At 42.3% G+C, this 126,181-nt stretch overlaps 5 protein-coding genes across 9 annotated transcripts; all 5 read right to left on the reverse strand.

Moving 5' to 3' along the window:
* Positions 1 to 19,974: 19,974 nt before the first annotated feature.
* Positions 19,975 to 23,618, reverse strand: LOC115655443 (mannose-binding protein-like). The gene is made up of 5 exons (XM_030570894.1): positions 23,364 to 23,618; positions 22,631 to 22,765; positions 21,449 to 21,530; positions 21,128 to 21,129; positions 19,975 to 20,592 (listed from the first exon to the last, which is right to left on the reverse strand). Exons 1-5 carry the CDS (start codon positions 23,560 to 23,562, stop codon positions 20,219 to 20,221), a joined length of 792 nt encoding a protein of 263 aa, XP_030426754.1. The 5' UTR covers positions 23,563 to 23,618; the 3' UTR covers positions 19,975 to 20,218.
* A 5,895-nt stretch (positions 23,619 to 29,513) lies between these two features.
* LOC115655439 (pulmonary surfactant-associated protein D-like) lies at positions 29,514 to 36,722 on the reverse strand. Of its 3 annotated transcripts, none has more exons than XM_030570885.1 (5): positions 36,393 to 36,718; positions 34,229 to 34,431; positions 32,920 to 33,027; positions 32,023 to 32,106; positions 29,514 to 30,075 (listed from the first exon to the last, which is right to left on the reverse strand). In XM_030570885.1, exons 2-5 carry the CDS (start codon positions 34,413 to 34,415, stop codon positions 29,699 to 29,701), a joined length of 756 nt encoding a protein of 251 aa, XP_030426745.1. In that variant the 5' UTR covers positions 34,416 to 34,431; positions 36,393 to 36,718; the 3' UTR covers positions 29,514 to 29,698. The 3 variants fall into 3 exon arrangements, with proteins under 3 accessions (XP_030426745.1, XP_030426746.1, XP_030426748.1); XM_030570888.1 differs by having other exon boundaries at positions 29,983 to 30,149; positions 36,393 to 36,722; XM_030570886.1 differs by lacking the exon at positions 32,920 to 33,027 and having other exon boundaries at positions 36,393 to 36,719.
* Positions 36,723 to 42,676: 5,954 nt separating this feature from the next.
* On the reverse strand, positions 42,677 to 63,937 carry LOC115654555 (pulmonary surfactant-associated protein D-like). The gene is made up of 7 exons (XM_030568942.1): positions 63,919 to 63,937; positions 62,381 to 62,497; positions 61,934 to 62,041; positions 61,394 to 61,501; positions 56,165 to 56,281; positions 54,323 to 54,406; positions 42,677 to 43,834 (listed from the first exon to the last, which is right to left on the reverse strand). Exons 1-7 carry the CDS (start codon positions 63,935 to 63,937, stop codon positions 43,458 to 43,460), a joined length of 930 nt encoding a protein of 309 aa, XP_030424802.1. The 3' UTR covers positions 42,677 to 43,457.
* A 7,310-nt stretch (positions 63,938 to 71,247) lies between these two features.
* LOC115655445 (pulmonary surfactant-associated protein D-like) lies at positions 71,248 to 87,432 on the reverse strand. Of its 2 annotated transcripts, XM_030570897.1 has the most exons (4): positions 87,366 to 87,432; positions 73,440 to 73,531; positions 72,771 to 72,846; positions 71,248 to 71,726 (listed from the first exon to the last, which is right to left on the reverse strand). In XM_030570897.1, the coding sequence occupies exons 2-4, from the start codon at positions 73,503 to 73,505 to the stop codon at positions 71,350 to 71,352; spliced, it is 519 nt and encodes a 172-aa protein (XP_030426757.1). In that variant the 5' UTR covers positions 73,506 to 73,531; positions 87,366 to 87,432; the 3' UTR covers positions 71,248 to 71,349. The 2 variants fall into 2 exon arrangements, 1 of the variants encoding a protein (XP_030426757.1); XR_004001389.1 differs by lacking the exons at positions 72,771 to 72,846; positions 87,366 to 87,432 and having other exon boundaries at positions 71,659 to 71,726; positions 73,440 to 73,660.
* A 12,034-nt stretch (positions 87,433 to 99,466) lies between these two features.
* LOC115655438 (pulmonary surfactant-associated protein D-like) lies at positions 99,467 to 115,450 on the reverse strand. 2 transcript variants are annotated; one of them, XM_030570884.1, is made up of 8 exons: positions 115,373 to 115,450; positions 113,979 to 114,191; positions 111,869 to 111,985; positions 110,858 to 110,965; positions 110,309 to 110,425; positions 108,753 to 108,869; positions 106,937 to 107,020; positions 99,467 to 100,453 (listed from the first exon to the last, which is right to left on the reverse strand). In XM_030570884.1, exons 2-8 carry the CDS (start codon positions 114,178 to 114,180, stop codon positions 100,077 to 100,079), a joined length of 1,122 nt encoding a protein of 373 aa, XP_030426744.1. In that variant the 5' UTR covers positions 114,181 to 114,191; positions 115,373 to 115,450; the 3' UTR covers positions 99,467 to 100,076. The 2 variants fall into 2 exon arrangements, with proteins under 2 accessions (XP_030426744.1, XP_030426743.1); XM_030570883.1 differs by having other exon boundaries at positions 113,979 to 114,195; positions 115,373 to 115,448.
* Positions 115,451 to 126,181: the final 10,731 nt, after the last annotated feature.

A 126,181-nucleotide genomic window follows, 5' to 3' on the forward strand; every position in this document is an offset into this window, starting at 1 on the left:
CAGGCTTCTGCTTCAGCCTTGGGTGGCAGGACTCAAGGCTCCAGCCCTGTATGGCAGGGCTTAGGCTTTGTGCCCTGGGCCCAAGTGAGTCTAATGCTGTTCCTGCTTGGCGGACCCCCTGAAACCTGCTCGCACCCCCTAAGGGTCCCTAGGCCCCTGGTTAAGAACCACTGCTTTAGCACATATATGTGAAAACTAGTGAGCATGCCCAGTAAGTACCAGCAGGCTTAGAGGAGTCAGAATGGCCTAGAGATTAGAGCTCTAGGTTAGAGCACTGGAGTAGGACTCCGGAGACTTGAGGCCTTGGCTCTGCTATTGGGTGATATTGGGCACTCCACTGCCTTGTGGCTTGGTTTCCCCACTGTAAAATAGGAATAATGATACTGACCTCCTTTGTAAAGTGCTTTGAGAACTAATGCTAAACAGTGCCATAGAAGAGCTAGCCCTCCTAGCTGCATCACCTTGCCTGGCTCACAGCATGTGTGTAGGGGCACAGACAATTCAAACAAATCCATTCCTGCTCCCATGGCTTCTCCTGCTTCCTGTACAGGAAAAGAAAATCTGCATTATAAAGCCTGTGGGTTACACTACCATTCCCACTGTAGCATTTTTCACCCACTTTGCCTAGATGTAACTGACCTCGCAAGGTAGGAGAGAATCAAGCCCAAGGTGTTTCTTAAACTTCTCTAAATTGAGGAGCTACAGGCTTTGAGATTGAATATAAAAATATAGACAAGTATTTAGGCTGTCTACCTTAAAGGACCTTGCAGCGGGGTAATACCTTGAGTTAGTAACCCCTGAAGGTCTATCCCAGGTGTGATAGACCCAGGCCAGTTGGGTACAACAAAGTAGTAGAAGGAAGATATACTGTCCACTGGATTAGCAGTTTTCTGTTCCCTGACTGACCTGAGCAGGGGCTGTGCCAGGCTAATGAGAACATCTGACTCCAATTAACCTGCAAAGAGTCAGATGAGGCCACTGAGATAATGTGAACACCAGATTCTAATTAAGGTCCTTTTTGATACTATAAAAGGGATCACTCTAGTCAGGTTGAAGGGACCTAGGGAGAGGAAGTATGGCTGATAGGGCTGGTTGATGAAGACAACCTCAAGCCATTGGTAAGGGGGAAGAAGAGGGAAGCGGGAGAGCTGTGGGGAAGTGACCCAGGAAAATGTAGCAACTCTGCCAGTGAAAGGTCAGCTGCCAACAACTGCTGCCATTAGGGTCCCTGGGCTGGAACCTGGAGTAGAAGGTGGGCCTGGGTTTCCCCCTCACACCTGCCACTACAGAAACATGTCCTGGGAGGGGAAGTCAGGCCCCTGTCAAAAATTGTTCTGAAATAAGCCCTAGGGACAACAGATACTGGGGGAGTTCTCTCACCAACCTCCTTGCTGGCTTATGATGAAAAGGGCTCAGTAGACTGTAACCCTGGCCCTAGAGAGAGAAGGGCTATGTGGAGGGTCGCAGTGAGCCCTGAGGCTAGCACAGGGGTAGACAATCTATGGCACGTGTGCCGAAAGTGGCATGTGAGCTGATTTTCAGTGGCACTCACATTGCCTGGGTCCTGGACATCAGTCTAGGGGGCTCTGCATTTTAATTTAATTTTAAATAAAGCTTCTTAAACATTTTAAAAACCTTATTTACTTCGCATACAACAATAGTTTAGTTATGTATTATAGACTTATAGAAAGAGACATTCCAAAAACGTTAAAATGTATTACTGGCACGTGAAACCTTACATTAGAGTGAATAAATGAAGACTCGGCACACCACTTCTGAAAGGTTGCCAACCCCTGGGCTAGCATATACCACCTAGAAGCATAGGACCCATGGGGACAAGGTCAGAGATCTGTCATAACTGGTGTTATAAGTGGGATCGTGATTGTTCATAGCGTGGTGGAACAAAGAGGTTTTTTATTTAAAAAAAAAGTGCACTGTTTTTTTTTGTTTTTTGTTTGTACCACAATGGAAGAGGTGGTGAGAGTGCTGACACAAGTCACAGCAGCCCAGCAGGAGGCAACCCGGGCTCAGGCAATGACGCAACAGGCATCCATGAGTTTACAGCAGGAAACCAACCAATTATTAATGAGCCAGAGTTGCTACATTAATGATGAAAAGGGCTCAGTAGACAGTAACTCTGGCCCTAGAGAGAGAAGGGCTACGTGAAGGGTCGCAGTGAGCCACTGAGGCTAGCATAAACCACCTAGAAATGCTGGACCCATGGGGACAAGGTTGGAGCTCTGCCACACAGGGCTAGAGTGTAGCTGCCTGTTTAGCTAGTGCTCAGGGTGGGGGTTGGGGGGAACACAGAGTACAAGGAACCTTTGCCTTTGCATGCCTCAAGCTGAAGCCAGGGGAGTACTTTAGGGGGTAAAGAGATTGCCTCAAGCAGTACATTTCTGGGGGTTCACACCACATTCAAGAGGGGAAGGTGGAGCATCATGTGCTTGGATAGGGATTTTGCACAGTGCCTCAGTGAGCTCCCTCTGAATTGGTGGAGCTGTGCACCATCTCCTACTCTGGTCTGTGTCTAACAGGCACAATTTAGATCCAAGTGAGCTATTTGGATTTTTGACTGCAGTTAATATAGAGAGGGCAGCAGGACTGAATTGCCCAACCTCCCACACTTCTGATTGCCTTAACAAGGAGCTTCTTTGGGATCTTTTCAAACACAAACCACAAGGTAGGGTGTGAGATTCAGAGATATAAACAAGCAGGACTAGTTAAGGACTGTAGCACCTTCATTTGCCAAAGCATCTAGGGAACAGGAACTCAAAACACAAGTAAAACAACATAGGGCAGCTTGGAGGATCTGAAAGGAACCCAAAGCTGTCACGAGATCTGAATAATATAGTTTACTATAATGTACACAGAGAGACTCCTGCTCCTGTTAAGGCTGCAATCACAGATATCAAAATATAATCACTGCTGTATTCCTGAGCTGACCAAGGCCCTGAATGAACAACATAGCTGAGCACATGCCTAACTAACTTCACAACTAGCCTCATTGAAGTCAAATAGAATTACTCATGTGTTTGAAGATAGGCACATGCTTAAGTACCTTGCTGAATCAGAGACCACGGGCGTTCTGTACTAGGGGAGGAGAGTAAGAAGTTCAGTGGTTCCAATAATCTTCTCAGTGGCTGGATGCTCATTTCACACCAAACTTCAGCTGTTTGAAGTTTATTCATTGTGAAATTGTCTCCAGTGCTGGAATGGGGGTGGCAGGCACCATGAGGAAGAACAGTTACACAGAAACATGTCTCTCCCACTGCAGACCTGCCAGAAGCCTCTTGCAGGAACAATGTACAAGCTCATCAATGTGGGATCAAAATGTGTGACTAGCTGGACACATTCAAGAAACATCTCTCCATGGTCTTCTCCCCTGAAGCAGAGAGCTGAGTGCTGAACATTACTGCTGCTTGAAACAGCTTCAGGGTCACAGAACATGGAGAGAAAGCTAATTGCAGGTGCCACAAGATAAAACTAAGTCCCAGGAGCTAATCAGGATGACTAGACAGCAAAGGTGAAAAATTGGGACAGCAGGTGGGGAGTAATAGGAGCCTATATAAGAAAAACACCCAAAAATCAAGACTGTCCCTATAAAATTGGGACATCTGGTCACCCTTAGAGCCAATACATCTGATCTGGCCCTGCTGCCAGAGCTGAAGGGTTTGGGAGAGTGCTCCTTAGAGGCAAAAGGCTGCGTCTTGGCTGATTTCCAGAGGGTCGACACCAGGGATTGGCAACCTTTGCTATGTGGCCCACCAAGATCCCGAAGAAAAGAAAACACGGAACCAACAGCTGCATCAGCATTTCAACTCAAAAACCAATGTTAAATGTTTTCGTTTTTGAAAATATATTAATTCTGATGAGGGCTTATGAAAAGGGATCTCAGAGAATATTTTCATGCAGCTCAAGGAACACAGAAGTATATTTGGGATGTTGTATGCTATTCCAAAACTCCTCACTATACCTGAAGAAGACCTACATCAGCAGTGCAGGGCACTAGAGACATTCGCGATATTGATGCTAGTGATTTAAGTGATGAATTGAAAGTTTTTTCAAGATACATTTCAGCAGAATCAACTCCAGAGGATGTTCTGGAACATATGTGCATAAATAAGATGACCACCCTCTTTCCAAATGCTTTTGTTGCTCTGTGCATATTTCTAACACTTCCTGTAACAGTTGCCAGTGGAGAATGCAGCTTCTCCAAACTGAAGTTAATAAAAACACATCTATGCTCCACAATAACACAGGAGAGGCTGGTCGGCCTTGCAACCATCTCAATAGAGCATGAGCTGGCCCAGACTGTGGATCTTCAGGAAGCCGTTCAAATCTTTGCAACCAAGAAGGCACGGAAAGCACCACTTTGATTATTCAAACAGATAAAAATGCCAGTGTTTACTATGCAGACAAGAAAAAGTACATTTGCTGTTCAGGCGTTTGAAAGTTAAGTGTTACTTAAAATTTTTGGACAGGCATTTTAAGTTGTTAGTTCTCCTTTATTGGGGTAGGTAGCAGAGCAGTATCATGAGAGGACTAGAGTAGGAAGAAAGTAGAATTGAGACCTTTCAAAGTTTTGGCCCAAGTGAGGAGGTATGGGGGCATCACTAAAAAGCGGTATAAATTTGTGCAGAAGTCAGTGAAATATTCCCTCATAATTACATATAGCCTTTGCTGGTTTAATAATGGGTGAGACTGGATTAGAAAATGGAGCATTCCATTTTAATTAAAATATTCTCTATAAATTATATTTTAAAAGCTTTACATTTCCCTGAAGGATGAGTATATTTACTTTCCACATTTGCTGTTCCCTAATTATTCCAAATCACAAAATTTATAACATTTTTATTGGATTAAAAATAATTGAGAATGTAGATTCATTTCAAGGAATGGATGGTAAGCAGGGAATTCTGAAATTATCACTCTATTTACGGCAGTGTTTCTCAAACTGGGGTCTCTGCTTGTGTAGGGAAAGTCCCTGGTGGGCCAGGCCTGTTTGTTTACCTGTGCTGTCCACAGGTCCGGCCGATCGTGGCTCCCACTGGCCATGGTTTGTTGCTGAAGGCCAATGGGAGCTGCTAGAAGCGGCGATCAGTATGTCGCTTGGCCTGTGCCACTTCCAGCAGGCCCCATTGGCCTGGAGCAGCTCTGGCCTGACCTGCCAGGGGCTTTCCCTAAACAAGCGGCGACCTCAGTTTGAGAAACACTGATTTACGTTTTTTGCTCCTTCACTTATAGAATTTCAAATCAAGATCTTTTTTTTAAAAAGTATGGATTTAAAAAAAGAGAGACATATCTTATAGGCAAATACCTCAAGAGATAAGATGGCTCCTATCTTTCGCAGGTATGAGTCTTTTGCCCACACAAATGGATTTCTCATGTTTGTCACTTGTGTGTGGCATATTTTAGATTATCTTTGATGCTCATTGTGGGAAACTGGATAGTTCAGATGTTTGGCCAGGGGAGATGGAACCATTCACATTCTCTGCAAGATACTTGTCCAAATATAGCAGTAACTGAAAGTTGGTGCTATCTAATGGCTGACAAATAGCCTATTGGATATATAATATGTGGATTGTCTTTGCTAAACTCCAAGCGAACAGGTCACAAAACCCACCACAATGCTCTGAAGTCAGTCTCAGATGAGAGCTCAAATTATTCTCTGAACCCTGTAGCCGGGAGAACAAAAGGATTCTTCGTATCCAGTAGAATGTCTCTTTCCTGACATAAATATCTGAGGCCTGTCTTTTAGGGACTGAAGTCTTTCCTGCATTTTCATAACATAAATATTAACTAAAAACTCACACAAAAAACTTTTAAAAGCCCTAGTTTTCATAGCTGCAGGACACCAATTAATGAAGAAAAGGAACACATTTCACTTGAGAATTACCAAGATGTGTTAGCAATGATGACAAGGAAAATATAATGCAGATTTGCGTATGCTCTAGAAAATGTATATCCTTCTCCAGTACCAATAATTACCTTTCTACTGCTGTAATGTGGCTCCTTATGGCCTGATCTGTGCAAAAAAAGATGTCACTAGTCATAATAATAAAGAATATGTAAAATTAATGCCACAATGGCTGCTACTGTATCATGGAAGAAGATAGGATTGCTACAGAGTAGTGGATTTAGACTTGGGTGGAAGTTGAAGGATACTGCTAAGAGAGAATCTGCTCAAAATTTTCAACAACTTTATATTTGATGCTTTAGAGTCTTTTTTGTTTCCCTGAGACAACCAAAATTTTTAAGCAATAATTCATAGTTTCATTATTTGTCTTTCTCTTTCTTTCATGCCCTCTCTGCCTCTGTTTTTCAGATCCAGTGTTTGCAGTGAGGAAACGTAGTATTCTTTCACATTCTATTCTAGTCTACAGAACATACCAAAAGGCCCAGAGTGGAGAGATCTGTATGCAGTGCATATTATAAAAACCAGTATTAGGTGAATAGCATACAAACATGTCCGTCTATCAAACTGGACAGATATGCATACTTATCTTAGTGTAACTCTAACATGACCTATTTCACATACAAGTCAACTGACAAGGGTCAGCTTGTGCTTTTGGGTGATGATTCTGCCCCTTAAGTGTAACACAGAAATCACTTTAGCTGGGAATACAGGTGTCCTTCATTTTTCCAGTTGTCTCATCTTTGAAAAAGTGAGGGTTATACTATGCATTATGGCTGAGCCTCATGCTATTTCAAGTTTTTCCTAAAGCCCCAGATTACTATTTAAGACTTAGAGAAAGGTTTCTAGCCCTCATGGTTGCAGAGGAAAGGTTGAAAATATTAAATTTAAAGGCTCATAATGCAGAAGGCAAATAAAGAGAACCCTAAACATCTTTAAAAAAACAATAATTTATGATTTTAAAGCTAATCTAATGAGTTTTTGGTTCTTGATTCATGATTTTTGAATGCTTGGGGTTAGCAATACTGCTTTTGAGAAGGGAGGGCTTTGTGAATTTCAACTAGCTTTGTAACTCAAAACACTTCTATATTTTGAGAGGTTGACAAACCCTCAGGCTTCCGAAGTGTTGATTATCTGGCTGTCAGCAGAATGACTGAGAAGAAAAGTCATATTTAAATTCCTTCCCCAAGAGAAAGGTGTAGTTGGGTACTTCCTTTCTGGCTGACTGGTTTGGAACAAAGAGTTCTTACAACATTTTGCATACACATTATGTGTTACAATGCCACCTACTGCTAAGAGTGCAACAGGAGTGGAGTGAAGATAGTTGGCATGAGTTTGCATTTGTTCAAGTGCGTGGATCCAGATTCCCAGGAGGATTTTACTAGAGGATTTTGCCTGAAGATGGGTGAAAAATTAAGGTCTGAGTCTTATAAAAACTTACTATCAAGTGATTGGAATAGTCCCATTGAAAGGATGAGGGAAGTCAGTGGGACTATTTCTGTTTGTTAGGCTATGACCCTGATTCAGCAAAAGACTGAAGCATTTGCTTAAAGTTAAGCGTATTCGTAAGTACTTTCCTGAGCAGGAGCCCTAGAGCTTGATTTTCTGAGTTGGTGAGCACCCATATCTCCCACTGATTTCAGTTGGAACTACAGGTGTTCAACACTTTGGAGAATCAGGACCTAAATCTGGCTGTGTTTGCGGGATTGGAGTTTACTCTTTGAAAGGGAAAGGAATGTATTAGGTGCCATATGAATGTCTTCAGAGTAGCGAATGGTGCTAGTGATTTTCAGTGTCTGTTGCTAGTCTAACAATGTATCTCAGACAGCTGTGCTTTCAGAACTGTTGTACATTAAGCTCTGTTAAGAGATAAGAATAGCATTTTGTGCTGTTTGGGGCTGTCTTACCCCTTAGTCAGCAGGAGCTACTCAGTGTCCTCCTGCTGCCTTCTTTTGCTGGTAGGGCAGTTCGCTCTCTGGCCAAACTAAAAAGTATTCCCCTTCCAGGGTATACAAGTCCAAACAGAAAACTGCACCAGTCAAACACAGTGCTGGGCTTCAGAAAGAGTCCTTTCCGTTTTGATTGTGGAGGAGTGTCATAACATATTCCCAGATTTGGACCTTAGCATCCAAAATATGGGTGTTTAGCATGAAAACCTCCAAGCTTAGTTACCAGCTTGGACCTGGTAAAGCTGCCACCACCCAAAAAATTAGACTGTTTTGGGGCACTCTGGTCCCCCCAAAAACCTTCCCTGGGGACCCCAAGACCCAAATTCCTTGAGTCTCAGGCCATGGCTACACTAGAGAGTTGCAGCGCTGGTGAGGGGGTTACAGCGCTGCAACTTAGGATGTGGCCACACTTGCAAAGCATGGCCAGGGCTGCAACTCCCTGGTTGCAGCGCTGGCTGTACACCTGGTCGAGCCTCGGGTGTAGCGATTCCAGTGCTGGTGATCCAGTGCTGGTCAGCAAGTGTGGACCCCACCAGCGCTTTTATTGACCTCCGGGGTATAAGGAGGTATCCCAGAATTCCTGTCCACAACAAACAGGAAGAAAGGGGGAGCTCGGAGTTCAGCCAAACTGCTTATTTAAAAACCAAACACAGCTCCTGTATGCTGAGTGAGCGGAGGCAGGCAGGGGAATTACTTTGGAATGTTCACAGCTGTTTGCTTGAAGAGCGAAACAGCACGCTCACACGGCAGAGGGGGAGGGGGAAGTCCATGCTGAGCAGATGCTTATCTGGTCTGACGGCTATTTAGGAGTGCATAATTTGCATTTAGTGAATGAGAGAGGGGTGGGGGAAGGGGTCAGAACTTTTAAAATGATTGAAGGTAGGCACTGTCTGTCTTCCAGTCCTTAGAACTTGCAAGGCAGGGAGCTAAGAACAGTGTCAGCTCCAAAAATCCATTCTCTCTGTCTCCTCCATGCTCCCTGTCACATTCCACCCCACTCCCCTCTTTTGAAAAGCACGTTGCAGCCACAGCGCTGCAAATGCTGCAAATGTGGCCACACTGCAGCGCTGGTAGCTGTCAGTGTGGCCACACTGCAGCGCTGACCCTACACAGCTGTACGAACACAGCTGTAACTACCAGCGCTGCAGAACTGTAAGTGTAGCCATGGCCTCACAAAAAGGGGAATAAACCATTTCCCTTCCCCCTCCTCCTTCCAGGTGTTCCCTCCCTGGGTTCCTGGAGAGATACACAGAAGCAAGCTCCGTGAATCTAAACAGAGGGATTCCACCCTCTGAGGTATCTCGAGATACCGAGATTTCTAATCTCTCTTCCCCCTTACCCAGAGGACATGCAAAGTCAGGCTTAGTAAATCTAACATACAGAGATTTTCTTTTCCCCCTGACTTCTTCCTCCTACCAATTCCCTGGTGAGCTACAGACTCAATTCCCTGGAGTCCCCCACTAAAGAAAAACTCCAGCAGGTCTTTAAAAAGAAAGAAAGCTTTATATAAAAAGAAAAAAAATACATAAAAATGGTCTCTCTGTATTAAGGTGACAAATACAGGGTCAATTGCTTAAAAGAAAAATGATTAAACAGCCTTATTCAAAAAGAATACAATTCAAACACTCCAGTAACTACACACATGTAAATACAAAAAAATAACCAGTATAAACCACTGTCTTATCTCTTTGTACTCACACCTTGGAAACAGAAGATTAGAAAGCCAGGAGCCAGAAAAAATCATTTCTCATAGCCGAGACGGACAGACACAAGACAAAGAACAAAGAACTCAGACACAAACTTCCCTCCACCCAGATTTGAAAAAGTCTTGTTTCCTGATTGGTCCTCTGGTCAGGTGTTTCAGGTTACTCCTTTCCAGGTGAAAGAGACATTAACCCTTAGCTATCTGTTTATGACAAGGAGGCACTACTGATATGTAGGAGAGCTCTCCATCTAACTACATGCTATGTCCCCAACACTCCAACTAATAAAGCAGTCATCTGCTTCAGTTTCAAACATCCGCTTCATTCTTGCCACACAGGTTGTCTTGTCTGCTTCTAAGACAAATAAAGTAAAGAAAAAAGTAACAGTCATAGGTGTGAGACTCAGTCCAATGGTACAGTCCTCTGACAGGACTGCAGTAGTCCTCATTCCAGCCCCCTGTTGTGTCTCAGTCCAGAGACCTGCTCAGCTCTGATGTCTCCTCAGGCTGGGGAGAGGAAGAACTGGACAATTCCTGCTTTTTCCTGCTCAAGACCAAAGCTTCCTTAATTACCAAACCTAGCAAGTTTGAGAAAGTCTATGCTTGGCTCCCTTTGCAGGGAATTAACCTTCTCTGTCTAATCCAGCAAAAAGTGTGGTCACCTCCTCACAGTGCATACTGGGTGAAAGTTTCCCCTATGCAGAAGGCCAGTAATAGCCTCCGAGTCACTTAAATCACATCTAGGCCAATTTCGAGAGATTATAAGGGAGTCAAGCCCTTGGATGTAATGTAACAACATTGAGAGTCTCTTGCCTTCAGCTGCATTCAAATGGTGAGCTGCATTTTATGTGTGTGTCAAACTAGATTGTCAGAAAAGCATCTTCCTCTTGGATTGTAATTTTGATTACACATAGGACACATTTAAATGTATTTTAAAGTTATACACCACTATCTTGATATACGCCACCTGATATATCCAAATTCGTATTGTAACATGGTAAAGCATTGCTCTGGGGGCAGGAGGGGGGGGCTGTGCACTCCGGTGAATCAAAGTAAGTTCAATATTACACGGTTTCACCTATAACATGGTAAGATTTTTTGGCTCCCAAGGACAGCATTATATCGAGGTAGAAGTGTATTCGTCTTTTGACCAGATCTCTTTTATAGTACGTAGCAGCACATCCAAGAACTTTGCTCGACAGCAGCAGCATGGCTCCGGTAGGGTCCCTGAGCTCCGCCCCGCTCAGAGCTGCTTGGTAAGGGGGGCGGGGCTGCAAACTCCAGCGGGGCCTGAGCTCCCTCTGCTCGGCGTAGAGCTCCTCTTACCACGTGGTGCTGAGCGGGGCAGAGCTCAGGGGCTCTGCTGGAGGGAAGCTCCTGGATGCACTGAGGCTCTGGGTGGGTGGGGGACCGGGGGGCTTGGCTAAGGGGCAGGGAGTCCTGGAGATAGGGAGGGGGCAGAGGTGGGGGGGCATCAGGGGACAGGGAATGGGGGAGGTTGGATTGTGAGCATTCCAGGGGTCTGTCAGGACTCAGGGGGGAGTGGATAGGGGTCAGGGCAGTCAGAGGACAGGGAGCAGGGGTGAGGTCCCAGGGTAGTGGTTGGGGGTGGGGTCTCTGGGGGACGGTGAGGGGACAAGAAGCAGGATGGGTCGGGGATTCTGAGGAGGGCAGTTGGGGGGCAGGAAGTGGGTGGGGGTTGGATAGGAGGCAGGGCCAGGCTGTTTGGGAGGCACAGCCTTCCCTACCCTAAAGCTCATTCAGCAGTTTGAGGCTTGCAGAGGAGCCAAGCTGTTAGCTTTTCCATTAGGGCTTCCATCCCTTTCACTTCTCAAATGCCAAATTATAGTCTATATTTAATTTCTGTGCCATAGGGAGATTCATGTCAGGGGAGGGTAGCTTTATTTAAAATTAGCCACTGAGGGAGGGATCACATGAGAAGAGCAATATCCTTCCCAACCCTACCAAGGGAGACCTCCCTCCCCTGCATTCCCTGAGGCTTCAAAGGGGTTAATTCAGTGGTTCTCAAACTTTTATACTGGTGACCCCTTTCATATAGCAAACCTCTGAGTGCGACCCGCCCCCCCTTATAAATTAAAAACACTTTTTTATATATTTAACACTATTATAAATGTTGCAGGCAAAGTAGGGTTTGAGGTGGAGGCTGACAACTCACGACCCCCCAGTAATAATATTGTGACCCCCTGTTTGAGAACCCCTGGGTTAATTTAATTTTAGTACCATGTGTCTATGCACATGCATGTGCTATTTTGAGCATTTCAGTTTTCATAACGTAGGCTCATCCCAGATTCTGGAACAAGCTCAAATGCTCAGTTCGTGGAGTATGTACATAAGCTATACTAAAGACAAACCCACAGTAACCGTCTCCAGTTTGTAAGGGACCCCATGGAGCCAGTTTCTAGGAAAAAGATAAATGCATGGAGATTAAGTCCATTAATGGCTATTAGACAGGATGGGTAAAGAATGGTGTCCCTAGCCTATGTTTGTCAGAGGGTGGAGATGGATGGCAGGAGAGAGATCATTTGATCATTACCTGTTAGGTTTACTCCCTCTGGGGCACTTGTTGGCCATTGTAGGTAGACAGGATACTGGCTGGATGGACCTTTGGTTTGACCCAGTATGGCTGTTCTTATGTTCTAATTGTCAAAGTTAGAATCAGGACTCACAATTTGTCAGACCACTCTGTTTATTAGCGCAGCGCTCCACCAATAACATTCAGAATATGTGAGTGGCCATGCAAGGCCCAAACAGTCTTATTTATACAGATAAAAGAGCGGGAATTTAGACAAAGGGACAAAGAAATCAAAACAGTAAAATTCACCTGGGGCACAGCATGCATATCCTATTTCCTTACTAACTGTTATCGATCTAAGGCTAATGCTTCACCAATTGCCCTTAAATGGTGCAATTGTTCTATGTTAATGTCTGTATTCCTGACACCTGGTTGCAACATTCCAACAACTTTGCTTAAAGGTACAGACAACATTTCTTTAATCCTTTCAATTCTTACTATATAATTCATTCTACTTTCACAATCCCTCCTTTTGGTCAGGCGTACGCCATGACCAACCCTTACTGAGTTCCACAAATTAACCGTTCCTTATCTCTTAGTTCATCAGCGATATTCAAAATCATCATATTAGCACTCTGTTTTGGGGCAGCCATCTGGGTGACACAATTCTGGATACAACAGGAGATTAACTGAAAGCATACAAAAATCACTAAGATTCCAAACAGGATAGTTAGGGCTCCCTGAAACAACCAGTTACCTATGCCAAAGAAATTGAACAGGTTACTTAGCCACTTCCATAAAGAACTCAGCTCTTCACGAGGAAGATATGCGATTTGTTCTAAGTGGCTAGCGTGATCTATTACCTCATTGGTATTGTCAGGTATAAACACACAACAGTCTTTTCCAATGAGAGCACAGGTCCCTCCTTTGGCCGCCAGCACTATGACTAATGCTTGACGGTTTTGGAGGGCAACCTGTCTGATCACCCCTGTTTCTTTGGCCAGGGTTTTTAAACTTTCTCCAGTTTCATTTGCCATTATTTCAACCATTGCTTGTAACCTTAGGAGTCTTTTTGCGTGGTGTATTACTCTCCCAAGTGGGATAAAGGAACTGCCAATAGCCTCTTCCCAGGTGTCATTACTGTTCCATATTGTGTTAAACGGACAAGGTCCTCCAGTGAGATCTGGGGAATTGAGTGGGATAGCCAGGACAGGAACACCAGTTTGAGAGTGGGCTGGGATGTGGCTGCAGACCCAGTATTTAGAAATAATAAGGGTCTGAGCTATCCACACTTGCTGCTGGATAAAAGAATTGTCATTGTGGACTCCCCAGACCTTAAGACACCAGCAGCCGAAGAACAGGCACCACCAGAGGCGCATGTTGGAGGCAGGGCCCTTCTGGTTCTGACAACCTCAACTGAGGGAACTGCAGTTACAGTTTTATGTCCACCAGGCAGCAGGCGCTAGGCTCACTACTGCTTCTTCTTGGGCCTTGCTTTATGTAGTCATCTGCTTCTGGCAACCCACATGAGAGCGTAGATTGTAAGGTATTGCAGGCTGTTCCTCTACGTCGTGTTCTGGAGTCAAAAAAATTGACTCTGCGTGGTCCTGAGGTGGCGGTTGGTTCACTGGGGGTGGTGCATTTTTACACTGCGAAGCATGTATCCACTCTGAGATGCCAGACAGTATAACAGCCGTCCCCTGACTCTGGCTATAACAATGGCCTTCACACCTTATCTTTTCCTGATGCATACATTCCTCATTTACACAAATAGATTGAGAATACAAACAGTAGTATTTTATATCGAACAAAAAGCATTGCAAATTACACCTTGCTAAGTTTTACAATTGATAACTAAGACAATGTACATTGAGACCCAGGCCTTCAATGTTTCTCTAATTTACTTAACATAGACACAATAGAGAATCATGTCTCTTACTATCTAAATTTTAAAACAAAGAGTTAGAGGGGGCCTAATTTGTAATGCATATGGGAAAACAGAATCTTATCGTCCCAGGGGGTCATTTATTTCTGCTATTTAAAAAAGTGGCTAGCAGGATGAAATCAAATTATACTTTAATTCTTATGGGACATTATAAAATCCTGCTCCTACATATTCCCCTTTTGACACTAAGATTATTAATCGCCAGTGTCACTTCTTATTTAGTCCACGTAATAGAAAATACTGGGAGATGATTTGGGCCTGTGGCTTTAGCTTTGCACACATTTGTTTTATCCACCAGCACATTGTAAACATTTCAATTACACACATACAATTTAAAACCAAAAACACAATTAGGGGTAGTAACATTAGTATGCCAGTAGTTGTGGGAAACCATCCAGAAAATATGTTATACCAATGGTAAGCTATGATGTTTTTCTGTAGTGGCAATTCTTAACATGTCCCCATTTGTGTGTATAATATGAATGGTCCAGTAGGTTGCTAACACTTTTTAAACACTTTTCCCCAAGAATTAACACATACACATAGGCCATTATACAGTACTTTGGATTATCTGAAAGACAAAAATAACATTTTTCTATCCCTTTTGGGGTGGCATTGATTATTACTTAAAAGATTCCTTTCTTTTACAAATACCCTTGCTGATTGCAAGCAAAACAGAGGAATTACCCCATATTTTCCTGTGTTTTTTTTTGTTCTATAGGCAGGCCAGGTTTTAATGGCTTTTACTTTTTAAGGGTTATGCGGAAATTATTCCACTGTTTAGTTATTAAATTCATGAGGTGGTGGTGTACCTCAAGTTTTTCCTCTTATATAGCAGACCAGGTTTGTAATGTTTTTCCTGCTGTGTTGTTACAGGGGTACTTACTAACATTAAATTTATTTCAATGTTTAATATTAACAATAACATTAGCATCAAATCTATTAAAGGTATCTTGTTATACCATGCCTTTTATGTAGGCAATTTGTTTGCTGACCAGGTATGTTATTTATTTGCAGCTTCTTTTGTGCTGGCAGTTCTCACCTTTCTTTATCAGTTAGGTAATTTGCATCAATACAGGCTTGACTTTTGGATTCAAAGCCATCAGCAGAGCTCAGAGACTGTCTTAACACACAGGGATCTGAAAAAGAAAAAAAACAGCCTATTGCGGCTCTTTTTGGAGCCCTAATAGGATTTTAATTCAGCAGCATGTTTTATTTGCATTTCTTTTACCCCTTTTTACAATATACACCACACATGTCCGAGGGAAAATGCACACTCCTTCTATATTATAACTTTTTAAAAACATTAGCCATATCGATTTTTACATAAGATGTAACTGTTTCTTTTGTTCTTACAGAGTTTTCATGTATCCTTATCAAAGTGACAGTCTGATTCCACAGAGCCATTTTAAGGCTCAGTGTTTTTAACATTGCTGCTTTTTGTTTTGTGCACCTCACCTCTGCTGTTGCTTCAGAGGGTCACTGTTAATTTCTTATTCTTTCACTACAGCTCTTATCTACTATTTTTACAAAAAAAACCCAAACCAACCAACCAAACAAACAGACTCCAGAATCTCTACCTATTCTCCTGATTTTGACTGCCCTATTGCAGCCATGACTTGGTCTTTATTTAAAAACATTTTAATTTTTGTAAAGAATGAAGTTACCCCTTAAGGGTTAAATGCTAAATCCCAAAGCCAAACAACACTAATTGCCTGTGTCTTGCAAAAAGGTCTGTCAGTTTTGCAACTTTGAATTAGAGTCAAATGAATTTGTAGTGGCATTAAAAACAAAAACAAAATCAATTTATCTTACACCTACAAAACAGGAGTTTTACAAACCAGATGTGCTGGTTTAGTTTCTTAGAACTTTACATATTTTCACAGACAAATAGATACATACACTTATTTTTTCCTTAACATTTCTTTACACTACTTTGTTTTTACATAGCTGTATATATATTTGGATGATTTACAGGCATTCTTCTGGAAAAGGGGCCATTTTCCCTTCAGAATGGCTGCAAAGAAACCAAGAATTCTCTCTTTAACATGGTCCTTTTTAACATTTTCCACAAAGTTTAACTGCTTAATTCTCTCCAGCCTCTGTAGAGTTAACTTTTCACTCTCTTCCCTTAAATCACTTGTTTATGTCCCAAAATGACACCTTTATCACCTCAGATTTCACCATTTTAAGTATTATTCCAGGGATTCATGCCTGCACTTACTGCTTTTCTTACTCCTGACACTATGCCCTTAGGGCTTCCAACCTGTTTTATAGTTTCTTTATCTGTTGCTTGCCTGCTTTTCTGGGCCCGATCCTGCTTTTTTTTTTTTTTAATGAACCATTTGTGAGTGATATTGTGGTCATTTCACAATTTTGAAAGAAGTGTTCAAGGAAGGGGACCAGGAAGGGTGGGGGCTAGTTGAGGAGTCCCCCCTCTTGCTGAATTGGTAGTGGAACACTAACGAATCAGTTTCTGAGGCAGACAAAGGGGAGCAGAACAAGGAGCTTTTTGTCCTTTTTACAATGAGATGGGAGTATGAAGGGGGTTGGATCGATCCGGGGTTTGGAGAATGGGGTAAAGGGGAGCTCTCGGTCTGGTGGTGGGAGAGGAGGCTTTTAATAAAGCTTTTAACTTATTATTTGAATAATTGAGAGAGGCCAGTTTTGATTTTGTCCATCTATGATTTGCCTCTTCCCACCACTGCATGAAACAATTAACCTCTCCTTTAGCCAATTTAGTTTTAGGTTGGCCGAGTTTGTCCTTTAAGATGTCCACTCAGTCTTTGTTCCAAGATTTTAACAGTGGCCACTGAGTTTTGGGATCCCCCTGAGTTAGTCTAGACCATTTTCCCAGAAATGTACAGGAGTCTGGACCCTTTTTACAGGAGTCTGGACCCATCCTAAATACATAAAATGAGCCGGCGTTCATTTAGGGAACTGTCCCGACTTAGATGTCTGGTTACCCATACAGGAGGACTTCACACACCAATCACACAAGAAGGAAATTCGGGTTCGTCAGAGCGATGCCCAGTGCAACACACAAAAGGAGCCCACAGACTACTGCCTCAATCGCCCTTGCTTTCACACCAGGGGTTTTACCCAAAGTGCGGTGCGGCTGCGATTGTGCAGATTCCACTCACTCAGACCGCGGGGACAGGAACCCCTTGGTCGGCCGATCCCCAGACAGAGATGGCACCCAGACTCAAACACTCCACAAGAGGACAGATAGACACAGAGACAGGACAGTCCTCAGTCCGGACAAAACACAGAAATAATTACCTGACCAGATTCCTGGTGTCAGATCCCGGGATCCCTACCAGAACACAGTGGGAACCAACAGGTTCGATGGTGTAGACCTCACTGTGGCTGTGCGCCTTTCCGCTCTAGTGGGGGACCGCTTGGGCCAAATGCCCAGGTGCCGGCTGCCACGGTCATCCTACAAAAACAGTCAGGAATCACACAGCCCCAGTGAAGACGGTTGCCATCTCGGTGGAACCTCCAAATTGTCAAAGTTAGAATCAGGACTCACAATTTGTCAGACCACTCTGTTTATTAGCGCAGCGCTCCGCCAATAACATTCAGAATATGTGAGTGGCCATGCGAGGCCCAAACAGTCTTATTTATACAGATAAAAGAGCGGGAATTTAGACAAAGGGACAAAGAAATCAAAACAGTAAAATTCACCTGGAGCACAGCATGCATATCCTATTTCCTTACTAACTGTTATCGATCTAAGGCTAATGCTTCACCAATTGCCCTTAAACGGTGCAATTGTTCTATGTTAATGTCTGTATTCCTGACACCTGGTTGTAACATTCCAACAACTTTGCTTAAAGGTACAGACAACATTTCTTTAATCCTTTCTATTCTTACTATATAATTCATTCTACTTTCACATAATCTAAATGAACCCAAAGTTATGGAGACAGATATGAGACAAGGAAGCCAGCGGAGGATCAGAAACCTGGAAAAATCTCTGACTGGATGGGCTCAGGCGTTTGGTCACAAACTGAGGTGGTTCAAAAGGTTTTTTAAGCAGAATTTTTTTTATTGTTTCTTTAAACAATCAAACACAGCAAGCAGCAAATATTTGGCCACACACTTCTGAAACCCCAAACCATATTCAGGTTTTGGCAGACTTATTTCAGCTTTTCAGTTAAAAAAACCACAACAAATATTGAAGGAAAGCAGACATTGTCCATGATTTTTTTCTGCTTTTTAAAAACCTCTAGTTTTCGATCCAGAAAAAGTTTTGACGGAAAATATTTGTCCAACCCTTTTAATGAGCTTTAGTGCCTTTTAGCACTAGCTGATGCTGAGAACCAGTGATACCTTGTAAAGAAGTTTTCTCAAGACTGGGTTTGTGCCAAGATGCAGGTGGTTTATTTTTCCCAGGGACGCCGTGGATACGGAGCAAGTGGGGCAATTTGTGCCGGGCCCCACAGGGGCCCCCACGAGAATATAGTATTGTATAGTACTGTAATTTTTTTTTTTATGGAATGGACCTCCGAAATTGCTTTGCCCCAGGCCCCTTGAATCCTCTGGGCAGCCCTGGTTATTTATATACAAAAAGGGACAAGAATGTACCAATAACATGATGTAGTAAGAGTGCTCCAAGCTTGCACTTTAACTCTAAGCTGAGAACTATGATTGTTCCTAGAGAGAAGAACCACAGGATGCTGGTTCATTATCAAATGCTTTCCTCATGATTAATTACATAGGAACCCCAAAGAAGGTACATCAACCAGCCATCTGAACTCATTAGCAATAGTGCTATTACATTAAATGCAACTTAATTCCTATTGAATGAACAATTATCTTTACATTTTCATTAGGGAATTCTAGGCTGAATCTCCCTATGACAAGGAGAAAACAACTGTCAAGAAGCTCTATTTTTGGTTACTCAGTGCTCTCTTTAGGGGAACATCCTGTGTGCACAGAGCTGTTCAGAACAAACTGTGACTGTTTCTAGATTGTGTGGGGACAGAAGAGTCCTTTCTGCCTGACTACAAAACAAGCAATACTGCAAAGTCACTCCCTAGGTATTTGAGTGGCTGCTTTGGTACATGGTCATCTGAACCAGTAACCATCGACAGAGAAAGAAGCACTTCTTCCAGTGCAGGGTACCCAGGAGATAACAATGCTTCAGGTTAGTACAGAAGCATGAGAGAGAATAAATAACTACACCTCTACCTCGATATAACGCTGTCCTTGGGTGCCAAAAAATCTTACCGCGTTATAGGTGAAACCGTGTTATATTGAACTTGCTTTGATCCACCGGAGTGCACAGCCCCACCCTCCCCCCGGAGTACTGCTTTACCGCGTTATATCCAAATTAGTGTTATATCAGGTGGCATTATATCAAGGTAGCGGTGTATACAGGGGTTTGTCCCTAGATGGCATATTATTTGAACAAGAAAAAAATGACGACAACTATTCAAAACTCTTCCCAGCTTTTCAATATACTTTGCTCATGCCAGACACTGGAAATATTATCACCTTTGCAGCCCTTTGTCACCCGTGATCTGGGTGACCCTTATGATCCTTATGACCTGCAGCTCTGGTTCTCTTGCACTCTAAATACCCTTGCGATTAGATAGTAAACTCCCTAGATATTAAACTCCCTGATTCCTGAATTAAACTCTGGGGCCCTTAGTCTCTTAGTAGATCTGGGTGAATTCCAGCAAATAGATTTTTTTTGTGAAAAATGTCAGTGATCCAAAACTATTTGAGAATTTGGGTCAAATTTGACAAACAGTAAAAAATGATTTTTTAAAAAGTTGAAACATTTTCATTTTGACCATGTTGAAATGTTTTGACATTTTGTTTAAAAACAGCATTTCAAATTCAAATCTGAGCCATTGAAAAGTACCTGAAAACAATCAAATCCAAATGAATAACTTGAAAAAAATGTATTGTGAGTTCACCAAAACATTCCGGTCAATGCTAAATGAATTTTTATCAAGTTTTACAATGAGACGGAAAATCTTTTAAAAATAATTGGAGTCAGTTTGAATTTAACTCTCCCCCCAGCCCAGATTTTTCAGTTTGGTCACTGAACTGAAAAATCCATTATTTATTCAGCTCTACCAAGTAAGTAAATTGGAGCATTTCCAGCGCTTGAAATGGACTTTGGAATGTGACATAACTAATGTACCATGGGAAAAGATTAAAATTCACAAATAATTAATATTTCTGAATTTGAACAATCTATGTCATTCCACTTTCCATTGCTATACATTGCAACACAGTCTTCGTTCTTGTTATTGTTTGGTTCTCCTGTTTCCCAGTTTGTGTAAGTTACAGGTCCTCCATTCAGATACAGAAATTTGCCTTCAGTTTGCACATCAGACATCCCTAAATATGCTTGTTCTGAATCTTTCAATATTTCTTGCAAGGCTATGTTCTCAGCACGATTGTGTGGACAGGCGAGTGCACCTCCAGCTTTTGTGCACAGGGATTTTCCATTTTCAAAAGAATCTTTTGTACCTGTTAACATAAATGTTTTCTTACCCACACTCTTGACCCACCGGAAAGAAAAAACTAGAAACAAAAGAGATCATTAAAATGAAAATTGTACATGCGTTATGGGGGAAGTTAACCTCTCTGTAAGAATTTACTCACAAAACACTAGGCACATTAATTGCACTTTGTAAGTAACAAATGACGCTTATACAAATAATATGACTTCTGCCAACATAATAGATGAAGCTGTGCTAGCAGCAACTATTTGGAAACAGAACAGTAGCTAGCTGGTTTCTTGAATGATTTCCAGAACAAATATGAATGGATATTTTTTGACCTAAAAACCATGTTATAAAATTGTACTACAGAGAAAGGGAGATGAATACACGGTAGCATTTCCCACTGTTGCACTAAAATGAGAGAAAATTCACCTTCGGCATATATGGTGGAAGAGTTATCGAAGACAGGGAACTTATACTTTATTCACTGTGTCATCTAAGCCTGCTTAGAGCAGATGAAGACAACCCACTCTCAACAACCAGCTGAGCTCTTTCACCCTGGATGTCCCTATGGCAATGATGTCTAGGACTCTATGCATTAGTGCTCCCATCACTGCTACCACCAGTGCAACTGAGCCAGTAGGAGTGCAGACATTAGCACAGAGAAAACTCTTGGGAAAATTGCATTTGCCCATGTAACAAAGCCCTTGCACAATAACTAGGCATGGCTTAGTGATAACTGGATGTTGGCATGGCTGCGACTGGGAGGAATCTACACTGTCAAGGCAGGCTTGGATTGAAGCTCATTTGTTAGAGGCAGTGTGTGGGAAAAGGCTATACAGTGTTTAAGCTGCTATTGTCACCCCTTTACTTGCAAAGATTCCTCCCTCCCTCTCGCCACCCCAAAAATACAATAATTTAAACATATCTCATACTTTTGGTGTCTGCTAATGTCAGCTTGAAGAGTCTGGATGTTCTTTTCCAAAGCAGTTACTTGTCTTTGAAGAGCATCAAATGCTAAGAAAAACAGTTGGGGAGTCATGTAATAAATCATTTCAAAATTACCATACAATCATTGCCTTTGACTGGCCAGTTGCCTAGCTGCTACCATATGGGTGGGCTGCATGATGCCCTAACCAGGGGTTGCTAGCTCCAAAAATATTCACAACATGACTACAGCTGAGTGATAACTGATTTTTTGGTTCACTGGCAGTTTTGCAATTAAACAACAAGAACAACAACAACAAAAATAAAAAACAGATAAATAAACAACCCCCACATTTTGTGAAAAATGTATTCTTTTGATTTTGAGTTTTAACATTTGTACTGAAATTGAAGGAAAATTTGAAACAAAAAAATAATTTTGAAAAAAAACCCTGAACTTTCATTTAAAAAGTGTCAAAACAAAACATTTCAGAATTTGTTTTTCCCAACCAAAATAATTGAGTGAAATTGACACAGATTTGCAAAATATTTTGGTTGACCTAAATCAACATTTGTTTTTGAAAAAAAATTTTGGATGAAAAATTTCAGCCAGTTCTAAAAATGTCATTTTTGCTTTCTTAACTGGGAACCCAAACATAATTTCAAACTGGGTACTGGTACACACACAATGATCAGATGGGGATCTTCTCTCTGTCACTGGTCAGCACTTCCACTTAATCAGAATCAGTCATCTGTGTGTGGGGATAGCTCTAGGAATTAATTTTTTTCCAGTTAGAATATTTTTTTAAAGTGTGCTTCTACAGAGTAACAAAATGTGTTCCACCCAAAGACGGAAAGCAAAGAGAACAATGATTGGGAAGAGGAGCAAAAGGGAAAAAAAAAATCAGTTATCTTAAAAGAGGGAGAGATAAAAATAACACATCCCCTAGCATTTAATCTGTAGGCAAAGGTGAGTCGTGTCATTCACATTTCAGGGAATATTTCCATATTGCTTGGGTTTGTCCCCTGTTCTCCTATACAATAGTTGTGACACGTTAATTACCATTTATTCTCCCCAAAGCTTTTGGAGAGCTCTTCACCCCCAAATAGTGATGAAAAGAAATACAGGACATTCCCATGAGCCTACCAAATTTCTCCATGCAAAATGTGACAACAGATATTGATCAAAATACCCGAGTCAGAGAAAGTCGACTTATCACTTGCACTTTCTCCTTTTTGTCCTTTTTCGCCCTGTGGTCCTTGATCTCCTTTTGTTCCCTGAGGTCCTGCCTTTCCAGGGAAACCCTGCAAACCCCTCAGTCCTGCTCCTAGTGTTTGGTTAAAAAGAAAGCAGTTAGCAAAAAATATTCCCAACCAGCTCTACTGGGATATTCAAAATTGGACAGGACAAAGCATTCAATAATTCACTTTAGGAAACAAACTTGCTGTGAGATCTACAAATGAGCTTTAACATCTGTGATTCTGTGAGAATAACTGCTAATCAACTATTCTTATGAGAAATCACATATACATGGAATATCATTATAAATGTATTACAGTGCTTTTAAACATGGGCCCTAATCCTGCATGCTGCCGTGTGCAAGCAGATTCCCATATCTGTAGAGCACCGAGTAAAAGTTAATGAGGCTCTGACTGGGCACAAGGGTCTGCCTGTGTGAAACAGCCTGCAGGGCTTCTGCCAAAGCTAGAGGGGAAAGTGAAATTGATGGATGATTTTTTTTCTCATGACGGGGCATAAGAGCATATTTAAAAGCAGACAGAGGAGAGAGAGCACTTTTAAAGTTCTAAGAGAGAGACAGAATCCGAGAAGGACCCAGGGAAGGCAGAAGACAAAGGATGATAGTGCCAAGGGGACTGACAGATGGATCACAGATATAATCTTGGTAAATGATTACAGCACTTTACCTTGGTCTCCCTTTTCTCCTTTGGGACCCTCTTTCCCATCTCTTCCATCTCTGCCTGGTAAACCATTGGTTCCAGGAGCACAGCATTGAATGACTGGGCATGAATTCATGTTCTTTTCATGTTTATTTATATCTACACCTGTTGCCATCATCAACGCCATGGCCAGAACCAGATCTTTGAAAGGCTGACAGAGATGCATTGTCAAGCCTGTAGATCTGTGACTAATAAAAAAGGAATAATCACATAAGCACCTGTACATAGGTTGTTCTATCATCACTGTGTAGGAGATACACCTTCAAGGTCAAGATTCTTAGGACCTGGTTTTCATTTGCACTAAGGCCCCTTTACACCATGCTAGCAGTGTAAAAGAGACTTAAAAAGAGTGATGGCAGGATAGCAGTGAGGGGAGATTTCTGAGAGCTATTTGGGCCTTGTTGATTCACATTGTGAGCAGTGACTGGGGAAGGGGAAAATTTGGAAGTTCAGTTCAAAGAAGCCCAATAAGAGCTACAAGTTAAAGAATCTGAGGTGCCCCAGGTTTAGTCAGTAGTCTGTTGTAGACTACACAATGAAGTCTATAGCAGACCACAGATTTTAGAAAGGGAAAACACCTATTAGAATAGGTCTTCCAGTCGATCATCCATGATCTTATTAGTGTTCATGAGCTTATTAGTGTTATGTTTATCTTATTTTAAATGTAAAAGTACTATGGGCTTCGTTCTCCTGAAGGACTCATATGGAATTTGAACCAGGGACTGCTCAAATTCTAAGGCAGAATCTAAACCAGCCAGCTATTGTGCCTGAACGTGTGATTAGGGCTCCACAGATATCAGGAGTGAACTACATCCGATCACATTCTTTTTCTCTACATAGCTGCTCATCACTAATCCCAATGCAAACAAAAAATAAATTAAAATACAATGAGTTTGAGGCATTGTTTCCATGTAACTGCTGCCTGATTGCTTCCCAATTAATACTTGATGGGCAATTGAGTTTTGCATGTAAATAAGGTATGTCACTGTCTCATTATCATCCCTGAAGTATTCTTGGATTCCATGCATAGTGCATATATCAAAGAAATGAGAACAACAGAAGTCATTGTATCAGAGGGGTAGCCGTGTTAGTCTGGATCTGTAAAAGCAGCAAAGAATCCTGTGGCACCTTATAGACTAACAGACGTTTTGGAGCATGAGCTTTCGTGGGTGAATACCCACTTCTTCAGATGCATGTGGTGGAAATTTCCAGGGGCAGTCATTGTGTGGTTAATTCTCTGCAAAAGGTACTCACTAATTGAGCTTCATTAATGAGTCTCTAATTTGAGGCAATCAGGTCCAGGAATCAAAGAATTTTGTGTAGAGCTGAAATGAACAGCAAACTGCCATGAATACCATTTTACTTCAACTTTTAGGTCATTGGGCCAAACACTGAAAGCCAGTGATTCTCCTCTCACATCTGCCAGTCAGTGTAAAATCAGGAGTAACGACAGTTAAGTCAGTGAAGATCTAGTTAGTATAAAACTTGTGTAAGGGAGAAGAGAATTCAGGGCAATGGGACTTTTGCAATTAACTTCAGTGGGATCTGGATTTAGTGCTCTTTCTTTTTAAGCTTCACAAAAAACTTATCCAACCCTTAGCCTAACTCCCATATTTCCTTTCCCCAAAGACTAATGCACAGTCCTTCCACAGAGCTAGAAACAAAAAATACTTCTGGACCTACTTGTGGAGAACTGAGCTCCTTGGCACAGACCACTGACCCCCAGAGCTAACAATGTGATCTAGGAAATCACAGCCTTGTTTCTTCCTGCTCTAACCATTAGGGCACATTTTGTTGGGAGTTGGGAATAGACACGACTCAGGCGTGATAATTTGCTGATCTTCCAACAAAAAGTGTTAATCTCAAATCTTCAGTGGCTTCCCTGCACTCCTCCCTTCATCTCCAAATGAAGAAACAGTAAGAAATTAGGAGAAACAAGAAAAGTGAGCACTGAAGGAAAAACTTATTGCAACTCACTGTTTCAATAACAGCTGATGAGGCCATAAGGTAACAGTGAGGACAATTTCAAAATAAAAAGTTATTCATCTCTCCAAAAAGCCCTGATGCTGCCACTCCAAAATTCTCCCTCACCTACTCCCTCCCTTTGCTATTTGCCTGCTCATCTGCCAGTGCTTAAGACTCCTTCGGATGTTTTGCAGCTTGCCTGCCCTGGCATCCCACACATACGTACCCTCTTGTTCAGTTCTCTGCTGCTGCTTTGTTCCTCTCACTTCCATACACAGAGAGCTGAAGTGCCAGCCTAGCTATTGCAAAATGGTGGTGGGACTCTTCGACTGGTCCCATCACTCCCTGTGCGACACCCGAGAAAAGTCCTGAAGATTTTCTGTCCCAACACCCCTCCTGATGGTTTAGGTAAGAAGCACAAATGGCTGCTCTTCTTGTATTGACTTTTTCCATTTTTACCCCAAGTGCTGATTCCTCAACTGAAGGGAACAGGCAAAGAATAGCTTTTCACAGAAATAGCAAAAAGATAGATCTACTACACTTACACATGTTGAGTAGTACCTTACTCCATGAGTAGTTCCAGTGATTTCAACGGAGATTTCTCATGGAGTAAAGTACTACTCTGAGTAAGGGTGACAGAATTTGAGACCGACTCTTTAGGAGAGTTATACCAAAGTAAGTCAGAGCAGAATTTGGTCCCAAGTTATGCAGTGATACTCCCCACTTGTCCAAGATACAGTAAGAAATAGTTGAGAAAAAAGAGACATCTACTTACTCTAGGCAGTGCTTAGTACTCTTTAAAAAACAGAAGTGGAATAAATGCAATATAAAGAGACATTCTCACTGCCAGTTATAAGGGAAGCTGGATGAAGAGAGACAGACTTTCTGGAATGACTTTTCACGATTACCTTTGAAAATGAGTAGCAGGCAGGATCTCATATTTCAGTAGGTGAAGTTGAATAGATCTTTTTGTTGTACCATCAATAAGCCACACAAAGGGCGAGGGGACAAGAAATGGAGGCCAGTGCCCCAGACCTGGGCTTAAAGGTAAGGTAAGGAAGGGGAGCTGAGACTGGCATCACCTCATTGGCATTTCTAGGGTGCTGCAATTACTTTGGAGAGCCAATAGAGGGGGTGAGTGCTGGTAGAGACTGTCTCCTGTCTGCACTCACACAGGGCCGCTCAGAGTGGGAGGGGGCAAGTGGGGCAATTTTCTCCAGGTCCCAGAGGGGCCCCACGAGCCCTGGCCCGACAGTGGTCTGGGTCTTCGGCGGCATTTCAGCAGTGGGGGGCCCTTCAGTCGCTCCAGGTCTTCGGCGGCATTTCAGCGGCATTTCAATGCTGCTGAAGACACAGAACAACTGAAGGGCCCCCTGCCTCCAAAATGCAGCTGAAGACCCAGACCGCTGCTGAGTACAAGTGCCGCAGCTCCCCCGGCTTTGCCCCAGGCCCCCAGAATCCTCTGGGCGACCCTGCACTCACACAGCACCAGAAGCCCTGACCAGCCTACTGCTGCCATGGACCGATTACATTGGTACAGAGACAGGGGTGGACAAAAACAGAGAGAACAGAAATTGGTAAGAGTGGCCAGAGAGAAGGAGGAACAGTGAATGGGGACAATACTCTGGGTGAGGGGACAGGGGCCAGCAATAGGATAAGAAAACACCCAGGGAGTCGGGACAGGTGAAGGGTTGAATGCTCTGAGGCAAGAGGGAGTGGAGCAAAGATATTGGTATGGGATTGTTGACTGTGGGACAGGACCACAGAAGCCCTGATTCTGCTTCTGGGCTTGGGGCCTGGAAATCCCAGTGGCAGGCCCATTGACACAAGAGTCACAACAAACGGCCGGTATCCCAGAAGCCTGAGATTCTAAAGGAGAAACTGCACACATTCAGCTTTTAGGGAAAAATTATCTCCAAATGGAGTCGTCATCATCATCATTATAATCACCTTTCTTGTGCTGAGGTCACTGGGAAGCAGCAAGACCCAGAAATCAGCCAGTCACACCTGCTTGCAGAAAAACTGTCTGAATTCCTTCTGACCCACTGTATCCAAACCGGAAAGCGAAGGCTTTAGTTTGCTCAAATTTTAATAATTACCTATCAGCACCTACCTTTACTTGCCCAATACACAATGAAGCGATGTGACACACTGCCAGCTTATCTGACAGATGATGTAACTGAATGCAGTGTACAAGAAACCTTAAGAAATCCAGTGGATTTCTCCCTAGTGGCATAAGAAACCAATGTTAGACTTGCTAACAGAGGCAGTGAAAAGGTATTGACAATACTTATTGACAAAAGGTATTCCCGTGTTATCACTGTCCTTGTACAACTCTAGGGACTGAATACTGAACCCGATATCTCACTATTTACTGGTACTGGATGTGGTTTTTAGGAAAATATTTGCTGTTGACACCTTCAGCTCATGCAGACTTTGGCCACACTGCAGTTTAATTTATAAACATCCACCCCCTTTCCTCCGCCCTCACCCAATGCTGCACATTTCTATCCTTATCACTTTTCCCCCTCTCATTATAGTAACTGGAGCTGCTTTTGTGTAAGGAAATCAAAGAGTACACAACATCCTTGTCCTAACACTGTACTATTTGACAACATCCAGCTATGTTTGGCATTCTCTGCAGCAGCGTCTTAACTAGCCCTGGGAAATATTTGCCTTGCTAAAAACATCTTTGCTTATTTTTGTTTACTGATGAACAGTAGGGTACGTAAGATCAACTGCTGGTAAAAGGTAGTAAGCAATCAAGGCCATTTTAAATTAATTTATTCACTGCTGTGTGCTTTCTAAATGCCAGGCACTAGCTGGCAGTGTGGAAGAAGGTTGGATGTTTCATTGGTGGTTAGAGAGAAGAGCAGCTTGTTTGGTGAGGTTGATTGGAGCGCTGGTTGTGGGGAACAGTTGATGGCCATTGAAATGGGAAGGGTTGACATTGCCGTGGGCATCTTTGTGTAATGAATCAAAGCTACAAGGATAAGACATTATGCTGAGATGCAGGAGTGACTGGCAGTAGCAGTGGCTATGCCACCTCCGCCAACTTCACACAACCCACAGTATCCATGTACCTCCTTACTCTAGATTTCTCTCCCTGGCAGGGAGCTAGTTCCAATAGTAGGGTCATCTCCTTTCCCATGGTTTAGTTTCTGGGTCCTGCAGTTCTCTCAGGCCAGGGGAGAAGGGAGGAGACCCTTAGCTGGGCACTCAGGTTGTCTGTTGATGGCCAACCACTTGGTGTTTTGGCTCTTGGGGAGAGAAGGCAGAGCCTGGGGAAAGGTTCCGGAGATAGACACTAAAGAGCTGAGTGAATGATTGATTTTTCAGTTGAGGGTCAAACCAAAACTGATTTTTTTTTCCACCAAAAAATTAAGAAAAAAAGGGAAAAATTAGTTTTGGGTCAAACAAAACCCTTAATTTGATCCAAAACAATTTCCTCCCCTTAGCTAAATTTCTAAATGAAGCACTGTTCTGAAAGAAGAAGTCTAAGTGTTTCATTTATAATGATAGGAATAAAAAGCTGTAATGTTTTCACAGAAATTTGCCTTTTTTTGGCTGAAACTATTTGACAAAAGTGACCTGAATTTATGAATAGTTTCAGTGTTCCCGCCCCTCCCCAAAATGATTTTTGTTGTGAATTTACTGTTTGCTGAAAAAAATCGCCCAGTTCTAATCTAAACACACAAACACAGGCCTAGTTTGCATTAGAAGAGTTTAACTGAATAGACTGCAATAAAATTGATCTAGTTAAACCAGTGCAACCCTTGGGATGCGACTCAAATGCTTCCAGAGTTCTCCATTTCAACAGCGACTTATTAAAAGGTTGTAACAAGCAGATCCTAGATATTGAAATGCCTGTAAATAGAGATGGAAGGGAATCCTGAAATTTCAATTCTGCCACTTGACTTTTCATCCCAAGTCCCTGCCTGTTAAGCTAATAATGCATTGCCAGGTGGCTCTATATGAAACAAAGTGACAACTTGTAGCCTTTTAAGTTAGAAACATGCCATGTGTCTAGTTCCCATGGATTTCCCAGGATTGATCCTCATAAGGAATGACGACAATCTGAAAATGAGTGGGCATCAACCATCTCACAGCATTTGTAATATATCCCCAGTTTTAACCAGCTCAGTACGCTAATCAGTGTTGCACGGTTATTTTATTGGACCATAATTTTTCACATACAGTAGACGGCTGTATACTTTATACTACTGACACAGCACAATGTCCAAAATGTAGGGCTACTGTAAATTGATATAATTAACAATATGTAAAGCTGTATGTACCTTTGTACTAAGTGACAAATAACCAAAAGGGCAGGTAGATTAATATTCACAAATTATTAATCGTTTCTCTCCACAGGATTTGTCATTCCACTTGCCACTTGAATACACTTCTACACAGTCCTCTATTCCTTCAGCATTATTTGGTTCATTAGATGCCCAGTTGGAGTATCCTAATGCTTCACCATTTAGATGCTTAAATGTGCCTTCTGTCTGTATGTCATTTATTCCAAGAAATGGCATTTTTTTATGCCTAGCTGCTATTTGTTGAATGGCGCTGTTCTCTGCAGAATTCCTTGGAGAAGCAAGCAGGCCTCCAGCTTGGGAACACGCAGCTTTTGAAGTCTCAAAGTTGCCTTCGGAGCCCTCAGTTTTGAATATTTTTTCACCAACAGTCATGCCATTTGGGAAAAGCAGAACTAGGAAGACACATTAGCAGAATACATCCACGTTACTTTCATCTCACTGTAATGAGGAAGCTGCTTCTGGGAGCCTACATAGGAAAAAAGGGTTCTTTTGTGACTAACCCTAATGTCAGAACTCTGTGTACAGATGCACAGCTACTTTTGCTGATGTGTTCTGATGCCAGGGCAGCTGAGTCCTATTAGCTTCAAACCAGGAGTTTAGAAAGGGTTTAATCTTTTATTGAGAGACCAGATGCAGAGACTAAGGGGCCCAGAGGCGAAAACCCTTGAAACAAGCACAAAGGCGTAATCTTACAGTTGATGTTGTATTATTGTTATTTAAAGAGTGGATAGTGACTTTTGGCACAGCTCTGAAGGAGGGTGTGTATGTATGGTGAACTATCCACACACAGTCCTGAGATGCACTGGGGCTCAGAGTCACCCCTCCTCCCCTGTTTCCTCTTTATTCCTGGTGTGTAGTAATCTACCACCAATAAATCACTATTCATGCTGCACTGGCACAGTTAGTCTGGTCAGCAAGAAGGGTGGAATGGAGCCAAGGTTCTGTCTCTTTCCCTTCTCTCTCTCTACCCACCTGCTCCAGGGAAAAAGTAAGCAGGTGAGTGGCCCCCCTTGAGCAGATGTATAGTGAGTTACAATCCTATCCCAAATGAATAATAGAGGGTGAACCCCAGAGATGGGGTAAGTTTGGAGATTCTTCTTTTGTGTCAACACACTGTGTGAGGAGCAGGGTGGGGACATCATGTGCACATGCACACACACGGACAGCTAGATAACATAAGTAAACACTGGAGCAGTACTACTGTAAGCTGTAGTGTTTTTGGAATAGAAATGTAGCACTTATTCATAAGGTTACACCCATCGGGAGGGGTAGGGCACAGGGAGAAGCCTGTGGCCATAATACTGTCAGCTCAGTTTGCATTAGTGCATATCCTTATATATTATTAAGAGCCTGCTCCTGCTGAAGCCAATGGTAGCTTTGCCACTGACTTTGATGAGAGTAGAAGCAGGCCCCACCTGCTGTAAAGATCACAGAGCAGGTATCTCCCACTCTATTTTTTGGCCACATGATAGCTAAACTGACCTATTGGACGCAGCATGGATTCTATACAAAAAACACTTTTGTAGTCTAAGAATCACCTTAGATTGGAACTTAGCACATGATTCATTAGTTATCCCCCATGTACAGAAATTTAACAAAAGGCTTGAAGGGATTAGATTTTTCTTGGTAAATGTCAATAAATGTAAATTTCACCATACAAACACAAGTTGACAAAAAATAATTCCTTTGACAATAATAGAAATTTATGGATAGTCAAAGTAAGAAAAATGCTGCTTGTGAACTTAGAGTTCGATTTAATGATATTTACTTTGTATATTATAATGTGTGGTGTTGATAGTTTGTGTTTTAATGCTTAAAATGCTTTACATTTTTGAATGTCAGCATCTATTGCCAATAAATAATTATGGTCTGACCCCATAATTTCCTACAACTGTGAAAATTTAAATAGATAAAAACAGAAAATATGCTTAAACTCCATAATTAATTTACAACTCTGAACATTTAAATAAATAAAAATTAAAATGCTTAAAAATAAACATTGATATCTGTCAAAACTATATTAAAAATGAACTCTGCCAAGCCTACTTAAGAATAATCTCATTTGTTAACCGCAGTAGGACTCCACTTATGTTTAAGAACACATGGCAGAGTGACTGCAGGAGTGGTGCATACTTCCCTATGCATCCAAATGGAATTCCTTTACAAAAGCATCAGACAAGTAGATGGAAGGCTCAGAGTATCAATGAGTAAAGACTGGCCTCAACCAGAACCCTTTTGAACGTCAAGGGAGTTCACATCTGAAGCTGGATCTAAGCATCACTTCTCCGGTAGGGCCCATTTGTAAGTGATTGGAAAATATGCCAATTCACCCTACTTACCTTTCTGAGCTTTGCTGAAAGTAGCTTGCAAGTTCTTCAGTTGTGCTTGCAACTCCCTCAGTTGAGTTTTAAGATGATCAAGTTCTGAGTGATAACGTAATTGTGTTACTCATACTGTCTCATTACAACAAAGACAATTTTTGAAATTATGAACTTAAAAAAAAAGGCAAGATCCCAGTGAAATCGTCTCTCAGACCTGTAATAAATCACTGGTAAAACATTACCAAGGTGTTGCTTTGTATTTCTGTGTTTCTTTATAAGAGCAGGTACTATGAAGTCACAACTCTACTCTGAGTGAAAGGGAAACTACCTTCAGGTTGCAATTCTCAATAATACCCACAGCAACACTGGCTTTTAACTTTTAATCATAAAAACTTACAATTAGAAAAAAATCGTCGCTTTATCAGTTTTAATAATACATGAGTCTAGTGATGGGCGAACCCTCGAGCTCCATCTATCTATATTACTCTAGCGTCCATCCTACCCCATAAGAGACTTCCCTTGGAAGTTCAAGTTTATCAAACTCCATTCCCCCAAGTGACACTCCAAGGCCTAGCTCATTTCTAAGCCTTGCAAATCTTCTGGACTGCCCCATTCCCACATCTCTAAGGGCTTCTTTTCCTTTGGAAATTGACTGGAATAGCTATAGCAGAATAATTATTGTTGTCATGACACAAAATAATTATTCCACTTATAGCTGTGCTGGTCAATTTCATCATGAGGAGAAACCTCAAGGTGTTTCTGCTCCTTCATACAAAAATGACAAAGCTCACCTAATGCACTTTGTAAAGTTCTTGCACAAACCAGTCATAATTCAAAAAAGGCCACCATCTATTCTAGTTAGACCACTTCTTCACGTATGCTGCTATTATCTCAACAAAAGACTGGTCTGCTTACCTTGGCCTCCACTAGGACCTGTTGGTCCTCTTTCACCTACTGAACCTTTCTCGCCTTTTGGCCCGGAAGGTCCAGCTTTTCCTGGGAGACCCTGTGTCCCTCTCAACCCTGTCAACCAAGGAGTTGAATGAAAAAGAAAGACCAAAATACAGCAAGTGAGTAATTTAATTTTTCAGCCTTGTCATAGTTTGCAATTGCTGCCATAGCAGCAGATGGGCACAAACTATAATACCCAAAGCATACCTTATATTACAGGAAGTTCAGATCCTGATGATGATCCAAAGTTCATGACTTGATCTAGTTACCCTAACGGACTCAAATTAGAAAGCCAGATCTGAACACTTGCAAATGGTTTAGAAGTTTGTATCTGGACTGAACATGTTTTTTAATAAAAATATTAATACCCGTCTTTTACTAAAATTCCAGAAATGCTTCTAAGGGTGTCCAGGTGTGGGTCAAATGTTCAGTAGGTGTAAAGCAGCAAAGTTCTGCTGATTTTTGAATTTCTCAAGAAGATCATTGAGTTCAATGGCATTATCCTTATTTATACTAGCGGAGGATCTGACACAAAACATTTCTGTACAGTCCATTGATGTGCAATATATGCATACACACATGATTAATCTGGCAAATCTATACCCATGTACATTATTTTACTTGTGTAAGTAATCCCATTGACTTCAGACTCCTGCCTTTTGACCTCAGTGGGATGATTCCCATGACAAAAGATCACTCCCTTGAGTAAGTGTTTGCAGGATCAAGCTTTGCATTTCTGGAGCCTGAAAATTCCACATGGCTATCAGGAAAGAAGTGCCTTATTGACAGGACTTTGGAGTTATTCCGTGGAATTCACCTCACAGAGCAAATGGAATTATAATGTTATTATAACTTTCTATATGTGCAACACAGCAGTTGTGCTTGCATAGGTAGATTGGAAACACAGGGAAAGGTTTATAGGGGAAAGTAACAATTGCTGCCCATGTGCTGAAAATCATGTAACCTTTGAACCCAATGGTTAAGGGTATAAGAGATTGGCTTATGCACTAATGTCCTCTTTAATGCTTAAAGCATCGCTATGTTTTACTGTGTGATCTCACAAATGTAACTATTTTACGGGATTTCAGTGTGACCTGAGTTTATTGAAAAAAAGTCTGCAATGGGGACAATCTGTGCATAGTAGTGATGATAAACAGGGTCATTTGATTGTAACGTAATTAGTTTAATGCTAGTTTCTTTATCAGGAAGGAAAACTTTTGTCCCCAGGACTCTTCTGGCTAAGCATAGGCCTGAGAAATTTGTATTGTTATACCTAGCTCTCCCTTTTCTCCTTTTGGACCTTCCTTCCCGTCTCTGCCTGGTAAACCATTGCTCCCAGGGATTCCACAGGGAATGAATGTGCACGTATTTGCTTTCTCTTCACATGTGCATTGACTGGAGTTGTATTCTCTAACCAATGACATTCCCAGGAGGAGGATGTGAAAAGCATGAAAATGCATAGCTCAAGGCCTTGACCTGGGAAGAATAATGGGAAAATTAAACACAATGTGAAGAGCACGGCATATTTAACCCCTCCCTCCCCCTTCGCTGAGAACACAGAGGGAGTATGGAGCCTAGAGACCATAAGAATTAGGGACCTGGAGCTGTCCTCTGCTCCCGCCTGTCTTCGTGTATCAAAGTACAGTAAATTGCACAGCATCATAACACCATCTCAGTTGAGTGCTTCATTTCTGATGGAAACCTACTGTGTAAAATAATATTATGGGAGGCTAATGTTCCATATAATTTAAGGACTGTTAACCAATGAGTCCATGAGGCCTGGACTAGGACACTGAGAGTGCTGTTTTAGAGGATCAGGCATGCAAGGGAACAAGAACGACAAGGGGAGCCAGGTGGGCAGTGGCTGGCTGGACAGAATTCACTTAGCAGCCGGTCTGTTGGACTAAAGGGGAACTGTGTTTCCATGCTGACTAGGCACAGATAAAGGTGTGGCATGCCCATGGCCTGGGTAGAGGAGCTGCACAGCTGAACCAAGCTCAGATAAGGCCCAGAAAAGAAGCTGCTCTCCCTCTACCCTGGTTTTTGCCCTTGTTCACAGTGCCCTGGCACTAGCCTTGATGAGGAGGAGGAAGAGAAGTAGTGCAGCTGAATACATAGTTCTGCAAAAGAGCAAGAAAAGGAGAATCGGCATTTTTCCATCATCCAGTGTAGGCTGGCTGGAAAGCCAAATAACAGCCCGTTACATAGTTTGTAGATGGGATGTTTGAGATGAGTAAAACAAGGAATGGGTTTTGATTTTGCCAACCCCCTTTCAGTTGAGATTTAGATTTGCAAAACAAAAACAAGGGTTCCATTTTACTCATTTACCTTCCTCATCAGGATAGGCATGAGGATTCACGTTAAAGCCTGAGTAAACCCTGCCCACTGAAAAACCAGCATGAGGGAGTTGATGGAGTGAAAGTCTCTCTCAGGTTCTGTACGGTGAGTTCCTCTCAAATTATTATTATTCTTATTTTTGGGGGGGGTTAAACAGCCTGTGGGTCCAGCCCCAAAGCCAGGTGGAAGCTTGGAAGTTGTGTAGGAAGCCAGTATCATCCATTGTAGTCCATAAAAAGTTCCATAGTTTTGGCTCATATCTATATTTCATGTATAGTGACAACTGTAAAAGAAAGAAGCACCTCTACTGAAGAAGTGTAAGAAGAGTATCAGGCCCTGTATTTCTATTTAGACATCTGGGGTAGGAGATAGTTGTTCTACAACAGTGTGTCAAATTCACTGTAATAATAAGGGGAAAACACAAACTACCAGAATTTTCCCACACTGACACTTGAATTATTTTATTTGATCTGCTGGTGAAGCTGAAGGGGGAAAGGCCTCTCCAATATACATTTTTGTATTTTGTAAAGAAACAGATTCTAATTGCAAGCAGTAGTGCCAAGGAGCTATCATAGAAAAGATTTAAAGGATGATGGAAAACCTATGGGTATTTCAAACTTTTGCATATGTAAGCTGCACTTATGTTTTCTTTTAAGGGGGGGAACAATAGCATTTTATGTTGAATGCACTGAAGCTAACTATTTCATCTCTCTGCACTGAAACTAAAAGCAGCATTAGAAGAAATAGTGCTTAATGTTTGACTTGTTTTTCTATTAAAAAATTTATCTCAGAGAAGTTGGCTAATCTTATTATTACTGACCAATCATGAAATGTTTCACAAGACTTTGCAAGCACCTTGTATGCCCAGCAGTGATGAAACGATATTATCAGCTTTCATGGAAGAATGTAGCACCATTATCACACAGGTCCCTAAAGCACTTTATAAAACCTACAGACTAGCTATGTGACACCCACCACTGAAATGAAAGCACCTGTGGGGTAACACTACACAACAATTTACATAAGATATCACATTCTTCTTTTACTTGTGTTTGAACACAGACACAGAAAATTTGCTAAGCTTGCAGGAATCCACTTACCTTGCTAAATAAAAAGTCCAGCTGGTGTCTCAGGTTCCTTCCTACTTTAGCAGGCTACTCTCAGACCTTTCTAGCTAAAGCAACTCCTCTGGTCTCAGAGTCTTTGTTTTTTTCACTCTCTGCAGTCTCTGTACAGCTTCCTAAGCATTCCTCTTACTTTGCAGCTTCCTGCTGCTGTTTCTACCCAGTTCTACTAATTAACCCCAGGCTCCATCTCAAGTGTGGCAAGCAGGGCTAACTGGACAGAGGCTCCAGTTCTCTGGCCTTTAAAGGGGCAGGCCACCCTGTCACACTGATGAGCTACCCTTCCCTTACAAAAAATCTCAGGACATGATTCTCAGGCAGCTGGCACTCATGACTACCATTGTGAAAGATAGTCGCCAGTAATGGGCGTGTGGCTGTCTATTCCAATTGCAAAAGTTTTGACCTTTGAACAACTGAGTACTGTTTACTTTCTACAGCCTTTTGAGCTTGGATTATGTTTGATGTATTGGGTAAAAATAAATCAAACAAAAAGTAAGGCTTGGCTAGGACTGTCCTAAATTAGAAAGGAATGTGTCAATTTTGACTTGGGTAATGTATAGATCTGAATTTGGTATGTACTGGTAGAAGTAGCTTTGGTAGGAAGAGTGTCCCAGGCAGGTTGCAATTCAATGTGGCAATCTCTAGTCATCTCTTCTTCCAAGAGCCAATGCACCACCTGGCTGCAGCAGGAAATTAAATGCAAAATTTAATTTCCAGATACAAACAAATCTACCAATAAGAACTCATGTTAATGGTCGTCTATCAGTCAGATAAGAATAAAATGGAATAGTTTAAGATATGAGGTACTTTCAAGAAAACTTCTCTTTTAAATAAAGATTCTACGAACATTAAAAATATCCAGGGGGTGTGAAAATCCACCTTAACCCACCAATATATCTAGGCTTCAATCAAAAACAGGAAAAGAAAAACAGTAGGGAGAAGTGAGGACAGGAGAGAAAACGCCTTAATAATATCATAAAATATAGGAAGGAAATATAGGGAGGAAAAAAGCCTTGCTAAAAAAAATCCTTACTGCAAATATCAAATAGGAATCACTGCTGATGTTAATGCTGAAACAGATTTTATACATATACAACTGAAAAATTAAATATTAAAGACTAAATTCTGACATCCTTACACTAAGTATTACATTACTGTGCAAACAGTCCAGTTCTCTTCAGTAGGCTACTTGTAGTGTAAGGTGTCATCAGCCTGAAGAAGAGTTTCAGAAACTGGCCCTAATTTTCAAAGTACACATTTTGCAGCATCCCTCTTTCTTCTCTTCTTCTTTCCTCTTTCAAACCCCCTACAACTAGTGTACTGTAAAAAGAATAGTAAAAATAAATCTTAAGCCCATTAAAGTAGATGTGGATGGAAAATAGTTTTCATGCCCTGTGAGCATTTTCAAGATTTCAGCACTCATTCTTTCTTGAAAGGAGACCAAAAAAAGAAATAGAAATTTACAAACCAACAATCCAAAAAAAAATGTGCAGATCAGGTCAATTGAAATGTTTCATTTTGAGAATTTCAACTATTTTGTTTTGATTTAGAACTTTAAGAAATGTTTTAACATTGTTTAGTATACATCTACTAAAATTTCAAAAAGAAAGTGGTTTCAAATTTTAAAAAAAGATTAAAAAAATGGGACATTTTGACAATTTCAAAACTTTTTTCCAATACGTTTTTAAGTTGGGAGACCTGTCAAAATCAAACTTGCTTTGCAAACACAGGTTTGGTTTTGACAAACTAATATTTTCTGGTAATTAAAAAAATGCATTTCATGGGAAAATTCCCAATCAGTTTTAATTAAATTTGTGCAGCATTTCTCCACCAGCACCATCCAGGTAGGTGAAATAATTTCCCCCAATTAATGTTATATATATTCTGATGACAGATATGGAGATGGAACATTTTTGCCTAGTAGCTCAGGATAGAGTTTTTTACTATATGTAACTTTTCATGTCTTTTAACTACAATTTTTAAAAAATGATTATTCCTTTTAGTATAAGCATAATTATCATGGATGCAGCGTCACAGTCAAGAATTTCTATTTCAGATAGAGAAGAGGGAATCATTGGGAACATTGGCCCTATTTCTAAGTTGAGGACTTATGGAGATACTGACATCTGACTTTAGCCAGGAAAGAAAGTCAACCTTTAAAGTGTGGAAACTAGTTTGGGCTGAGAAATTATAGGCTATTTACCTGTTAATTGAGTCAGCTTCAGCAGAGGCATCACAAAATTCTGGATGCACCTTTTGGCATTGCAGCATACATTTGTGAGACACATGGGCCTATTCAAATATGCAAAACTGGATGTACAGCTGGGTTTTGCGACAACAAAAGGCTTTCCCTACACAAGCGGTGACCCCAGTTTGAGAAACACTGATCTACAGCCTTGCTGCATACAGTACAGAACAGCACATTACCATCTATGTGAAATTTGTTCTTGCCAAACTCAGTGACATGGATTTTAGAGGTGATTTTTAAAGTATTCAGCATGTTTATAACTTTAATTACTCATGACAACCACAAGAGGGGGAGGATGTGCACATTGAATAAGTGACGGGGGTACTTTCAGTAAAAGTTTAGTTAAGAGATGTTCTTATTTTTTCACAAAATGTAAAAACTAAAGAGTCTCTGCAAAAACAAATTCCATGGTCTTCTGCAGCAAATGGCTTTCTAGGATCCGACTATTGCTGCTTTCTCAAGGGCAGCACCCCTGTATGTCTGACACGGTGAAGCGTCACTGACAGTGGAGGCACAAGGCACCAAGAAAAAAAATCCAGAACCCGACCTGCATGATGAGATGGGAGAAGTTGCTACAAATATTAGAGATACCAAGCCCCAGAGAAAGGAAAGGGAGGAGGTTAAAGTCACACCTCGAAGAGTGGTTATGATGGAGGCAGTCAAACACAGCCAGTTCACTTCTTACTCAGCCTGTTAGCAATGAGTTTAGTGCCACCTAGAGGGGCCAAGCTAAAATGCAAGATGAGAAGCACTTGGCTTTCTGACTGGAGCAAAAGAAGCTGCTTACAGCCAGTTCTTTATGGTAGCAAGAATCCTCAGTAACCCTATGAATAGACAAAGTGGTGTCATGCTGAGAAGGCTTGAGGGAGACTCATAGTGAACGGATGATCCACCAGAACTATAAGCAAGGAGCAGCAGTGCCCTGTTACAGCGCTCAGAAGTGCTGAATGCCACCGGAATATCAAGGGAGGTGATAGCACCTGAAGGATCACCATGCCGGGGAATAGGAAATTAGGAGGTAGTAAATGTTGTGCCTGTGAGCACTACACCTACAGATTTTAGTACCAAAGCTACAGTCCTTCCTAGCACAGAAAGATTTGAAGCCATGACTGACAACTGGGGCCAGCTTGTGGGATAACTTGTGGAGAAGCGTTGCTCACCTGCCTGGATGGCAGCCACTGTAAGAGATTGAGGATATTTTCAGAGAAGTTGCTCATGCTTTTGGATTATGAGAATTTTGAAAGTTGGATTGACCAGGCCACTGAGGTGGTCCCAGAGTAGCAATGCAGAAAAGAGGGGGAAAGAGGATAGCAAAAGGCCCTAGGGTCTGCAGAACCAGCAACTCTGGTGCCAAGTACATTACCTAATTGCCCTGGAGAGAACATATGGAACCACAGAGTAGTGAGGACCTGTACTGCTGGTTCAGAGGTCTTTAAATGACATCAAGAAGAAAAAAGGCCTGAGTTTCTGATGAGATTTCAGCAGTTACTCATGAGAGTAACTCTGAAGAAGGGTATCCAGCTGGAGAGGGTGAACCAAGCCCAAATTACCCAGGTGTCCAGGGGGATGCGCTTTGCTGACATCATACAACTTATATGTAAAGAGGTTGGAGGACCCACCCGCCTTCCTGGCGCTATTTAAGGAAGTCAGAGAAGAAGAGAATAGGCAGGCAGTGAAGAAGGACCCTGTATTGCAGACTAAAGCAGTAGCTCCCAAAAGTCCAGGAGAAGGAGTTAGCCCTTGGGAAAATGGAGGTAGCCATCCCACATAGCCACATGATTTGCAAGTATTGGAGTAGGCTATGCCCCCAGAAAGGCAGAGAAGACCACTTCCTACTAGGAGCAACAATCCTCTGATCTGTTTGAAATGTGGGGAAATTGGGCAACTCAGGAACGCAGGAGACTTCATTTGAAAGCTCCTACAAGGTTGAGTGAATCAAGGAAACATCAGAGGGGACCAATGAAGGAATGTACTTCAGAACTACTGAAGAACTACTCCTGCAAGGTTAATCTATCTGAGGCAATGCCTACCCCACAAAAGCAGCTGTCTAAAGATCTGGTAGGACCTGCCTCAGAAATTACAGTGAAGGTGGAAAGATACATCTTGGACAGTGGACTCTAAGTAATCATCATATTCCGCTCCCTATCCGACAAGTTACTGATGTGGCACAGGTACATGCTTAGCCTAAAAGCTCAGGAGAAAGTATATGCTCTGTACAACTTTTCATCTCTTTCTTTTAATTAGATATTTTTAGATTTTTAAAAAAGATTCTACTAAGTATAATTGTGACAAATGCAGCTTCATCTGTCAAAGCAGCAAAGAGTCCTGTGGCACCTTATAGACTAACAGACGTTTTGGAGCATAAACTTTCGTGAGTGAATACCCACTTCATCGGATGCATGTACATGTATGTATTCATCCACAAAAGTTCATGCTCCAAAACATTTGTTAGTCTATAAGGTGCCACAGGACTCTTTGTTGCTTTTACAGATCCAGACTAACACGGCTACCCCTCTGATACTTCATCTGTCAAGAATTTCTATTTTATATAGAGGGAACTATTGGGAAACAGATATTATCTCTAAGTCTAGGACTCAGGGCTTGGCTACACTGGAGAGTTGCAGCGCTGGTGGTGGGTTTACAACGCTGCAACTTAGTAACCGTCCACACCTGCAAGGCACATCTAGCGCTGCAACTCCCTGGCTGCAGCGCTGGCTGTACACCTGGTCTGTTTGGGATGTAGCAATTCCAGCGCTGGTGAGGCAGCACTGCTTATCAAGTGTGGCCACCAAAAGCACTGTTATTGGCCTCCAGGGTATTAGGAGGTATCTCAGAATGCCTGCTCACAACAAACCGGAAGAGTGGCTGAACTCCGAGCTCACCCCGAGCTGCTTATCTAAAAGACAAACACAGCTGCTGTTTGCTCAATTGGAGGCAGGCAAGGGAATTGATTTGGAAGGGTCACAGCTGTTTGCTTGAACAGCACACAGCAGAGGGGGAGGTGGGTGTCCGTGTTGAGCAGCTGCTTATGTGATCTGAAGGCCATTTAGGATTGCATAATTTGCATTTAGTGAATAAGAGAGGGGTGGGGGAAGGGCTCAAAACTTTTAAATTGATTGCAGGTTGGTGCTGTGTATCTTCCAGTCCTTAGAACTTGCAAAGCAGGGAGCTGACACAGTGTCACCTCCAAAAATCCACTCTCTCTGTCTCCCCCACGCTCCCTGTCACACTCCACCCCACCCCCCTCTTTTGAAAAGCACATTGCAGCCACTTGAACGCTGGGATAGCTGCCCATAATGCACCACTCCCAACAGCGCTGCAAATGCGGCCACACTGCAGCGCTGGTAGCTGTCAGTGTGGCCACACTGCAGCGCTTTCCGTACACAGCTATACGAAGACAGCTGTAAGTCCCAGCACTGTACAACTGTAAGTGTAGCCATACCCTCAGTGAGATACTGACTTTGACTTCAGACTAACCACATTAGCCAGAAAAGACATTAATGGAGTTCGAATTTGGCCTAGGACATCATGAGCTATTTATACCTATTAAGTCAGCTGAATTCTAGGTGCATCTTTTTGCACTGCAACATAAATTTGAGACGTATGGTCCTCTTCAAATGTGCAAAAGCAGAACGTGATGTACAGTTGGGTGCTGGGACAACAGAAGGCAATCCAGTCTGTCTGTATTGGGAAAAGGAAGAGTCTTACGAAGATATCAAAGGGAGTCTTCCAGACAGAACAGAGGTTATTGGAGCTCAAATATTACTGTAATGGGATCATCTAAGCACCTTCCTCCTTTCATGCCATTCATTTTGTTTTGAAAAGATTTTCTTTGTTTGTAATTAAATTGCTTTTACTTGATGATCCTTGTGATCTGAGACTGTTTCGGGAAATTCATTCAGTCTGTAATCTAATTCCATGTAAACCTTTGACACCTGAAAGTACAGTGTGTACAACAGATCACCGGCAAAAAATCAAGCAATGAACAACAGTAACAAAATGCAGTGGCTTATATTCCTCCAGGTCACTACACATTTCAACAAATAGATCCGAGTTTTAATACAAATATGTCCTGAAATAATTCCAAGTAGAGAAGCACAGAATACTTCTTACAGTCAAATATGAGCTCTTTGGGGGTATGTCTTCCTCGTGTTTGTACAGCTCCTTGCATAACTGAACTCTAACCTAGAATGGAGTGTCTCTGGAGTACAGCAATAGAAAAACAAACAACAAATGTTATCCAAGCAAGACAATGCACTGCCAAGCATGTTCGTTAGCCATACAGGTGACTTCTTGTGGCCAATCAGAAAAATGTCAAGTCTGTCTTGTATTTCCTAGGAGACTAATCCATCAATGTATCTTTCTGCATGGGGTTGCATCTACTTATTTGGATTTTATCAGATTCAGTACATGAAGGAAAACTACTTTCTACTTGAACTAACATTGTTTAGCACAACAAGCAGCCCCTTTAAAAATGATAGATATTTGATTTTAACATCCTATATACACCTCTACCATGATATAACATGACCCGATATAACACAAATTCAGATATAACACGGTAAAGAAGTGCTCCGGGGGATAGGGATGCACGCTCCAGGGGATCAAAGCAAGTTCGATATAATGCGGTTTCACCTATAGCGCAGTAAGATATTTTGGCTCCTGAGGACAGCGTTATATTGGGGTATAGGTGTACCTGCAAAGCCCCTTTAAAAATTATAGTTATTTGACTCTAACACACTAGAGCATGTGTCATTGCCACCGAGTGAAGCAAAGGCAATATGACAGATGGTTTAAAATTCACACACAATTAGCCGTTTGTCTCCACAGGATTTGTCATTCCACTTTCCACTTGAATAGACTTCTACACAGTCCTCAACATCACTCTCATTATTTGGTTTCCCTGTTTGCCAGTTGGAATACACAATGTTTTCTCCATTTAGATACTTGAAGTGACCCTCTGTCTGAATATCATTTATCCCAAGAAACACTGATTTGTTGTACAAAACAACTATCTGCTCGATGGCAGCATTCTCGGCGGCATTCTGAGGAGAAGCAAGCTGGCCTCCAGCTTGGGAACACCTTTGTTTCAGACTGTCAAAGTTGCCTTCATAGCCACTGGTCATGAATATCTTTTCACCAACAATTCTGCCATTCGGGAACATTATAACTAGAAAACAAAGAGATATCTCCACATTAGACCTCTAGCTAAATATGATTTTGTGAAGTCAACAGATTTATGGAGCCAGGTGGTGGAAATCAGTTAAAGTCCATTGATTTCAATGGAGTTATATCACTTTACACCAGCTGATGACTGAACCATGGAATCTATCACTAAAGTGTGGTGATCCTTATCGCTACATGCTAAATTACAGACTAAACCCCCTTTCATCCCAACCCCAAGCTCGCAGATTCTATGCCTAACAGCCTGATCTTAGAGCCACTGAAATATTCAAAGAGAGGCATTTTCTGTGAGAGGCTGAAGATTTTGGAATTCACTCCTCACTTCTTGGCCTGAATTAGCTTCTGTCTGTTCTGATCTTTAGGGATTGCTGCAAATCCTAATCTCTTTTTCCAGCACAGCTCACTGAGTATTATAACCAGAACACCTCCACCCACCCATCTCTCCCTGACATTCTCCCCCTGAGTATCCCATTAACATCTGGATATTTCAGCATCTCACCCTGATGTCCTTATGTTTCCTTTTATATCTTCAAATTTCTATCAGAACTGGAACTTTGCCACAATATGGTGATAAAGGCTATTCCTTCAGGATTTCTGGCAGAACCAACATTGAAAATACTAAAATGTGACAATGAAAAATTATTCTCACAGTATTTCCAGACAGGACCAAAATTTGACCTGGTTTACCAGCACCAGAATGGCTCAAAGCCTGCTCTGGTGAGATTTCCAATCCAGCTTTTGCAGACTTGAGATGTTTGGCTACACATTCAGGTTTTAAGTATTTATCCAAATTGAACTCTGAACCTTTGGAGGTTTCCCCATCACTATCCTGGGATGTGTTTATTACAAGATATTTTAAAATCATCTGTTAAATATGCTGGCTATATTGTTAACTAGTCACATCTAGCTAGGAGCTCATCCTACATTAAAAGACCATACAAAAAAGTAAGTCAGCATGATAAGTGCAGTACTTAGAGTCAATGCATACAAATTGTGGAGCATATTGCTGTCTCAGTAGCTCTTCAGAAGACAGGAAGAAAGCACTGAAAACTTTTAAAGCCTGTAATTTAGCATCTTCTTGCAGAGCTGAAAGTACATAGACATCTGGGCCAGCAGTGCTTTGTGAGGGTTTGTATGCACTTGAAGATGCATAATCTTAGGCATCAGTCTAAATCAAGCCTAAGGCACATATTAGAACATCAGACTGCTATAATTTGCCTTGGAAAGTGTTCTGACATTCAGCTTTCATTTATTAAATGTAGCATCTTGATTGCTCTTGCTGCTAGAATGGCATTATCACAAATAAATATCACTTTAGGACAGTACCACATGATGCCAAACTCCCGCTTCCACCATGACAACCCACAAGCTTTGCATTCATTGGTGAAAGGACTGAAAATGCACAGGTAACAAAGAAGTCCTAATGCCACAATGCATTGATTTAATTTTCCAGACAAATGTTATCTCACAGCTCTTTTAATAATCTCCCCACACCCCTGTGAATCCCAGAGGACAGCTTTTTTGTTTATTTCTCAAATATTTTTTGCTGGGTGGGCCAGATGTTAGTACAGACATTATCTTGTGGACACCGATTCTCCCATTTGTAATGGCTCACACCTCCTCCCCGCCATTATCAGTCACATGGGCCTCCTCCACTCCTATGTGACAGCATAAAATCTCTGCACCAGCTACAGCAATTGTTAACATTAGGCAAGTGTTTTATGCCTATTTGGCTGTTCTGAATGTGATTTAGCAGCTGGAAATAAAAGGGAGGAGCCAGCACCATGTGACGAGTCAATTCTCTACAAACCAGCAGCTGCTGCTGCATGGACTTCTGTTTCAGAAATGGAGATTACCTACCTGTAGCTGGAGGTTCTTCAAGGTGTGTGGTCCCTATCTGTATTCCACATATGGGTATGCATGTGCACCTTGAATCTGAGACTGGAAAAATCTTTCAAGAAGTATCTGTTGGAACCGTTGTGCCTTGGAGTTCCTTGTATTCAGTAGCAATGGTTTGAGGGGAGGTGTGGACTGATTGCTTCTCTTGTTTTCTCATCTACTGAGAATCCAGTCATGATCCAAAAGAGATGAAAGAGGGCAGGAAATGGAACACACTGATAATTTGGTCTGTTATTCAAAGGGTGGCCTGATAAGTACTGAGAGTACAAGATTGAGGTCCCATAGTGGTGTCAGCTTTACTACCTCGGAGGGTCCTAGTGAGACTCTTCAGAAATCTGGTTGTTATTGAGTGAGTAGAAACAGACTGTGCAAAGGTATCTGATACAAGACTCCAACTCTGGCCATGCAATGGTAAGAAGGCACTGTCATAACCTTAGTCCCAGATTTGGACCTTAGCATCCAAAATATGGGGGTTAGCATGAAAACCTCCAAGCTTAGCTACCAGCTTGGACCTGGTACTTGCTGCCACCACCCAAAAAATTAGAGTGTTTTGGGGCACTCTGGTCCCCCTGAAAAACCTTCCCTGGGGACCCCAAGACCCAAATCCCTTGAGTCTTACAACAAAGGGAAATAATCCTTTTTCCCTTCCCCCCTCCAGGTGCTCCTGGAGAGATACACAGACACAAGCTCTGTGAAACTACACAGAGTGACTCCCCCTCTCTGTTCCCAATCCTGGAAACAAAAAGAACTTTCCTATTTCCTCAGAGGGAATGCAAAATCAGGCCAGCAAATCCAACACACACACAGATCTCCCCGATCTCTTCCTCCCACCAGTTCCCTGGTGAGTACAGATTCAATTTCCCTGAAGTAAAGAAAAACTCCAACAGGTCTTAAAAGAAAGCTTTATATAAAAAGAAAGAAAAATACATACAAATGCTCTCTCTGTATTAAGGTGATACAATACAGGGCAATTGCTTAAAAGAATATTGAATAAACAGCCTTATTCAAAAAGAATACAAATCAAAGCACTCCAGCACTTATATTCATGCAAATACCAAAGAAAAGAAACCATATAACTTACTATCTGATCTCTTTGTCCTTACACTTAGAAACAGAAGACTAGAAAGTAGAAACTACTTCTCCAAAGCTCAGAGAAAGCAGGCAGACAGAAAACAAAGACCTCAGACACAACTTCCCTCCACCCAAAGTTGAAAAAATCCGGTTTTCTGATTGGTCCTCTGGTCAGGTGCTCCAGGTGAAAGAGACATTAACCCTTAAGCTATCTGTTTATGACATGCCCCCCAAATTGCAGACAGTGGGGAAGCTCACTGGCGGCGATTTCCTTCTAGAACTTTAAAATAAACAGATTACTACAACACATGCACCTTTACATATACTACTAAGTATATAACTAACAGACTTTTACATTTTAAGAACACTTTTTAACTACTGAATTCTGGGAAACTCTCACGGAAGAGTGCATCAGCTACTTTGTTAGAAGCTCCTGTGATGTGCTGAATGTCAAAATCAAAATCTTGGAGAGCTAAACTCCAACGAAGAAGTTTTTTGTTGTTTCCCTTGGCAGTATGAAGCCACTTTAGTGCAGCATGGTCAGTTTGTAGTTGGAACCGCCGTCCCCAAACATATGGGCGTAGCTTTTCCAGGGCGTACACAATGGCATAGCATTCCTTTTCACTGACTGACCAGTGACTTTCCCTCTCAGACAGTTTCTTGCTGAGAAACACGACAGGATGGAAGTTGTGATCTGTTGCTTCCTGCATGAGCACTGCTCCTATACCACGCTCAGATGCATCCGTGGTTACTAGGAATGACTTGTCAAAGTCCGGGGCCCTGAGCACAGGGTCAGACATGAGCCTTGCCTTAAGCTGGGTAAAGGCTTTTTGACACTCATCAGTCCACTTAACGGCATTTGGCTGGGTCTTTTTGGTTAGGTCGGTCAATGGGGCAGCGATTTGGTTGTAGTGTGGTACAAATCGCCTGTAGTATCCGGCCAAGCCTAAGAAGGATTGGACCTGTTTCTTTGACCTTGGGACAGGCCACTTTTGGATAGCATCCACCTTGGCCTGTAGGGGGTTTATGGTTCCTCGACCCACCTGGTGCCCCAGGTAAGTCACTCTGTTTTGGCCTATTTGACACTTTTTGGCCTTAACAGTTAGTCCTGCCTGCCTGATGCGCTCAAAGACCTTTTCCAGGTGTAGTAGGTGTTCAGGCCAGGAGTCTGAAAAAATGGCCACATCATCGAGGTAGGCAACTGCAAATTCTTCCAGTCCAGCTAGTAGACCTTCTACCAGCCTCTGGAAGGTGGCGGGTGCATTTCGAAGGCCGAAAGGAAGGACATTGAATTCATACACCCCCGCATGGGTGACGAATGCTGACCTCTCCTTGGCAGGTTCATCTAGCGGTACTTGCCAGTACCCCTTGGTTAAGTCTATTGTAGAGATGAACTGGGCACGTCCCAACTTCTCCAATAGCTCATCAGTGCGTGGCATTGGATAGTTGTCCGGACGAGTTACAGCATTTAGCTTACGGTAGTCCACGCAAAAGCATATTTCCCCATCTGGTTTGGGTACCAGAACCACTGGAGATGCCCATGCACTGGTAGATGGGCGGATTATACCCATCTGTAGCATGTTCTGGATCTCCCGTTCTATAGCAGCTTGGGCATGAGGAGACACCCGGTAGGGTGGGGTTCTGACTGGGTGAGCATTACCTGTATCAATGGAGTGGTATGCCCGCTCAGTCCGTCCTGGGGTGGCTGAGAACAATGGGGCGAAGCTAGTGCACAGCTCCTTGATTTGTTGCCGCTGCAGACGTTCCAGGGTGGTTGCGAGGTTCACCTCTTGCACGCCACCGTCTTTTTTCCCATCGTAGTAGACACCGTCAGGCCACTCAGCCTCATCTCCCTGGACTGTAAACTGACAAACCTGTAAGTCTCTGGAATAGAAAGGCTTGAGAGAATTAACATGGTACACTTTAGGCTTTAGTGAGGAATTGGGAAATGCTATGAGGTAGTTTACAGTTCCCAGGCGCTCTTGGACCGTGAATGGCCCTTCCCTGATGCTTCCATCTTATGGGCCTGTTGCGCCTTCAAGACCATAACCTGGTCTCCTACCTTGAAAGAACGTTCTCTGGCATGTCTGTCATACCAGGCCTTTTGCTCTTCTTGAGCATCCTTTAGGTTCTCTCTAGCAAGGGCTAAAGAGTGTTGGAGGGTGCTTTGTAGGTTGCTTACAAAGTCCAGAATGTTAGTTCCTGGAGAAGGCGTAAACCCCTCCCATTGCTGCTTCACCAACTGTAATGGCCCCTTAACCTCGTGACCATACACAAGTTCAAACGGTGAAAACCCTAAACTGGGATGTGGTACAGCCCTGTAGGCAAACAGCAACTGCTGCAACACTAGGTCCCAATTATTGGAGAATTCGTTGATGAATTTTCGTATCATGGCCCCCAAAGTTCCATTGAACCTTTCCACCAGGCCATTGGTTTGATGGTGGTACGGGGTGGCAACCAAGTGATTCACCCCATGAGTTTCCCACAGTGTTTCCATGGTCCCTGCCAGGAAATTAGACCCTGAATCTGTAAGGATGTCGGAGGGCCAACCTACCCTGGCAAAGATGTCTGTTAGGGCCAGGCACACAGTGTTAGCCCTGGTGTTGCCTAGAGCTACTGCTTCTGGCCATCGGGTAGCAAAGTCCACGGAAGTCAGTACGTACTGCTTTCCTCTGGGCGTCTTTTTTGGGAAAGGGCCCAGAATATCCACAGCTACTCGCTGAAATGGGACCTCAATTATGGGGAGTGGCTGGAGAGGGGCCTTGACCTGGTCTTGAGGCTTACCCACTCTTTGGCATACCTCACAAGACCGGACATACTTGGCAACATCCTTGCCCATCCCCTCCCAGTGGAAGGACTTCCCCAACCGGTCCTTGGTTCTGTTCACCCCAGCATGGCCACTGGGATGATCATGGGCTAAGCTTAAGAGCTTCCCCTGGTACTTAGTTGGAACCACCAACTGTTTTTGCGGCTGCCATTCTTCCCAGTGTCCACCAGAAAGAATTTCCTTGTATAAAAGTCCTTGGTCTATAACAAACCGGGATCGATTAGAAGAGCTGAGAGGCGGTGGGGTGCTCCGTGCCGCCGCCCAAGCTTTCTGAAGGCTGTCATCTGCTTCCTGCTCAGTCTGGAACTGTTCCCTTGAGGCTGGGGTCACCAGTTCTTCCTCAGACTGTGGACTTGGGCTTGGTCCCTCTGGAAGCGATGTAGGTGATGGGGTTGTTTCCGTTGCTGGTGAACCGCTCCCCGCTGGTGCACCTGAGGGTATTTCAGGCTCTGACTGAGCCTTTTGGGTATGGCTGTCTTTTGCTTTTGCCAGTTCTGGCTTGCTGGCGCCCTCTGGCGTTGAGTTTGAAGATGTGGTTGCACTTGCTGGTGCTGGTTGCTGTTCCAGTTCCGGGCCTGGGACTGGAGATGCTGTGGCTGTTTCAGTGGTAGGCATGGAATCCGGGTCCACTACCTCTGTCTGGGTCTCTGGTAACACAGAGGGGCCTCTGTGGACGGCTCAGGAACAGGAATGGGTCTGGAAGCTTGCCTGGTTTGGCTACGTGTAACCATTCCCACTCTCTTGGCCTGCCTCACCTGGTTGGCCAAGTCTTCCCCCAGTAGCATGGGGATAAGATAATTGTCATAGACTGCAAAAGTCCACATTCCTGACCAGCCTTTGTACTGGACAGGCAGTTGAGCTGTAGGCAAGTCTACAGCTTGTGACATGAAGGGGTAAATTGTAACTTTGGCCTTTGGGTTGATGAATTTGGGGTCAACGAAGGATTGGTGGATAGCTGACACTTGTGCCCTCGTGTCTCTCCACGCAGTAACCTTTTTTCCGCCCACTCTCAAATTTTCCCTTCGCTCCAAGGGTATTTGAGAGGCATCCGGGCCTGGGGATCTTTGGTGTGATGGTGGTGTAATGAATTGCACTCGCATGGTGTTCTTGGGACAGTTGGCCTTGATATGTCCCAGTTCATTACACTTAAAGCATCTTCCATCTGATGGGTCACTGGGCCGAGGTGAGTTACTGGAGACTGGTGAGGTGGAAGGGTAGGGTGTCTGTGGCTTTACTTGGGTGGTATGTGGGGTCTTTGGCTGTCCTCGGTTGTAGGGTTTATGGTCTGTGTGCCCTCTGGGGTAATCGTTCCCCTTGACAGTAGCTTTCTTGCTTTCTGCCAGTTCCATCCATTTGGCTCCAATTTCCCCCGCCTCAGCGAGATCTTTGGGTTTTCCATCTTGTATGTACCGTGTGATGTCTTCAGGAACACCATCCAAGAACTGCTCCATTTGTATGAGGAGGTTCAGTTCTTCCAAGGTTTGAATGTGGTTTCCTGTTATCCAGGCCTCATAGTTTTTTGCAATGTAGAAGGCGTGTTTGGGAAATGACACCTCTGGTTTCCACTTTTGGGTTCTGAAGCGCCGACGGGCATGATCTGGGGTTATCCCCATCCTGTATCTGGCCTTGGTTTGAAAAAGTTTATAGTCATTCATTTGCTGCTTAGGCATTTCAGCTGCCACCTCTGCTAAAGGTCCACTGAGTTGTGGCCTTAATTCTACCATGTACTGGTCTTCAGGGATGTTGTACCCAAGACAGGCTCTTTCAAAATTTTCCAAGAAGGCCTCGGTGTCATCCCCTGCCTTGTAGGTGGGAAATTTCCTGTGCTGTGGAGCAATAATTGGCGCCGGGTTGTTAGGGTTGGCTGGCACATGCAGCCCAGCTTTTGCCAACTCCAGTTCATGTTTTCTCTGTTTTTCCTTCTCTTCATTCTCTTTTTGTTGTTTTTCCATTTCTTGGCGGTGGGCCGCCTCTCTTTCTCTCTCTCTTATTTCCATCTCTGTTTGTTTTATTTCCAGTTGTCGCCTGTGTTCAGCTTCTCTGAATTGGTCTTCGGCCTCAATTTTTGCCTTGGTAGACATGGTTCCTGTTTTCTTGTGTTGGGGTGCCCTCCGGTGTTTCTCTTCTAAACTGCAGGCTCTCTGTTGCCTCCTGAAGTCTGCCTAGCAACAGTGCCTTTAGCTAATCTTCAATGTTAAGTAAACCTGAAAAACCACTTTATTTGCATGTATATAGTGCTGGTATGACTCTCAATGGGAGTGCTATTGTGTGACAAAAGACTGTTAATAGTCTGGTAATGGCTTCTTGCTTAACATGCAAGCCACAAACTGCCAGAGAGAGCAGAAAAAAAAATTCTCTCTGGTTCCCTTATAAAACCAACTGTTTCTCTCTGCTAAAAAGCCCTTAGCAGAGAAAAGAAAAATATAATATTCCTACTGACTTCTGGATTCTGTCTAGATCCCACCCACTGCCACCATGTCATAACCTTAGTCCCAGATTTGGACCTTAGCGTCCAAAATATGGGGGTTAGCATGAAAACCTCCAAGCTTAGCTACCAGCTTGGACCTGGTACGCACCACCCAAAAAATTAGAGTGTTTTGGGGCACTCTGGTCCCCCTGAAAAACCTTCCCTGGGGACCCCAAGACCCAAATCCCTTGAGTCTTACAACAAAGGGAAATAATCCTTTTTCCCTTCCCCCCTCCAGGTGCTCCTGGAGAGATACACAGACACAAGCTCTGTGAAACTACACAGAGTGACTCCCCCTCTCTGTTCCCAATCCTGGAAACAAAAAGAACTTTCCTATTTCCTCAGAGGGAATGCAAAATCAGGCCAGCAAATCCAACACACACACAGATCTCCCCGATCTCTTCCTCCCACCAATTCCCTGGTGAGTACAGATTCAATTTCCCTGAAGTAAAGAAAAACTCCAACAGGTCTTAAAAGAAAGCTTTATATAAAAAGAAAGAAAAATACATACAAATGCTCTCTCTGTATTAAGGTGATACAATACAGGGCAATTGCTTAAAAGAATATTGAATAAACAGCCTTATTCAAAAAGAATACAAATCAAAGCACTCCAGCACTTATATTCATGCAAATACCAAAGAAAAGAAACCATATAACTTACTATCTGATCTCTTTGTCCTTACACTTAGAAACAGAAGACTAGAAAGTAGAAACTACTTCTCCAAAGCTCAGAGAAAGCAGGCAGACAGAAAACAAAGACCTCAGACACAACTTCCCTCCACCCAAAGTTGAAAAAATCCGGTTTTCTGATTGGTCCTCTGGTCAGGTGCTCCAGGTGAAAGAGACATTAACCCTTAGCTATCTGTTTATGACAGGCACTGGAGAGGCAGGTCAGTCTGAATTACCCCTTATAGATTGGTATGTAGCACAAGGAGCTCCAGGGCACAGACACAGTTCTACAGGCATTACTGACAAGATTTTCAGGTGTCAGGAGCATGATGCACATCTGAAGTGGACTACACATAGGGCTCAGCACTCAAAGAAAAACTCCTGGTTTAAATGGTCTCAGGCTAGCCAAACACACATTGGTGGATACAATTAGCAAACACATAATTTGCATACAATTCTAGTTTTTGGAGTTAATTACTAGAGCTGGACAGAGAAAGGTTTCCCAGAGGAAATGTTGGCTTCACTCTGATTCAGAACAAAACCTCAACATTTCCAAATTCTCCCCAAAAGGGAATGGAGTCCAGGCTCAGGAGGTAGTCAGCCTGGCAGGCTGCTCCTGAGCTGTGGAGGCTGGAAGCCCTACACTCCACAGCTCCAGGGCAGCCCACAATGGGAATCCAGGCTGCCGAGGAGCCATGACCTTGGCAGTCAGGACTCCAAGGGCTTCCAAGCTCCCGACTCCCTGTGACTCCACCCCAGGGGTTGCTGAGGAGCCAGGTGGGTGAGCTGGCAGGAAACTGGGCAGGTTTGGTTCTATCAGAACTTCACTGAAAAGTAAAAAGTTTTTGGTTTCAATGAATGAGCAAAGTACAATAAAAGAAGGTTTCACTGGAATATTTCTGACCAACTCTATTAATTACCTTGGCAGTAGGCCTGGCCTATGTACAAAGATGCACCAGTTTAACTAAAAGTGTACTTTTAAACCAATTTAGTTAAACAAGCACAATGCCCTGTGTAGACACTCTTCATTTGATTTAAAGCTGGCTTAGTCAGCTCTATTTGATTCCTTGAGGATTTAAGCTTAAATTGATATAATCCAGTATATAATCAATTTGAGAGTGTTCACACAGGAGTTTTCACCAGTTTAACTAAGTCAAATCCAGTTTAATTAAAGTGGCACAACATTTATGCAAAGAAAAGCCCTTTTCCACGCAGGGCCTGATCTTGTGAAGAGACCGGTGCTTACTGAGATATGCTCAGTGTCTGTAACTGGATTCAGTGAGATCTGACGGTACTTGGGATCACTCCAGAGAATTCATCTCTCATTGGACTGGGCCTTTGTATTGTCTTTGGGGCAGAGAATGTACTCTGCTCTATATTTTATAAAGCATCACATAAGTCTGAGGCATTGTATAATTCATTAATAATGAAAATGAACAAAACCACTGTTTAATGCATCAGACTATAAACCAGAAGGCTTAAAAAGAGATCAGAGCTAAAATTGTGTTGAAAGGCACCATCCTACTACAGCATCATCTTACCTTGTTTGTACTTGGAGAAGCTGCTTTGCAGAGCTCTCAGCTGCCCTTCCAAAGTACTTACTTGTCTTTTAAGGAGATTGATCTCTGAATGAAGAAAGTTCCATTAATCTTAATGTTAAAACAAATAAGCAATACGGACAAATAACAGCAGCCTGTAGTTTCTACTCTAGATGTCTTGGTCATGATCTAAACCTCTGTATGTCCAGGTCATAGATTTAAACCTGGATTACCTAGGTTTTTTATATGATAAGAATTACAAAGGATGTGTGGATGTTTCTATCCATAACCTGAAGGAAAGATTGCATCAGTTCTGCTTACTCCTTCTCTTTAAGAAGAAGCCTGGACTAAACATTACACTATCCACACAGATAGTGCTTGGTGAGCTAAGTCTGCAGATTTATCACTTTCTGAGGGCTGTCTACACTACTGCAGTAAATCGATGTAACTCGTACAACTTCAGTTATGTGAATAACGTAACTGAAGTCAACGTAGTTAGATCCACTTACCACAGTGGCTACACGGTGTTGCGTTGACAGGAGAGCATCTCCCATCTACTTCCCTTATGCTTCTCTGAGAGGTGGAGTACACAACTTGATGAGACAGTGCTCTCCCATTGATTTAGCATGTCTTCAACAGATCCGCTACATTGACACTCAGTGCATCGATTCTTGCAACAGTGCCGATCTGCCGGTAAGTGTAGACATGCCCTGAGTGCCCAGACTGGTCTTCCTGGGCTACATAATGCTAAAAATGCTTTTCCTATTGCTATTATATCACTGAGATGTGTCATTTTACATTCTGTAAACAACTAGGTCGAGTTGGAGGAGGGTGTTTTGAAGTTGTAGATGGGTACGGTGGGAGGCACTTCTAAATGGTGCCCTAGGGACTGGTTCGCAAATTGTTATGAGCTTGGACATGCTGGTTTTACTTCATCTACATATGAAGTATTATCTAGATCTCAGTCTATTTATCTAGATAATATACATACACACATGCAAACACCCTGTAACAGACAGTCTGCATCCTCGGATAGTGCAATATTTCGATTCTTTCATTATTCTCGGCATGATCTCATTTTAGCAAGCTACCAAAAGTGATATCTAACATCCACCCTTGGGTTAATGTCTGTGTTAGAGGAGTAGAAAATAATGGATAGTTAAGCTCTAGGGAAGTGTTTTATCATTTGTTCTAAAGTAAGAAGTTCCTTGCCCCTCCCCCTTCAATATAGGGATTAAAATATTCTACAGCGAGCTATATCCACAAATATACTGGAGTCCTCATGAATACTTCAAGATATTTTTTCTCAGGTAGAAAAGAGCGAGAAAGGAAGCAGTAATTTTTTTAAATGATTTTTGAAAATATGAATTCATCATCGATTTTGAAAATTTTGTAATTACTAGAATGGGTTTACTATTCTGTGATGTGGAAAAAGATATTTTTATGATTTGAAATCTTGGTTCCATTATGTAAATAGGAGTTTTGTCATCGTTTCAGTGGGACCAGGATTCTATCCATGAAACAGATGGCTGCTATATAATTTATAAAATACTACTGATTAATCTTATATTTCATAGTGATATTTTGATCTTTATGTTAGGATAATATCTTACATTTTGCAGGTGAACCAGTTTTACATAATGTAAATTATGCACATGTAAATTGAATATATATTGGGAGAGACAGACTGTCTCCTCACACATTTTTTTTCCCCAGGTGGAACTTACTTGAGCCCACTTGTCGATGTGGGGCAGAAAGTGGTCCAAAATTCATTAGCACACACCAACAGAGAAAACCCTTAAATCCCTTCCCCAGCAAACAAACAAACCCCATTGCTTTACTTACCTGATAGTCCACTATCTCCGTTTGTTCCTTTTTCACCTACTGAACCTTTATCACCTTTTAGTCCAGGAGAGCCAATTTGCCCTTTGGGGCCCTGTAAACCTGAGCTTCCTTGTAACCCTGTTGTTAGAGCAAGTGAAACAGATACAAAACCAACAAGTTAATCTGCAGGTAGTTTTTTAATTTCATACTGTAGCAGGGTGGTTACCCTGCTCCTGCCCTGAAGGGCTTAAACCAGACCTGGGAGAAGGTTGTGGTGGGGAGCCACTAAGCTGGGCTGATTGGGAAGTGGCTGCAGCTGTGACACACCCTAATCAGGCCACAGCTGGCCTGTATAAAAAGGCTGTGAGCTAGGAGCCCAAACAGTCTCCCTCTTCCTGTAGAGGGAAAAGGGCTTGGCTGCAGGGAGCTAGAGACAGGGTACCTGAGTGGAGCAGGGCTGGGGAAAGGCAGCGGAGCTGGGGAGCTCCAGCCTGGAAAACCCGAGGCTGCAGCCTAGCACAAGGCCAACAGGTACTGAGGGTTGCAGAGGGCAGCCCAGGGGTAGGACAAGACAGCAGGTCCAAACCCAACCTTGCCAGTGATGAGTAGGCTGATACTGCAGTCTGCCCCAGGGTAAAGGCTCTAGACAATGATTGGCAGTAGCCGTATGCTGAGGTGAGGTGGGGATAGTGGGTGGGGGTTTCCCGAGGAGGCACTGGGTCCAGAGAGGGACACAGAAGCCAGAGGACAGGCAGATCACCGGCCTGGAGAGTGTGCTCTGGGAGCTGGAACGAGCTAATTCCCAGAAGTCACCAGCAGGAGGTGCCGCAGGGTTGAGTCTGCTCCTCTACACATATATAAAATAATGGGCATTTACCTACGGTCCTTCCTCTAGAAATCTCATATTTTACCAACAATCGATCAGTTTAGCCTTGATGCCGCCTTTGAATGAAGTAGTAGTGTGCCCAGTTTGCAAATGAAGTAACTGAGACCCAGAGAAGTCAACCATATTGGACAAGGTCACTTAGTGAAACAGTAGTAGGGCTAGGTATAGAATCCAGGTGTCCTGACACACAGAACATCCCTCTAATAAATGGCTAATATGCTCTCGCATATTTTTATTTATTTGAACACGGGGCTGAGATCCAGGGCTCCCAGAGTTCTAATAAAAGCTCTAATGGCAACTTGCTGCTAATCTTGGACAAATTGCAACTTCCACAGGTTTTGCCCCAGTTTCTTCATTTGTAAAATATGGATAATCACACACCTTCAGAAGTGAGTCATATTTGTAAAGCGCTTTGAAAATGCAAAGCACTATAACATTATTAAAGATAATTATAGTAGTGACATATATGCTCTTTGCCATTTGCTTGATGATACTCTGCCTGAGCAACAATTAAATAGAGAAACGTGAAGAGTTCATCTAATAATGGTAGCTGTAACTCCACCATTTAATACCCATAAAGTCTAAATGATGAATATCAGATTACTTAGGAATACTAGATTCTCTTTTCAAAGATAAAGCAATTCTATTTAGACTTAAATAATTCTGACATCATGTAGAAATTGCAGGTAAATACAAATAGAGGTTCCGTTAAGATTTATGTATCAGGGGTAGCTGTGTTTCTTGCTTTTTACAGATCCAGACTAAGAGTCCCGTGGCACCTTAAAGACTAACAAATGTATTGGAGCATAGTGTCTGACAAAGTGGATATTCACCCATGAAAGCTTATGCTCCAGTACATTTGTTAGTCCATAAGGTGCCACAGGACTCTCTGTTGCTTGTTAAGATTTAGCAATTCATGTACTGTTGGGTGATTAAACTAATTTCAATAAGATATGTCCTTATTTGAACTCAAATTAAGGATTTGTTTACTGTCAGGAAAGTTAGTTTAACTTTCTGCGAATGCTTATTTTTGTACTCTTAACTACACTAAGGGCTTGTCTACACACGGAAATTGACCAATTTAGCTACAGTGCTGTCATAGGCATGCATACGGCATGAGGTGTGCCCAGGCACACCCTAATGCGGGGTGGGCAACCTATGGCCAGATCCGGCCCCTCAGGGCTTTGGAAATGTATAGAAAGCCTGCGTTCACTCGTAGCATGCGTCCCCACTGCTGCAGCGCCACATTACCATCGGTCCTCCTCTCCCCCTCCAACTACTATTCTAGAAAATTCTTTGACCTATATAAGCATCCATGTCAGGTGTGTCCAGTGCAGTGTCTACAGTGTTTGTCATCTTTGTCGCGTGTACTCTACTGAAATAGCATAACAAGCTCGTGCCTTTACGTTTTAATTCAATTGTATGATAGCCACTTTTAATTTTAAAATATGGATTGGTTTGTTGTTAAGATAAGAAAGAGAGCAGACAAACTGAATTATAATGAATGTGGTGATAGTAGTGCAAATACCTCGGACTCCTCAGTTAAGAACTTACATGAAGATAATGCCACCACCAGTTCCAGTGCATGCAATAAACTGAGTTATGACCAACAGAAACAGACTTTGTCTCTGTTCAGGTCAGTATAGTTCCTATTCAAGCTATCAAACATGCCATCTGATGACCCAGTCTGTGATATTCCAAAAAATAGATTAGAACGCTGGTCTCGATTATCTAGAGGTCCTTATCAGCCTAGATTGAGCATGTTTCCTATAAGTAAAATAGAGAATAAACAAAAAAGTTTTCAGTTCGATTGTTATGAAAAGTATATGTGGGTAGAATATAGCCCATCAAAGGACGCAGCATGTTGCGTTTACTGCCATTTCTTCTCCCCTAATGATGCAGCAAACAAAAGTCACACTGATCCAGCATTTATTGATAAGGGATTCGGAAACTGGCATAGGTCTAATGAATGTTTTAAAAACCACCAACTGTCAAAATCTCATGTGTTGAGCTGTTCTTCATGGTCAAGTTTTAATGAAGGGAAACCTATTGATGTATTTTTGGATGAGGGCAAGCAGGCTTATCTGTCTAAACAAGAAGAACGGTTCCATAACTGAAGTCAAATGGAGCAACTGACATTGTTCTGTGTTTGGCGGAAGGTGGGAGACCATTCAGGGGTCACAATGAAAAAGCTGACAGTTTTGAGAAAGATTTATTTCTAAATCTTGCCAACATGCTCCAAAAATATGATCTCGTAATGGAAAAGCATGTGCAACAATCTCCTTGAAATACTACCTACCTGAGTAATCGCATCCAAAATGATTTAATTGTGGCCTTTCACAATGTTATGCAACAAAAGATTGTGTCTTCACTAAATGGAAAAATAGTCTCAATAATTGCCGACGGCGCTACTGACTGTGGACACCATGAACAGATGTCCATTGTGGTGCAGTATTTTGACAATGAAAAACAGTCAAATTGAACATTTTGTGTCTGTTCAGAGACTATTAACAGTTGATGCTCAGTCTATTTTTGACCAGTTAAATGATGTCTTTGGCATTCTTAAAACTGACTGGTCACTAGTGATGTCTGTCTGTTTTGATGAGGCATCTACTATGTCTATTCTCCAGATGGTGGCAAAAGTGAGGAAGGCTCTTCAAGCTCCAGATCTCAACTTACTTACTGCAATGACAGGAGTGAAAAGCTTGTGTAACTCTTTGGCTGTGATGAGAAATGGCCCAGATTATTTTCAATCTATTTTCAATGACGGTGTGAAAATGTGTGCGGAGAATGATATATCAATTCCTCCAGTTAAGAAGAGAAAAACGTCCACTCCTTTTGATGACGCGTTTGAGTCCCAGCATCACCTCTTTGATACAAAAGAGGAGCAGGAGAGAATAACTTCATTTTACCCACTCCTAGACTGGATAGTTTAGTGGTTTGAGCATTGGCCTGCTAAACCCAGGGTTATGAGTTCAATCCTTGAGGGGACCATTTAGGGATCTGGGGCAAAAATCTGGCTGGGGATTGGTCCTGCTTTGAGCAGGGGGTTGGATGACCTCCTGAGGTCCCGTCCAATCCTGATATTCTATGATTACTGGCACTGACCAGCAATTTGAACAGGAGACTTGTAAAATTGTGACTGCAATGGGAAAACTGCTGAACTTAGACATTGGCAGGGACAATATGAGAATTATTGCCAACAAATTTAAATTGTCCTTGGATGAGCTGGAAGCTGAAGTCAGATTGCTTTGGGGTTATAACAGATCTGTTCCCAAAGGTAGCACTACGAACACCACCAGAGGGTGGCTTGATTGGCTAAAGGAATCATATCAGTCTTCCACGTTCCACATTTTTTACAAATTTATTCAATGCTTTGCAGTCTTACCTGTTAAAAGCTGTTCAGGTGAAAGAGCCTCTTCGGAACTAGCACATGTAAAAAACAAACTAAGAAGTACAATGTCCCAACAGTTCCTAAGCTCACTCATGATTTTGTACATTGAACAAGAATTGGCTTCGTCAATTAATTACAATGATGTGATTGAGGAATTTAAGTCCATAACACCTGGTAAGCGATGTCTCATTCTCTAGGACAGGAAGATGAAGAAACCTTAATCTGTTTTCATCAGTTTGGGTTAGCTCATTATCTGGTTAAAGATAAAGATCATGAAAATTGACTGTATCTTTGTATATGCCTGGTTATCCCTACCACAAAAATTTGGTATTTTGTGTCATTTTTTAAGTAAAATTTTGTTGTTAATTTAAAAAAAAATAAGTTAAGTTTTAAGTTTTTTCTTTGCTTGTTTGATGAATAAAAATGTCCTTTATGATTGAGTACTCAATAAATGTTCGCCTTTAAAAAAAATTCTCTGGGTGCACATCCTAATGAAATGTGGTGCACATGCTTATGACTGCTACATATCTATTCCACTATTATTATGCCGGCCAATTTCCCTGTGTAGTTAAGCCCTAACTGGCAATGGTTAAACATGGAAACACTGAAATACTGAAATTCTGGAAAAAAAGCAAGCTATTCACTCAGTAGTTTTCTATCGGTTAGAACTAAGAATTCCCATAAATTTCATTAGAGAGGCTGTATTTCCAAGAGCTGAGTCCTGATTTCTAGGGCAAAGGGGATTTGGTTATGCTTCAGATAAGTGTACAGCTTTTGGCTTTGTATTTAACCAAATGGAATCTTGAACCCTTTCAACTTGTGTCCATCACTATCTCCTAAGTCTACGGGACAAGTTCTTGGCCGATGTAAATGGAGGCAACAGAGCAGTGGCAATTTGCAGCAGCAGAGAAATTGTTAAATTGGAAGCAATCTTTGCAGTGCAGAATTCAAGCCTGTCTACATCACTTACCTCTGTCTCCTTTTGCTCTCTTTTCACCTACTGAACCCTTGTCCCCTTTTGGCCCAGGGGAGCCTGCGATTCCTGGCTTGCCCTGCGAACCTGTAGTTCCTGGCAGGCCTAGGGGGTGATGAAAGAAATGAGATGTACAACTCCAGCAATTTTATTATCAGGTACTTTTTATTACAGTGAGTCTCCTAATGGGAATAATACTGGGCTTTGCCGGTTACTTGATGATAGTGAATGCACAGGGAGACTTAAGGAGTGTGTGGATTTCGAAATCTAGCACCATCATATGACAGATTATAAATATCAGAGGGAAAATTCTTACTGCTTTTTGGCGCACAGTCATCAAACTATCCCATCACAGCTAGATGATTCAACTGTGACTTTATAATTCCCACACCGTATAGAAATTAGAGAAAGTTAAAGAAAATTGCACATGTCCAACCGCACAATAACCCACAACGATCTATTTCTGAATACTGTGCAGCACCATTAGATTGGAAACAATCATTGAAGTTTACAGTAAAGTCTAATGACACCACTTACCTCTCTCCGCTTTTACTCCTTTTTCACCTGGTGAACCCTTATCCCCTCTTGGTCCAGAAGGGCCAGCATTGCCTGGGTTACCCTTCAAACCTGGGACTCCTTGTAATCCTGATGAAACAAGGTGAAAGGGAAATACATGAAATGTTCATTTATATCATAACCCTATTAAAACTACTGTCCCTGCTTGGAAAGATCCATTCTTTTTTTTAATAAGGCCTGACTCATTGTGTATGGGCAATACATTGAGATGAACAGATTGAGAGTTGCTGACCAGGAATATGACAACCTACAATCAGTAGTCAATTCGATAATTAAAATTAGATTGCTCTTTTTGGTGCAAAATCCTTGACACACACTTTTTTTTTTTTGCAGAGGAAGGGAGTTCTGTTTGAAATCAGAGAATTGTGACAAAGTTAACCTTCCAATCAAAATAATCATAGCTCTTACCTCTATCTCCAATATCTCCTTTTGTGCCTTTTTCTCCTGGTGAGCCCTTCCCTCCTACTAGTCCAACAGGGCCCATCTTTCCTGGGGGACCTTGTGACCCCTTTAATTCTTGTAATCCTAGTGTTGGGGCAAAAGAAAAATAATAGATTTAAAAAAGAAAAAAGTGAGTGAGCTGTAGGAGATTTGCAGGTGAATAGAATAAGGTTTGTTAAATTAGGACCAAATTCTGTCCACTGCTTCCAACGTATCAAGATGGTTGAATGATTTATTTTAGATTAAAATGATTGTAGTAGCAAATGGAAGACACATGTTGAAAAGGGTGCTCACACTGGGGCAAGAGTCAAGATACGTAACAGAAATCCATATTACGTGAATCAAAGAAGAGAATATTCTCCTGTGTGTTTAAATAATCATGGCTCTAGGCCTGAGCAAATATAGCTAGGAAGTATTGGTTTAATATTCTTGCACATAACACGCACCAATCCATGTCCACTTTTATTTATGTATTCACAAAACTTGTGTTTTTATTCACAAAAATGGTAGAGGAGAGCAAAACCATTCCAAATACCACTATGAATATATATTTGTAAGAGCATTCACAATGGAAAGGCTCCTGTGACTATTTTGAACAGCTGTTTTCATTATTCACACAATGGATTCTGTAGACAATTTATAATGTTCAAGGATAATTTAAACAGGCTGGGCCATAAAGTAACAATTGGGCCCTTTACATTCGGGGATTGATGGTTAACATAGTACATTTCTCCCTTTTTGCTAAATACCCAGTTACAGAAAAATATCAGAAAAGATCAAAGGTTCGATTTGTTCAGAAAGGCACTGAACTAAAAGCCAGCTGATAAACTCAGTGTATTTTAGTAATTGGCAGCCAAGAAATTAACAAACATACCAGAATTGGCTTCTATTGTACATACATTTCACCCAAGCATGAAAAGGGTTAGCTAAGTACTGACAGGTTTCTCTGAAATGGTTAAAATTAAACCTAGAAGTACACCATCTGTTTAATAAGCAAGAGATGCATTACTCAGAATCATTTAATACGTGACCCTCTATATTAGATTTCAACCTCATATATGGTAGAAGTATTCAGAGAGTTACATAATACTCCATAAATATTTTAAAATAAACAAAACATAAATTTTCCTATATGCTGAATGCAACTTAATCATTAAAGGACAGAATTAAAAGTAACAGCATTGATGATATCCAGTCAATTACTCTAATTTCTGGTGCTCGGCAGAGGCATTACAGGAATGCTTTAATAAGAGTTCAACTCTCCATTTATATGATATGCAATGAGTAACATGACATATGGTTTCTCACCCATATCACATTCCAGTAAACAGAGTTTTAGTTTTGCTAAAGAACATTTCAACATTCTAGTTTATCTTGAAACATTGGTAATAGGGAAGGCCAGGTACAAGAAAGAGATTTCCCACAAATGCAAAACAAAGGAAAGTTGGCATTGATCTGGCCTAAGAGACTGAAGGACAAAATCCAAGCCCACACACTAATCTGACCTCTTGAATATTTGGCCATCTTGGAAAAAGCGTGTGCAATTTATAGCTCAGCATAATTTAAGCCTGTGCAAACTGCACATGCTGGATAGGATCAACAGGCCAAGGAAATTGACAGGCTGTGGATCAGGGTCATATGAGGGATAACTTGGATCTCATTACATTTAGCAGTGTGACAGGGGGCCTCTACTCACTGCAGGATGGCACCACCTCCGGAGTGTTCTGGGGCTTAGCTCTGTGCAGCCAATGCCCCTTCCATCTCTTTCTGTTCTGCAGCCCCCCTCTTGCTGCAGGAACTGCAGCGTCCTCTTCATGACTTGGCCCTCTGTCCAGGTCATTCTGTGGTTCCCTCTTCTGGAAGAGATGTGCATCAAAATTCCTGCTCACCAGCAGTCTCAGAAACTCCTCCCATTCACTGACCCAGGTGCCACTCCTTCAATGGCTGGCAGGGGAACCTGGGCCCACCCTCTTCTCCAAGTTCTGACTCAAGAACCCTCTACACAGCAGCCAAGGCCTTTCCCTGAGCCCCTTTTTGCTCTGAGTTCCGGGGCTATAGAAAGGCCCCTCCTCTTCCTTCACAGGTCAGCTTTCTCCTAGTTAGCTCCCTCATTGGCTGCTTAACTGTCTGATTGAGCCGATCTGGCCTAATGCAGCCCTCTCAGGGTCAATGCAGGGAGTACACCCATCACAAGCAGTAAGCCAATGTCTAAAATGTACACAGAAAGGAAAGGATCTAAATAATCTCTGCTATATACTGAGCTCAAATCACGTTATTTTCAATAAATGGTATATATCAGAGCTCTTCTCATACCATGCATTTTTGTCTCAAACAAATGGACACTATGCAACCCATCTTCCCACTGCGTATTTTCAAGAAGCAATGGCCTACTTATTTCTGGGGATGGTTGGTTGGTTGAAAAGACATAAAAAACTCTCTGGACCCTTCAGCCATTTCTTGAATCAAACAGGAAAAAAATAGTTTTAAAAAAGTTCTGAAAGGTTTGCATAGGGCTTTATTATTTCTGGGCAGGGCCACAATCGAAAGTGTCATACCAGTATAAGAATGCCATCCCCATGTGATGATGCTCATGGGGAGAAGTGGCACTCTGCAAACCCAAGAGGTGTGAACTGCTTGGATAAGCATCCCAACATTTGTATGCTTCTCTGAACCACACAGGGTCAGCTCCAGGTTTTCTGCTGTCCCACGCAGTAAAACAAAACAAAACAAAACCGTGATAGCGCGATTGCACCACTCCACTCTTCGGGGGCAATTCGGCAGCAGGTCCTTTGCTCCGAGAGCGACTGAGGGACCTGCCGCCGAATTCTTGCCGAAGACCTGGACGTGCCGCCCAACAGTGGCTGGAGTGCTGTCTCTTGGTATTGGCCGCCCCAAGCACCTGCTTATTTAGCTGGTGCCTGGAGCTGGCCCTGGAACCACACCCATCTTCAGACACCTTAGAGGTTTCCCCATTACTATCTACTGCATTAGTAGTGTGCAGTGACACAGACAAAGATACTTTCCCCGGACTTCTCTTGTAGGGGTTGCTCCGTACTGTCTAGCAGAGCAAGGAGAACACTGGTGAGGCTTGGCTTTTTGTAAATTTCATGCACAATTTCCTCAGGTCTCCCACACAAACCAAAATCAACATTTTTTAATTATTTGGCTGATTTATAGCCCTGCTTGTCAAAAATTGTCAGAGTGGAACCATTTAGTTATTGTAAATACATTGTGTTATCACCCAGTAGCCATAGACTGTATTGTACTTCTACAATGCCTTCCAACCAAGCATCTTCTAGTTGCTTTACAAGCAATAAATAATTAATCCTCAAGACTTCTCTAAGTATTTTCTCTGTTTTATCAAAGGCTCAAGTCAAGATTTTCAGCCGAAGTAACCTGCTAAATCAGTAGGCTACTAAATCAGTGACATGATTTTCAGGCATGCTGGGCATCCAAGATTATCAAAACTCATGTGTGATTTTGGGTTCCCAACTTGAGACATCTTAAAGTGGCCTGATTTTCAGGCAGTGGGATGCTCAGCACTTGCTAAAAAACAAGGCCCTTTAAGGTGTCTCAGGTTGGGTACCTAAAAATCGAAACATCCAAAAATCACTCATAACTTTGAGAAGTTTGACCACAATTGTTCTCATTGAGACCACTGTTGAATGCTCAGTACTTTTGAAAATTCATTATGCCTAAATGTGGATTTAGAAGCATGACATTAGGTTGCTGCTTTTAAAAATCGTGGTTTTTAAACATCATACCCACATTAAAACATAACATCTATGGTGGCTTTAGGAATACATCCCTAGATCTCAATCCCCCATGGTTATTTAAACACAAAACCATCTTTTCTCTCATGAGAAATCTTTTCAACTGAATTGCTTTGACTTTCTAATCCTACATCCAATAATCACAGACTACTTCAAAGCTTTGTGATAATCGAGTAAATTTATGCACTCATAGAAAATAAGGTACATGCATGAATTTGTTAATAATGCTATCCAGAGGACAAATAAGAGAATTTGCATCAATAACAAAACAAATGGAAAGAGGAACTGACGTGGCTTAAAAATAATTACGGTAAAGAACATGTGCTAGTCTGACCCCTTGAATATTTGGCAAGCTTTGAAAAAGAGGGTTGTATAATTTGTAGGTAATGGTACAAAGTGCACATATATTGAGTCTGATTTTTTGTTTGCTTGTTTTATTTGTTTTCTATAACTAATTCCATTCTCTTTTCTAAGGTTGAGATGCCAGCTGAAAACAGATCCTAGTTTTGCCAATTATTAGAAAACAAGTAGCAAAAAAATTATATCATTAGCTAAGACGATATAGGCAGAATTAAACAGGATAAATACAAACCACTGTATGTTAGATTCAAATAATGCTACTCTCACAAGACTAATTTCTACAATATGGCCTTCTGGCAATCCCAGGCAACATAAAGGTAGTTCTAAATAGACAGTACACTATATGAAACCCACTACATACAAGTTCCCTGAAGACAATGTTTAGAGTAATCTGTCTCTGTCTCTTATTGAAAGTTCTCTACTAGATATAAAGGGGCCTTTCTGGGAGCTTCTCCTCAGATAAATTTTGATTAAATTGGCCTACCACAGAGTATTTTATGACTAGGAGAAACAATCTATATTGGATATGCTAAAATAACCTATTATGGAAAAAAAAGATGATTTATTGAAATAGTTATTGGCTAATTGCCATCTATTTTATCAGGACTCCAAGAGTAAAGTATAAAATAGTTAATAACCTGGTTATTTCTTCCCCTCTCCCCCATCAGCAGGGGAAGAAACAAGAATGTCACAGCCTTTGACAACAGCCTCTCCAGTTAGCACCCAGATTTGCAGCTTAAGGTTTGCAAGTCATCATGGGATGCCTTACTTTCCTCTCCATTGCATATTGTTGCACTACTTCTTAATACTTCGGTCGTTGTTAAGATTAAAAGCTGCAGCTAACAAACTAAGTAAGTCTAAATTGCTTCGGTAAGCAAGTGAACACCCCATTATTCCTTCTGGTAGACAGGGTCAGTAAGGAAGTGAGATACAAATAAAGGGGAAAAAAACCTCAGGCTAGAAGGGGTCGAGTTATGGTTAGAAAGGTGGAGGTGAGCCTACCAAGGGAAAGGGAGGAGATGGCATGATAAAGTCTCCCTATAAAGGGAACTTGAAAGGGCTGAGAAATGACATTAAAAAGATCAGTTTATTAAAAGGTGGGAAGGGGTTTGTAAAGCTTAATATGAACAAGATAGTTTTGAAGAATTCTATTTTTAATTTAATTAGAAACAGGATTTTAAATTTGAACTTGGTTATTTTCAGCTGGAATCCCAAACACAACCAACGCTTAAACTCCCTTTGTTTTTTGGTTGTCACTTTGATAACAGTAATGACTGAAATTAAACTAAAACACTGAAAAAACCCTTCATCACAAGGGTTTAAAATCCATTTTAGAGAGAATCCTAGACAAGGAAATCTTTCTCCAAATGAATGAGACTTGACAAGTTTGGTTGACAAAGCACCAGGTTTCTTTTCTTTCTTCCCTCCCTCTCTTTTTTTTTTTTTTTTTCTGTTTTGTGCTTCACTCAGTTTAGACAATGAAAATAGGCTGGTCATTTTCATTTTATTTAGGGCTAGAGTCTTCCATACCCGCTCACTCTGTGTAATAACTTTTTACAAGTAAGAAAGGGTTGCAGTATCTGTCTTTTGCTTGTCACTTTCCCTTTGGCTGTGTTTGGGATTGCCTAGGAAACTGACTTGCTGCTGACAACCATTTTTAGCAATGGGTTCCCTGACACAGTTTTAACAACTGCAGATAGGAGAAAGCAATTTTGGCAGAGTTAAAATGATCTTGAATGGGACTTCAGAGTTCGTTTCTAGTGGGAAGACATCATAGAATGTTATCCAAATTGGCAAAGATTAAATTTTCTTTAGATTTCTGATTAATGTGGGAATAGAGAGACAAAGTGAGAGAGAAAATATCTTTTATTGCACCAACTGCAGCCAAGTTGTCTCTCTAATATCCCAGGACCAACAAGCTACAACTATGCTGTATACAATAGTATGGAGGCAGTTTCATTGACATGAGCCACCCATCCATAATGCAGTCATGAGTCTCCAAGTAGATATTAGATGCTCTCGCTATAATCCAGTCCTAAAGTCAAGTTAAAATTCTTGGCTCCAGAGCTTTGCAGAAAAAAATGTACTCACTGATATTATCAACAAGGAAAACAACTTTTGATTTCTTTCTCATATTATGGCTGATATCATGTTTCTGTAAGGGACAGCTTAATTTGCATTCATTTATTAATATTTCTATATGGTATTAATGTTGAAAAACACAGCAAACAGACTGGTGATGGTCATTCAGATCAATGAACTTAGTCTCTAACTTTCTGGGTCATCCTATTGCCTTTTGTTACCTTTTTTAGTCTGCTAACAATAGTGAGATAGGACATATGCTGCTGCTTTGATTTAAGGCTGGTTAAATTAATTAACAGTTTTGCATGGGTAAGTAATTTTTAAGTTGTGTAGAGCCTAGGTATGTGTGCTTGGTTTTTAAATGGAAAGTATCTAGTTTTTATTACTAGTGTACATGATTTGGTTTCCTTGTTCAGTTTTGTGTTGATTCCAGATGGAATGCATAGGTAAATTAAAAGGGACTGTTAAAGAACAAATCAAGAAAGGCAAGATACACACCTTCAAAGGAATTAAGATAACAGTGCCTGGGCCATCAACTGGGGGCAGAAGCGATCTATCTGGCATGAATCAGGCTATGATGTTTTATCCTTTTTAAGGCTCAGCCTAATGTCTAAATCCTTTGTGACAAAGTTCCTTCTCTACCTTGGTGGATTTTACTCACCTCACAGATTCACCCTGTGGGTCGGGAAACAGCCCAGAGACTTTTCCTTCTGGTAGAAGTTACAGTCCAGTTCAATTCCTCCTGTGTTTGATCAGGAGTTGGGAGGTCTGGGGGGAACCCAGGCCCACTCTCTACTCCTGGTTCCAGCCCAGGGCCCTGTGGACTGCAGCTGTCTAGAGTGCATCCTGGTACAGTTGCACAACAGCTGCAGCTCCCTGGCTACTTCCCCATAGCCTCCTCCCAACACCTTCTTCATGCTCACCACCAGACCTTCCTCCTAATGTCTGATAATGCTTGTACTTCTCAGTCCTCTAGCATTACACCTACTCACTTTCAGCTTCTTGCACACCTCTTGCTCCCAGTTCCTCACATGCATTTCCTCTCCCCTTTGGGCTGACTGGAGTGAGCCCTTTTATAGCATTAGAGGGGCTTTAATTAGAGTCAGGTGCTTAACAGCCTCACCTGACTCTTAGCAGGTTAATTGGAGTCAGATGTTCTTATTAGCCTGGAGCAGCCCCTGCTCTGGTCACTCAGGGAACAGAAAACTGCTTATCCAATGGCCCGTATATCTCCTTTCTACTGCTCTGCTGTACCCAGCTGGCCTGAGTCTCTCACACCTTATAAAGGCCAGTCGGCAGAAAAAGGAGGGAGTTAAGTGAGTGGACAGTGATGCTATTCAGTGTGGCAATGAAAAGAGCCATGCAGGCTGTTTCTCAGAGATGGGGAATCAGATGGACCTGCCTGAGCTATGGATAGAGAGATTAAGCTAGGTATGGAAAAATGCATCTAGGACTGTTTTTTTTTTTGTGTTTAATAAAGTTGCTATTGAATAAATTAGATGACATAACTAAAATTAGGAAGCAAAGATCCTCAGTTCATCGGACCATAGTAGGTACGAATCCAGAGTAACATAGTTGAGTCCATGAGGACCTTGAAACAAGTTCCTCACATCTCAGAGCAGGACGAACACGGAGATGAGGTGCTTCACCAAACACCACCAAAGTAAGGCTTCAAGGAATTGTTGAAAGCTGCCTTAGACCGGACAGATTTCCCTCTGGAAATTCTGGGTAAATGGCCTGGAGACCTTTTATTTCAAGTACTATTCATGTTAAGGCAACTAAGCACATTTCCAGAATTTTTTTCTGACTCCTCTATTATCAATGGCATTATCACACCAGAGTCCCTATGAGCACTGCAGCTTTCCCTTGACACTGTACGATCAATGTTAGAAGCTAACCTCAACAAAAGTAAAATAATTCATGAAACAAAAAGCATTAATCCACCAAAAGTGTATCAAACCACCAAGCAGTGTGTTTGTTATCTTGTGTCATTGGCCTTTCTCCTCTCTCCCATTTCCCTTATCATCTCCTCCAATTTTGTCTTCTCTGTCTTGTCTTTATTTAGATTGTAAAATCTTTGGGGTGGGGTTTTGTCTGTCTGTAAAGTGCCATGGCATTTGTGAGTGCTGAATAATGAGACTTAAATCCACAATGTGCCCAAACTCCAGTGGGCTATCAAGGGACACATGACCAAAAACTTCTGGAATCTCTCTGCCCATTTCAAGAACCTGAGAACAAGGCTGTAAATAAGCAGCCTGTAGAACTGTAAATGGTTTTAAACAGAGATTAATGAAAATCCAGCATTTCCATTCTCTTACATTTCACTTTAAGACAAGTATATACTTATAAAGCTAAGGCATTCTCTGCTGGAACTATGTGGAGCAGAATGGTCATCTTTTGGCATTTTTCATGAGACACAACCCTGATCTGTATTTTCTGTCAGTTCCTCATGATAGTCACTTTTGTTCAAGTCTCACAGCACTTGTAGTATCTCCTGTTTTAACCACTTATGAACACAGTTCAAGGTTTCATGATGGTTTTATTGCAATTCAATTTATCATAATAGAAATTTCAGCACGATTCAGCATATCTATATCTTTACATCACTGATGCAGCACACTATTCAAAATGTGAAGCTATTGTAAATCAACAAGGTTATATAAGTATTAAAGCTGCAAGCCAATTTGCGCTAACTGATTTTAATTTAAACCACAAGGGAGATTAAAATTCACAGATTATTAACCGTTTATCATTACAGGATTTGTCATTCCATCTGCCATCTGGATATACTTCTACACAGTCTTCAATTCCACCAACATTATTTGGTTCTCCTGCAGCCCAGTTTGAGTATCCTATTGCTTCATCACTTAGATACTTAAATGAACCTTCTGTTTGTATATTGTTTATTCCGATAAATGTTTTTTTGTTATGATGAACTGCTATTTGTTGTATGGTGCTGTTCTCTGCAGAATTCCTTGGAGAAGCAATCAGGCCATCAGCTTGGGAACATGTGGCTTTTGAGATCTCAAAGTCACCTTCAGAGCCATTGGCTTGAAATGGTTTTTCACCGGCACTACTGCCATTTATGAAAAAACAAGCTAGAAAAAACACAGAAGTACAGTACGTCTAAGTTACTTTTTTCACACACTTTTCTTTACATTAGAGAAACAGGTTCTAGGACCCTGGAAGAAAAGACAGTTATTTTTGTTGATTCATTCTGTCAGATCAGCTGAGACTTATGCACACTACCCAGAAGTTTAAAAGGGGAAGAATATTTTACTGGTGCAGAGAAAACTATGGACAGAGGCAAAAGGTCTCAGGAAGACCCTATAACAACCAGAAGAAATCTTAGGTTGAGTCTTATGCTTTATTATTGTTATTTCAGTTAGCAATCAAGGCATAGCATGTTTTTACTGTCCTAGAGAACAGACGGGGATTGAACACAGTACCAGAGTTTGAATACAATTAACCACTGCTAGCCTCATATATTGCCATGTCACTATTGTAAGGTGCAGTGTTTGGGAACATTACCGCAGTACTTTTTATGAGGCCAGGCCCATTGGTCTTGATATGGCACATCATTCTATTATCTCAATTAGCATTTGCAGCTCTCTTTACAGGTAAGAATCAGGGGCCTGTTCCTGTACCAGAGGAAGTAAATGGGAAATCAAGGGGCAGAATGAGGCCACATGTGCTGTTGATGTCAGAGAGTGGTTGTCTCCCACTATTCTTTTTGGTCACAGGACAAATCAAAAATCATTTCAGACACAAAGTGGACCCTACGCAAGCCACACTATTTCATCTTAAGTATTATTTGGATGGGATGTTTTCAACACCTGATCCCTCAGCTATTCCCAGATGTATTTTCCTAATTACACCCAAGTACAGACCTGCCAAGGCTAACTATACATGTGAGAGGGTTAGACCTGCACTGCCCATACTGTAGAATTGAAATACTTATTAAAACTTCCAACAAGTACATAGAAGTTTGAGGTATGAATTAAGTGCCAAAAGCCCAGATCAGATGCCAGATATGAATCCTTTTTAACTCTGAAGAAGTACGGATGTAGATCTGCATCCACATTTCTCAGTTAGGGCTTATCTCTCACTGACTGGAATGAACAGCATTTAATTTGTCTTACCTTTTAGTATTTTGCTGACAGTAGCTTTCAGGGCCTTCAGTTGTTCTTGCAAAACACTTATTTCAGTTTCTAAAAGCTCACATTACGAAGGAGAAAATAATAGTATTGTTCTAATTGTGTCACATTAAAATACAGAAGGTTTTCTAAAAGTTTAAAAAAGCCAGAGAAGTCACCTCCAGAACTAGTAATGAATCACAAGTGTAACACCAAAGATACTGTTTTTGATTTCTTGGTTGCTCAAGAAGATACAAGTTTAAAACTGAGGTGTTGAGGCCACAAGTCCACTGAAAATGAAACTACCTGTTCTCAATAGCACCTGCAGCAATGCTAGCTTTTCAATTTCATTAAAATTAGAAGCACATCCTTCATCCCATGAACCCAGGGATCAGGTACCCATCACTGCGGTGTTTCGCTCCTATAGGATGTTTGAGTTCATCAGACCAGCTTCTGGTAACCCTGGAGGCTCACTCACTTCTCTCCCTTGAAAACCAGACTGTCTGATTTCCCCAGTGCTCACCTCTGAATATTTCTCCCTCACTCAGAAAGAAGCAGCAAAGCCTTACTGGAACATTTATGAAATGAAAACCATTCAAACATCCATAAGGGCCTCTCTGTCTGCCCTGTTGGGCTTCTTCTTTATCCCCCCCTCAAAAGAGGGGCACTGCTTACCTCTGCCTCCACAGTCTCCCTTTGGTCCTTCTGCACCTCTGGCTCCTTTTGGTCCAGGGGATCCATCCTTTCCTGGAAGACCTGGTATCTCTCTTAATCATTGCAATGCAATGTGTTTAATTCAGGAAAAAGGAGAGATAAAATTAAGGCAAGTAAACAGTAGAATTTGTAGGTGTTAAAAGAGTTTGTGATGTCATAATTAGAGATGGACGAAGATTAGATCATCAAAACAATGAATTTTGGGAAAAGTTCAGATCCTGATCCAGATCCAAACTTTATAGCTAGGTTCTATTGCTACAATTTAAATATAAAATGCAAATATCTGAAAAGTGTTCAGAAGTTTGGTTTGGATTCACTTCTAAATGGAAATATTAGTATGTGAGTGTAGCTGGAATTCCTAAAATGTTTCTCAGCGTTTAAAGCCATATTTTCAAAAGAGTTTGGAACCAAATTTTGAAGTGCCCAGCATCCAAAATTGGGTCAAGATCTTCAAGAGCTTAAACACTCTCATTGTGACACTTGCAGCTTAATATTCAAAATAACTCCGCACTCAGTGCACTGTTTTGAAAATATGGTGCTTAAATGGGAGCTATGCTCCTTTGAAAATTTAGTGACTCTAGTCTATAATCCCTTGTGCCTCCATTGCCCATCTCTCAAATGGAGATACTACTCCCGTCTTTCTTTCTTTCTCATCTATTTAGTTTGTAAGTTCTTCAGGGCAGAGTTTTTCTCTTACCATGTTTTATGTACAGTGCCTAATACGATAGTTTTCAAATCTCAGTTGGGGACTCTAAGTGATATTGTAATGCAAGTAAATACTGCGTACAGTGTAATTACAGCATTACTATTTATAGTACTTCTAGAGAGTGAGCTGAATGCCTCTTACAAACTATGCACAACTTTATAATTAAAGAACAGACTTAAAAGAGAGCAACAATACCATCCAATCACTTACTTTGCAATGCCTGGTTTTCTAGAAAAATCATTCACAGGAATAATTTACTGTGAGTTTGACCCTGTATTTATATGCTACAGATTAAGTAACATGGGCTCTTGTTTCTAAGCTATGCTCATTTACAAGAAAGAAAGAAAGAAAAGAGTTAAAACTGGTTAAAGGCAGGGCTGTCCAGAGGATTCAGGGGGCTTGGAGCAAAGCAATTTCAGGGGCCCCTTTCATAAAAAAAATTGCAATACTATATTCTCGTGGGGGCCCCTGCGGGGCTCAGGGCAAATTGCCCCACTTGCTCCCCCTCACGGGCGGCCCTGGGAAAAATAAACCTTCCGCATCTCAGCACAAACCTAGTTTTGAGAACTTTTTTACAAGGTATCACTGGTTCTTAGCATCAGCTAGTGCTAAAAGGCACTAAAGCTCATTAAAAGGGTTGGACAAATATTTTCCGTCAAAACTTTTTTTGGATCGAAAACTAGGGGGTTTTAAAAAGCAGAAAAAAATCACCGACGATGTCTGCTTTCCTTCAAAATTTGTGGTGGTTTTTTTAATTGAAAAGCTCAAATTAGTCTGCTAAAATCTGAATATGGTTTGGGGTTTCAGACATGTGTGGCCAAATATTTGCTGCTTGCTGTGTTTGATTGTTTAAAGAAACAATAAAAAAATTCTGCTTAAAAAAAATCCAAAACTTTTGAACCACCTCAGCTTGTGACCAAACGCCCATCCATTCAGAGATTTTTCCAGGTTTCTGATACTCTGCTGGCTTCCTTGACTCATATCTGTCTCCATAACTTTGGGTTCATTTAGGTTAGAACATAAGAACAGCCATACTGGCTAAAACCAAAGGTCCATCCAGCCCAGTATCCTGTCTACCGACAATGGCCAACGCCAAGTGCCTCAGAGGGAGTAAACCTAACAGGTAATGATCAAATGATCTCTCTCCTGCCATCCATCTCCACCCTCTGACAAACAGAGGCTAGGGACACCATTCCTTACCAATCCTGTCTAACAGCCATTAATGGACTTCACCTCCATGCATTTATCTGTTTCCTAGAAACTGGCTCAGTGGGGTCCCGCACAAACTGGAGACAATTACTGTGGGTTTGTCTTTAGTATAGCTTATGTACATACTCCATGAACTGAGCATTTGAGCTTGTTCCAGAATCTGGGATGAGCCTATGTTGTGAAAACTGAAATGCTCAAAATAGCACATGCATGTGAATGGACACAGGGTGCTAAAATTAAATTAACCTAGGGGTTCTCAAACTGGGGGTTGGGACCCTTTGGAGGTCACAAGGTTATTAATGGGGGTCAAGAGCTGTCAGCCTCCACCTCAAACCCCGCTTTGCCTCCAGCATTATAATAGCGTTAAATATATAAAAAAGGGTCACACTCAGTGGTTTGCTATATGAAAGGGGTCACCAGTATAAAAGTTTGAGAACTACTGAATTAACCCCTTTGAAGCCTCAGGGAATGCAGGGAGGGGCGTCTCCCTTGGTAGGGTTGGGAAGGAGGTAGGTGGTATACGATATTGTTCTTCTCATGTGATCCCTCCCCCAGTGGCTAATTTTAATGAAGTTACCCTCCCCTGACATGAATCTCCCTATGGCACTGAAATTAAATATAGACTATAATTTGGCATTTGAGAAGTGAAAGGGATGGTAGCCCTAATGGAAAAGCTAACAGCTTGGCTCTTCTGCAAGCCTCAAACTGCTGAATGAGCTTTACGATAGGGAAGGCTGTGCCTCCCAAACAGCCTGGCCCTGCCCCTGATCTGACCTCCACCCTCTTCCTGCCCCCAAATGCCTGCCCCCCTCAGAATCCCTGACCCATCCTGCTCCCTTGCCTCTCACCATCCCCCAGAGACCCCTCACCACCACCTCTCCGGGACACCACCCCTGCTCCCTGTCCCCTAACTGCCCTGCCCCAACCCCTATCCACCCCCCGCTAAGTCCTGACAGACCCCTAGAATGCCCACGCTCCAACCCCCTCATTTCCTGTCCCCTGACCACCCCCACCACCTCTGCCCCTTCCCTGTCCCCTACTGTTGCCGGGATTCCCTGCTTCTTATCCACCCCCCGCGGCCCCGGCCCAAGCATCTTACCGCCAGCTCCCCCCTCACCTGGAGCCTCAGCGCATCGCATCCAGGAGCATCCCTGAACAGCAGTGCAGCGTGGCTCTGGCGAGGCCTGAACTCCTCCCCGCTCAGAGTTGCATGGTAAGGGGGTGGGGCTGGAAGCTCCAGTGGGGCCTGAGCTCCCTCCACTTGGCCTGGAGTTCGCAGCCCTGCCCCCTTACCACATGGCTCTGAGTGGGGAGGAGCTCAAGCCCTGCTGGAGGTATGCTGCAGCTGTTCAGGGACGCTCCTGAATGCGCTGAGGCTCCTAGAGAGGGGCGAAGGCAGAGGTGGGGTCGGGCCAGGGCAGGAGCCTCAGCTGTTCTCTTGGGGGCTCCTGCAGAACCTGGGGTCTGGGGCAAATTGCCTCCCTCCTCGGGTGGCTCTGGTTAAAGGAATCAAATACATACAATAATTGCAAAGTTCTTGGTTCAGGCTTGGATGTGATGGAATAAACTGCTGACTTAAGTCAAGTCTCTGGTTGCTTCCAAATCATTGGAAGGTCCTCAGTCTAATGGTTACAATGCTCCCGTTAGTATAAATCCATAGTCCAGAGGTTTGAGCAGGAAAGAGGTAAAATGGACAAGTTTCCAGAGCCTTTTAAAGCTTCTGTCATGTGGAGGGAAACCCATTGTTTCAAACAAAGCCCTCAGCACAACTAGTGGAAGATTAAGGTAAAAGATGGAGTTTGGAGTCACATGAGCAAGTCACATGTCCATGCATGACTTCTCTTAGTCATGGCAGGAAATTCCATTAAGACAGTGTTTCTCAAACTAGGGTCGCCGCTTGTGCAGGGATAGCCCCTGGTGGGCCAGGCCGGTTTGTTTACCTGCCCTGTCCGCAGATCCAGCCGATTGCGGCTCCCACTGGCCGCGGTTAACTGCTCCAGGCCAAAGAGGACTGCTGGAAGCGGCATGGGCCAAGTGACATATTGGCCACTGCTTCCAGCAGCTCCCATTGGCCTGCAGTGGCGAACTGCGGCCAGTGGGAGTCGTGATCAGCCGAACCGGCTGGGCCGGTTTGATAGATAAACAAACTGGCCCAGCCTGCCAGGGGCTTTCCCTACACAAGTGGCAACCCCAGTTTGAGAAACACTGCATTAAGAGTAGACACGCATCTTCCATTGTGAGTTGTGTTCTTTAATTCTATTTGAATAATTCCTTTAAAATGTGCTGTCTAAACTCCTTGTTGGTGTTGACCAGAAGCAAACACCTTAGAAATACAGGCATATAGTTTAATACTACTACGTTCATGTACAAAAATGATAGATGCATTCAAATAGCATAATCATATTCAGCAAATCATAACTTTTCAACAGACATCTTACCTGCCACATTTTGTACAAGATTTGTTGCAATTATATAACAGTGGTAGCAACAATGATCTACCTGGTTATAGTTTAATCAGTTAACGTCACACCACTAATGCAAAATCAATGCAGGAAGGGGTATCCTAGACATTGCTGAACGCATCACAGGAACTTCCATTCTTGGTTCTGTATTACTACATCTTCTAACCCAATATTAGAAATGTCAGCATATAACAGAAATGGTTTATCAAAATCATGTTTGTCTAAAACAGGCTTTTTCTTTGGGTTCATTATGAAAGTAACAATATTATTGAATCGCTTTACAAACCCCAGGTGTTAAGGCTGAATCCCCACTCTGTCACTGTGAGTGCAGAAGTGGGGCCCACAAGGATTTAAAAAAATAATACTGGTCATTCTAGGCTTGTATTACACTCCCAAGGTTACAGCTTTTCTCTGACCTTGGCTTGGTAAATGCTGCCACCACCCAAATTGAACCCCCTTTGAACCCATGAAGGAGCACTTGGGAATTCCTCCCTGTGGAGTACCCTCAAGCCCTTTCACTCTCACTCTGGGGAAGAGCTGAGAAAGAAAACAAAGGAAATTAGTGGTGGCTATCAGCTAATCCAACAGCACGCGCAAACCTTTTAGGACACCAAAAATCCAATCTTGTTCGGAAAAAAGGTAAATTTTATTAAAAACAAAAAGGGTAAAAATACATCTGGAACTCAAGCTTTTTGCTAGGTCTTAAAAGAAACAATTCCAAAAATTAAGCACCCAATTAAGCTTTCTTGGCGGTTTAGCTTAAAGGTTACAAGCAAACAAAAGCATCAGGGGTTAGCACAGAGGAGATCCACAAGCCTTGAAAATAAAAGAAATAAACCTGATTGCATTTAGCTAAGTATTCTGATCTACTTACTCATTTGGAGTTCAGATAAATAGTTTTAGGTATGATTTATGATCATACCCGACTTAAAGCTGCTTATAGCATGGCTGCTCTGTCCCTCCAGCCCATAGACCAACACACAAAGGGAAAGTTTCTTTCCCCATTTCAAAAAGTTCTCATTTTTCCATTGAATCTTTTAGTCAGGTGCCTCCTTTTTTTGTCTTTACCTGGGGGACTTTTTAACCTTACAGGTAAAGCAAGTAAAGAACAGCTACCAAGAGGGATTTTACAGCTAACTGGCTGGCTGGGTGTCCATCAAAGGGAACTATCCCCCCTTCTTTATTTATCACATACTCTCCAAATCACAGACAGTGCTGGTCAGCCTGGTTAGTGTCGGATCCACACCAGCTGGGATTTCTTCCTGGAGGTTTAGGAAACAGAGTTAATAAGATACATGCATCTCTAATTTCACTAATAATTATATGAAGAACTAAACCGTACTTTTTTCAATGACTACAATGACTTAGAATACAGGGAAATTTTCACCCAGTTGATTCTGGGAAATCTTCCCAGGAGAGTGCATCAGCCACTTTGTTAGTGGCTCCTGAAATGTGTTGTATTTCAAAATCAAAGTCTTGGAGAGCTTCTTCTCCACTGAAGAAGTTTTTTGTTAGTCTCTTTGACTGTGTGAAACCACTTCAGTGCAGCATGGTCAGTCTGCAGGTGGAACCTCAGTCCCCAAATATATGGGCATAGCTTCTCCAGAGCATACACAATGGCATAACATTCTTTTTCTGAAACTGACCAGTGGCTTTCCCTCTCAGAAAGTTTTGAGCTGAGAAACACAACAGGATGGACTTGTTGATCTGGTCCTTCCTGCATTAAAACTGCTCAGACGCATCTGTGGTTATGATAAATGGTCGATCAAACTTCAGGGCTCTCAGTACAGGGTCAGATGTAAGGACCACCTTAAGCTGGCTAAAGGCTTTTTGACACTTCTCAGTCCACTGAATGGTAATTGGCCGTTTTTTCCTAGTCAGGTCTGTCAGTAGGGTGGCAATTTGGCTGTAGCGTACAAATCATCTGTAATATCCAGCCAAGACCAAGAAGGATTGGACCTGCTTCTTTGACTTAAGGACAGGCCAATTTTGGATAGCATTGACCTTAGCCTGTAGGGGGTTGATAGTTCCTTGAACCACCTGGTGTCCAAGGTACGTTACCCTGTTTAGGCCTATTTGACACTTTTTGGCCATAACAGTTAATCCTGCCTCTCTTATGCACTGGAAGACAGCTAGGAGGTGTTCCAGGTGTTCTGCCCATGAATCTGAGAATATAGCCACATCGTCAAGGTAGGCGATTTCAAATTCCCCAGATCCAGCCAGAAGGTTATCTACCAGTCTCTGGAAGGTGGAGGGTGCATTTCACAGTCCAAAAGGGAGCACATTAAGTTCATACAACCCTACATGGGTGATGAAGGTTGACCTTTCCTTGGCGGGGTTATCTAGCAGCACTTGCCAGTACCCCTTAGTTAAGTCTAAGGTGATGAACTGGTCATGTCCCAGTTTCTCCAATTGCTCATCTGTGTGTAGCGTTGGATAGTTTTATGGGCTAGTTATGGCATTTAGCTTACACTAGTCCACACAAAAGCGGATTTCTCCATCTTGTTTGGGAACCAGAACCACTGAAGAGGCCCATGCACTCTCAGGGTGGTAGATTACTCATATCTGTAACATGTCCTTGATCTCCCTTTCTATTGTGGTTTTCGCTTGAAGGGCCATCCGATAGGGTTGGGATCTAATTGGGCAAGTATCACTTGTGTCAATGGAGTAGTATGCCCGTTCTGTCCGTCCTGGGATGACTGAAAACATTGGTGTGAAGCTGCTGCAAAGCTCCTCGATTTTCTGTTGCTGCTTATGCCCAAGAGTCATGGAAAGGCTCACCTTTTCCACATCACCATTGCTTTTTCCGTCATAGTAGACTCTTTCAGGCCACTCAGCATCATCTATCTCCTGGGCTGTAAACTGGAGAACTTTGATTTCTCAGGAATAAAAGGGCTGCAGAGAACTAACATGAAATACTTTAGGTTTTAGGGTAGGATCTGGGAACCCTATGAGGTAATTAACAGCTCCCAGGTGCTCTCAGACCATAAACGGCCCCTCCCACGACACTTCCATCTTACTGGCCTGGTGCGCTTTCAAGACAATGACTTGGTCACCTACTCTGAACGTATGCTCTCGGACATGTCTATCATACCAGGCCTTCTGCTCTTGTTGAGCATCCTGTAGGTTTTCTCGAGCAAGGGCTAGAGAGTCTTTGAGGGTGTTTTGTAGTTTGGTTACAAAGTCCAAAATGTTAGTTCCTGGAGAAGATGTAACCCCCTCCTATTGCTGTTTCACCAACTGTAATGGCCCCTTAACTTTGTGGCCATAAACGAGTTCAAAGGGTGAAAATCCCAAACTGGGATGTGGTACAGCCCTGTAGGCAAAGAACAACTGCTGGAACACTAGTTCCCAATCACTGGAGTGCTCATTCACAAATTTACTTATCATGGCCCCCAAAGTCCCATTAAACTTCTCCACTAGGCCATTTGTTTGATGGTGGTTCACCCCATGAGCATCTCAAAGATGTTTCATGGTCCCTACCAGGAAGTTAGTGCCCGAATCCATAAGGATGTCTGACAGCCAACCTACACTGGCAAAAATGTCTGTCAATGCCTTGCTCACGCTTTTAGCCCTGGTGTTGCTTAGAGCTACTGCTTCTGGCCATCAGGTGGCAAAATCCATGAAAGTCAGTATGTTCAGCTTTCCTCTGGGTGTCTTCTTAGAGAAAAGACCCAGCATATCCACAGTTACATGCTGAAATGGAACCTCAATGATGAGGAGTGGCCTTGACTTGGTCTTGGGGTTTTCCCACCCTCTGGTACACCTCACAAGACTGGACGTAAGTAGAAATGTCCTTGCCCATTCCCTCCAAGTGGAATGACTTCCCCAAACAGTCCTTGGTCCTGTTCACCTCAGCATGGCCACTAGACTGATCATGGGCTAAGCTCAAGAGTTTTTTCCTATACTTAGTTGGAACTACCAACTGTCTCTGAGGATACCAGTGCTCCTTGTGCCTACCAGAAAGAGTCTCGTTGTATAAGAGTACTCCTTCTGTACCAAACCTGGACCTTTTAGAAGATCCAAGAGGCAGTGGGTAGCTTCGTGCCGCCATCCAAGATCCCTTGAGTCTCTCATCTGCTTCCTGCTCTGCCTGGAACTGTTCCCTTGATACTGGAGACATTAGTTCCTCACTAGGTTGTGAACTCTGGTGGGGTTGCAAGCACGGGCTCTGGTGCTGACTCTTTCGCCAGTTCCGATCCTTGGGCTGGTTCTGGCTGGCTTCCAGGAACTGGATCTACAACTGATGCCATAGACTCTGGCCTGGAGTCTCACTCCACCACCTCTGGCTGGGTTTCTGTAGGAGGCTCAGGAATGGAGTTAGGTGCTTAGGCTGACTGTGGGTGACCATCCCCATCCTTTTTGTCAGCCTTACTTGGTTGGATAAGTCTCCCAGCAGCATGGGAATGGGATAATAGTCATAGATTGCAAAAGTCCATATCCTTGACCAGCCCTTGTGCCGGGCAGGCAACTTGGCTGTAGGAAAGTTAAAAGAGTTGCCTTAAAGGGTTGCACCATCACTTGGGCCTCTGGGTCGATGAATTTGGGGTCCACCAGGGGTTTGTGGATAACTCACACCTGTGCTCCAGTGTCTCTCCATGTAGTAATCTTCCTCCTGCCCATACTCAAAGTTCCCCTTCACTCTGGGGGTATTTGAGAGACATCTGAGCCTGAAGGCTCTTGGTGGGACTCCGGGGTGATGAGCTGTAGTCGGCAGGTGCTCTTGGGGCAGCTGACTATCACATGTCCCAACTCATTACATTTAAAGCATTGTCTAGCTGTGTGCTGGCATGAGGTGGGTGGTTGAAGAGTGGGGTGGTGGGACGAGAGGGCTTCTGGGGTCTCCCTGGCTGTGTGGAGGGCTGCTCCTTGCAAGGTGAGGCTTTGGGCTGACCCTGATGGTGGAGTATTGTCTCGGGTTGCCCTCTCTGATATCCGCTTCAACTGCTACTAGCTTTCTTCTTCTCCACCACCTCCACCCATTTGGTCTCCTCAGTTACAGTTTTGGGCTTCCCATCTAGGATGCACCTTTCTATTTCCTCAGGAACACCCTCTAAGAACTGCTCCATTTGCATTAGGAAAGACTGATCTTCCAGGGATCTAACATTTACTCCTGATATCGAGGCATCCCAATTTTTTATAATGTGGTAGGCGTGTCAGGAAAATGCCACATCTCGTTTCCACCTTAGGGCTCTGAGCCACTGACGGGCATGCTCGAGTGTTAGCCTCATTCTAATTCTGGCCTTTTGTTTAAAAAGGTTGTGCTGTTCATGTGTTCTTTAGCATTTCAGCTGCCACCTCTGCTAAGGGCCACTGAGTTGCGGCCTCAGCTCCACCATATACTGGTCTATAGGGGTGTTGTACCCAAGGCAGGCCCTTTTGAAATTTTCTAAGGCCTCTGTATCATCGCCTACCTTGTATGTGGGGAATTTCTTGGAACGGGGAGCGATACCTGGACAAGAATTGTTAGGGTTACCTGGTTGATCCAGCTTAGCCTTTTCCAGCTCTAAGCGGTTCATCTCTAACTCCACCTCCAAGCGCTTCCCCTGCATTTCCACTTCCAGCTCCAAACGCTTCGCCTCTCTTTCCACTTTTGCCTCCAAGCACTTCACCTGTCTCTTCTCCTCCACTTCCACCTCTCTTTAGTCCTCCGTTCCAAGTGCAACATCTGCAGGAAGAAATCCCTATCTTCTGTAGTCAGAACGTGGTCTGGGTTAAGGGCATCCCTCCAGCTTGGCACCTGGATCTTGGTTGGGGGAGGGCTGACCCTTCCCTCCTGGGAAGTCCCCTTTCCACCATCCACTCTCCTAATTTCCATCATGGAGCTGGATGTCTGGGTTTCAGCGGGTCTGTCTTCTCCATGGCTGCCGCTTTGGGAAGACTGGTTTTTCTAAGGTTTTAGTGTCTGACCTCAACCTCATGCACAGCCAAATAGAAAAATGTGTCCTTTTAAAATCCTAAGGTCTGTGCTTCTGGTTCAAAATGATCTCACTGCTCTGCCACCATGTTAGGGCTGAATCCCCACTCTGTCACTCTGAGTGAAGAAGGTGGGGGCCCGCAAGGATTCTAAAAATTAATACTTGCCACTCCAGGTTTGTATTAAACTCCCAAGGTTACAGCTTTTCTCTGACCTTGGCTTGGTAAACGTGGCCACCACCCAAATGCAAAAAAAAACAACCTTGGACCCAGGAAGGAGCACTTGGGAATTCCTCCCTGTGGGGTATCCTCAAGCCCTTTCATCTCCCTGCCCCCTCCCAGGGAACAGCTGAGAGAGAAACCAAAGGAAATGAGCTGTTGCAACCAGCTAATCAAACAACATGCACAAACCTCTTAGGGCACCAAAAATTCAATCCTGTTCTTAAAAAAGGTAAATTTCATTAAAAACAAAAAGAAAGGAAATACCTCTGGAATTTAGGCTTTTGCTAGATTTTTGAAGAGCAATTCCAAAAATCAAGCACCCAAAATAGCTTTCTTGAGGGTTCAGCGTAAAGGTTACAAGCAAACAAAAGCAACTGGGGTTAGCACAGAGGAGTCCACAAGCCAGTAAGAAATAAAAGAAATAACCCTAATCACATCTTTTTAGACATTCCCTAATTTTACTTACATATCTGAGGCTCTAGATAAGTAGGCTCAAAGTATGAAATGATAATCCATAATAATACCTGTTTTAAAGCTGGTTACAGCATTACTGCTCCATGTCCCTGCAGCCCAGAGAACAACGGACAAACGACAAGTTTCTTTCCCAATTTTAAAAATTCTACCTTCCCATGGCTCTTTTGGTCAGCTGCCCACTCCTTTTATTTTACCTGTAGGCTTGTTAACCCTTTACAGGTAAAGCCAGCAGAGAACAGACCAAGAGGGATTTTACAGCTGGCTGGCTGGATGTCCATCAAAGGGAGCTATTCTTCTCCCAATCTTCATGTATCACAACATGTAAATAAGGTATGTCTCGGTCTCATTATCATCCCTGAAGTACTCTTGGATTCCATGCATGGTGACTCCAGGGGGCACGTATCAAAGCGATGACAATAACAGAAATCATTGTGTGGTTAATTCTCTGCAAAAGGTACTCATTAATTGAGCTTGATTAATGAGTCTCTAATTTGAGGCAATGAGGTCCGGGAATTAAATTATTTTGTATAGAGCTGAAATAAACAGCAAACTGCCATGAATACCATTTTACTTTAACTTTTAGGTCATTGGGCCAAATACTGAAAGCCAGTGATTCTCCTCTCACATCTGCCAGTCAGTGTAAAATCAGGAGTAATGCCAGTTAAGCCAAAGAAGATCTAGATAGTATAAACCTTGCATAAGGGAAAAGAGAATTCAGGGCAATGGAACTTTTGCCATTAACTTCAGTGGGACTGGGATTTAGTGCTCTTTCTTTTTAAGCTTCACAAAAAATTATCCAACCCTTAGCCTGACTCCCATATTTCCTTTCCCCAAAGACTAATGCACAATCCTTCCAAAGTTAGAAACAGGACCTACTTGTGGAGAACTGAGCTCCTTGGCACTAGCTAATAGACTACTGACCCCCAGAGCTAACAATGTGATCTAGGAAATCACAGCCTTGTTTCTTCCTGCTCTAACCATTAGGGCACATTTTGTTGGGAGTTGGGAATAGACACGATTCAGGTGTGATAATTTGCTAATCTTTCATCAAAAAGTGTTCCTCTCAAATCTTCACTGGCTTCCCTGCACTCCTCCCTTCATCTCCAAACAAGGAAACAGTGAGAAATTAAGAGAAACAAGAAGAGTGAGCACTGAAGGAAAAACTCATTGCAACCCATTGTTTCAAAAACAGCTGATGATGCCATAAGGTAACAGTGAGGACAATTTCAAAGTAACAAGTTATTCATCTCTCCAAATAAATCCCGATACTGCCCCTCCAAAAATCCTCCCTCACCTACTCCCTCCCTTTGCTATTTGCCTGCTCATCTGCCAGTGCTTAAGACTCCTTCAGATGTTTTGCAGCTTGCCTGCCCTGGCATCCCACACATACGTACCCTCTTATTCAGTTCTTGGCTGCTGCTTTGTTCCTCTCACTTCCATACACAGAGCTGAAGTGCCTGCCTAGCTATTGCAAAATGGTGGTGGGACTCTCCAGCTGGTCTCATCTCTCCCCGTGCGGCACCCGAGAAAAGTCCTGAAGATTTTCTGTCCCAACACCCCTGCTGATGGTTTAGGTAAGAAGCACAAATGGCTGCTTCTTGCATTGACTTTTTCTGTTTTCCCTCCAAGTGCTAACAGGCAAAGAATAGCTTTTCTAGAAATAGCAAAAAGATAGCTCTACCACACTTACTCATGTTGAGTAATACCCTACTCCATGAGTAGTTCCAGTGATTTCAATGGGGATTTCTCATGGAGTAAAGTACTACTCAGCTTGAGTAAGTGTGACAGAATTTGACATCGACTCTTTAAGAGAGTTATACCAGAGTGTGTCAGAACAGAATTTGGTCCCAAGTGATGCAGTGATACTCCCCACTTATTCAAGATACAGTAAGAAATAGTTGAGAAAAAAGAGACATCTGCTTATTCTATGTGCTGCTCCCTATTCTTTAAAAAAATAGAAGTGGAATAAATTCAACATAAAGAGGCATTTCTCACTGCCAGTTATAAGGAAAGTTGGTTGAAAGAGAGACAGACTTTCTAGAATGACTATTCATGATTAGCTTTGAAAATGAGTAGCAAGCAGGATCTCATATTTCAGTAGGTGAAGTTCAATAGCTCTTTTTGTTGCATCACCAATAAGCCACCTATGGAACAATGTGTGCTCACCGTGACACAACCAAGTACTCTGACTACAATTCATCAACATACAGACACCCACCAACATATAGACACCCACCTACCACTAACACCAAGGGCGAGGGGACAGGAAATGGAGGCCAGTGCCCCAGACCTGGGCTTTAAGGTGAGGAAGGGGAGCTGAGACTGGCATTACCTCATTGGCAGGTTCGGGTGCTGCAGTTACTTTGAAGAGACAATGGGGGCAAGGGGTGAGTGCTGGTGCAGAATGCCTCCTGTCTGCACTCACACAGCACCAGGAGCCCTGATCAGCCCACTGCTGCCATGGAACGATTACATTGATACAGGGACAAGGGTGGACAAAAACAAAGGAAGAGGAGAGAACAGAAGTTGGTAAGAAGGGCCAGAGAGAAGGGGGAACAGCGAATGGGGACAATATGCTGGGTGAGGGGACAGAGGCAAATAGTAGGAGAAGGAAACACCCAGGGAGTCGGGACAGGTGAAGGGTTGAATGCTCTGAGGCAAGAGGGAGTGGAGCAAAGAGATTGGTACGGGATTGTTGACTCTGTGGGACAGGACCACAGTAGCCCTGATTCTGCTTCTAGCCTTGGGCCCTGGAAATCCCAGAAGCAGTCCCATAGACACAAGATTCACAACAAACAGCCGTTATCCCAGAAGCCTGAGATTCTAAAGGGGAAACCACAAATTCATCTATTAGGGAGAATTTATCTCCAGAGTCATCATCATCATCTTCATCATCACCTTTCTCGTGCTGAGGTCACTGGGAAGCAGCAAGACCCAGAAATCAGCCAGTCGCACCTGCTTGCAGAATAACTGTCTGAATTCCTTCTGACCCACTGTATCCAAACCAGAAAGTGAAGGCTTTAGTTTGCTCAAATTTTAATAATTACCTACCAGCACCTACCTTTACTTGCCCAAAACACAATGAAGTAATGTGACACACTGCCAGCTAATCTAACAGATGACGTAACAGAATGCAGACTACAAGAAACCTTAAGAAATCCAGTGGATTTCTCCCTAGCTCCATAATCAAGCAAGAATATGTTAGACTTGCTAACAGAGGCAATGAAAAGAGATTTATGTTGATAAAAGGTATTCCTGTGTTATCACTGTCCTTGCACAACTCTAGGGATTGCACACTGAACCTGATATCTCACTATTTACTGGTCTGGATGTCGTTTTTTGGAAAATATTTGCTGTTGACTGCCTCACCTCATGCAGACCTTGGCCACATTGCAGTTTAATTTAAAAAGTCAACCCTCCCCGTTTCATTCCAGTAAATGAAACTGCTTTTGTGTAAGGAAATCGAAGAGTACACAACGTCCTTCTCCTAACACTCTATACCTTTGACAACACCCAGCTATGTTTGGCATTCCCTGCAGCAGGGTCAGGTCTAGCCATGGGAAATATTTGCCTTGCTAAAAACATCTTTGATTATTTTTGTTTGCTGATGAGAAGTAGGGTACATAAAAGCAACTGCTGGTAAAAGATAGTAAGCAATCAAGGCCATTTGAAATTAATTTCTTCACTGCTGTATGCTTTCTGAGCACCAGGCCCCAGTTGGCAGTGTGGAAGGAGGTTGGATGTCTCATTGGTGGTTAGAGAGAAGAGCAGCTTGTATGGTGGGGTTGATTGCAGCACTGGTTGTGGGGAACTGTTGATGGCAATTGAAATGGGAAGGGTTGGCATTGCCAGGGGCATCTTTGTGTAATGAATCAAAGCCACAGGGATAAGACATTATGCTGAGATGCAGGAGTGACTGGCAGTAGCAGTGGCTATGCCACCTCCGCCAACTTCACACAACCCACAGTATCTATGTACCTCCTTACTCTAGATTTCTCTCCCCAGCAGGGAGCTAGTTCCAATAGTAGGGTCATCTCCTTTCCCATGGTTTAGTTTCTGGGTCCTGCAGTTGTCTCAGGCCAGGGGAGAAGGGAAGAGTCCCTTAGCTGGCTGCTCAGTTGTCTGTTTATGGTCAGCCACTTGGTGTTTTGGCTCATAGGGAGAGAAGGCAGAGCCTGGGGAAAGGTTCTGGGGAGAGACACTAAAGAGATCAGTGAATGACTGAATTTTCAGTTTGAGGGTCAAACCAAAACTGTTTTTTTTTAACCAGAATGAAAAGAAAAGGGAAAAATAGTTTTGGGTGAAACAAAACACTTAGTTCAACCAAAATAATTTTCCCTTTCCCCCCCCTTTTCTAAATGAAGCATTGTTCTGAAACAAAAAGTCTCAATGTTTCATTTTGGAATGATAGGAATGAAATGTTTTGGTGAATTTACTATTTGCTGAAAAAAATTGCCCAGTTCTAATCCAAACACACAAACACAGGCCTAGTTTGCATTAGAAAAGTTTAACTGAATAGACTGCAATAAAATTGATCTAGTTAATTGAAAATTGATCAGTGCAACCCTTGGGATGCGACTCAAATGCTTCTAGAGTTCTCCATTTCAACAATGACTTATTAAAAGGTTGTAACAGCAGATCCTAGTGTATGTCTACACTATGAAATTAGGTAGAATTTATAGAAGTCGGTTCTTTAGAAATCATTTTTATACAGTTAATTGTGTGTGCATCCCCACAAAAAGTGCTCTAAGTGCATTAAGTCAACATATTGTGTCCACAGTACCAAGGCTAGCGTCGACTTCCTGAGCATTGCACTGTGGGTAGCTATCCCACAGTTCCTGCAGTCTCCGCCGCCCATTGGAATTCTGGGTTGAGATCCCAGTGCCCAGTGGGGCAAAAGCAGTGTCACGGGTGATTCTGGGTACATGTCATCAGGCCCCATTCCCTCCTTCCGTTAAAGCAACGGCAGACAATCGTTTCGAGCCTTTTTTCCTGGGTTATCTGAGCAGATGCCATACCATGGCAAGCATGGAGTCCACACAGCTGACTGTCATCATATGTCTCCTGGGTGCTGGCAGACATGGGACTGCATTGCTACACAGCAGCAGTTCATTGCCTTTTGGCGGCAGACGGTGCATTACGACTGGTAGCCATTGTCATCGTACTCCTGAGTGCTCTTTTAACTGATCTTGGTGAGGTCAGCCAGGGGGTGCCTGGGCGGACATGGGAGTCACTCAGCCAGGTCATTCCCATCTTCTGCCAAGCACCCAGGAGATGATGATGGCTAGCAGTTGTAATGTAGCATCTTCTGCCAAGCACCCAGGAGATGATGATGGCTAGCAGCCAAACTGCACCGTCTGCTGCCAGCCTAAAGATGTGAAAGATAGATGGAGTGGATCAAAACAAGAAATAGACCCAATTTGTTTTGTATTCATTTGCTTCCTTCCTCCCTTCCTCCCTCCCTCCCTCCGTGAAATCAACAGTCTGCTAAACGCAGGGGTTTGAGTTCAATCCTGGAGGGGGCCATTCTGTGTGGCAGTTGTTTGTGTTTCTCTTTGATGCAAAGCCACCCCCTTTGTGGATTTTAATCCTTGTAAGCCATGTTGTCAGTCGCCCCTCCCTCCGTCAGAGCAGATTATCATTTCATGGCTTTTTTCAACCCAGATGCCATAGCACTGGGATCATGGAGCCCGCTCAGATCACTGTGGCAATTATGAGCACTGTAAACACCACACACATTATCCTGGAGTATATGCAGAACCAGAACCTGCCAAAGCAAAGCCAGGCAAGGAGGCGACGGCAGCGCGGTGACAAGAGTGATGAGGACAGAGAAATGGACATAGACTTCTCACAAAGTACAGACCCCAGCAGTGCGCACATAATGGTGTTAATGGGGCAGGTTCATGCTGTGGAACGCCAATTCTGGGCCCAGGAAACAAGCACAGACTGGTGGGACTGCATAGTGTTGCAGGTCTGGGATGATTCTCAGTGGCTGCGAAACTTTTGCATGTGTAAGGGCACTTTCATGGAACTTTGTGACTTGATTTCCCCTGCCCTGAAGTGCCAGAATACCAAGATGAGAGCAGCCCTCACAGTTGAGAAGTGAGTGGCGATAGCCCCGTGGAAGCTTGCAATGCCAGACAGCTACTGGTCAGTTGGGCATCAATTTGGAGTGGGCAACTCTCCTGTGGGGGCTGCTGTGATCCAAATAGCCAACGCAATCAAAGAGCTGCTGATATCAAAGGTAGTGACTCTGGGAAATGTGCAGGTCACAGTGGATGGCTTTGCTGAAATGGAACTCCCTAACTGTGGTGGGGCGATAAACGGAACCCATATCCCTATCTTGGCACCAGAGCACCAAGCCAGCGAGTACATAAACCGAAAGGGGTACTTTTCAATGGTGCTGCAAGCACTGGTGGATCACAAGGGATGTTTCACCAACATCAATGTGAGATGGCCAGGAAAGGTATATGACGCTCGTGGCTTCAGGAACTCTAGTCTGTTTCAAAAGCTGCAGGAAGGGACTTTCTTCCCAGACCAGAAAATAACCACTGAGGATGTTGAAATGCCTATAGTTATCCCTGGGGACCCAGACTTCCCCTTAATGCCATGGCTCATGAAGACATACACAGGCAGCCTGGACAGCAGTCAGGAGCTGTTCAACTATAGGCTGAGCAAGTGCAGAATGGTGGTAGAATGTGCATTTGGATGTTTAAAAGCTCAGTGGCACAGTTTACTGACTCAGATAGACCTCAGCGAAACCAGTATTCCCATTGTTATTACTGCTTGCTGTGCGCGCCACAATATCTGTGAAAGTAAGGGGGAGACATTTATGGTGTTGTGGGAGGTTGATGCAAATTGCCTGGCCACTGATTATGCGCAGCCAGACACCAGGGAGGTTGGAAGAGTACAGGAGGGCACGGTGTGGAACAGAGAAGCTTTGAAAACCAGTTTCATGACTGGCCAGGCTATGGTGCGAAAATTCTGTTTGTTTCTCCTTGATGAAAGTGCCCCCCCCCCGCTTTGGTTCACTCTACTTCCCTGTAAACTAGCCACCCTCCTCTCCCCACTTCGATCATCGCTTGCAGAGGCAATAAAGTCACTGTTGCTTCATATTCATGCATTCTTTATTAATTCATCACAGAAACAAGGGTGTAACTGCCAAGGTAGCCTGAGAAGGGTGGGGGAGGAGGGAAGCACCAGGTGGGGTGGGGTAGGAGGGAAGGAAAACACCACACTGCACTTTAAAACTTTAAAACTTATTGAAGGCCAGCCTTCTGTTGCTTGGGCAATCCTCTGGGGTGGAGCGGCTGGATGGCCGGAGAACCCGCCACCGCGTTCTTGGGTGTCTGGGTGAGGAGGCAATGGAACTTGGGGAGAAGGGCAGTTGCTTACACAGGGGCTGTAGCGGCAGTCTGTGCTCCTTCTGCCTTTCCTGCAGCTCAGTTGTACACTGGAACACATGAGTTTGATCTTCCAGCAGCCTGAGCATCAACTCTTGCCTTCTGTTAGCAAGCTGATGCCACCTATCATCTTCAGCCCACCACTTACTCTCTTCAGCCCGTCACCTCTCCTTGCGTTCATATTGTGCTTTCCTGCATTCTGACATTGTCTGCCTCCATGCATTCTGCAGTGCTCTGTCAGTGTGGAAGGACAGCACAGAGAACATTTCATCCCGAGTGCAATTTTTTCACTTTCTAATCTTCACTAGCCTCTGTGAAGGAGAAACATTTGCAGCTGATGGAGGAAAAGGGAGAGTGGTAGTTAAAAACACACATTGTAGAGAACAATGGGTACACTCTTTCACGTTAAACCTTGCTGTTCACATTACACAGCACATGTGCTTTCGTTACAAGGTCGCATTTTGCCTCTTGTGTTGAGAGCCTGCCGGTTTGGTGTGAGAGATCACTCCTCCCCCCACTGTAAGGCTGACAGCAGGGAACACTTCTGTTCAGCCACAGCCAAGCAGGAACGGGCACCTCTGAATGTCCCTTGATATAAGCAGCCTATTTCAACCATGAATGATATCACTCTCCTGAGGATAACACAGCGAGATAAAGAACGGATGTTGTTTTAATGCCAGCAAACACCGGGACCATACCCTGCTATGCTTTGGTATGCAATGATTCCCGACTACGTGCTACTGGCCTGGCAGGGTAAAGTGTCCTACCATCGTGGACGGAATAAGGCCACCCTCCCCAGAAACCTTTTGCAAAGGCTTTGGCAGTACATCCAGGAGAGTTTTGTGGATATGTCCCTGGAGGATTTCCGCTCCATCCCCATACACATTAACAGACTTTTCCAGTAGCTGTACTGGCCGTGAATGCCTGGGCAAATTAATCATTAAACATGCATGCTTTTAACCCATGTGTAATATTTCCGAAGGTACACTCACCAGAGGTCCCTTCTCTGCCTTCAGGGTCCAGGAACATGCCTCGGGTGGGTTCGGGGGTTACTGGCTCCAGGTCCAGGGTGAAAAACATATCTTGGCTGTTGGGGAAACCGGTTTCTCCACTTCCTTGCTGTGAGCGATCTTCAATCTCTTCATCATCATCTTCCTCATCCCCCAAACCTGCTTCCGTGTTGAGTGATTCTCCATTGATGGAGTCAAAGCACAGGCTTGGGTAGCGGTGGCTGCACCCCCTAGCATGGCATGCAGCTCATCACAGAAGCGGCATGTTTGGTGCTCTGATCCGGAGCGGCCGTTTGCCTGTCTGGTTTTTTGGTAGGCTTGCCTTAGCACCTTAATTTTCATGCAGCACTGCTTTGCGCCCCTATTATGGCCTCTGTCCTTCATCCCCTTTGAGACTTTTTCTAATGTTTTGGCATTTCATTTACTGGACCAGAGTTCAGCTAGCAGATTCATCTCCCCATACGGCGATCAGATCCTGTACCTCCCGTTCGGTCCATGGTGGCGCTCTTTTGGGATCCTGGGACTCCATCATGGTCACCTCTGCTGATGAGATCTGCACTCACCTGCACCTTGCCACGCTGGCCAAACAGGAAATGAGATTCAAAAGTTCATGGGGCTTTTCCTGTCTACTTGGCCAGTCCATCTGAGTTGAGAGCGCTGTCCAGAGCGGTCACAATGTAGCACTCTGGGATAGCTCCCGGAGGCCAACACCATCGAATTGCATCCACACTACCCCAAATTCAACCTGATAAGGCTGATTTCAGTGCTAACCCCTCATCAGAGGTGGAGTAAAGAATAAATTTAAAGAGCCCTTAAATGGAAAAAAAGGGCTTCATCGTGTGGACAGGTTCAGGCTTAAATCAAGGTAACGCTGCTAAATTCGACCTAAAATTGTTGTGCAGACCTGGCCTAAGCGTTTCCACTCTTTCATTCAGAAATGACAAAGCTCATCTAGCACATTTGTAAAGTGTGTGCACAAACCATTCATAATTTTCAGGCAGTAATTTAATTTAATTAATTTAATTTAATACTGGCAGATCTATCCTTGTTCCAATGCTCTCACTTTCTTCCACACAAGACTGTACTGCTTACTCTCCACCACTAAATCCCTTTGGCCCACTTATGCCTAGTGAACTTTTATCCCATTTCAGCTCAGTCGGTTCCACTTTTTCCAGTGGGACTTTGTATCTCCATCAACCCTTTCAATGTAAGGTGCTAAATGAAAAGAAAGACAAAAATAGAGCAAGTGAGTAACCTAATTTTCCAGTCGTGTCAGCATTTGCAATTGCTGTCATAACTGCAAATTGGCACAGACTATAACACTATATACTGAACTCTGGGGGAAATTCAGATCCCAGTGCTAAACCAAAATTCATGGCTTGATCCAATTACCCTAATGGACTCAAATTGGAATACCAGCTCTGAATGCCTGCAAATGGGGCTTAGAAGTTTGAATGTGGACTTGGCATGTTTCTTAATCAAAATATGAACAAATGCATTTCACTAAAATTCCAGAATTGCTTCCAATTGTGTACACGTGTGGGTCAACTACCTAGCAGCATAGCTCCATTGATTTTTTTTAGTTGATCAATCATTGATTTCAATTGCACTATCCTTATTTATAGCAGCTGGGCATCTGACACAAAACATTTTTGTAAAGTCTATTCATGGGCAATATACACATGGATGTGTGACTAATTTGGCAAATCCATATTCATGCACATCACTCTAACTGTGTAAGTGATCCCACTGACTTCAAACTCCTTCCTTTTGACCTCAGTGGGACTATTCACAAGACAAAGGAGTACTCCCTTCAATAAATGTTTGCAAGATCAAGCTCTGCATTTCTGGAGTCTGATAATTCCACATGGCTGTCAGGAAGTAAGTGCCTTATTGAAATGACTTCAGAGTTATTCAGTGGAATTCAGCTCATAGAGCAGATGGAATTAAAAGGTTCTTTTAACTTTCTATATGTGCAACACAACAGTTGTGCTTGCATGGATAGGTTAGAAACACGGGGAAAGGTTTATAGGGGAAAGTAACAATTGCTGCACATGTGCTGAAAATCATGTAACCTCTGAACCCTATTGCAAAGGGTAGAAGAGATTGGTTTCTCACTAAACAATGTTCTCTTGAGTGCTAGGTATTGTGATCCTTTACTATCACAATTTTAACTATTTTATGTGATTTCAATGTGCCCTGAACTTATTGAAAAAGTCTGGAATGGGGATAACTCCTCTGTTCAAACTGCTGCCCTGATGCTAAACAAGGGGTCACATGATTGTAACATGTGTAACCCCCACTTGGGGGTGGGAGACACAAAAGACTAACCCATTCTCCCCCCATCCTCTGCTGGAGCAATAGTGACATTTCTACAGGGTGGGATATGGATGAGCAGTCCACTTGACCAATGACAAGCCAGGGTTGCACAGCTCCAGCAAGATAACTGGCAAAGATTTTACACACAGAAAGCGTTTAGAGTTTGGAAGCTGGGAGAGAGAAAGCACAGGTGGGGAGGCCCTGATAAACTCCTCCTCCTCCTCAAAGAGGTTGATGTTTCTCAAATACTCTGGCTATAGGGATCAGGTGGCTTCAGCACCCCTGTGACTAGCATTCAGAGAGAGCGAGCGAGAGATCATGGTATCAGGCCTGGCACTGGCCACCAAGACCCAGCCAAAACCCCAGGATGATTCCAAATAGGGAGCTGAGGTGGAGGCAGAAGAAGACTCTGCCCCATCCAGGGGTGAAGATAAAGTAAGATAACTTTTGTTTATGTCAGCCAACACCACACCATTGCAACATTCCAATCTGAGACACGCGTCCCGGGCTGAACCATCCATGTTGTGAGTGTGCTGTGGGGGAGCTGGGGTTGGAGGAAATTCAGACTGATAGGATGTGGGGAAATGGCTTATTTATAAATGTTGAATAGTTATTAGTTAACCTTAACCCGTTTCTCTTGTTTTCATTTTTTTTCATTCAGTTTACATCTAGTGCTTTCCATGTGTTCTACAATTGTCTGCCTTCAGACATAATCTACAGCCTTGCTGCATACAGTACACAACAGCACATGACCATCAGTGTGAAATTTGTCCTTGTCAAACTCAGTGACATGGCTTTTAGGGGTGATTTTTAAAGTTTTCGGCATCTGTTTATAACTTTAATTACTCATGTCTGGAGACTGAAGTAAAATTTGAGATGCATTAATACATGAACCCCTATATGCCACTGAATAACCTCCATATGCCGGAAGCAGTTTATTGGAGTATATTTAGCTATGTAAATTTAAAGTGCCTTCAAAAATCAACCACAAGAGGGGGAGGATGCACGCATTGAATAAGGGATGCGGGTATTTTCAGTAAAAATGTAGTTAATGTATGTTTTTATTTTTTCACAAAACGTAAAAACTAAAGATTCTCTGTAAAAACATAAATTCCATTTCTTCTGCAGCAAACAGCTTTCTAGGATCCCTGACTATTATTGCTTTCTCAAGGGCAGCATCCCTGTATATCTGACATGGTGAAGCATCACTGACAGTGGAGGCACAAGGCACCAAGAAAAAAAATCCAGGACCCGACCTGCATGATGAGATGGGAGAAGTTGCTACAAATATTAGTGATACCAAGCCCCAGGGAGAGAAAAGGGAGGAGGTTTAAGCCACACCTCAGAGAGTAGTTATGGATGGAAGCAATCAAACACAATCAGTTCACAACCTATTACTCAGACTGTTAGCAATCAGTTCAGTGCCACCTAGAGGGGCAAAGCTGAAATGCAAGATGAGAAGCACTTGGCTTTCTGACTGGAGCAAAGGAAGCGGCCTACAGCCAGTTCGTTATGATAACAAGAATCCCCAGCAGAGGCGTAGCGAGCGCCCTCTGTACCCTCCGACCGGAGGGGGCCCCGCAAGGAAGGGGGCCTCTAAAAGTGGCAAAAAAAAATGTAAGGTATAACTAGGTAAGTGACATTTATTGACGCTATTGCACAATCCATGTCGGTTTTACTGACAAAACCGTGACGTCATTATGATACATCATAATGCTACTGGCTACATCAGTTGTTTGTAGGTCAGTTTCGAATTTTAGTTGGACCCATTCAAAGAATGTGTATTTGCGTTCATAATGGCGGTCGGCGGATAAATGTTATTAATTTAGTTGTTTAGTTTTTTATCGTTTCTGCATTGTAAGGGTCCCGGACCTATGTTCGAAGGGGGCCACGTTCTTTGTTGCTATGGCCCTGATCCCTCGTAACCCTACGGATGGACAAACTAAGTGTTCTCATGCTGAGAAGGCTTGAGGAGCTGTAAGCAGGGAGCCACACTGCCCAGATATAGCACTCAGAAGTGCAGGCTGCCACCCAGGGAGGTAATAGCACTGGAAGGATCACCACCCTGGGGATAGTGATTTAGGAGGTGGTGAGAGTTGCACCTGTGAGCACTGCACCCACAGATTTTAGTGCCAAAGCTAGTTTTTCCTAGCACAGAAAGATTTGAAGCCAGGGAATGTTCCTCTTTCACCCATGACTGACAAGCTGGGACCAGCTTGTAGGATAACTTGTGGAGAAGCATGGCTCACCCTACTGGATGGCAGCCACTGTAAGAGATTGAGGATATTTTCAGAGAAGTTGCTCATGCTTTTGAATTATGAGGATTTTGAAAATTGGATTGACCAGGCCACTGAGGTGGTCCCAGAGTAGCAATGCAGAAAAGAGGGGGAAAGAGAATAGCAAAAAGCCCTAGGGTCTGCAGAACCAGCAACTCTGGTGCCAAGTACATTACCTAGTTGCCTTAGACAGCACATATGGAACCATAGAGTAGTGAAGACCTGTACTGCTGGTTCAGAGATCTTAAGAAGAAAAAAGGCCTGAGTTCCTGATGAGATTTCAGCAGTTATTCATGAGAGTAACTCTGAAGAAGGGTATCCAGCTGAGAGGGTTAACCAAGCCCAAATTACCCAGGTGTCCAGGGGCCCTCTCTTTTCTGACATCATACTCCTCAACCTACGCGTGAAAAGGTTGGAAGACCCACCCACCTTCCTGGCCTTATTTAAGGAAGTCAGAGAAGAAGAAAATAGAGAGACAGTGAAGAAGGACCCTGTATTGCAGGCCAAAGCAGTAGCTCCCAAAAATCCAGGAGAAGGAGTTAGCCCTAAAGAAAAGGAAGGTAGCCCTCCCTCATAGCCTACTTCAACGCTTGCAAATCATGTAGCTATGCCCCAGAAAGGCAGAGAAGATCACTTCCTATGGGGGGCAACAATCCTCTGATGTATTTGAAATGTGGGGAAACTGGGCATAACATTAGAAGATGTCCTCAACTCAGGAACACAAGAGACTTCATTTGAAAGCTCCTGCAATGTAGAATGAATCAAGGAAACACCAGAGGAGACCAATGAAGGAATGTACTGCGTACTGACTGAAGAACTACTCCTGCAAGTTTAATCTATCTGAAGCAATGACTACCCCAGAAAAGCAGCTGCCTAAAGACCTGGTAGGACCTGCCTCAGAAATTACAGTGAAGGTGGAAGGATATATCTTAGACAGTGTACTCTAAGTTAGGGGTTGGCAACCTTTCAGAAATGGTGTGCCGAGTCTTCATTTATTTACTCTGATTTAAGGTTTCACGTGCCAGTAATACATTTTAACGTTTTTAGGTCTCTTTCTATAAGTCTATAATATATAATTAAACTATTGTTGTATGTAAAGTAAATCAGGTTTATAAAATGTTTAAGAAGCTTCATTTAAAATTAAATTAAAATGCAGAGCACCCGTGCCATAGGTTGCCTACCCCTGCTTTAAGTAATCATCAAATGCAGCTCCCTATCCGACAAGTTACTGATGTGGTACAGGTACATGCTTAGCCTAAAAGCTCAGGATAGACTATATGCTCTATATAACTGTTCATCTCTTTCTTTTAATTTGAAATGTTTAGATTTAAAAAAAAATCTTTCTACTAAGTATAATTGTGACAAATGCAGCTTCATCTGTCAAGAATTTCTATTTTATATAGAGGGAACTATAGGGAAACATAGATGTTATCTCTAAGTTTAGGACTCCATGAGATACTGACTCTGACTTCAGACTAACCACATTAGCCAGAAAAAAGACATTCATGGAGTCTTAATTTGGCCTGAGACGTCATGAGCTATTTATACCTATTAAGTCAGCTGAATTCTAGGTGCATCTTTTTCTATAGCAACATAAATTTGAGAAGCATGGTCCTCTTCAAATGTGCAAAAGCAGAATTTGATGTACAGTTGGGTGTTGGGGCAGCAGAAGGCAATCCAGTCTGTCTATACTGGGAAAAGGAAGAGTCTTATGAAAATATGAAAGGGAGTTTCTCAGACAGGACAGAGCTTATTGGGGCTCAATTACTACAGTAATGGGTTCATTTAAGCACCTTTCTCCTTTCATATCATTAATTTTGTTTTGAGAAGAATATCTTTGTTTCTGATGAAATGGATTTTAATGAAGATCATTGTGATCTGAGACTGTTTGGGGAAATTCATCAGTCTGTCACCTAATTCCATGTAAACCTTTCACACCTGAAAATACAGTGCTTATAATAGTTCACCGGCAAAAAAATCAGGCAACGAACAACAGTAAAAAAATGCGGTGGCTTATATTCCTCTCAGGTCACTATACATTTCAACAAACAGATCCGTGTTTTAACACAAATATATTCTGAAATAATTCCAAGTAGAGAAGCACAGAATACTTCTTAAAGTCAAATGTAAGCTCTTTGGGGGTATGTCTTCCTTGTGTTTGTACAGCTCCTTGCACAATTGAACTCTAACCTAGAATGGAGTGTCTCTGGAGTACAGCAATAGAAAAATAAATAATAAATGTTAACCAAGCAAGAGAATGCACTGCCAAGCATGTTCGTTAGCCATACAGGTGACCTCTTGTGGCCAATCAGAACAATGTCAAATCTGTCTTGTATTTCCTAGGAGACTAATCCATCAATGTATCCTTCTGCATGGGGTTGCATCTACTTATTTGGATATCAGACTCAGTACATGAAGGAAAACTACTTTCTGTTGAACTAACATTGTTTAGCACAACAAGCAGAATCTGGTGATTTTGTTTTAAACTTTGATATCCTATATTCCTGCAAAGCCACTTTAAAAATGATAAATATTTGATTCTAACATACTACATCATGTGTCACTGCCATCGAGTGAAGCAAAGGCAATATGACAGGTAGTTTAAAATTCACACACTATTAGCCGTTTGTCTCCACAGGATTTGTCATTCCACTTTCCGCTTGAATAGACTTCTACACAGTCCTCAATACCTTTGTCATTATTTGGTTCCCCTGTTTGCCAGTTGGAATACACAATGTTTTCTCCATTTAGATACTTGAAACGACCCTCTGTCTGAATATCATTTATCCCAAGAAACACTGATTTGTTGTACAAAACAACTATCTGCTGGATAGCAGCATTCTCGGCGGCATTCCGAGGAGAAGCAAGCTGGCCTCCAGCTTGGGAACACCTTTGTTTCAGACTGTCAAAGTTGCCTTCATAGCCACTGGTCATGAATATCTTTTCACCAACAATTCTGCCATTCGGGAACATTATAACTAGAAAACAAAGAGATATCTCCACATTAGACCTCTAGCTAAGTATGATTTTGTGAAGTCAACAGATTTATGGAGCCAGGTTGCAGAAATCAGGTAAAGTCAATTCGGTGGAGTTATATCACTTAGCAGCAGCAGAACCATACTAAAGTATGGTGATCCTTATTGCTACATGCTAAATTACGGACTAAACCCCCTTTCATCCCAACCCCAATCCCACAGATTTTGTCCCTAAGGGCCCGATCCTAGAACCAGTGAAATATTCAAAGAGAGGCATTTTCTGTGAGAGGCTGAAGATTTTGGAATTCACTCCTCACCTCTTGGCTTGAATTAGCTTCTATCTGTTCTGATCTTTAGAGCTTGCTGCAAATCCCAATCTCTTTTTCCAGCACAGCTCACTGTGTATTATAACCAGAAGACTTCCACCCACTCATCTCTCCCTGACATTCTCCCACTTAGTATCTGATTAACATCTGAATATTTCAGCATCTTACCCTGATGTCTTTATGTTTCCAACATTGGAAATACTAAAATGTGACAATGAAAAATTATTCTCACAGTATTTCCAGACAGGACCAAAATTTGACCTGGTTTACCAGCACCAGCATGGCTCAAAGCCTGCTCTGGTGAGATTTCCAATCCAGCTTTTGCAGACTTGAGATGTTTGGCTACACATTCAGGTTTTAAGTGTTTATCCAAATTGAACTCTGAACCTTTGGAGGTTTCCCCATCACTATCCTGGGATGTGTTTATTACAAGATATATTAAGAGCATCTGTTAAATACGCTGGCTATATTTTTAACTAGTCACATCTAGCTAGGAGCTCATCCTACATTAAAAGACCATACAAAAAAGTAAGTCAGCATGATAAGTGCAGTTCTTAGAGTCAATGCATACAAATTGTGGAGCATATTGCTGTCTCAGTAGCTCTTCAGAAGACAGGAAGAAAGCATTGAAAACTTTTAAAGCCTGTAATTTAGCATCTTCTTGCAGAGCTGAAAGTACATAGACATCTGGGCCAGCGGTGCTTTGTGAGGGTTTGTATGCACTTGAAGATGCACAGTCTTAGGCATCAGTCTAAATCAAGCCTAAGGCACCAGTCTAAATCAAGCCTAAGGCACATATTAGAACATCAGACTGCTATAATTTGCCTTGGAAAGTGTTCTGACTTTCAGCTTTCATTTATTAAATGTAACATCTTGATTGCTCTTGCTGCTAGAATGGCATTATCACAAATTAATATCACTTCAGGACAGTACCACATGATGCCAAACTCCCCTTCCACCATGACAACCCACAAACTTTGCATTCATTGGCGAAAGGACTGAAAATGCACAGGTAACAAAGAAGTCCTAATGCCATAATGCATTGATTTAATTTTCCAGACAAATGTTATCTCACAGCTCTTTTAATAATCTCCCCACACCCCTGTCAATCCCAGAGGACAGCTTTTTTGTTTATTTCTCAAATATTTTTTGCTGGGTAGGCCAGATGTTAGTACAGACGTTATCTTGTGGACACCGATTCTCCCATTTGTAATGGCTCACACCTCCTCCCTGCCATTATCAGTCACATGGGCCTCCTCTGCTCCTATGTGACTGCATAAAATCCCTGCATCAGCAACAGCAATTGTTAACATTAGGCAAGTGTTTTATGCCTATTTTACTGTTCTGAATGTGATTTAGCAGCTGGAAATAAAAGGGAGGAGCCAGCACCATGTGACGAGTCAACTCTCTACAAACCAGCAGCAGCTGCTGCATGGATATCTGTTTCAGAAATGGAGATTACCTACCTGTAGCTGGACGTTCTTCACGAGGTGCAGTCCCTATCTGTATTCCACACATGGGTACGCATGTGCACCTTGAATCTGAGACTGGAAAAATCTTTCAAGAAGTGTCCTGGAATTCATTGTATTCCATTGTGCCCTGGAATTCATTGTATTCAGTAACAAGGGTTTAAGCGGAGGTGTGGACTGATTGCTTCTCTGCTTTCTCCTCTACTGAGAATCCAGTCATGATCCAAAGGAGAGGGGAAAGAGGGCAGGTAGTGGAACACACTGATCATTTGGTCAGTCATTCAAGGGTGGCCTGATAAGTACTGAGAGTACAAGATTGAGGTACCATAGTGGTGTCAGATTCACTACCTCAGAGGGTCCTAGTGAGACTCTTCAGGAATCTAGTTGTTATTGGGTGAGTAAAAACAAAGTAGCTCTCTCTCCAAGGGTGGAAGATATTTACTGCTGCTAGGTGGGCTCGCAGATAGCTAATGGAAAAAATCCGATGTCTTGAGAGTGAGGAGGTAGTTAAAAAAGCAGGAACACCTACTGTCTCTGGCCACAACTAGTTTTGTTGTGCCAAGGTAGAGAAATGCATCCATTTAGCTAGAGAACATTTTTGATGGAGTCTTATCAATTGTGATTAAGAACAGTTTGAAAAGCCTCCAAAGAACAATGCTTTAGGTCCGGCACCTATACAAATACCAGGCCATGAGGTGAAGGGAGGCCAAGCTGGGATGGCTGATCCCATCATTCTCCTGAGTTAGCAGATCTTGGAAGGGCTGAATGCTAATGAAAGTATGGACTGACATTTGTTGGAGGTCCAGAAACCAGAATTGCCTGGGCCAGTTGGGTGCCAGCAGGTGCCGATCTTGCAGCTTATTAGTCAGAGCTCAAGTTGGTACAGACAGATCCTTGCTTATGCATGTCTTATCCTTTTGGTCAGCAGGTTTAGATGGGCCTAAGTCTTTAGGACCTGAGTACAAGGACTAACCTGATTTAGAAGGAGTCAGGGTAGGGATTTCTTCCTGTGGGACAAGATCTGGAAGGAGATCTGGTCCAGTGTTAGTGAGAGTGCCCCTTATTCTCATGAAAGGCCCTAGATAATGGGGCCCTAGATTCTGGAGCTCATGATTAGAGAGGAACTGCTCGTGGACTGAGACCAACGTACTAGGGGGGTGGGCATCTCTCTGACTAGGATCTCATGACTTTCTCCATGAGGCACTTCCTCAGTAAAAACTCTCATCTATCTCAAGTTCAGGGAGGGAAGGAGCTGTGGATACTGCACTTGGTGGTGATGAGTCTCCCTAAGGTAGTATGAGCTGCCAATGTGATGCAGCCTTGAAAAAGGCTAATGCAGTTCTAGGATGCATCAGGCAAGGTATTTCCAGTAGGGACAGGCAAGTATTAGTACCCTTATACAAGGCATTGGTGAAACCTCATCTGGTATCCCATGATTAAGAAAGATGAATTCATACTGGGAAAGGTGCAAAGACAGGTTAGTTGGACGATCAGATGAATGGAAAACCTTCCTTAGGAGAGGAGAATCAATGAGTTTGGCTTGTTTAGCCAGACCAAACAATGGCTGAGGGGACATATAATGGTGCTCTATAAATACATCAGAGGGATAAATACCAGGGAATGAGAGGAGTTATTTAAGATAAGCGCCAATGTGGACACAAGAACAAATGGATATAAACTGGCCATCAACAAGGTAAGGCTTGAAATTAGACAAAGGTTTCTAAGCATCAGAGAAGAGAAGTTCTGGAACAGCCTTCCAAGGGGATCAGTGGAGCCGAAAAAACTAACTGATTCAAAACTGAGCTTGAAAAGTTTATGGAGGGGATGGTATGCTGAGACTGCCTATAATGGCATATAGCCGATCTGCGACTGCTAGCAGAAAATATCTCCAACGGACGGTGATGGAACACTAGAAGGGGAAGGTTCTGAGTAGCTACAGAGAATTCCTTCCAAGGTGTCTGGCTCAGTGGATCTAACTGATTGCCATATTTGAGATTGGAAAGGAATTTTCCCCCGAGTCAGATTGGCAGAGACCCTGGGGTTTTTCCTCTTCCTCTGCAGCCTAGGGCACAGATCACTTATAGGTTTAAACTAGAGTAAGTAGTGGATTCTCTGTAACTTGAAGTCTTTAAATCATGATTTGAGGACTTCAGTAACTCAGCCAGATGTTAGAGGTCTATTTCACGAATGGGTGAGTTTCCGTGGCCTGCAACGTGCAGGAGGTCAGACTAGATGATCCTGATGATCCCTTCTGGCCTTAAAGTCTATGAGTAGCATCCTACCAAATTCACAGTCACGAAAAATGCAGCACAGACTGTGAAATCTCCGCTCCATGAAATCTGGTGTTTTCTGTGCTTTTACCATATACTATACTTCTACCATATACTATAGACATTTCACATGGAAGACCAGCATTTCTCAAATTGGGGATTCTAACCCAAAATGGAGTTGTGGGGTATGCGTGACAAGGTTAATGTCGGGGGGGGGGGGGGCTGTGGGATTGCCACTCTTACTTCTACGCTGCCTTCAGAGCTGGGTGGTTAGAGAGTGGTGGCTGGTGGCCGGGCGCCCAGCTCTGAAGGCAGCGCCCTGCCAGCAGCAGCACAGAAATAAGGATGGCAATACCATATCACGTCACCCTTGCTTCTGTGCTGCTGCCTGCAGAGCTGGGTGGTTGGAGAATGACCGTTGCTGACTGGGTACCCAGCTCTGCAGGCAGCAGCGCAGAAGAGTGGCAATACCATACACTGCCATTCTTATTTCTGGGCTGCTGCTGCTGTTGGTGACTCTGCCTTCAGAGATGGGCTCCCAGCCAGCAGCTGCTGCTCTCCAGCTGCCCAGTTCTGAAGACAGTGCTACCACCTGGAGCAGCGCAGAAGTAAGGGTAGCAGTACTGCACCCCCCCGCTACAATAACCTTGTGACCCCTCCCACAACTCCTTTTTGGGTCAGGACCCCAACAATTACAACACCTTGAAATTTTAGATTTAAATACCTGAAATCATGAAATCTATGATTTTTTAAAAGCTATGACTGTGAAATTGACCAAAATGGACCATGAATTTTGTAGGGCCCTATCTATGAGTCAAGGCAGCACTGGTGCTCATCAAGAAGGAGAACACACAGGATACAAACTTGTTGAACTCCAGAACTCTAGGCACGGCCCTTCTCCCAAGGGGGAGAAACAGGAAGGGTCCCCAAGACAGGGAAAACTAATCTACACTAACTTTAAAGAGACTACTAAAAATGCCAGACTAACAACTATGTACAATTATATTTACAGACTGTGCAAAGATATCATCAGACACAGAGGACTCCAACTTTGGCCATGCAGTGGTGAGAAAGAACTGGAGAGGCAAGTCAGTCTGAATTGTTCCTTACAGTCTTAGTATGGAGCCCGAGGATCTCCAGAGCACAGACACAGTTCAACAGGCATTTCTGACAAGATTTTCAGGTCTCAGGCACATGATGCACATCTGAGGTGTGAACTACACATAGTTCAACATTCAAAGAAAAATTGCTGGTTTAAAGGGTCTCAGGCTAGCCAAACACACACTGGTGGATACAATTAGCAAACACATGATTTGCATAGGATTCTAGTTTTTGGAGTTAATTACTAGAGCTGGACAGAGAAAGGTTTCCCAGAGGGTTTCATTATTTTAAATGTTGGCTTCACTCTGATTCAGAACAAAACCTCAACATTTCCAAATTCTCCCCAAAAGGGAATGGAGTCTAGGCTCAGGAGGTAGTCATCCTGGCAGGCTGCCCCTGAGCTGTGGAGGCAGGAAGCCCTACACTCCACAGCTCCAGGGCAGCCAACCATGGGAATCCAAGCTGCCAAGGTGCCATGAGCTTGGCAGTCAGGACTCCAAGGGCTTCCAAGCTCCCGACTCCCTGAGACTCCACCATAGGGGTTGCTGAGGAGCCAGGTGGGTGAGCTGGCAGGAAACTGGGCAGGTTTGGTTCTATCAGAACTTCACTGAAAAGTAAAAAGTTTCTGATTTCAATGAATGAGCAAAGTCCAATAAAAGAAGGTTTCACTGGAATATTACTGACCAACTCTATTAATTACCTTGGCAGTAGGCCTGGCCTATATACAAAGATGCGCCAGTTTAACTAAAGGTGTACTTTTAAACCAGTTTAGTTAAATGAGCACAAAGCCCTGTGTAGACACTCTTCATTTGATTTAAAGCTGGCTTAGTCAGCTCTATTTGATTCCTTGAGGATTTAAGCTTAAATTGATATAATCCAGTATATAATCAATTTGAGAGTGTTCACACAGGGGTTTTCACCAGTTTAACTAAGTCAAATCCAGTTTAATTAAAGTGGCACAACTTTTATGCAAAGAACAGCCCTTTTCCATGTAGGGCCTGATCTTGTGAGGAGACCAGTTCTTACTGAGATATGCTCAGTGTCTGTAACTGGATTCAGTGAGATCTGATGGTACTTGGGATCACTCCAGAGAATTCATCTCTCATTGGATTGGGCCTTTGTATTGTCTTTGAGGCAGAGAATGTGCTCTGCTCTATATTTTATAAAGCATCACATAAGTCTGAGGCATTGTATAATTCATTAATAATGAAAATGAACAAAACTACTGTTTAATGCATCAGACTACAAACCAGAAGGCTTAAAAGAGATCAGAGCTAAAATTGTGTTGAAAGGCACCATCCTACTACAGCATCATCTTACCTTGTTTGTACTTGGAGAAGCTGCTTTGCAGAGCTCTCAGCTGCCCTTCCAAAGTACTTACTTGTCTTTTAAGGAGATTGATCTCTGAATCAAGAAAGTTCCATTAATCTTAATGTTAAAATAAATAAACAATACAGACAAATAACAGCAGCCTGTAGTTTCTATTCTAGATGTCTTGGTTATGATCTTAACTGCTATATGTCCAGGTCATAGATTTAAACCTGGATTGCCTAGCTTTTTTCTATGATAAGAATTACACAGGATGTGTGGATGTTTCTATCCATAACCTGAAAGAAAGATTGCATCAGTTCTACTTACTCCTTCTCTTTAAGGAGAAGCCTGGATGAAACATCATTACACTATCCACACATATAGTGCTTGGGGACCTAAGTCTGTAGATATATCACTTTCAGAGGGCAGTAAATGGATCTAACTTATGCAACTTCAGTTACGTGAATAATGTAACTGAGGTCGATGTAGTTAGATCCACTTACCGTGGCGGCTACACTGCATTGTGTCGATGGGAGAGTGTCTCCCGTCGACTTTCCTCACGCTTCTCAGGGAAGTGAAGTACAAAAATTGATGGGAGAGTGCTCTCCTATCGATTTAGCATGTCTTCACCAGACCCGCTAAATTGACACTCAGTGCATCGATTCTTGCAGCAGTACCGATCTGCTGGTAAGTGTAGACATGCCCTGAATGTCCAAACTGGTCTTTGTGGGTTACATAATGCTAAAAATGCTTTTCCCACTGCTATTATATCACTGAGATGTGTCATTTTACATTCTGTAAACAATTAGGTGGAGTTGGAGGAGGGTGTTTTGAAGTTGTAGATGGGTGGGGTGAGGGGCACTTCTAAATGGCACCCTAGGGCCAAATTGTTACAAGCTTGGACATGCTGGTTTTACTTCATGTACATATGAGGTATTATCTAGATTTCAATCTATTTATCTAGATAATATACATACACACATGCAAACACTCTGTAACAGACAATCTGCATCCCAGGATAGTGCAATATTTTGATTCTTTCATTATTCTCAGTATGATCTCATTTTAGCAAGCTACCAAAAGTGATAACCAACATCCGCCCTTGGGTTAATGTCTGTGTTAGAGGGGTAGAAAATAATGGATAGTTAGGCTCTAGGAAAGTGTTTTATCATCTGTTCTAAAATTAGAAGCTCCTTGCCCCTCCCCCTTCAATCTAGGGATTAAAATATTCTACAGTGAGCTATATCCACAAATATACTGGAGTTCTCATGAGAACTTCAGGGCATTTTTCCTCAGTCAGAAAAGAGCCAGAAAGGAAGCAGTAATTTTTAAAATTATTTTTGAAAGTATAAATTCATCATACATAGGAAGATTTTGTAATTACTAGAATGGGTTTACTGCTACATGATTTTTATAATTTGAACTCTTGGCTCCATTATGTTAGGAGTTTTCTAAATAGGAGTTTTGTCATCGGATTCAGTGGGACCAGGTTTCTATCCATGAAACAGATGGCTGCTATATAATTTCTAAAATACTACTGATTAATCTTATATTTCATAGTGATATTTTGATCTTTATGTTAGGGTAACATCTTGCATTTTGCAGGTGAACCAGTTTTACATAATGTAAATTATGCACATATAAATTGAATATACATTGGGAGAGAGAGAATCTCTCCTCAAACATATTTTCCCTAGCGGGGCTTACCTGAGCCCAGTTGTCGATGTGGGGCAGAAAGTGGTCCAAAATTCATTAGCACACACCAACAGAGAAAACCCTTAAATCCCTTCCCCAGCAAACAAACAAACCCCATCGCTTTACTTACCTGACAGTCCACTGTCTCCCTTTGTTCCTTTTTCACCTACTGAACCTTTATCACCCTTTAGCCCAGGAGAGCCAATTTGCCCTTTGGGGCCCTGTAAACCTGAGTTTCCTTGTAACCCTGTTGTTAGAGCAAGTGAAACAGATACAAAAACAACAAGTTAATCTGCAGGTACTTTTCTAATTTCATATATAAAATAATGGGCATTTACACTCTGTCCTTCCTCTAAAAATCTCTTAATATTTTACCAAAAAACAATCAATTTAGCCTTGATGCTGTCTTTGAACGAAGTGTAGTATGCCCATTTTGCAGATGAAGTAACTGAAACCCAGAGAGGTCAACCTTATTGGCCAAGGTCACTTAGCAAAACAGTAGCAGGGCTAGGTATAGAACCCAGGTGTCCTGACACACAGTACACCGCTCTAATAAATGGATAATACGCTCTTACATATTTTTATTTGAACACGAGGCTGAGATCCAGGGATCCCTGCATTCTAATAAAAGCTCTAATGGAAACTTGCTGCTAATCTTGGACAAATTATAACTTCCACAGGTTTTGCCCCAGTTTCTTCATTTGTAAAATATGGATAATCACACACCTTCAGAAGTGATTCATATTTGTAAAGCACTTTGAAAATGCAAAGCACTATATCACTATTTAGGATAATTATAGTAGTGACATATATGCTCTTTGCCATTTGCTTGACGATACTCTGCCTGAGCAACAACTGCACAGAGAAACGCGAAGAGTGCATCTAATAATGGTAGCTGTAACTCAACCATCTAATTCCCATGAAGTCTAAATGATGAATATCAGATTATTTAGGAATACTAGATTCTCTTACGAAAGATAAGGCAATTTTATTTATACATAAATAATTCTGACATCATGTAGCGATTGCAGGTAAATACAAATAGAAGTTCTAAGATTTAGCAAATCATGTACCGTGGAGTGATGAAACTAGTTTAGATAAGATATGTCCTCATTTGAACTTAAATTAAGGATTTGTTTACTGTCAAGAAAGTTAGTTTAACTTTCTAGGAATGCTTATTTTTGTACTCCTAACTACACTAAAGGCTTGTCTACACACGGAAATTGACCAATAAAGCTACAGTGCTATATATCTATTCCACTATTATTATGCCGGCCAATTTCCCTGTGTAGTTAAGCCCTAACTGGCAATGGTTACACATGGAAATACTGAAATTCTGGAAAAAAAGCAAGCTATTCACTCAGTAGTTTTCAATCGGTTAGAACTAAGAATTCCCATAAATTTCATTAGAGAGGCTGTATTTCCAAGAGTTGAATCCTGATTTCTAGGGCAAAGGGGATTTGGTTATGCTTCAGATAAGTGTACAGCCTTTGGCTTTGTATTTAACCAAATGGAATCTTGAACCCTTTCAACTTGTGTCCATCACTATCTCCTAAGTCTACGGGACAAGTTCTTGGCCAGTGTAAATGGAGGCAACAGAGCAGTGGCAATTTGCAGCAGCAGAGAAATTGTTAAATTGGAAGCAATCTTTGCAGTGCAGAATTCAAGCCTGTCTACATCACTTACCTCTGTCTCCTTTGTCTCCTTTTGCTCCCTTTTCACCTACTGAACCCTTGTCCCCTTTTGGCCCAGGGGAGCCTGCGATTCCTGGCTTGCCCTGCGAACCTGTAGTTCCTGGCAGGCCTAGGGAGTGATGAAGGGAATGAGATGTACAAGTTCAGCAATTTTATTATCAGGTGCTTTTTATTACAGTGAGTCTGCTGGTGGGAATCATACTGGGCTTTGCCGGTTACTTGATGATAGTGAATGCACAGGGAGACTTGAGGAGTGTGTGGATTTTGAAATCTAGCACCATCATATAACAGATTATAAATATCAGAGGGAAAATTCCTACTGCTTTTTGGTTCACAGTCATCAAACTATCCCATCACAGCTAGATGATTCAATTGCAACTTTATAATTCCCACACCGTATAGAAATTAGAGAAAGTTAAAGAAAATTGCACATGTCCAACTGCACAACAACCCACAACGATCTATTTCTGAATACTGTGCAGCACCATTAGATTGGAAACAATCACTGAAGTTTACAGTAAAGTCTAATGACACCACTTACCTCTCTCCCCTTTTACTCCTTTTTCACCTGGTGAACCCTTATCCCCTTTTGGCCCAGAAGGGCCAGCATTGCCTGGGTTACCCTTCAAACCTGGGACTCCTTGTAATCCTGATGAAACAAGGTGAAAGGGAAATACATGAAATGTTCATTTATATCATAACCCTATTAAAACTACTGTCCCTGCTTGGAAAGATCCATTCTTTTTTTTTAATAATGCCTGACTCGTTGTGTATGGGCAATACATTGAGATGAACAGATTGAGAGTTGCTGACCAGGAATATGACAACCTACAATCAGTAGTCAATTCGATAATTAAAATTAGATTGCTCTTTTTGGTGCAAAATCCTTGACACAATTTTTCCAGGGAAAGGGAGTTCTGTTTGAAATTAGAGAATTATGAACACAAAACTATGACCAGGTTCACTGAAAAGTTCAAAAAATTTCACATGTACCTAGATTAGTACTGAATGAACATGCCCTAGCCTCATTTATAATTTTGTCTGAAAATCACGTGAAATTTGTAATTTTGTTACAAAACTGGTTGAAATTCAAAGTAAAATATTTTTGGATGAGAAGGTACAAGGATTAAGGCTAGATAAATGCTTTGTTCAAACTCTTATGAAGCTAAGCCATTGGTTTTTACACAATTTTACTATTAGGCCCAAACTAAGCACTACATCCAAACTTTATGGCATAGGTTTCTCTCTACTATCAGGAGATTTTCTCTATCCCCTGGGTCAGTATGGGATTGCTCCAATACTGTATACATACATATATTTGGATATTTAACCTAAATTTACTTTTGTTCAGCTTTTATCCCAATGGTAGTAGTTATAAACCCATAGATCATGCATTTTAGGTACCCAAAGGTCCCCCATTAAGATTAATTTAGCTGGAGTAAACATGCTTACTTTCAGGTCTGCTTAATTCCAGTTCTTTTAAGCTTTTTTCAGATTGTTAGTGGCTAGTGATCACATTAACCTTCCCAATCAAAATAATCATAGCTCTTACCTCTATCTCCACTATCTCCTTTTGTGCCTTTTTCTCCTGGTGAGCCCTTCCCTCCTACTAGTCCAGCAGGGCCCATCTTTCCTGGTGGACCTTGTGACCCTTTTAATCCTTGTAATCCTAGTGTTGAGGCAAAAGAAAAATAATAGATTTAAAAAAGAAAAAAGTGAGTGAGCTGTAGGAGATTTGCAGGTGAATAGAATAAGGTTTGTTAAATTAGGGCCAAATTCTGCTTGCAATTTATCTGCAATTCATCAGGGTTTAAATCAGGTAAGAACCTGCTCCTTGTAATCTATAATAAAATATAAAGTCTGGTGAGTGTCTATGGTCATGATTAGATTGCAATTTTAGTATTAGTTCATTAACTGTCCACCTCTTCCAACGTTTCAAGATGGTTTAATGATTTATTTCAGATTAAAATAATTGTAGCAGCAAATGGAAGACATGTTGAAAAGGGTGCTCCTGGGGCAAGAGTCAAGATAGGTAACAGAAATCCATATTGTGTGAATCAAAGAAGAGAATATTCTCCTGTGTGTTTAAATAATCATGGCTCTAGATCTGAGCAAATATAGCTAGGAAGTATTGGTTTAATATTCTTGCACGTAACACCACCAAGCCATGTCCACTTTTATGTATGAAGTAATTAAATTTGTGTTTTTATTCACAAAAATGGTAGAGGACAGCAAAACCATTCCAAATACCACCATGAATATATATTTGTAAGAGCATTCACAATGGAAAGGCTCCTGTAACTATTTGAACAGCTCTTTTCATTATTCACACAATAGATTCAGTAAACAATTCAGAGTGTTCAAGGATAATTAGTGAACAAAAAGAGGGGAGGAAGGGTGATTTCTGTTTACAAAACTCAAGTCACTCATGCAGGGATGGAAAAGAAAACCAGAGGACTTACAGTTATAAACAAGCTATGCAAAATAATACCAAAGACTCAGAGACGAGTCTGCAAATAAATCTTCGCAAAATTGGTCAGGGAGCAATTGCAAAAAATGAGCTAATATACAAAAGTGATGAACTGTTTGTAGACAACGTACAAAAAGGAATAAGGACTAAATTGTTCAGATACATTATTCACAATGAATAATATGACAGGTTCTTTTAGGTACCTATTGTAAATTAATTAATTCCCTTTTTATAATTTGCAATCAAATAAAATATTATTGAATGAGAAAGTAATCCTTCAGTGTAAACCTCAATATGGGAAACCTTTGTTAGTCCTGTAGGCCAGTTTTTTTTTTCTAGCATTATTCTGGAATTTATATTAGGAATTAAGTAATCGTGCAAACTACAAAGTAATACCCTACAAGGTATCCTGATGGAACTCTTGCTAAACCGAATTGATCTGAGGTAAGGGGCAGGTAGAAAGGAAAGTGTTTTTATTGTAGCTAAGTTATTTTAAATATTCAGGGTAAATAAGACTACCTTGAAAAGAAATATCACAGTCAAATTCTCTGCTTTATTTTACTGTTGAACACTCACTCACCCAAAAGAGTATTTACTCATGTGAGTGGTCCCACTGAAGTGAAGCTAGCTCCAACTAAGTGTTTACATTCAGCATGCATATTTTCCCTTGTTTGACCCTCTGTGCTCCTCAAACTTCTGGATATTTTTGGGAAAGAAAATTTAGAAAATTTTCAGGGTTTTTTTTTGGAGCCAACAGAGAGCTAGTCTACATTGTTTGTTGTTTTAAAAAATTGGGGAAAATTGAATTTTAAAAATCTGTTTCTGAGCCATGTCTAGCATTAACAACTTTCAGTTACTACTAACCGAAGTCAGATATCAGACTGGTGATCCAGAGATTAAAGGTTCTGTAGCACTTCATCTACCCCAGAGGCATCCGGTCCTATATAGTAAGAGGTTTCATTTTGAATATGAACAATACTGTCAGCTCTATCCCAGCCTTCAGTAATTACCAGTAGGAACATAAAGACCTTCAGATTATACATACCATATGATTAGCTGCATCTTTTTGTACATGTTTTGCAGAGCTAAATGGTTTGTAGGAAGCATCTTTTAAAGGAGAAACGGTTGAAAAATAATACCAGACAGATGTGTGAATAGTAAGCATAACATTAGTAAGTAAATACTTCTATACCTTGACTTCCCTTTTCTCCTTTAGGGCCTTCCTTCCCATCTCTTCCATCTCTGCCTGGTAATCCGTTCTGAGCAGGTCCACATACAACTAATGCACATGCATTTGGATCCCATTTTTGAACATTCTGGCTTGGACTTGCTGTGGATGTTTTTAGCAGGGATATTCCCAGAGCAAAAGTGATCAGTGTTGAATGCAGCAGCATTGTTCAGGTGTCTAACTTGTTGAAAGAAAGCACAGAGTTACCCTAAAAGCATTTTGACTCCATCAAATCAGTTTATATTTCCTAGTGCAAACTGATTAAACAAAGTCCCATCATGCCATCCACTATTTAAGTGTTTGCAAACATTTGCAAACTTGGGCCCTGATCCTATTCCTTATCCCTATGTGGTTCCCCACTGCAGCCAATGGGGCTCCAGGTAGGTGCAGAGGTCCTCCTATGCAGAATATATCTGCTGAAGCAGGCCATAATTCTTAAGATTTAAGTGAGCAGAGCAACTGTTTTTCTAGACAGTGAACTGGGTTGAGCCCTTCTCAGGTGCACTGTGCATGCTGCGAAGTGGGCACCCAGGCTGGACAGGATTGCTGTCCTTGTAATTCAGGACACAACTGCAGTCCTGGTCACACAAATGTTGATGTGGGCGGGGGCTGCTTTGAAGGATTTAGGAAAGGGTCAGAGTCATGGCTCTTTCCCCCACATCAGCCAGCAGAAAGGGTCATAAGGAGCACGTGCTGCACCCTGTTCAAAGGTAGCTCAGTGACCATAGTTCCCCTGTGGTCTTGCATCAATTGGGCCTGCTAAAACGTAATAGCCCCAAGAATCTCCTGCTGAGCCACTACCCTTTAAACAGGCTGGGCCAATAAAGTGACAATTGGGCCTTTAACATTCGGGGATTGATGGTTAACATAGTACATTTCTCCCTTTTTGCTAAATACCCAGTTACAGAAAAATATCAGAAGAGATCAAAGGTTTGATTTGTTCAGAAAGGCACTGAACTAAAAGCCAGCTGATAAACTCAGTGTATTTTAGTAATTGGCAGCCAAGAAATTAAGAAACATACCAGAATTGGCTTCTATTGTACATACATTTCACCCAAGCATGAAAAGGGTTAGCTAAGCACTGACAGGTTTCTCTGAAATGGTTAAAATTAAACCTAGATGTACACCATCTGTTTAATAAGCAAGAGATGCATTACTCAGATTCATATAATACAGCACCACCCGCTATATTAAAGTTCAACTTCATCGACAGTAAAGTATTCAGAAAGTCACATAATATTCCATAAATAATATTTTAAAATAAACTCAAAATATAAATTTTGCTACATGCTGAATGCAACTTAATCATTAAAGGACAGAATTAAATCTAACAGCATTGATGATATCCAGTCACTTACTCTGTAATTTCTGGTGCTCTACAGAGGCATTACAGGAATGCTTTAATAAGAGTTCAACTCTCCATTTATATGGTATGCAATGAGTAACATGACATCCGGTTTCTCACCCATATCACATTCCAGGAAACAGAGTTTTAGTTTTGCTAAAGAACATTTCAACATTCTAGTTTATCTTGAAACATTGGTGATAGGGAAGGCCAGGTACAAGAAAGGGATTTCCCACAAATGCAAAACAAAGGGAAGCTGGAACTAATCTGGCCTAAGAGACTGCAGGACAGAATCCAAGCCCATACACTAATCTGACCTCTTGAATATTTGGCCATCTTGGAAAAAGTGTGTGCAGTTTATAGCTCAGCACAGTTTAAGCCTGTGCAAACTGCACATGCTGGGTAGGATCAAAAGGCCAAGGAAATTGACAGGCTGTGGATCAGGGTCATCTGAGGGATAACCTGGATCTCACTACATTTAGCAGTGTGACAGGGGGCCTCTGTTCACGGCAGGATGCCACCACCTCCTGACTGTTCTGGGGATTAGCTCTGTGCAGCCAATGTCCCTTGCATCTCTTTCTGCTCTGCGGTCCACCTCTTGCTCCAGGAACTGCAGCATCCTGTTCATGACTTGGCCCTCCGTCCAGGTCACTCTGTGGTTTCCCCTTCTGGGAGAGATGTGCACCAAAATTCCTGCTCACCAGCAGTCTCAGGCACTCCTCCCATTCACTGACCCAGGTGCTACACCTTCTATGGCTGGCAGGGGAACCTGGGCTCACCCTCTACTGCGGGTTCTGGCTCAGTGACCCACTACACAGCAGCCAAAGCCTATTCCTTCCTGCACCTTGCTGCCTTTCCCTGAGCCCCTTTTTGCTCTGAGCTCCATGGTTTTATATAGACCCCTCCTTTTCCTTCACAGGTCAGCTTCCTCCCAGTTAGTTCCCTCATTGGCTGCTTAACTGGCTGATTGGACCCATGTGGCCTAACTCACCTCTGTCAGGGTCCGTGCAGGGAGTGCACCCGTTACAAGCAGTAAAGTCAATGTCTAAAATTTACACAGAAAGGAAAGGATCTAAATAATCTCTACAATATACAATATACTGAGCTCAAATCACGTTCTTTTCAATAAATGGTATATATCAGAGTTCTTCTCATACCATGCATTTTTGTCTCAAACAAATGGACACTATGCAAGCAATTTCTCACTGCATATTTTCAAGAAACAAAGCCCTCCTTATTTCTGGGGATGGTTGGTTGTTTGAGAAGATTTAAAAAACTCTCTGGACCCTTTAGCCATTTCTTGAATCAAACAGGAAAAAAATAGCTTTATTAAAGTTCTGAAAGGTTTGGATAGGGCTTTATTATTTCTAGGCAGGGCCACAATCGTAAGTGTCACACCAGTATAAGAATGCCATCCCCATGTGATGATGCTCATGGGGAGAAGTGCCACTCTGCAGACCCAAGAGGTGCGGACTGCTTGGAAAAGCATCCCAACATTTGTATGCTTCTCTGAACCACACACATCTTCAGACTCCTTAGAGCTTTCCCCATTACTATCTACTGATTAGGAATCTGCAGTGACACAGATCAAGATACTTCCCCCAGACATCTCTTGTAGAGGTCACTCTGTACTGTCTAGCAGAGCAAGGAGAACACTGGTGAGGTTTGGCTTTTTGTAAATTTCACACACAAGTTCCTCAGGTTCAACACAGTAACCAAAATTAACATTTTTTAATTATTTGGCTGATTTATAGCCTTGCTTGTCAAAAATTGTCAGAGTGGAACCATTTAGTTATTGTAAATACATTGTGTTATCACCCAGTAGTCATAGACTGTATTGTACTTCTATAATGCCTTCCAACCAAGCATCTTATAGGCGCCTTACAAGCAATAAAGAATTAATCCTCAATACATCTCTGTATTTTCTCTGTTTTATCAAAGGCTCAAGTCAAGATTTTCAACCAAAGATTTTCAGAAGTGCTGGGCATCCAAGATTTTCAAAACTACTGTGTGATTTTGGGTGTCCAACCTGAGACACCTTAAAGCAGGGCTTCCCCGAGGGGGAGGCAAGTGGGGCCCCCTTGAGAATGGCTGAGGCTCGCCCCCGCCATACCCCTGGTGCTTCAGCGCGTCATGGACAGCCCTGCACCCGCGTGGCTACGGGGAGGCTGAGCTCTGCCCCGCTCAGAGCCACGTGGTAAGGGGGCGGGGCTGTGAGCTCCGGGCCAAGCGGCTCCTCCCCTTACCACACATCTCTGAGCGGGGAGGAGCTCAGGCCCCCCCAGCCACGCAGCTGCAGCGCTGTTCAGGGCTGCTTCTCGACACACGTGCCGAGGCGCTGGGGGTAAGCAGCCGGGGGGAGGGGGGCAGGGATTCCCAGGGACAGTCAGGGGACAGGGAGCGGGGTTGGATGGAGCAGCGGTTGGGGGGGCAGTCGGGGACAGGGAAGGGGGGGTTGGATTGGGGGGGTCTCGAGGGTGGTGGTCAGGGGACAAGGAGCAGGATGGGTCAGGGATTCTAAAAAATTCTCATTTCATTTGAAATGTTTAGCAGGGTTTTTATTTGTTTGTTTTTGTTTTTCTGCTTCTTGGTGAAACAAGAACCAGAAAAGCCTCCAAGGTATTCAGTTTGTTGTTACCCCTCTACCCCGCCTCCTTTTTCTCCCTCTTTACCTTTTTCTTTCCCAGCCCCGAGAGGAAAAAGGAGGCGAGGAGAAGGAAAGCCCAAGAGAGGAAAAGCTCAATGAAAACTATTTGTAAAGACTTTAATTTAAGTGGAAAACAAAAGTTGAATGAAACAACATTTTCTACACATTTTTTCTTAAATATTGCTTTGATTGAACAAAAAAATCACCCAGCTTTAGTTGTAACCGCACAGGCTTCTGTATGATTCTTATACCTAGCCTGAATGGCCCACTAGTCTGAGTTCAGTCTCATAGGGGGCAACTGCTAAATATAGCTTGTTTACCTCAGGGGCAGCTCTTGGCATTTTGCCATCCCAAGCATGGCAGGCAGGCTGCCTTCGGTGGCTTGCCTGCAGGAGGTCCCCAGTCCTGCGAATTTGGCGGCAGCCTACGAGAGGTCCGCCGAAGCTGCAGGACCAGCAGACCCTCTGCAGGCAAGCCACCGAAGGCAGCCTGCCTGCTGCCCTCACGGAGACCGGCAGAGCGCCCCCCGTGGCTTGCCACCCCAAGCATGCGCTTGGTGTGCTGGTGCCTGGAGCCGCCCCTGCTTACCTTAACACTCAGCTTCTCACCCAGCCTCTGTCCTAGTGCCTAGATATCTGGCTGGAACTGTTACTTTTGCTGGATGGCATGAGCACATTCCTCCTTCTGACCTGTAACTGAGTCACTCCTTGGGCAAAGAAGAAAAATAGTGTATTTCTGCTCTTCAGATTAACCACAAGATATTTCTACATTATTTTACCCAAGTATGTGCTTGGCCTGCCTTCTACAGCTCAGTCATGTGCAGGTAGGTGAAATAGTGGATGAAAAACTGGTTGAAGGACAGTAATCAAGGAATGGTTATCAATGATACACTTTCAAACTGGGGAAATGTGTCCAGCAGGTCCCACAGGAGTCCAGTACTATTCAATATTTTCATAAATCAATTGGATAATGGAGTCAAAAGTTCACTTATGCAATTTGCAGAGAACACCAGGCTGGGAGGGGTTGAAAGCACTTTGGAAGACAGGATTAGAATTTGAAATGCCTTTGATAAATTGGAGGATTGCTCTGAAATCGGCAGATGAAATTCAATAAAAACAAGTGCAAAGTACTACACTTAGGAATGAAAAATCAAATGCATAACTACAAAATAGGGAATAACAAGCTAGGCAGTATTACTGCTGGATAGGATCTGGGGATTATAGTGAATCACAAAGTGAATGTGTCAACAATATGATGCAGCTACAAAAGAGACTAATATCATACTAGGTTGTTATGACATATGTTGCAACCTTGTACAGTATCTCTGGGGATACATATTGTATTAAGCTTATGAATGGTTTATGAATCACTGTCGGCCAGGGACTGTAAGCAACTTGGGGCAGTGGAGGAGAGTGAGGGAGAATGATACCACAGCTTTTCCAGGAACTAAAAGCAGTGGATGGTGTTTTAAGGTGAATCACTCAGATTGTAAAGACCTCCAGAGAGGTACCATGCCTGGGGATGCTTGCATAAACCGGTTCAAACTAGGTTTTCCAGAGACCAACTGACTAAGAAAGGTTGTTTGGCATAAAAAGTCTACATTTAAGCTGACTCAGGGCCTTCTTTTGATTCAGCAAGCAGACAAGTCCTTCTGACCAAAGACGCAACCATTCCAAAAGGGCTGGAAGAACTTTGGCTTACTAAGGCCCCCGTTAGATTGAGCAGTGACATCTGATTAGCTTTTAGAGTGTGTCATAAACATACAGTTAAGGGTTAATTCCTCTTTTGCCTGTAAAGGGTTAAGAGGATCACATAACCTAGCTGACACCTGACCAACAGGACCAATAAGGAGACAAGATACTTTCAAATCTGGGAGGGAGGAAAGTCTTTGTCTGTCTGTCGTGTGTGCTTTTGCTGGAGAAGATCAAGGAGGCAAGCCATCTAACTCCATTAAAATTCAAAAGTTTTGGATTTTTTGTAAGCAGATTTTTTTATTGCTTTTTTAAACAATCAAACACAACAAGCAGCAAATATTTGGCCACACACTTCAGAAACCCCAAACCATCTTCAGATTTTGGCAGACTTATTTCAGCATTTCAATTAAAAAAACCACAACAAATTTTGAAGGAAAGCAGACATTGTCCGTCATTTTTTTCTGCTTTTTAAAAACCTTTAGTTTTCGATCCAAAAAAAGTTTTGACGGAAAATATTTGTCCAACCTTTTAATGAGCTTTAGTGCCTTTTAGCACTAGCTGATGCTGAGAACCAGTGATACCTTGTAAAGATACCTTGAAAAGAAATTTTCTCAAAACTGGGTTTGTGCTGAGATGCGGAAGGTTTTCAAATGTTTATTTTTCCCAGGGCCACCTGGCGGTTGGGGGCAAGTGGGACAATTTTCCCCGGGCCCCACAGGGGCTCCCATGAGAATACAGTATTCTATAGTATTGCAACTTTTTTTTATGGAAGGGGCCCCCAAAATTGTTTTGCCCCAGATTCCCTGAATCCTCTGGGCAGCCCTGCCTTATAGTGGCCTGATTTTCAGGCAGTTAGTTGCTCAGCAGTAATGAATTAATCCTCAAGACATTTCTGTATTTTCTCTGTTTTATCAAAGGCTCAAGTCAAGATTTTCAACAAAGTAACCTGCTAAATCAATAGGCTGCTAAATCAGTGACATGATTTTCAGACATGCTGGGCATCCAAGATTTTTAGAACTGATGTGTGATTTTGGGTGCCCAACTTGAGACACCTTAAAGTGGCCTGATTTTCAGGCAGTGGGATGCTCAGCACTTGCTGAAAAACAAGGCCCTTTAAGGTGTCTCAGGTTGGGTACCTAAAACGCAAAGCATCCAAAAATCACTCATAACTTTGAGAAGTTTGACCACAGTTGTTCTCATTGAGACCGCTGTTGAATGCTCAGTACTTTTGAAAATTCATTATGCCTAAATGTGGATTTAGAAGCATGACATTAGGTTCCTGCTTTTAAAAATTGTGGTTTTTAAACATCCTACCCACATTAAAACATAATATCTATGGTGGTTCTAGGAATATATCCTTAGATCTCAATCCCCCATGGTTATTTAAACACAAAACCATCTTTCCTCTCATGAGAAATCTTTTTAACTGAATTGCTTTGACTTTCTAATCCTACATCCAATAATCACAGACTACTTCAAAGCTTTGTGATAATCTTGAGTAAATTTATACACCCATAGAAAATAAGGTGCATGCATGAATTTGTTAACAATGCTATCCAGAGGACAAATAAGAGAATTTGCACCAGTAACAAAACAAATGGAAAGAGGAACTGGCGTGGCCTAAAAATAATTATGGTACAGAACCCAAGCACATGCTAGTCTGACCCCTTGAATATTTGGCAAGCTTTGAAAAAGAGGGTTGCATAATTTGTAGGTAATGGTACAAAGTGCACATATATTGAGTCTGGTTGTTTGTTTGCTTGTTTTATTTGTTTTCTCTAACTAATTCCATTCTCTTTTCTTCAGAGAGTCTGAGGTTGAGATGCCAGTTGAAAACAGATCCTTGTTTTGCCAATTACTAGAAAAAAAGTAGCAAAAAAATTATACCATTAGCTAAGACCATATGGGCAGAATTAAACAGGATAAATACAAACCTACTATATGTTAGATTCAAATAATGCTACTCTCACAAGACTAATTTCTACAATATTTACATTTAGTCTAGCAGCAGGCTGGCATTAAATTGATGCAGTGCCAGGTTGAATGAGATTTTGCCCCATTTTGAAATGTCTATTAAATATAAAGTTGCTAAAGCTCTTCCAGACACAGAAAACCAGTTCTTTTGAGGGAGTAAAAATGGAATTGGTATATTATAGGTTGAGAGAGGTTGGGGAGATTAAATTAATTCCCAGAAATCAGGAATGGGGCTGCTGCCAAGACTACCTGCTGCTTTAGCTTGTGGGTGCTGGGGTCACTCGATCCATGGGAACATGGCTCTGCAGCCCCTCCCTTGGCCTGGCCCCAAACTAGTCTTGTGTGCTGAATCTGCATAGGCTACTACAAAGACCTATTCCACAACACACGGGGAGGTGTTTGTTCCACTGGCTGATCCACTGCACAGCGACTATACAGGGATCATGTGGAGGGACTTACTCTGGATCTCTGCAAGCGGCGTGAGTTTCACTGTCTAAGCCAAAAGACAGTTTCTGCCTGTAAAAAAATACCCTCAATGTAATAATAGTAATAACAGCAACAACAACAATAAAAGCCACAAGCTACAGTAACACATGAAAACAGAACCATTTTTTTTCTTTTTTCTGCCAACAATGATTTGTTTTTCTTCTCACAACGTTTACTGCCAGGTTATTGCCGGTTATCATCAGCATCAAGTTAATTGTTAATATAGTATTAGGGATTTAACAGAACTAGTAAAAGACAGTCACTGACTCAAGGAATATTCAAATCTAAGGGCCAGATCCTGCAGCTAGACTTGTGGAAGGACTTCAGGCAAATGCAAAGGTTTGCCAGTGCAGATGAAATTGCAGGATTGGACTCTAATTTTAGACATGATACAATGGGTAAGAGCTACAAACAGTGAGAGGCAAAAACAAGGGAAGGTGAGAGTTGCAATAACATGATTACACAGTTCCTGAATTTCATTGTGTGTACATATGTGATCCCTTTTCCAAAATAAATTTAATGATTAAATGGGTTTATTTGCCATCAAACAACTGTTATGCAGCCTTGGCCAGAAGCTGGGAATGAGTGACAGGGGATGGATCATTGATGATTACCTGTTGATTCCCTCTGAGGAACCTTGCATTGGCCACCGTCAGAAAACATGATACTGGGGAAGATGGACCTTTGGTCTGACCAATGCATGGTTGTTCTTATGTTCTAAATTCCCCATTATTTCACTATGAATTTTGGACTCTTTCCTTCTCCCACTGATGTCAATTGTTAAAAATTTTGGCCCTTTGATTTTAACTTGAAATTAACAAAACATCTGGCAGATCTTTAGGTCCATGAGACCCTATTTGCAGCTTCACAGAGGACTCCTTTGTTATTCATATTACAACAGCTCCTGGGATTGGACAGTTATTGTATTTTATTCTTTGGTCTGGACGCAGAGCAAGCTTGAAAACCACAATTCTCATGAAATCAGATGTCCTGGAGCTACTATAGCAGCAGCCTTGCACATTTTATCACAGCATGGACCATATTCTAATGCAGAGATTGCATGAGGGATACTTCCCCTCTGATTGGTGTTTGAACCCACTCTCTCCTCCTACTGAGTTTGTCATAATATTCCTGTGGCAAACAAAGAAATTGTTCACACAGAAAATTAATATTAAGAAAGTTATTTTAGCTCCTTTTAACATGATTGAGGTGAAAAAGGAGAGTCAACACTATGTTACGAGCCATCTTTCCTCAGACCACCAGCAAGCCCCCACAGCCCATCTTCAAGGGATAGGCTTACAAAGCACTGACTACCTCTACATTTCTGTCTTTTGCTGCATCCAAAGTTACAGTGTTTCTTCCCTACAGAATTTGCCTCTAAACTCTGACATCTGTTGAATTCATTGGGAATTATTAGAAAAGATTTCGTTGTTATAAGCTGTATGGTACATTCTGTACATTGAAATGTTATGTTGAAGGTTACGAACTATGTAGCAATGATAGCATGAGTCAAGGACTAAGTAGCAGCTTAACTCTGATTTATATGGCTTTTTGAAGGGGAAGAGCTTTGTCAGGTTCTTCATATTAATTTACTAATAATGTTTTGTACTTAATGGAGCTTCTCATTCATAGCTAGGAGGCAAAGTATTGTCTCAATTTTACAGATGGAGAAATTTAGACAAAGTGAGGTTAAGTTCTTTGTTCACAAGTCACAGGCAGAGTCAAGATTAGAATATAGGTCCCCTAATTCCCAGCCCCATGGGCTAAATGATATACAACACTACCTTTTTTCTTATATTAAAGCTAAATTAACCATTTGTATTCCTACATAAATTCTTGGTTGACTTGCAATCCAATCACAATGTTTCATATTTTATACTATTACTTGTTCATATTTATTTTTTATAATAAAAACAAAACTCTCGCTTTATTTCCACTAGATTTGAAGCTTTTAAGACAGCGAAACTGTCAAGTAAGTGGCCTTTTAGCAAACCCAGACAACAGAAAGGTAGCCCTAATTAGACAGTACACTATATGAAACCCAATATGTACAAGTTTCCTGAAGACAATTTTTAAAGTAATTTGTCTCTGTTTCTTATTGAAAGTTCTCTACTAGATATAGAAGGGCCTTTCTGGGAGCTCCTCCTCAGATAAATTTTGATGAAATTGGCTTACAGCACAGTATTTTATGACTAGGAGAGACTATCTGATTACAATAATTGGATATGCTAACATGGCCTATTACAGAAAAAAAAGAGGATTTATTGAAATAGTTATTGGAAAATTGCCATATATTTTATCAGGAATCCAATAGTAAAATATAAAATAGTAATAACCTGGTTATTTCCTCCCCTATCAACAGGGGAAGTAACAAGAATGTCACAGGCTTTGACAACAGGCCTATCATACCTTCCCAGTTAGCACCCAGATTTGCAGCTTAAGGTTTGCAAGTCATCATGGGATGCCTTATGTTCCTCTCCATTGCATATTGTTGCACTACTTCTTAATACTTTGGGTGTTGTTAAGATTAAAAGCTGCAGCTAACTGAAACTAAATAAGTCTAAATTGCTTTGGTAAGCAAGTGAACACTCCATTATTCCTTCTGGTAGACAGGGCCAATAAGGGAGTGAGAGACAAACAAAGGGGAAAAAAACTCAGGCTAGAAGAGGTCGAGTTAGGGTTAGAAAAGAGAAGGTGGGCCTAGCAAGGGAAAGGGAGGAGATGGCATGACAAAGTCTCCCTATAAAGGCAACTGGAAAGGGCTGAGAAATGTTTAAAAAGATAAATTTATTAAAAGGTGGGAAGGAGTTTGCAAAGCTTAATATGAACAAGATAGTTTGGAAGAATTATATTTTTAATTTAATTGGAAACAAGATTTTAAATTTATTTGAACTTGGTTATTTTCGTTTGGAATCCCAAACACAACCAGCACAAACTCCCTTGATTTTTGGTTTGATAACTGTAATGACTGAAATTAAACTAAAACATTGCAAAAGTCTTCATCACAAGGGTTTAAAATCCATTTTAGAGAGAGTCCTAGACCAGGGAGTCTTTCTCCAAATGAATGAGACTTGGCAAGTTTGGTTGACAAAGTGCCAATGGTAGTTATGAAGAAAAGAAGAGTGAACAAAATCTCTCTGTTTGAACTCCATCTGCCTACAAGGAAAATGCTGGTGGCATTGCATATCTAAACTAAATAGGTAAGGTCAACAAAAATCTTATGCTTGAAAAAAGTTGTCATCTCCATAAATAACCAAATTAAAAACTAAAATCTAATTTCTTTTTTCTGGTTTTGCACTTCACTCAGTTTAGACAATGAAAATAGGTTGGTCATTTTCACTTTATTTAGGGCTAGAGTCTTCCATACCCGCTCACTCTGTGTAATAACTTTTTACAAGTAAGAAAGGGTTGCAGTATCTGTCTTTTGCTTGTCAGTTTCCCTTTGGCTGTGTTTGGGATTGCCTAGGAGACTGACTTACTGCTGACAACCATTTTTAGCAATAGGTTCCCTGAATTGGTGCTAAAAACAGCTGTAATGACAGTGTAGATGAGCGAAAGCTGTTTTGGCAGGCAGTGTTAAATTGATCTTGAATGGGACTTCAGAATTTCTAGTTGGAAGACATACAATGTTACCTAAATTTGCAAAGATTAATTTTTCTCTTAGATTTCTGAGTAATGTGGGAATATTAGAGACACAAGGTGAGTGAGGAAATATCTTTTGTTGGACCAACTTCTGTTGGTGAGAGCACCAAGCTCTCTCTAATATCCCAGGCCCGACACAGCTACAACTATGCTGTATACAATAATGTGGAGGTAGTTTCCCTGACATGAGCCACCCATCCATAATGCAGACATGTGTCTCCAAGTAGATATTAGATGCTCTCGCTATAATCCAGTTCTAAAGTCAAGTTAAATTTCTTGGCTCCAGAGCTTTGCAGAAAAAAATGTACTCACTGATATTATCAACAAGGAAAACAACATTTGATTTCTCTTTCTCATATTATGGCTGATATCATGTTTC

Source organism: Gopherus evgoodei, chromosome 7 (assembly GCF_007399415.2).
Source record: "Gopherus evgoodei ecotype Sinaloan lineage chromosome 7, rGopEvg1_v1.p, whole genome shotgun sequence".
NCBI classification, from domain to species: Eukaryota; Metazoa; Chordata; order Testudines; family Testudinidae; genus Gopherus; species Gopherus evgoodei.

Excerpts from the sequence above, each read along its gene's own strand:
- LOC115655443 (XM_030570894.1), bottom strand. The coding sequence starts at position 23,562 with ATGCATCTCTGTCAGCCTTTCAAAGATCTGGTTCTGGCCATGGCGTTG. Across the intron at positions 22,766-23,363 it reads AGGAGAAAAGGGAGACCAAG|GAGCAGGACTGAGGGGTTTG; the intron begins GTAAAGTGCTGT and ends ACCAAACACTAG. Across the intron at positions 21,531-22,630 it reads GTCGACTTTCTCTGACTCGG|CATTTGATGCTCTTCAAAGA; the intron begins GTATTTTGATCA and ends TGTTTTTCTTAG.
- LOC115655439 (XM_030570885.1), bottom strand. The coding sequence starts at position 34,415 with ATGCATTTTCATGCTTTTCACATCCTCCTCCTGGGAATGTCATTGGTT. Across the intron at positions 33,028-34,228 it reads AGGAGAAAAGGGAGAGCTAG|GGTTGAGAGGGACACAGGGT; the intron begins GTATAACAATAC and ends CTTGGTTGACAG. Across the intron at positions 32,107-32,919 it reads AGGTCCTAGTGGAGGCCAAG|AACTTGATCATCTTAAAACT; the intron begins GTAAGCAGACCA and ends GTTATCACTCAG.
- LOC115654555 (XM_030568942.1), bottom strand. Across the intron at positions 54,407-56,164 it reads CGGAGATAGTGGACTATCAG|AGATCAATCTCCTTAAAAGA; the intron begins GTAAGTAAAGCA and ends TTCTTCATTCAG. Across the intron at positions 43,835-54,322 it reads CTTCTCCAAGTACAAACAAG|TTATAATGTTCCCGAATGGC; the intron begins GTAAGATGATGC and ends TTTGTTTTCTAG.
- LOC115655445 (XM_030570897.1), bottom strand. The coding sequence starts at position 73,505 with ATGGATCCCCTGGACCAAAAGGAGCCAGAGGTGCAGAAGGACCAAAGG. Across the intron at positions 72,847-73,439 it reads GGGAGACTGTGGAGGCAGAG|CTTTTAGAAACTGAAATAAG; the intron begins GTAAGCAGTGCC and ends TCGTAATGTGAG. Across the intron at positions 71,727-72,770 it reads TGTCAGCAAAATACTAAAAG|CTTGTTTTTTCATAAATGGC; the intron begins GTAAGACAAATT and ends TGTTTTTTCTAG.
- LOC115655438 (XM_030570884.1), bottom strand. The coding sequence starts at position 114,180 with ATGCTGCTGCATTCAACACTGATCACTTTTGCTCTGGGAATATCCCTG. Across the intron at positions 110,426-110,857 it reads AGGAGTAAAAGGGGAGAGAG|GCCTGCCAGGAACTACAGGT; the intron begins GTAAGTGGTGTC and ends ATCACTCCCTAG. Across the intron at positions 100,454-106,936 it reads CTTCTCCAAGTACAAACAAG|TTATAATGTTCCCGAATGGC; the intron begins GTAAGATGATGC and ends TTTGTTTTCTAG.